Source organism: Cupressus sempervirens, chromosome 10 (genome assembly GCF_028749045.1).
Source record: "Cupressus sempervirens isolate cs-2001-9-10 chromosome 10, ASM2874904v1, whole genome shotgun sequence".
In the NCBI taxonomy this organism is placed as follows: Eukaryota; Viridiplantae; Streptophyta; class Pinopsida; order Cupressales; family Cupressaceae; genus Cupressus; species Cupressus sempervirens.
In genome coordinates, this window is record NC_143127.1 from 427136487 (window position 1) to 427280665 (window position 144179).

The following is a 144179-nucleotide window of genomic DNA, read 5'->3' on the forward strand; positions in this document are numbered from 1 at the left end:
TTTCCTTTTTCATTATTATCTTCAGTCTCCGGATACCCGTCCAAATTAGAACTTAACTCTCCAGTTTCAGTATCATCCTCATCCTCAGGTTTCAAATTCTCATAGCTTTCCGAATTATCAGTCTCAGACTCCTCATCCTCAAGAACTTGAGAGGCAGAGGGTTTCAAATTCAGGGCATTTTCTTTACCTTTAAGAGAGTCACCCTTCTTACTCTTAATGGGTTCTTTCTTCTTGTCCTTAGAGGGAGTAGAGGCAATGCACTTATTTTTACAATATCCCTCAATAAGAAGGATCAGACCTTCATGAAGAATGGGTCTGGATTCCTTTTTCTTATGGGCTTCTAAACTATTAAGTAAAGAAAACCGCAAAAAGAAGGGGAAAGATATTCTATCTTTATATTTGAAATGATTTAAAAAAACAAAATGACATTTATGAACTCTTTTATTTCTTCCATCAAGTATGAAATACTCACAGATGTAGCAGAGAACATCCCTCTAGATCTCCTTTGTCTTTTACCCGCTTTTTGTTCAAAAAAATAATCTTTGCAATATTCTTGGCTGTTGGAATGGTACTGAACATTTTTTAGATCACGTAGTGATAAATTTACTTGTAGTGTAGTCTTTTCTTCTAGAATCCATTCATGTAAAGAGTAATTGTTTTTTTTTAAAATTGATTTTGGCTTATAGACGAGGGAGTTGGTTTGTCCCATCATCAATAACAATATGTTTTGAATATATTATTGTTAAGGTCCTAAAGTTGTATTGGTTGCTTGTGAGTTTATCATTTGTGAATGCATGTTATAACTATTTTGGTGGTGCAAAGTTAATTGTATAAAACAGTACATGGCTTGCAAAGAGACCACATTTCTTTGAGGCATTCTATAAAACAATTCACATGCCTTGCCTATAATTTGACATTTTGCATGCATCTTGCACTCTCATCCTGATGATGGATTACAGAGAGTGATTTGAAACGATGATGCTAAAAAACACACACAATCAAATCCAAAACGAACTTGCATATGGATTACAGAGAGTGATCTGAAACGATGATGCTAAAAAACACACACAATCAAATCCAAAACGAACTTGTATTATAATCAGATCAGTTTCCACAATCCATTTGTAATGCAAGTTCATTTTGGATTTGATTGTGTGTGTTTTTTAGCATCATCGTTTCAATCACTCTCTGTAATCCATCATCAGGATGAGAGTGTAGGATGCATGCAAAATGTCAAATATAACAATATCATATTTCCACAATCCATTTGTAATGCAAGTTCATTTTGGATTTGATTGTGCGTGTTTTTTAGCATCATCGTTTTAGATCACTCTCTGTAATCCATCATCAGGATGAGAGTGCAGGATGCATACAAAATGTCAAATCATAGGCAAGGCATGTGAATTGTTTTATAGAATGCCTCAAAAAAAATTTCAACCAAGCATTGGTCGAAATTTTGACCAATGCTTGGAAGTTTTCAACCAAGCATTGGTTGACATTTCAACCAATGCTTGGAAGTTTTTTGCCACGTATTGGTTGAAATTTTGACCAATGCCTGGTAGTTTTCGACCAATACCTGGTAGAAATTACACCAAGGCTTTGGAAAGTTTTCGACCAATTGATTGGTCAAAATTTCGACCAACAAGTAAGTTGGTCGAAGTTTTGATGAGAAAAACTTCGACCAACTTGGGTCGAAATTTTGACCAATATTGGTTGAAAAATGAGGTCAAATGTACTAGTGCCACTTCTTTCATTCCTTTCAAAAATTCCTTGATCCATACTATGTTAGAACAATTAACCGTTGCAGCTACATCTTCAGCTTCTATTGTAGATTGAGAAATACAATTTTACTTCTTGCTTGTCCATAAAACTGGTCTCTTTCTTATAATGAAAGCTCCACTACTTGTACTCTTTTTGTCATCAACATTTCTAGTCCAATCTGCACCAGTATACGCTTTTAGCTCAAACTTGTCATTCTTCCTATAATACAATTCACAATCCTTTGTTCCTTTCAAATATCTCATTATTCTTTTCACAACCATCATATGATTCTACTTAGGATCTGCAGAAAATCTAGCAACAATCCCGACTGCTAGTGCAATATATGGTCTCCTATGAATAATAGATTACAACTTTCCACTCATTAATCTATATAGAATTTGATTCACATCAACAAAATCATTATTTTTTGAAAGTTTATGTCCAGTAGCCATGGGTGTTCCAATTGGTCTTGAGTCTTCCATACCAAAAAAATTCAATATCTCCTTAATATATTTTGATTGTGTAATGTAGATACATTTCTTCATTTGATACACTTACAAGACAACAAAGAATTTGATCTCTCCAAACATAAACATCTCAAACTCTTGCCACATTTGATCGGCAAAAGATTTACATAATGCATCCTTTCCTCCAAATATTTTATCATCAACAAATATCTCAGCTAGTATTATCTCTTTGTTAGAATTAGTCTTTAAGTATAGATTTCCATTATCATTTGTCTTTGTAAAACTAATATTTTCCAAATATGTGTGTAACCTTTCATACCAAGCTCTAGGGGCTTATTTCAATCCATACAAATCTTTGTGCAACTTACATACCATACCACTTTTGTTTGGATCGAAAAATCCTTCAAGTTGTTCAATATAGACTTCTTCTAGAATTCCATGTAGAAATGTAGACTTGACATCCATTTGGTATACTTTGAATCCTTTGTAAGTAACATATGCAAGTAGAGTTTTCACTCCTTCCAATCTTGCAACAGGGGAAAAAGTCTCCCTGTAGTCAATAATGTCTTCTTGTGCATATCCCTTACAAAATAACCTTGCTTTATTTCTTGTGACTTCACCTTTCTCATTCAACTTGTTTTTGAATTCCCACTTTGTTCTAATAATATTCTTGTCCTTTGGTCTAGGTACCAGTGATTGGGTTTTGTTCTTCTCTATCTTCTCAATCTCTTAATTTGTTGCTTGAATCCAGTGTTCATTATCCAAAGCATCCTTCACTGATTTGGGATCAAATTCACTTGGTAAGCATGTATCACTCCTCATTGAATCTTTGTCTCCAATGATTTGATCAGGTGCATAATGTCTTCTCACATACTTTTCTAATGTAGGTTAATTTCTTCTTTCTTCTACTTGAGGTTCATCTTGTAGATTAACTTTAGGTATTACTTCATGTATTTTAGCTTGTTCTACTATTTGATTGACAATCACTTGCCGATGCTCGACATGCTCAACTTGATGCTTCTCATGTACTTCCTAATGCTTGACATCAATTGCCTGATGCTTGACACATTATTGTTGTAACTAGACATGTACTGGCTATTGTTGCTCAACAACTCTCTTCTCAGGTTCAGGTAAGATGTTGAGCTCACCTTCATCAATGTATATGAAACTCTTGTAATCTTCAAGTTCCTTCTTACATTCAACTTCATTATTTTATGCATAATCATCAACTTTTACATTTGCACTTTCCAAAACTTTGTTAGTGTTAGAGTTCAAACACTTATATGCTTTTCTCTTAGTGGAATAACCTAAGAATATGCCTTCATCACTTTTTGCATCAATTTTTCCACTTATATTGTCTTTCAGTATATAACATTTGCTTTCAAAAACTTTGAAATATTTTACATTAGCTGCATAACCATACCATAACTCAAAAGGTCTAACGTCTAACACTAGTACCTTTCTTGACTTCTACTATGTTCAAGGTATAAATAGTTGTACTAAATGCTTCACTCCATTATTTTGGTACAACATTCTTCTCCATCATCAATGTCCTGGCACAATTCATGATTGATCTATTCTGCCTTTTAGCTATACCATTTTGTGGAGGGGTCCTTGGTGTAGACATCTATCTCTTGATTCATCTATCATTGGAGAATGTGTTGAATTATCTAGATACGAATTCACCTCCTCTTTCAAATCTCAGACACTTCAAGCTTTTGCCTATTTCTTTTTTAACTCTAACCAAATACCACTTAAACATTTGAAATGCATCAAATTTCTTTGTAATAATCATCACAGTCATCATTCTAGAGTAGTCATCAACAAATAGAATAAAATATTTGTCACCATAGTAGCTTTGCACACCAATAGGTCCACAAAGGTTAGTATGAACCAACTCTAGAATAACATTAGAAGTATAGGTCTTGCTCTTGAAACTAGACATTGTTATTTTTTCCAACTGACATTGTTTACACATCACATTATCAAGTTTCTTCAATCATGGTAACCCTCATACTTTCTTCATCATACTAATGCTTACCAAATTATCAAAATCCACACAACATAACCTCTTATGCCATAACCATATGTCATTACATTGTGCAAACAAGAAAGTATCATCATATAGGTCTAGATAGAACAAGTTACCTCAGGTTTGGTCTCCACTTCATATTAGTTCTCTTGAACCATTGTAGATCTTGGCTTTCTTATTCTCAAATTGAACTTTGTATCTCGAACTATTCAATTGTGCCACACTCAACAAATTATAGTTAAATCCTTCAACCCAATAAGCATTATGACATTTGATTTTGTCAGTTAATTTTATTAGTCATTTACCTTTCACAAGACATGGTGCATCGTTACTACACTTAACACTACCTCCTTTATAATGTTCAGGGTTTTCAAACTTACTTTTATCACCAATCGTGTGATGTGAGAAACCACTGTCAATAATCCATCTATCACCTTTACTCACATATGAAATTAGTGTAATTTTCTCATCTTCGTCAGAATCATCTTTCATAGCAACATAAACAACTTCTTCAACATTACTATCAAATTCATCATCAGTGTCTTTTTCAACAATGTAAGAAGACTTCTTACCTTTGCCTTTGTAGTCTTTGTATCCTTTCTTGTCTTTCTATCTCTTCTTCCTTTGAACTTGTTGTCTTTCCTCCCATCCTTGTCATCCCTGTTAGGACATCTTGCAACAATATGACCAACTTTATTGCATGAAAAATAGATTATAGGGAGTTTACCTTTGAATTTTCCTTTGCCTCTTGGAAGTCTCCTAGCCATTAATGTTTTAAGATCCTCAAGATCATCATCAGAAGATTTATTTTCACTAGCCTCATACTTTCCTTTCTTTTTCTTGGACTTATGTAAAACCAATAATGACTTGAAAGCAAAATCAATAAAAGGGGCGTTAAAATTATCAAAATTTGACAATTCAAAAGTAGCGAGTACCAACCAGATTATCCAAGGTTAGGTCATTACCAAGAGTACATCTCAGTTCTTGTATTTCAAGGACTCTAATAGCATATATAGGAAGAAATATTCTCAATACCCTGTTAATCATAGTCTCATCACTGATCTTTCCATTAGCTCCTTTGATAGCATTCACAACTTCTTTGATTCTTCAAACTTATTGAGCAATGTTATCACCTTCTATCATCTTCATGTCATCAAATTTTCCTCTTAAGCTTTCTAATTTGACTCTAAGGACATTCTTATCTCCTACATGGATCTTTGCCAAATTTTCCCACAACTTCCTTGCAGTATTGTAGTCCTTTATATTGTTAAGCTCTGAGTAGCTTAGGGCAAATGCAATCTTCAATATTGCATGATTGTGCTCTTGTTTATCCTTTATCTATTGAGTTGTCATAGGTGCAAGTAAAAATTCATACTCATTTTCCAAGTAGAATATTGTTGAATCTCCAATTCCATCAACGTGTAGCTTCACTGGACTTTGCTATGCAGGGAAGTTCTCTTTGTTCAACTTGGGTATCTCCTTCCTATACCTCTTGATCATTAGTTTTAAAGTTCATTCAAAGTTTCCCCTCGCAAGCACCAATGCTCTAATACCAATTGTTAGAATGAACTAGAGTAACTAAGAGTGGGGGGAGAGTGAATCAATTAGCTTAAGGTTGAGATGTAGCAATCAAACTTTTCAACACTTCAAATAATTTAGATCTAAACTTTGAGTATCTTGGTATCTATAGCAACTTGTCAGTAACATAAAATTGTAGTCCACTATCTCAATAATGAGTAACTTGTAGAATGTAAAACATTAACAATAAACATCTCAAATACCACCCACACAAGTAAGACACCAGGGTTTAACGTTGAAAACCATTTAGAAAAAAATCACCAGTAACATGTCACCAATTTTTTACTCTTCTGAAGTGATCTATGTTAGGAGCCAACCCTATTAAAGGTTACAATTTGCACTATTAGGTGTAACCCTATTAAAGGATTCAATCACCCTGTTGGGAGTGGCCTATATTCCATTAGAATGCCACTTTGATTAAAGGATTTACAAATGACTATTAGGTCAACCTTGATTAAAGGATTTCAACTGATACAATGGTTAGAAAGTAAAAACAAGTTGATCTAAATAAATACAACTCATTTGTAAATACAGATCATAATTTGGTTCAACAATTGATTCATTGACTAGCCTTTATTTTCATCTCCATCATGATTCACTTGACAACCCTTCAAGCAATCACACTTCACCTCAACTCTTTGTTGTTCAGCCTCTGCTCAAGTTTTCTAATCAACAAAATCAACAATTGCTCCAACCTCTTTTAGGTTAGCCCTTGTGCCTCCTTAAATAGGTAGCTTTGATCTTTTGCTGCTTAAACACCACTATTGATCTTAGGTTTAGGTCATATTCATCAAATCCTTCCATCTTTTCATTTCCTCCTCATTCTAGAAACTTCTCCAAAATTCTCTTTGAATTGTAAGAATCTTCCTTAGGGCAGAATTCACTCAAGACCGAGGAACTCAAAACACAAGCACAAATTAGACTAGAGTATGATTAGAATAATTGTATAGTATTCAATACAATGTATAAGTACACTAGGAGTGCCTGAATATAAAGGCCTCTGAAATGCATCTAGAATGCCTTGGAATTAGCATCATGATAAGTCATACAACCAAGCACATGTCCATCAGATATAGGTTATCCTCCATTAAGCATAGAAGTAAGTGCGATGATGAGAGGATAAGCCTACAATGGAGTGACACACAAATCAATGTTGTAGACAACATGTGCTAAATTAGGAGTGCGAATTACTGTGTTGTCTACATGACAACTCAGTGAATGATGCAAACTCCTGTGTTGTAGACACCATGTGCATAATTAGAGTTGAGTACTTCTATGTTGTCAACATGACAACCCAAAAAGGTGTGTAAACTCCTAAGCGTCTCGTAAAAATAAATAATAAAATAATGCACTAACCTAAGTAAACTTAAGTAAAGTGTAAATAGTAAATACCTATTTATACCAACAAGAATCCATGCCTAGAAACACTCAAACACAATTTCTCTTGCATTAAATGTTTCATCTCATCAAATTTTATCTTCAACGCACTTTACATACTTCAAGAATTCAACTATGTCGGCCAGGCATCTCAATTCCTTCACAAAATAATAAATGTTGATACTCACCCAAAATTGTGTTCCTCAGCCTCAGTCGTCACTAGATAACTCAATCATAACTATCATTTCTCGCTCGACTTACATTGTCTTCACTCGGTCTAACTTTTTGATATTCTGTCTTTACTGGCACTCGGTCAATACTTAGTTTTCTCGGCTTCTATTGTTTACTCAATCCATGCTAGCACAATTTGACATTGAATAAAATTTCCTTAATCTTCTTCTTTGAAGCTCAGTTAAGCCTAAGTATTTGTTCTTCATTGATCATTTCTTCTAGGCTTCAATACAACTAACTCCTTCAATTAATGTTATGATTAAACAACACATTATCTTGTCAAGGTCTAATTAATCAAGTGCCCATTGTAATTCCTCATTACTCAACCTTTCCATTGGGTTCTCTTGTTAACTTCTCTTTTCAAATCCTCTTCATCTATCATTATGATACGATACTCTACTCAGGTAGAAACTATCTCACCAATAAGGTTTGACATCAATGACAACATAATAATTGTTCCAATTGTAGTCTCCAACAACCAAGTCCTCACTTTCATTCAAAACAACTATTTTATCATTGACCTTCCTATCAGGATTGGGACATTCAAATGATCTATGTCCTTTTTCACCACATCTATAGCAAGTTCGTTTAAATCCACCTGTACATATTCTTCTCCTTTGTTCAACAAGTTTTCGTTCATCCTCAACAATCAATTTATCATTCACCAAGTGATCATGCTTCTCCTTCCATCAGGAATGACTTAAAGTCTTCTCTTCAACTTATCTTTTGCCTTCGAAGCATAGTGATAAGAATCCTCAACCAAATCAATATCCGACATACTAATCTCATCCTCAATATTGAATCTCAAACCACAAATATACCTAGCCACCTTTTCCTTAGAAACTTCTCGATGTCTAGACTAAATTGTTAACTTATAATACTCTTTGGAATAACCCTTTATAGACATATCCTTTTGTTTCAAATTCTACAACCTTTTAAACAACTAACATGAATGAACTTAGGCCTTCAGTTTTGTTACCATCAATCTCCACCTAGTGACCTTCATTTCACCTTCCTCTTCTTTATCTCTCTACAATTCTTTCCACCATAAAGAAACATGTCCTTTTAACTTACTCTATGAAAACCTCACTCTGATCATATCTCCAACATCCTCTAACTCAAGGTAGTCTTCAAATTCACTAATTCAATTAATTAGGTCTTCACGATGCAAAGTACCTGAGAAATTAGAAACATCTATCTTATGCTTTAGTTTCAACCGAGCACCAAATCTATCCAACTAACCAATTCTATATTCCAGATATCTCTCCATTCAATCAGTTCTATCCTCACCACTAGATCCAACAACCTCAAAGCCTTCAACAACTTCATCATAACCATCTTTCATACTGACGTTCCTCAATACACCAACTATAGCTTTCATGATCTCAAAAATCATATCATTCTTCATCAAATCCATCTCATATACAATATGAAATTTGATCTTTCTCTGAAATCTTAGTCTCTACAACATCACAAAGATCTTTAATCACCTTAGGATCTAATCTTCTCAGAGGCATCTTCCGAGATCTTCGAAAATCCAAAGCAACAAATTACCAACTAGATCAAACCTTTGCTCCACCAAATCAACCTTTGCTTTGATACCACTTGATGTAGTCCAAGGCCGAGTGAACCCCCAATGAAGGTGACCAAGCCCCCATCAAACAACCATACATCAGGAACACAACACAAGATACAAGACCTGATAGAAAACCAACTCTTTATTCATCAAATAACTGATTACATGTAATATGTTGGGTTGTAAGGTCTTCCCAATTACAACCAAATACAAAAACAATTACAGTAACTATTCTACAAGACCTTACAAGATCCAAACAAACCCTAGCTAGCCCAGATCTGTAAAAACGCAATGATCTGGTAGAAATTCCAAGCAAGATCTAAACTTGTACTCGTAAGCCACCAAGCAATCTCCTTGTGTTTTTTAAGCCCACACTTAACTACTAGCTCTGTTCACAACTCCAGATTCCTTCTTGAATCTATGCTACTCAATACATGCCTACGATACTATCTAATCCCTCCTTATATACTTGCTTGACCACAAGTCAACCTATTACAAGTAGAATCATACAGAACATAATATGCCTTAAGTTAGCTTACAACAATCATTATATGTACATAAGATAAATAATCAAGACCCCAAATAGGTCCTCACACATCCCATGATTGACCCACATCATGATCACATGCTACACGTATTAAATGCACCAAGTCAGTTGATCAAATCTCCAAGAACATCTAGTTAGTGAACCAAACCACCGAGTGTCAGCAAAAACCACTAAACAAGCCAAGTATACACTGAACATGAACATTCATTGAGATCCCGCAAGCATCACTGAGCACTAGTTCCATTGAGAAGAACATCAACTGAGCACCACTAGCATCATCAAGTTCCTTCAATCACCAAGTGCCTCGAGCAAAACTACACCTAATAACAACCCTAGTAGTGACAAAACATCACCTCCTTTCAACTGAGTTCTCCAACTCCAAGGTCAAAACCACTTGAGCATACATGATTGCCAACTACCCCAAGATGCTCTTGCATCATTTTTAAAATCAATTTTTAAAAAAGAAAATGTTGTTCTTATAAATAAAAAAGATAAATTAATCACCTTATCTATAAAAAGCTAACATTTTTATTATTAAACTCACAATTTCATAGAATCAATTTTCATACTACTATATTTGCATCTTACATTCTAGTGTTTAAATCTTCATTTTTAAAAAATGGTCTCTCTTTAAACTATGAATACATAACACCTTTTTTCTTAATGAACAAAGCTGACTTATACAAAATGGAAGCAATCCAAGATAGAAAATTGTAGATGTAAAAATATAATAAGAAAAATCTACTGAGTAAAACAGAAGTCTGGAATCATCTTCCTAACTAGCTTACAATATATACATCATTCTCAAGTGTTACATCTAAAATATCAAGAACTTTTGGAGTTTCTTAGACTAGTTGACCTTCCCCTCATGTAATTGTAGAAATCGACACTTGATTTTGTATATTCTTTTGCATAAGACATCATTTGTCTTTACCTAAAGGCACAAAGAAGCCAATTTTAACATAATATCATAGTAAAATTGTAACATTTCTACTTCTTGATGCCTAATATGGTTAGAAAACATAGCTAAACATCTACTTTTCCAAATATGCAACAAAATTGTTTGTCTCATAGAATCAACAATTAAATTTTTACACAAAACAATACCCAAAACAACTTCACTGCAGTTTAAAACATGATAAAAAATAGCAGGGACATGATCAAATAACACCCTCCATTTCATTTTGGCCCTAAATTAGGCCCAAAAAACATGTTCTATGTGTTCATTTTGTTGACAAAAAAGACTATTTGTACGAGTCTTGCAATGTTTCAATCTATTTCCAATAGGTAATTTATGATGTTAAATTTCCCATGCTAGGATTTTAGCATTAACCTCAACTCTAGATCTCCAAATTTGCAAGGATAAACTCCTCCATCTCTTTTCCATAAACTTGTAGCCCCATTTTCTATTAAGTCCAGAATTTAGTTTATTTTTAGGTAAAGCCTTAAAGTGGATTTTCTCCAATGGAAAACAAAAGAAAATACTTCTCTCCAACTAGACCCAATCATTGATAACACTACACTAAAGAGGACTACATAATTTCACAAGAAGATCCATAGACACTAAGAACTTCACAAAGATAAGAAAACCTTGACAACACTTTTTTAAACCAACTTGAATCCAAGTAGTATGTGAATCAACTCAATCCAATGAGCTAAAACCCCAAATATCACCAAATTGCTTCATTCCTTTCTTGAAAAGCTAGTGTGCATATTTTGGAAAGTTGACTGCTAGAGGCTCCATGGTACTGAATATACGTGTTCCACCAAATGGAAGAAAAAGAAAAGTTGAACCCATAGTAGAGAGAATCCTTCCAAGTTAATAATTCACAAACTTGCTGCCATGCCTTCCAAATAGATTGCAAAGGACTAAAGTCTTCAATTGAAAGAAGGGGGACATCAAAAGCTTAACAGTCCAACCAACATCTTACCATTTGTTTTAAAAGCAACACAAGCAATGCAATGTCAAGCTAATATTTTTCAAGGTTCCTCCCCATTCACAACTCTGAAAATTCATTTAGCAGATAAACAAACACCTTGAGTTTTAAGATCCAACACCCTAAACCCACCTTTACATTTAGGTTGTATTCAATGTAACCAAGAGGAAGCTATATTGCTTAGCTTGCCATCCCAATTAGACCATATGAATTGTCAAACTATTTTGTTAAAATCATCGTATCCCTTTTTAGAAGGCATCCAACAAGATGAAACTTATACATGAAAAGTCATAAATATACGATTGACCACCTAAATTTGTCCAATAAAAAAAGAAATTTATTTCCTCTATTAAAAATCTTATAAGAAATTTATTTCCCCTATCAAAAATCTTATTTTCGAGCTTAAGGAAAAATAATTTCACAAGAGAGGCTCCAAGGCCAAAGGAGAAACCCAATGGGAATACATGACACCTTAATGAATTCTTTAAAGTGAGTATACAAACCTTTAAATGTATCATACCAATATTAAGTAATATAAAAGAGGCATGGAATTATTTTCAATTAAAAAAGAGGTGCTTTGGTAGGTAGTGGAAGCTTCTCTGAATTTTATCTGGTTTCTCTCTCTAAATGTAGAAAACTTCTGCCGCCTACGAAATGAAGAAAAACAAAATCTTGTCATTAATTTATTTGAATTTCGTCCGACCCCTCACAATTTGACGTAGTTTGTAGCCGCGATTATTTTGAGATATAAATACAAATCACTCTTTTTGTGCTCGCAAAATTGATGCAAACCAATTTTAGCTGAATGGAAACTTCAAAGCGCAGTCGGCAGCAGTTTGAAGTGAGTGCAGGGTCTGATTCAGATGAAGACGAAGCCCCGAGGTAATTTACTCCGACCCTATTTCAGTAAAAAAAACCCAACCGAAACAAAGGAAACGTGTTTTGAAGTTGGGGTTATGACAATTGCCTTCCAGGCAGAAAAAACCAAGGTTTCCAAAGGGCAAGAAGCAAAAGTCGGTAGATGAACTCAATAATATTCAGAATGCAAGCACAGGGGGCCCTGTCAAGGGCACAGACCCTCGTTTGGCCGCGAAACAGCGTGCCAGCCGCCGCAGGGATATGGCCGAGGAGCTCCTCAACGCGCAGGACACTTCAGTTCTTGATGACATTGGCGCCGCAGAGGAGGAATACCAGGTTTGTTTTACATATGTCTACAGTGCTATGTTAGCTTTAAAATTTTGATGGAAATGGATGGTGTATGTTTAGAGAAAAGAAAAAAAACTATGCTGAATATATTTGTTCCGTACAAGAAGGCTGGGAGCTCTACTGCCAAGTCACAACCTTTTGAAAAGGATCAAACCAACACGGAGCTGTGGAAAGGTTAGCTTAATTAAAACTAACCTCGTATCTGTTCTTTCTTTTATTATATGTGGCTTACTTCCAAACCACATTTGCAAACCTCTGAATAAAAAAGTCATTTAGAAAATACAGACATGACTATTGCAGAGCTTTCTCCGAGAAACGCTAGGCCTAAACCTCATTTTCGTTGCAGTTAACCAGGACAACATATGTTTTGAGCAAACATAAAAGTTCCTAGGTGTTACTTGGCATTTCTCATAGTGTCCATAGTATCTTATTTTTATATTTCTGAATGGCGCTTAATCTAGAGTAGTTCTACATAAAGTGGCGTTGTTTGCCAAATTTCGAGTCTCACATAAAACTTAAACTGCGTTATGTCATTCCCGAGTTATCAATTGACCATACCAAGTTTAATAATTTGACTCTCTGTCCCGAGATGATTATGTCAAATTCCATAATTATGTATTTTTCAAGCTTCAAATCAGTCTTAAGGTCTAATGTCTCTGTTTGAGGCATTCCTTATTTTTTCCCTAAAACAATTATCCAACTCAAGTTGAGAATTGCATTATATTTCTATATTTTTTCTTATATCTTTATTATTGTTAGGTAATGGGCTGAAGCCTAGGTTATTTATTATTGTTGATTGAGATTTATTATTATTATGTGTTAAGCTCGAGTAGATTCAAACTCAAGACACCCAGATGAAAGGCTCACAACTTTACCATTGTGTTGTGGGCTCTCGCCTATATTTTTATTATTTTAATTTTACCTTAATAAATATGATTCTAATTAAAAAATGATGAAATTTTATCTTGATAGTCAATTTATAATTCTTTAAATGATTCTGAAAATAGAATTTATCTCAATATTCTGCAATAATTCTCCATAAAAAATTATTGCCAATTGCAAAGTACTTGGATCAGTAAATCATGAATCCTCTTTAAATACCTTACAAATCTATTAAATTAGAAGACCCCCTTCCTAGCTTAATGGTGATGAAGCCAAGGACTTTGTTCCTAGTTTGTCAAAGGTAGGAAACTGCCCTGGCTCTCCATACCTTACTGCACCCCATGGGCTCAAACTCTGTTTGGTTTGCAAGTACTTATCAGAATTCAAAATTGAGATCTTGATGTATTTGATAGATCATTGCAGATTTCTTGATTTCCCTTTATTGACATTTCTTGAAGGATTGACGAGTGGATGCTTGAATGTTGCTTGAGAATGAATTGTTGCATGAATGATTGATATTGATGATTGAGGTTTTGTTTAATTGATTTATTGATCGATTGCTGTTGAATGATTGATGTTAGTATGATTGACATTTAAATGAATTCTGATTTAATGTGTTGTTACATGATGCTTTTATAGATTGATTCTTGAATGTATTTTGACTATTTATATAGCTGAATGAATTGATATTCTGTGATGAATTTTTAAAATGATGATTATCCCTTCGTTAATCCTTCCTTGATTCGCTTAGTGAAATGACTTGCGATTTGTATCCATTTCTTGAAGTAGTCACCAACCTTCACAAGTAATAAGTCAGCACCCTTCATCGCTGCCTTCCATCTTTCCCTATTTATGATTTATTTACATAGTAACATGAGGACGGAAACCCCCCCCCCTTGCCCCATGCATTGGGGATGAGGACGCACCAGGGACTTGGGGACTCTGTTCCCCCGTCCCTAGCGGCGCCACCAGATTCCACCACCTTTGCTGAGGATGGGGGGACGTCTCGGTGTTAAATATTTGCTGATTTGACTATTTATGTTCAATGTTCGATGTTCCAATTCAATGCAATGTTCAAGTATTTACTCTTTTACATCTTTATAACTTATTTTGTAATACATTTTTTCATAACTAGCATTTTAAGTACCATATGTATGGTATATACAACCCCCTCGGTCCCTCGCTGTCGTCCCCTACGTGTTAGGATTAACCTCAGACAGAAATAACAGTTACATGCAAATATAACCAATATCAGAAAATAATAGATCGCACATAAGAGAACACAAGACACCAAGATTTAACGTGGTTCCACCCAATCCCTGGGCTACGTCCACCAACAACAAGTCCAATATTATTATGATCTAGTGATTACAACCTGATTACAATCTATAATCCCTTACAACTCAATACCATCACAAGAATCAATTTTTGCATCACACCCTTATGAAAATCCCTAACCCTAAGCCTTTTTATACAAGCTTTTTGCCGCTTACAAAATTAGGGCTAGAATAATAGAAAAATAGTAGCCGATGCCTTTTACAATATAAGGTGACCCCGTCTTAACCCCTGTAGAAATAATCTGGAGGGAAACTGCGCCTAATAAACCTCTGAGTCTAATTAGGCTCGACATCACAACATTGCATCCCCAAATTAAGGCTACTTTGTCCCCCTATCCTGGAAATTTTACCCCTTGTTCCCCAACCCCCCCCTTCCCTAGGGTGGTGTAATTATGTTTATTTATTGTGATGTCCTTGGTTAGATGCCAGGTTGGCTAACTCAGCTATTTGAATTTTGCTTAAAAAATATTAGATAAATAAATTATTAATATATGGAATTATTGCTTATATAGAATAACGGTTCCCTTAGAGCTGACCTTGTATAAGTCTTTGCGGTTGGTACTTGGGTCTACATTGGTTATTTAGTCTTTGGAAGGATTGGTATGTATTCGTGTGTTGGGTGAATGATCAAGCATTGAAGGTTTTTGATTACTCCCACATTAAAAAGTATATCGAGAACTTGGATGCAATCTAACCCTCTCGTACTGGTAGGATAAAAGCTCTATCAATTCTCTCTTTCAAACTCATTATTTTTACTCCTAGTCAATTAATCTCTACAACCTTTAGTTTGGTAGTACTTGATTAGGTATAGGTGTGATTTAGTAAGGAGGCTGTAAGAAGGATTTGAGACCACAAAGACCTCACAATAGTTCCATGAGAATTCACCGATTAATCCAAGGTTCTCGAAACTAGAGCTAGTTGGAGCTAAGTTATGCACATATGCAAAATGGTGATCATTCCTTGACTTAATCATACTATTATAGGCTAAGTGTATCTAACAACTCCTTCATTGACAAGTTTTTAACAATAATCCAAGTCATTTCTTTCTCAGAGAAGATGGAGATTTCATGAGCATGTATTTTGAAAGGTGCGATTCGACATACAAAGAGTCAATTGTAGATTTGAAGGAAGCAACTAATGATCGAAATAACATGTTTGACTTGCAAGGTGCCATTCAATTACAAGGAAATAACATTCCCAAGGTGTTAGTTTCTCTAGAATATCTTTTTGATTGGCATGATATGTACATCAAGCGAAAAGTGTAGGAAGAAGGCAAAAAATAGTCTAAATATGAAAAGAAAAGTATTGTCTTTGAGGAAAATTCAAAATTTAGGCAAATGCTACACTCCAAAAGGAAGAGAGAGGCTAATAGCACTATTGATAATATAAGGATGCCTTTTGTTGGTGCTACGATGGTTTGAAACTTTTGTGCGTAGTAAAATGCAACACTACATTCCATTTGGTCAAGAACAACTTCGTTCAACAAAAGCAAAGACCCTTTAATCCAAAAATCATTGGTACCATGTTTGGCAAAGTGAAAAGATGCTAAAATGATAAAATCGCAAATCATATACCCTATCCATTATTCTGTGTGGGTAGCTAGTATTGTGCTCGTGTAGAAGAAAAATGGGGAGACAAGGATTTGTGTGGATTTTTAGAACTTAAATTAAGTATTGTTGAAAGATAAACTACCCTTTTCCAATCATGGATTGGATATTTCAGATTGTGTTAGGCTTAGAAATAATGTCAATGCTTGATGGTTACCTAAGATGCAACACAATTTTTGTTGCCCTCAAAGATTTAGAATAGGACACCATTTTTGCATAATCAATGCTAACGCAACCTTCTAGTGGTCAATGGATCTTTTTATTTGACAACTTGGGGAACAAATCATAGTGATCTATTTTGATGGTTTTATCATAGTTAAACTCACCAAAAGCAAAAACTCACCAAGGCTGGGAAAAAAAACAACTTAAAATCTGCTTAAATTTAATTAGAAATGCATTATTTTTTTATATTGCAAAATTCAATGAAGAGATGCATCCAATAAGTCAGTAAATGAGTACATAAAATAAGCATTTCAAATCTAAATATATTTAATTGATTTAAATTTCCAAATGGGTACAAAATGGCATCCTCATGTGTAATGCTTATGGCTGGTAGCTTGATTAGTGCAAGGCACCTAAGCATATCAATGAAGATATGAAGGCTCATGGGTGTCATGAGTATATGTACATGTAATAAGGTCCTATGGACCATTGGGGAACTTATTAGAATGATTTGGACCCACTTGTAAGGCCATTGACCTTGGTAGGCACTTATACTCCCACTTGGTTAAACTTGGTAAAAGGGTCTCTAGTAGTCTTGAAAGGGGTAGAGTAGGTCTAATAAGATTATTTGAACCATGTTTGGTCATTTTGAGGTGTCCATGCAATGTGTAGAGTCAAGATGCACAAAGGTGCAAAAATGTTGTCAAAATGTCGCATCACAACTTTTGTGTAACTTTTGCACAAGATTGACAACTTTGTCCCAATGGTCAATTATGGTCAAATGGCAGTTGGGGGCAGTTGTAGTAGTTGAAATAAAACCATATAAGCGCTTGGTGGTCGAATTGAAGTAGTTGTTGAAGTTTTTGGCAGCTGAATGCAATAAAAACATATTGGTTTCCTGTCAAATCTGTTGGCTTTGCATTGTGTACAAATTGTTAGAGATTTATTGTCAATTGTAACGATTATGAATGCATAGAACAATGAATTAGCTCTCATTTGCAATTAGTTTGGTGTGATTTGGTTTAGTTGGCAGGGAGATCGATTCATTTTTCCCAAATTTGTCTACCAACCCTCGCCTACCTAGTGTTTGGATTCAAATGACTCTAACTTGACTTTCCACCCGTGGAAAATTATGGCCTTTGGTGGAAAGTCAGGTCTATCAATATACCATAGGATCATGAAGGTTATATACATGGAATCATGTGCCATGAGGAGTTATTGGTGTTGATTAACCAAGCATCTCCATGTGACTGGTTAGATTGTCATAGAAATTGTGTTTGTAGAGGGATTGAAGAGTGAGTTATGCATGATCTAGTGGTGGGTTTGGTAGATTGGGGTGTGGGTAGAGATGATCCAATGATTGGTTTGCAGAGATTAATCCATTTGTGAGGTGTTGCTTTGGAAAAGTGGTCTAATTAGCATTCTAGGCCTAGGCAATTAGTCTAATTCTTTGTCTTTGTTTGGAAGGATCAAGAACCCATCTTGACACATGCTATAAGTGTCCAAAGGGGTATTCTAAACTATGATTGGTTGGAAATCCTAAGTTGTGGGCCAAAAACTGTAAAAGGGAGGGGCTAATAGGAAACTAGGCCTAATTGAGGCATTCTACCCTTGGCACTTGAATCAACTCTATTGGGTGATTGGGTTGGGTCAAGAAGTTTTCCTTATGTCAAGATAGGATGATTAGAGGAGTCTCTTGGAATTTGGAATAAGGATACCCAATGTACCTAGGGTTAGGTCTATTTGGCATAGTGGTTGGAATTAGGGCACTTGATGTGAGAAGTTGTATCTACTTGAATGGTTGGGATGGTGATATTAAGATGACTAAAGGAAGTGTTTGAGGACTGTAAAGAGCCTCAAGGAAGGATAGGTTGTGATAATCCAATTGGTAGATTGCTATAAAGAGAGTTGTGGGTGTGGTGAATCTAATTATTGTTTCTATTGTGTACTCTGCATCATATTGTTATCAAAGCAAGTTTAGGTCACTCAGGGTAGGTGATCTTGCTGTATCTTAGCATTAGGGAGTGAGGGATAGGTTGCTACAATGCCTTCTAAGAGCATGTCGCAAGATGTAGTGAGGAAGCTATTTGAGGAAATGTTTGTAGCCAAGGTTGGGGAAATGAATATTAAAAGCAAGGAGTGCGAATGTGACCCTGATGGAGAACGTGAGGAAGGGGAAGAGGAAGTGACCCCAAGGTAGGTAGTAGAGTTACTTGTAGATCATAAAGCATTTATTGAAGCCTTGAAGTCTGTTAGTCGAGATGGTACAAAAGGCATTCCTATGTTTAGTGGGAGTATGGATGCAGAGGAAGTTAGAGATTGGATAGATGCTTTAAACAACTAGTTTGAATACAAGGAGGTCCCTAAAGATAAGAGGGTTAAGTTGGTAAAGGCAAGGTTGAAAGGGTCAACACTCACATGGTGGAATGATTTACAAGGTGAAAGGGTGAAGGGAGAAACTTGATAGCATCATCGGAAAGGATGAAGGAAAGGATAAAACTTAGTTAATGCCAGTTTGAGAATTTGAGACAATAGGACCTTGATTTGAGTGCCAATACAAGGAGTTCCATAGGGTAAGCCTTAGATCTAAAAGACATGAGGAAGAATCAAAGAAGGTAACTGGATACCTGAATGGATTGAGGTGGAGTATTTAGGATGAGATTAGTATTCTAGTGTCTGATACCATGAACAAGTGCTTTTAATTTGCACTAAGGGCAGAGGAGAAGTTGAGAAGGAAGGATGATAAGAGTAATAAGGGGAGAGGAGGAAGGAACATTAGAGGAAGAGGAGGCTTTGATGGCAGAAATCAGCCACATAAAACACAAGGGGAATCTAGCCAAAGTGAACAACAAGGGAGCATAAACTTTAGAGGGAACTTTTGAGGGAGGAGACCTAATGATAGGGGAAGAAATGGAGGATCATGCCGAGGCAATAGTACCTTCTTTGGGAGATGCTTCTATTTTGGACAAGAGGGACATTTTGCAAAAAGATGCTCGAAGAAGAACCATAACTGCCCAAGGAGGAAAAAGGACACAACTGATCAAAGAAGAAGATTGCTAAAGTGTGAACTCACCATCAAGACCTGCAATTCTAGAGCAAGGAGAAAGTCTGATCTTGAGGAGAACCTTGTTGAAAGGCTTTGCTTCTAAAGATCCTCCACAAAGGAAGACTTATTCAGAATGACATATAAGGTAGGAGGAAAGGTATGCAAGGTAATCGTGGATTCTGGTTCAACATATAATCTAGTATCCCTAAATATTGTTGAGAAACTAAAATTGAAAAGAATTCCTTATCCTTTTCCTTCGAAAGTTTCTTGGCTAACTAAAGCACAACAAATCATTGTGGATGAACAACCATGGGTAGACTTTCATATAGGGTAATATAAGGATAGGTTACTTTGAGAGATTGTCAATATGGATGCATGTCACTTATTACTAGGCCACCCATGGCAATATGACGTGAATGCCCAACATGATGGCAAAAGGAATATCTATAAGATAACCTAAAATGGCGTGAACTACACCATGAATCCCTTACTTGATAGTGTAGAAGAGAAGCAACAAGGATTAAGCATCTTGTTAGTAGGACAAAAAGAGAAGTTATAGGTGTTGAGGGAGGAAAAGGTAGGATTTTCTTTGGTAATGAAGCCAAAAGAGGAGAAGTATATTAATGATAAGAGGAAAAACATACCTAAGGAGGTGATGGAGTTGTTGCAAAGGTATGAAGGACTTGTTGTGGAGGATATGCCTAATTCTCTACCACCAAACAGGCATATTAGTCATGACTTTGACTTTATTCTAGGAGCCACCTTACCAAACAAGTCTCTTATAAAATGACTACATCTCAAAATGAGGAGGTTGCCAAACATGTCGAGGAGCTACTTGATAAAAGGGTTATTTAGGAAGAGACTCAACTCATGTGTAGTACCAACAATCCTTGCACCCAAGAAGGATGGTAAATGGAGGCTTTACACAGATTCAAGGGCAATTAATAAGATCACCATAAGGTATAGATTTCCCATTCCTTGGATAGAGAATTTAATGGATTTCTTAGGAGGGGCTTGTTATTACTCAAAAATAGACCTTAAAAGTGGATATCACCAATTCAGGATAAGAGAGGGTGATGAATGGAAGACAACCTTCAAAACCAGTGAAGGATTGTATGAATGGTTTATAATGCCTTTTGGCCTAAGTAATGCCCCGAATACTTTCATGAGGCTCATGAATGAAGTGCCAAAACCATTCTTAGGGAAATTTGTTGTAGTATACTTGGATGACATCCTCATTTTCAGTAAGACCAAGGAGGAGCACTTAAGGCATTTGGAAATGGTATTGAGGAAGCTACATGAGGAAAAGATACTCATTAACTTGGAGAGAGTGACTTAATGAAGCAGGAATTGGTGTTTGGGGTTTGTGATCTCCATTGGAAGTCTCAAGATGGGACCCATCTAAGGTTGACGCTACTGTGAATTGGCCAACCATGGATGAAGTGCCAAAACCATTCTTAGGGAAATTTGTTGTAGTATTTACTTGGATGACATCCTCATTTTCAGTAAGACCAAGGAGGAGCACCTAAGGCATTTGAAACTAGTGTTGATAAAGCTAAATGGGGAATAGTTACTCATCAACTTGGAGAAGTGTGAGTCCATGAAGCAAGAATTGGTGTATTTGGGGTTTGTAATCTCAAACACAAGTCTCAAGATGGACCCATCTAAGGTTGAAGCTAGTGTGAATTGGCCAACTCCTAGGACGATGGGGTAGTGAGGAGTTTTCATGGATTGTCAACTTTCTATAGAAAGTTCACCAGGAACTTTAGTCAATTTTGTGCACCCATGTTGGACACCATCAAGGGAGGGCAGAAGTGCAAGTTTGCTTGGACAAAGGCAACGGACAAAGCTTTTGAAATATTGAAGAAAGGTTTCCCAATAGTTCATTCTTGTTCTTCTTGATTTTAATAAGCTTTTCACTATAGAGTATAATGCTCGTACTATAGCCATAGGAGCAGTATTGAGTCAAGAAGGGAGGCCAGTAGCATTTTTTAGTGAGAAGTTAAATGAAACTGAGAGGAAATACTCATCTTATGCCTTAGAATTGTATGCTCTTGCACAAGCCTTTAAGAAATGGAAGCATTATCTTCTTCCAAAGGAATTCATTGTTCACATAGATAAACAGGCCCTAAGTTTCCTCAATAGCCAAGACAAACTAAGTCATAGACATATAAAGTGGGTAGGGTTTTCCATACAAGCATATACTCTCACAATCAAACACAAGAAAGGGGTGAGTAATAAGGTAGATCCTTTGAGTAGGAGGGTGATGATATTACCAGAAATCCAGTTACAAAGTTTAGTGGTCGAGTCTCTTAAATCCATGTATAAAGGAGATGAGGACTTCCTATGTACAGAGTTGTCTAAATTATGTAATGTGGACAATTTAGAGTATTTGGTCTAGGAGGGTTTACTGTTCAAAGGAAGCCAACCATGTGTTCCAAGGTGCTCAATGAAGGATAATATCATTAAGGAGAAGCATTGTGAGTGTTTGAGTGGCCACTTTAGCCTTGACAAGACTTTAGAGTAGGTGAGGAGGTACTATTACTGGCCTAAAATGCAGACAAATATAAGAAAATTTGTGGAGACTGTGTGGCATGTCAAAGGGTTAAGGGAATCACTAACTCAGGTTTGTATCAACCGTTGCCAATTACTAGCAGAATATTGGACAACATCAGGATGGATTTTGTCATGGGATTCCATAGAACACATAAGGGCTTTGATAGTGTCTTTGTAGTGGTAGATAGGCTCACTAAGATGACACACTTTCTACCCTACAAAAGCTCTAATGATGCCTCTCATATTGCAGACATTTTCTTTAAGGAAGTTGTGAGAATTCATTGTTTGCCTTCAAGCATTAAATCAGACAGGGATGTGAAGTTTGTGGGTCATTTTTGGAGGACCCTATGGAGGAGGTTGGGCACAAACTTAGCCTTCAATTCTGCCTATCATCCATAGACAAATGGGCAAACTGAAATGGTTAATAGGTCTCTTGGGAACCTATTAAGATGCTTAACCAAATAACTTGGTCAGACTTGGGATGCAATTCTTCCACATGCTGGATTTACCTACAATGATTCAGTCAATAGGAGTACTGGAAAAAATCATCTTCAAATTGTTTATGGGATGGACCCTAGGGGAATTTTGGAGCTCAGGGAGTTACCTAACGAAGGTAGGATTGGTGCACAAGGGGAAAGTTTTGCAGAAGCATTCAAGGATATTGATGATCAGGTGAGGAGTGCAATTCAACAAAATGCCATCAAATACAAGGAACAAGCAGACAAGAAGAGGAGATATGTGCAATCCCGAGTGGGGGATCTGGTTTGGGCACATTTGAAGAAGGAAAGATTGGCTAAAGGGAAGTATACAAAGCTTGTGACGAAGAAAATAGGACCTTGTAAAATTGTTCATAAGTTTCCACCTAATGCATGTGAAATTGAACTACCCCCTGACATAAGCATTTCACCAATTTTTAATATTTCAGATCTATATTATATAAGGGTGATGTGGTTGCAGGTGATCAAACAGGTATCTAGGCAGATCAGGATGTGGAGTGGCTAAGGGATCTTCTACCTAGCCAACCTATGCAACTAGAGTGCATATGGACACCAAGGTAGTCAAGAAGACAAGGAGGAATGTTTACAAACAGTACTTTGGTTAAATGGAAGAGGTTACCAGCATCAGAAGCAGTATGGATGGATGAATAGAATATAAAGAAGCATGACACCAATTTGCAAAACCTCATCTAAAGTGGAGGTTGAGATCTTTCCAGCTGGGGAGTATGCTGCAGGGGCACCTAAGCATACCAATGAAGATATGAAGGCTCATGGGATGTCATGCGTATATATACATGTAAGAAGGTCCTATGAACTATTGGGGAACTTATTGGGATGATTTGGACCCATTTGTAAGGCCATTGACCCTGATAGGCACCTATAAGCCTACTTGGTCAAATTTGGTAAAAGGGTCTCTAGTCTCGGAAGGGGTAGAGTGGATCTAATAAGATGTTTTGGATCATGTTTGATCATTTTGAGGTGTTAATGCAATGTGTAGATTCAAGATGCACAAAAGTGCAAAGGAGTTGTCAAAATATGGCATGACAACATTGACAATTTTTGTGCAACCTTTGCAAAAAGTTGAAAACTTGGTACCAATGTTCAATTATGATTCAAATGGTAGTTGGGGGAGATTATGGTAGTTGAAATAAGACCTTATAAGCACTTGGTGTTCAAATTGAAGTTGTTGAAGTTTTGGGTGATTAACTGGAATAAAAACATACTGGTTTTCTGTCAAATCTGTTGGTTTTGCATTGTGCATGGATTTTTTACAGATTCATTGTCCAATAATCATGGATGCATAGAACAATGAATTAGCTCTCATTCATAATTGGTGTAGCATGATTTGCATCAGTTGGTGGTGAGATCAATCATTTTCCCAAAATTTTGTCTACAAACCCTTCCCTACCCAGGGATTCGGATTCAGATGGCTCTAAGTTAACTTTCAACCCTTGGAAAATTGCAACCTTTGGTGGAAACTCAGGTCTATCAATGTACAATATGATTATGAAGGTCCCAATGGTCAATTATGATTCAAATGGTAGTTGGGGGAGATTGTGGTAGTTGAAATAGACCTTATAAGCACTTGGTGGTCAAATTGAATTTATTGAAGTTTTGGGTGATTAACTGGAATAAAAACATACTGGTTTCCTGTCAAATCTGTTGGTTTTGCATTGTGTATGGATTTTTTACAGATTCATTGTCAATAGTAATGATCATGGATGCATAGAACAATGAATTTGCTCTCATTCCTAATTGGTGTTGCATGATTTGGATCAGTTGGTGGTGAGATCATTCATTTTCCCAAAATTTTGTCTACAAACCCTTCCCTACCCAGGGATTTGGATTCAGATGGTTCTAAGTTAACTTTCCACCCTTGGAAAATTGCAACCTTTGGTGGAAACTCAGGTCTATCAATGTACAATATGATTATGAAGGTTTTAAACAGGGAATCAAGTGCTATGAGTTATGGTGTGTTGATTAACCAAGCATCTCCATCTGACTGGTTAGACTGTAATAGCAATTATGTTTGCAGAGGGATTGGAGAGTGAGTTAGGCATGAACTAATAGTGGATTTGGTAGATTAGTTTGCAGAGATCAATCCATTTGTGAGGTGTCCCTTTGGAAAAGTGGCCTAATTGGCACTTTAGGCCTAGGCGACCAGTCTTAATCTTTGTCCCTATTTGGAAGGATCAAGAGCCCATCTTGACATATGTTATTAAGCGTCCAAAAGGGTATTCTAAACTGTGGTTGGTTCAGTGGGTTGTATGGGGAAATCCCAAGTTGTGGGCCAAAAATCTTTAAAGGAGGGCTAATAAGAAACTAGGCCTAATTGAGGCATTCTACACTTGGCACTTGAATCAGAACTATTGGGTGATTGGGTTGGGTCAAGAAGTTGTTCCTATGTCAAGATAGGATGATTGGAGGAGTCTAACTCATTCTCTTGGAGTTTTACCTGCTTGAATGGCTAGGGGGTGATATTAAGATGACTAAAGGGAGTGTTTGAGGACTGTGAAGAGTCTCAAGGAAGGATAGGTTGTGATAACCCAGTTGGTGGATTGCCATAAAGAGAGTTGTGGGTGTGGTGAACCTAGCTTTTGTTTCTGCTGTGTACTCTGCATCACTGATAGTTTGAAGCAAAATCAAAATGGCAAATTGTTTTTGTAAAATTTAAAGTAAATACATCAAAACATTTTACATCTTCCTCTTTCCATCTCTAGTAAAAACTAGTGGAGAGGTAGAACTAGAGGGTTTAGAACTAGAGGGTCTAGTCCTAGGAGTCTGTTGTGGTTGCACAAGCTTGCTCGACATGACAAGCTGTTTTTGGACCTCCATCCTAGATGCAGATGCTGCTGGCACTGCCAATGACTCATTATCATCCTCAACTTGCCCATCCTCCTCAGTGTCATCCAATGTGAATCCAAATCCACCCCACTCCACCACAGCCTGCCTCTCCAAATCATAGATGTCATTCTCATCAAACAATGGAGGCTGCTTCTGTACTGTCCGATCATTGTAAGGACCTATGTCACCCAAATTAGTTGGATCACCTGATATTACTCTACCTTCCTTGTGGGGAACTAAACATATATTGCACAAAGACAAGGTCATTGAGGCCTTTCTCAGCTGACTTATTCCTCTTCTTTGTGTGGATGACCTCAAACAAGCTCCAATTGCACTTGCAGCTAGATGTACTATAAATTTTCAATCCTTGGTGCAAAATCATTGCAAGTGACCCTATCGAAGGCTGGGAGGTGTTTTTCACTAGAGGAGCAAAATAAATCAATCAAAATGAAATTAGAACGAATCTTTTTGCATCATAGGTATTATATTCATCTGCTACTGAGTTTTTGCATGTACAATAGTGGGAAAAATAATTGCAGCTGTGTAAAGATCATTGTATCTCTTAACCTCAAGAAGTAAATCTTTGGTGTTACATAGTGTAAATAATGTGGTCACATTGTGTCCAAAGAAGCGATTATAATTGATCCTGAAAGGGTCAGGAATATATAGTAGCTTTCATTACCAACCTGCAAACAAAGTGTTAACTCATTTTTGTGGTAAAGAGTTTTTTTTTGAAAATTCGTGCACAATTTTGCAGAGCTAACAAATGGCATTTGTGATGAGTGGGAAATCAACACTTGGATGGAGCAATGAAGTTAAAAAGATTTTGAGTAAATCAAAACAGCAATTGCAAATGCTTTTGTTTTAATGTGACCGATTTTCAGAAAGAATATCTAATATATTTTTATGCTTCAAATGATATAATATCTGCTATATTAGCGCAATTTTTTTTAGAGGCACGAGTCACCAATAGTTTTTATTAGTATACTGTTAATTATATATGATGTTGACTATTTATAAAGAGTACATTGTTATATTGATAGGGGGTTGAATGAGTATAACGACAAACTTTTACTTTTTCATCTTAATAAGCATATAACTTAAAGCATATTCATTGTACATCACACACAACGTATATGTGGAAACCATAATGGGAGGAAGCTACGACAAGCTATTGCTTATACGTAAAATATTCTTACAACTTTGTAGGCACCAATCTGCAGGAGACACAAATCCCCTCAATTTGTAGGCACCAACCTAATGGAAGAATTGTCATTGATGTCAAGGGGCAGTCAATCGATATTGCAAGAAGTCCATTGGCAAGATTATCACCACCATTAATGTGAGATCAAGAGTTTTTGAAATGAATGGAAAGCTTTCAGTTTATGAAATAAGAGCAACTTCGTACAGAATAAATAACTCGTGTCCTTTGTCAATCAAAGCGTAGTAAGGCAACCAAATAGAGAAAGAATACTTATGAGTTTTGATCATGGAAAACATAGAAAGCATAAAGTATATTGGGATGAAAAGGATAAAGGGTTATACGGTAGTAATGAAGAGCAAATAATAAGAAAAGATCTAACTATTGTGGAGAGTAAAAGAGATGAGCAGTGAGTCTGTATTTGTAGACAAATATAAATATTTGAAGAAAGATATGAATATATTCTGCTAACAGTTTGCAGTAAAAGAAGTCTTCAATGTCACAGAGTTTAAAGCACATCTTGACCTACACGGCAATGTGAAGAAGGATGGTAAATGATTCAGAAGTCAAAGAAAACTCTTCAGTTATTATTTGTATAAAAGGTAGAGACGTGCAGCTGTAAAAGTACAAAGACAAATGCATAATAAACGATGGAAGAGATAGTGAGTCACGATGAGTGTGCAGGGACTGCGAGTAATAAGACAAGGCAAATCACGATAACAAACCAATATTAAAAGACTTTTGATATCACAAAGACATCATTTTGAACGCTGGCATCAGACGGCATGTTAAAACTATTTTGTTGAGGAGTTTACACACAGTTTGAGGGGTGCAAGTTATATAGTAGAAGGCAGGAAGCTACTATGGAATGGATAGTATAAAACTGTTAAATGCTGAAATCATCACAAAGAAAGCGATCCTACACCAAGTGATGGCATCCTCCAATGTTTTTCAATCGCTTGATTATATATATCTCTGGAGACTTATACCTGCATCAATAATATATCAAGGTCCGATTAGAGTGTTGAAGGATGAAGATTAATAGCATCATATATTCCATGTCAGTGATAAGTCTAAACTGAATGTCAGTCAGCGATTGAAATATCAGCGTCCTTCTAGGCGATAATAATACTGATCAGCTATAATATATATTTCTGGAATACGCAGCATTTCTTACATCTCAGACACAGAGGTGCCGTTGGGAGTATGAGAAATGGAAAACAGAAATGTTGCTGATAATGTTTTTTTACAAGCCATGATAAAATCAAAGTCAATAATCAACAGATAATGAAGAAGGTCAAATGATATAGTCAGCAATGACAGTCACAAAATTTCCTTGAGAGTTTAAAACTAAGAACCCAATAATATTAAGGATCAAAGAGTAACAACAGATAAACGATGCCAACAAGACTAATCATAAATTAGTATGTGGAAAGAAATAATTATTTAAAGGCTCACTCAAAGTTTACATAAACTAAAGCAACGCATAGTGTTTTAAAGTTTTTGGAATGGTTAAGAATACATAATTATTGTATAAAGACATATGACTTATCATCTAAAATGTCACATCCTCCGTTGGTCATGATATAAATAAAGGTTATTTTATTTACAAAGAATAAGTAAGTGATTAGAGGAGTGTGAACAGATTAAGTAAAAGAAAATGTGTTAATTGCAGAATGAAGAACATGAAATAAGAAAACAAGAAAAATATAAGAGAGGTGATGTTATAAGAAACCAGAGAAAATTGAGGTGTAGAAGGGAAAGAAAAGGATATATATATATATATATATAGAATCAGATTTGAAATCTGATTTATATATTTTCCAGGATAGAAAGGAAGTGTGAAAGTATTAAAAGAAGAGATACTTTACAGAGTTAAAAGCAGTGATATATATATATTAAAGAAATAAGTGAAAGTGTAAGAAGAAAAACATTGACTACCTTCTAAGTTAGAGAAGAAATTAAATTACATCCATCATTAGGTTGAGTAAGCAACTATATAAAAGTGAAATTTCAGATTTTCATCAGCTGTGGGAGTAGGGGCTTCCAGTAGGTTGGATCCTGCGAAGTGTGGGAGTAGGTGCTTCCAGTAGGTCGGAGCCTGCGATGTGTGGGAGTTTGTAATAAAGTTTGTAATAACCCTCTCAGCCGGTTAAACACCAATTCCCTTTACTAAGCAATAGTTAGGCATTTTATCAAACACTTGACAATTACGTGCTACTACTTTCTCATGCTTAAGGATATAATTAAGTTTGCTTTGACTGAATTGGTTAACTGCTCATATATTTCCAGACATCCATCATTTACATTCTCATTCCTTTGCACAAATAAATCTTCTAGGTAAGGCAAGATCTTAATTTAATGCTGAAACCATAAACTGAAAATTCCTTTTATCAATCTCAATTGTTTCCCAGGAACTCATTTACTAATTCATTTAAAAAAAACATAGAACCTGGAATGAGTGACAGAGTAAACCATGAGCTTCACCATAAATTGCAGGTCTGGAATGTGCAGCTACAGCAGTCCCAAAGATGTTAAAAATGACGATTAACTGCAACAAATACAGATGCCAAATGTGTTGTAAAAACAGAGACGCCAAAGATGTATTTTATCTCTATGATTTCTTCCGCCTGTGCAGCAGGATATCTGCTTAGATTCAATGCCAGAAATGCCCCAAAAGTGCAGGTTCGAATCACCAAAAATGGCCCTAGATATTATAGTTTGAACTGGGCTGTGAAACCTCACTAACGCTACCAATTCACTGCACCAATTTGCAGAATTACAGTCCACGTCTGTAGACTAAGAATGGACATGCAGTTGCTTTAACTTGATGTCAATGGATAGTTGCAGACACACACCTACAGCAGATGTGTAAATCACCAATTTCTACGGTAAACCTGTGTTTTTTCAGTAACAGCAGATGTGTAAATCACCAATTTCTACAGTAAACCTGCGTTTTCTCAGTAACAGCAGAAATCAGTGCGAAGAAATACAACCACTCAAATCACAATCCCAAACAAACTCAAAAGAAACAACCAATCTCCACTATACTTCAGCAGTGGAAAGAAACCTTAGATCAATCCCTAGTCACAGTAAGTACAGTAGGGAAAACACTTGCAATAATTCCCAGTTATGCAATCCACAATACCACAGCTTCAGATTGACAAACACTTCTTAGAATCTCAGACACAACCCTTATACTTCAGCAAGGGCAACAAAATCCAGAACCTCAGAAAAGCCACAAAGGCAACAAAAGCAAATAAATATTCAAGCGTGCTTTTCCCAATGAAATAAGCTCATATTTATAATCCCGTGGTGACAAAAGTTTCCCAAAAGAACTCAACTTCAAAACTGCGAAAGTTTCCCAAAAGAACTCAGCTCTTGAAACTTTCCTACACAACTCTTTTAGTAACATTTAATACTTGGCTTAGGTATATGACTAGTTAAATAAATGGCCCCCTTTAATAATGATTCAACATTCAACTTAGTGAACTCATAAATTTAAATTATAACTTCATAATAAGCCATTTAATAATTTGATCACTAAAAATATAATAACTCCCAAAATACTCATCATGTAAATTGCCGTGTAAAATAGGAGTCACACCTATTATTTCTCCATGTGACCAAATGCACTTTCCAAAAATAGAAAGGGTCCATCTCAATCAACACCTGACTTACCACAAATAGTAAGTACACAAATCTAAGCCCAAATGAAGTCCAATCTGAGCCAAATGAAGGCCAACCTGTAGCTTACGTAATTGTGGAGAATTCAAGACCCTCCCAAGCCAAGCCATTGCCTTAGAAGACTCTCTATCCACAATAATTAGCCTATGAGGATCACAATAATAGGCTAATCTCTCAAACTCTGATTTTGGTAAAAATCGGGACATTACAGAGTTGGAGCTTCCAGTGCGTCGGTGCTCATAAATGTAGGGGTCGGAGCCTCTAGTAGGTCGGAGTCTACAAATCATTGTAAAAGAACAAGTCTACATAAAAACAATTTATTGCCGTGTTTTTCTCCTGCATTGAATTTTCACATAAATCTTGTGTTATTGTATTCATGTGCATAATTGTTTATTTCAACATTTGAAGTTATTGTTTGGATAAATGTTTTAAATTGCAAAAGTTGTTATTAAACTGATTCACCCCCCCTCTCAGTATAATCGTGTGCTCTTCACAACCTACACAAGGCACGAACCCCCTGAACAAAGATTTGAAGGAACCAACCCTTGGAATCACAAACTCTCACAACTGAGCACTAACTTAGTAAAAGAATCCAATCTCTTCTTGGAGGCATCAATCATTTCTTGTTGGAGGCACCAACCCCCAACACAAATTTCCACTTTTTGAATGTTGCTTCTACAACGGATGATGGATAATTTGATCTATCTAATTCATATACTACTAAATTTGTATATATACTCATCTCCTCAAAGATATTCACAAATCTACTTTGGGTGATGTATTTCCTTAACACGTCTGATTCTAAATCCAATGAATGATGTGCATCCTCTTTTAGCAAATCTGATCTCATCATCTTTTAGCAAATCTGATCTCAATCTCATAGCATTTTTGTTTTCAAAATTTGATCATAATATTGCTATGCATTCACATATATATTGAATATGGATATTTTCTTTATAAGGGATTGTACATATTCTTCATAAACAAAAGCATGAAATCTTCAATATGAATCCAAGTCACACATCATGCTTTCTAACTTGAATCTCTTCCTCCCTTCATATTGCTCTCTTCAACTTCGTCTTCACAATTCACTTCAGATTTCTCCTTTATATCTTTAGGCTTTCGTTTAAAACATAGGAACATGGGGACGCATCCCCTCCCTTCTTGTCCCACGTCTTGGAGACGGGGACGCACCACAGACCTGGGGACTCCATTTCCCCCTCCCTAGTGGTGCCACCAGATTCTGTCACCTCCGTCGAGGATGGAGGGATGTGCCGGGGTTGTTAGGTGATTTGACTATTTATGCTCAATGTTTGATGTTCCAATTCAATGCAATGTTCAAGTATTTACTCTTTTACAATTGATATCCATCCTACAATCTTTATATCTTATATTGCAATACATCTTTTCATAACTAGCATTTTAAGTACCATATGTATATTATATACAACCCCCCCGGTCCCCCCTCGCCACCCCCCTACCATCCCCAAAAGGCCTCTTTGTATCTCGTCCTGAATACTTGTCCCCCCATCCCCTAGGGTGGTGTAACTATGGTTTAAAATGAGACTCCTCTTTCAAATCTGCATATGCCTCTGTATGTATCTCTTTGAATCTGCATATGTAATTTGACCTATATATCTCCTCTTAAGTCTGCATTTATTTTCTTGCTGGTGTATTTTATTCTTCTATGAAGACTACACTTCTTTTTCTCCATGAAACACTCACCACGTGTGATGCTTGAGCATTGAGCATGGTTTGAGTGGACCTTATGTCCGTGAACTTGGGGTTGTGTTTGGGGCCTCTCTATGAACCTTGTCCTATGTTTGCTTAATGATTGGATTGACTGCATTGGAGTTTGAGCTCATTTGGTAGCTGTTGGTAATGTGTTTTATATTTTCTGGGCAGATGTTGGAGATTGTTTTCGTGATCTTTGATCTGTTGGAGTTATCTTATGTGATCTTGGATCTAGATCGTTGGTTAGTATGTGGACTTATATCTAAGGTCGCTTAGTCTTATGTTGTCTTACGAGTTAGTTATAATTGTAAACTTGGGGCATGTCCTAAGTGTTCTTTTAATGTAGTATGCCAAGCCAACTTGTGGCTTGCTAAGTATAAGTATACAGTCTTGAGATGTCTAGAGTCATTAGTAGTAAGGAGCATCTTGAGGGATGTTAGCTAGGAGGTGGAAGCTCCCATATGAGATTTGAGTTGTATTCTTCTTTGTAATGGCTGTAACTGGGAAGGCCTTACAACCCGACATGTTGGATATAAATCTTATGATTCTATTATGAGAATGTGTTGTTTTGGATTTGGATCTCTGTGTTATTGGTTATCTTCTGCTGTGTTGGTTGTTTTCTAGGGGCTAGGTTACCTCCAAGGGGGGTACACCCTACCTTGCACTGCATCAGATGGTACCAAAGAAGAATTCAATCTTGTGCTAGTTGTGTGGTGGATTGATTGTTTGTGGAGCCTTAGATCTCTTGGTTATGAGGTAGCAAATCATGGTTTTGGCTCGCAATTGTAGAGGACTCGCAGATGGATTGTTTTGGTTGTGAGATTTTGATGTGGAGTTGAAGTTTTCCTTGGGTGAATAGATTGCCGAATAGAGGAAGGCTGCGAAGATGGATAGTAGATTGTCGAGTGTGAGGCAACTGGAGTCTTGCAATTAGATTGCCAATGTGAGGCAATTGTACTTTGAGAGGAACTTGATGGCTAAGTTGGATCAGTTTTGGGTTAAATTCAATGAGAGGATTGAAGAGATAAGATAGTCTTGTTTGAGTTGGCATCTTTCGATCAAAAAAAGAGTTATTTGGCTGATTAGTAGGATTGTTTGAAGAAGAAGACAGTTTGTGGATGAAGAAGAATTAGAGGTTGCAGAAGTGCATGATGACTTCACAGAAGATGATGAGGTATCTTTTGGTTTTCATGAGCAAAATGTATTTGACATGGAAATTGCTGAGCATCTTATTTTGGATAATGAATTCGCTGATGATGAGAGTTTCACTTGTGTTGATGAGGAATTACATATTGCTGCTAATGTGAATATGGCTTTGGAATCATATTTTGCTGCTTATATGGTTGGGGATTCTATTGTTGCTAGTATGGACATGGATCTACATGTTGATGATATGGATTTTGCTACTGATGTGGAGTTGGATCTACTTGTTGTTGATGTGGATTCACTTATTGCTGATATGGCTGAAGGTTTACATGTTACTACTGTTGTGGATTTGGGTTTGCATATTCATGATGTTGCTGACATGGATTTCATTTTTGAGGATGTTATTATTGCTAGTTGTGATGATAAGTTGCAAAGATTATTGGTTAAGCATTATGTGGTTCAGTTTCATGCTATGAGTGAGCATGCCGATTGGGTTGTTGAGATTCAAAAGATTTTAATGTTTGAATGGATGTAGTAGATATGGTTGATTTGTAGATGTGCTCTCTTGTCTTTGATGTATTGGAAACCTTTGGTGAGGTGCAGATATTTCTTTTGGCATCAAAGTATGGGACCCACTTTTCTATTTACCTCGGGAGTCTGATGCAAGAGCATCGGGCATGGTTTTGAGTGGACCCTATGTCGGTGAGCTTGGAGTTTCTCTATGGACCTTGTCCTACGTTCACTTAATGATTGGATTGGTCGTATTGGAGTTAGAGCACTTTTGGTGGCTATTGGCAGTGCCTTCTTTATTTCTTGGGCAGACGTTGGAGATTGTTTCCGCAATCTTTGATCCGTGGGAGTTATCTTATGCGATCTTGGATCTGGATTGTCGGTTATAAAGTGTTTATTTAATGTAATCTGCCAGGCCGACTTGTGGTTTGCGAGGTATAAGTGTAGAGTCTTGAGATGTCTAGAGTCATCAGTGGTAAGCATGGAGTAGCTAGGAGCATCTTCGGGGATGATAGCTAGGAGGGGAAGCTCACATATGAGATTTGAGTTGTATTCTTCTTTGTAGTGGCCATAACCTGGAAGGCCTTACAACCCAACATGTTGGATATAAATTTTATGATTCTATTATGAGAATATGTGTTGTTTTGGATCTAAATCTTTGTGTTATTGATTATGTTCCACTGTGTGGTTATTTTTTGGGGGCTATGTCACCTCCAAGGGTGGTACACCCTGCCTTGCACTCCATCAGCGTGATGTATTTCTTTTTGCATTCACACCTCACACACTTTTTCATTTATTACATTGAATTGTCTCTCTTATAAATCTTGTCTTAATAAGAGACACTACTTTATCGTGTGCCCTTTTGTCCATTCTTAAACAAACATCTTTTTAACTTAAATCAATGATATTAAGTATCTTTCCTTTGTTTTTATTAATTTCTGTCCTGAAAAAGGATACACACATAAGCAATGTGTTTTCTTTTATAAATATTGCTTTTACTTTCCGCTATATTTCAAAACATGGATCCTTTGGTATATTTGCTGTTTGTTTTGAATAACACAAATTAACATTTGTCTTAACTAATTGTTATCTTCCCTTAAATCACTGCATTTGACAGAAGATTTTAGTCATTCATTGTTTTTTCTTTTACCAACAATTTGCTCTATACCACGATTGGTCTTATATAAGACAAATTTCTTTTCAGAAAACATTCAATGCCCTTTTTGTTCTTGTTTGTAGATAAGATAACGACTTTGTCTTTTGTATTTTGGTCTTATTTGCTTTTGTCAAATCCTCCATTTTCAATTTGTTTTTATGTGTACTATTAATTGTTGATGTATACTGGTAAAGCACAACTTGTGTTTCCATGCAACAGATCTAGTACTTCAAGTCCATGATCAACATAAATTTGCATAATGCATCTCATACTTTAAATTGTCAAGTGTTCTTTAAAGATCATCTCTGTTGATTGTGCTATTGTATATGTTTTTCAAGCAACTCTTTTATATGTATAATTATTTAATACTTCCAATGCAAGGTCAGTACTGCAGCTGGCAAGATCTTTTAGGCATTTCTCAGGTAGCAAACAGTAACTACGTGTGCAAACTCGAAGTTAGACACACAAATATCCAAAATTGGCTCATCAATGCCTTCGCCTTTGCTAGACACAGCTGAAGCATTGCTATTCAATTTATCCGTTGACCTCCGAGATAGATCATGACCTCTATGTCTATTTTTTTAATGATGTGTTCCTGTATTTCTCTAGTTTTTGTTCTCCGACTTTGTCTTACGTCAGTCTTTCTTGCAAAAGTCCGTTCCCTGCAAACTCTTGTCTGCATCTTTGCTAGAGATAGGTGATGCATTATTCTTCATCTTATTTCTCAGCTTGCAAGATTGATCACGATCTCAGTGTCTATCTTTTATATCATCTTGTCCTTGATCTCCGATGTTGTTTTCTTATATTGGGTAAGATCATTCACTACTTGAGCAACATCTAAAGTTTTACAGGGCAGCCACATGAACTCTTTCTCAGTTTCTTATCTGTATTATTAGTTATTTATCCTATTCTTTTTCACATTTAATCTTTTCATTAATTTCTCTTCTTAGTAATCTGACCTTTACCACCCCTTTCACATCAATGCTGATTCAGATTATAAATTTCTTCTCGACATAAATGACAACTTGCAGTAGTTTATATCTTTGACATCGACGACAAATTTTCCAACAATACATCCATTCAAAACATGTCCATCCAGTTCTAAAGCAGTTAAGCAATTCTGATTTTACATTTTGAATTCATATTGAGTGCTTTTTTAATACTAGACTCAATTGTCAAGTCTTTTAAGACCCTCCAGGAACCAGGCTGAAGGAGAGGTACATGGATCATGAAACTCCAAGAGCATGATTGGATATTAAACTAACCAAACTTGATAGAGGAAGAGATTTGTGTTAGTATAGAGCAGAAAATCAGTTTGTTGGAAAAGAAACAATTGAAACAGCTGAGTTTGGTGATCTCCTATAACACTATTTATTGCTTCTTCTGATGAATAGTGCTTAGGAATTGTGCTATTCTTTAGTTATGGAGAACACCCCTCAGTTGCACAATGCTGTGTGGGTTGTTGCTGAAGAAGAAAGGACGAATGTGTGTAGGGAAGAGAATTTTCCTAGAACAGACCCACAAATTTCCCAGAAAGAACAAATTTGTCTTGAAAAATTTACTAAAAAATCTCCAAGAGGAAAATTTTAGAATCTGAATTTCTTTCAAAGGAAAATTAAAAATCCTGTTCTGATACCATATTAGACAAATAATTGGTAAAATATTGGACGATTCATTTAAAAGAATAATTGTTCTAATAGAGTTTACAATCGAGACGTTTCTAAAAAGAACCATACAAATATCAAATAATAAATATAATCTATTATATAGGACATTTACAATATTGAGAAGTGACCAAAAAAAAAGAAATAAAATAACTTAGAAGATATTATTTTAATATTTTGGAGAAGAAAGACAAATACATCATGTACACTGGGTTAGTGAAGATTCTTTGCTGACTTACGGAGAGCAAGCTGTGGGAAGATTGATTTTCATTTTTTAATTAAAGGAAGTTGCTGGAGGTTTTTTGTTAAGAGACTCGATGTTTTTTCTGGAGGAGTTTGTAAGGTCCAACTAGGGTTCTCTAAGAAAGAGTTCTTCCTATTTTATTCAAAGGTCATTCTTTCTCTGCAAGGAAAATTGTGTTTGTTGAAAGTTTTTCCTGATCAAAGCTTTTCCTCTGCCTCTCTGTTCATTGTTTTTAAATGTGATTTCCGTGCATGACTTTTCTACACTTATATCGATTTTCTTCCTGGATTCGATTATGTTTTTTAGCATCAACGTTGTGGATCACACTTTGTGAACTATCATCCAGATGAGAGAGAAGGATAGTAATGGAAGAAAGATATGCAGACTAACCTGATAAAAATAAAAAGGCAAGGTGAGACAGAAAAACATGCATGAGGCAGAGAGGGAGAAAAAGAAATAAAAAGAAAGGAATAAAAATAAAATAAAATAATAACTAAACCAACATATGCAACCAAATGTCTAAATATAACAAAGAAGAAAAAACACGACCACAGATAAACCTATAAACACTAAACCGAAAAACAAAATAAAATAACAAGACGATAAAATAAAAATTGTATAAAAAAACTTCTAGTTCGCTAACATAATATGTGATTTAATATATTTGTGCGCACTAATAATTCTTACATACCCACACTAAGCACATAAAGTATCGTGCAAATAATATTTATAACATATTTAAGCATAGACATAAAAAAACTAAAAAATACTATATAACAAAAAATCAAAGGAATATGAAACAAAAAAATGCAAGAGAGCAATATAAAAAGATATACATCTAATAAATCTAAAAACTAATAAAAATGATTTTATATATATACAAAGGAATAAAAAGAAAATAATGGCAAGAATGCAATATGAAAGGATACACAACCAAAAAAGAAGAAGAATATAAAATATAAAAATATTATATATAATAAAATACACACACATATAGTTGTATACTTGTAAGTATGCAGATGTATATCCTTGTTTATAAGTATATATACTTGTATAAGGATACTTATATGCTTATGTAAGTATACTTGTATACAAGGATATATCCTTATATACCCTTCTATATAAGTATACAATGTATATATTTAAAAATAAACCAAGAGCATAAAAAACTGAATATCACAATGTTTACTGCCTACAGGAAACTAGTTTGATTCATGCTACTATATTATGCAAGTACAACAAAGAAAATAAGTTCAATTGAATATTAGGAAACCACCATATATTTCATTACTGTTCTTTAAGTACATCAATCACATATGACATAACAATGCTGTCTGTTGTCTATGGAGAGAGTGTATATATAATATCCGAAGGTGTGTGACTCAATCTTCATGATGTAATGGCTTGCCCTTCAGTCACTAACGACTCCCTAACAACTTAACCATTCCTGACAAGTACAATTATGCCAACAACACACAAATGCATAGTTCTTATATATAGATGAACTAAATATATGAATATCTAGTTCAAATATATATAAGAAATGCCTAGAAACAATTGATAAAGAACTAATTATAGAAAAAGTAAAGAAAATATGTAATAATATATACAATGGAGTGTGCAAATATATATATATGAAGCAAATATAATAAAAACAAAAAGGAAGAACTAAAAGTGAACATGAGAACTATATAAAATATGTATATAAGAATACACAGTTCTATATATAAAAGAACCAAATAAGCACAAAACATACAAAAATGATCTCAGAATACAATAAAATGTATCAAAAATAAAATCAAGATAATAAAACAAAAAGCCAATAAAACTCCAAGAAAAGAAGCAACAAAAACCAACCAAAGAGAAAGAAAAGAAAGGCAATGCAATGAAGAGGCAAATGTGACACGGGGGGGGGGGGGTGGGGGGCGGTGAAGCATGCACACAACATGCAAACAAGGAGATAGGAGAAAGAATGAAATCGAGAAAGAGGACAAGTGTAGGTGGGGGGAACCTAGAAGCAAGCCAAGGGATAGGAAAAAACACAAGGGTCAAAAGACTCCAAAAAGATTAAGGTCTCAGGGAGGATTGTGGAAATCTGATATTAAATTTTCTGCACTTGTCAAGGGTTTTCTTGTAATGTCAAATTTTTACACCTCCCTTAGTGTGAGGACTAGCTAGTAGGATTTGGCCTATTAGTGAGGTCCTAGGTCAATGAGATTGGTAGAGAACTGTTTTAGGGGCTTGTGATGACATATGAGGTTTGGAGAGCTAGTTTGACTAGTCTTGGGCAGTCTCCTAGATTTTAGGGGGAATCCCTATTTTTAGGGATGATTTGGGAGTTTGTAGGGACACAACAGAGGGCCTTCGAGATCATCTGGGAAACTTCTGGCACATCTTTTTTTTAGGAATGTTCCTAAATTCTAGGGTGGAACTGCTAGTTAGCTCGCCATGGTCAGACAACATCAATGGACAAGGAGCGTCAACTAGAATTTAGATTTGGGTCCGGATGAGCAAGCTACGAATCAATTGGAAATAATTTTAATTATTTTCTAAGTTGGTTTTAATTGGGTCAGAGCATTTGCATTATTCATATCAAAACTTCTGAGAAGGCATACTTCTGCCTAGTACTTATCCTGTAACTTGCAACACCTTCCAGATTGTATATCAGAGATGACTCAGAGGATACGGCTAGAAGATTAGTAGCTGGAAGACTCGTGACCATTGCAATTGGGAATTTATCGTTGGAAAGTTTCTACTTACATATCCTCTGACACATAGGTCAACAAATTGGAGAAGAGAGAAGCAACGATTGAGAGGAAGATTTCTTATTTTTCATATGGAGTTGGTCATGTTAGGTATTCAGTGATGAGAGACATACAACAATATATTACATCAGTGATGAGGACTTGATCAATATTTGTGCAATCCATATAATTGGAGAACAATCTACTTTTCAATATTACCAAGTAAGGGTGCTCAGATATAAGAAAAAAAAGGTGGCATAAACTTAGAACAATACAACTTGCAAAAAGTTAAGGACAATGACACATCTCTTTGCCAACTAATTACCCATCCCAACAAGCATAACTAATGCTGATTACAACTTTTCTTGATTAACCATTACATCTATTCCCTTGAAAAAAGAGTCGTCTTCCAGATGACAAAAACAAAAAAAGACATCAAGAAGAAGGTTGGGAAGACATCCCTGAACTCAGAGCTCCCTGGAGTCACTGCAAATCGGGTTTAGCCGCCTTCTATTTGGTCCGAACTCCTTGTAAAACATGCAAAGCCTCCATCTTCTTAGCCTCTGCTGTGCTAGTTCTGTTCTCCAAAGCCACCTTCTCTAGTTTCTAGGCATCCTACATGGCAGCTTTCTCGACCTTCCACTAATTCTCCATGGCAACTATCTCAGCCTTCCACTGATTTTCCAGAATTGTCATTTCCATTGTCCATTCTTGAGTCAATCGTGCTGCAACTTGTTTTCCTTGCTGTAATTCTAAGAAGGCCTTGCGAAAGGCACTTCCATGTCTCCAAGGGTCTCCATGAGAGGTGACTGGTCCAGGGTGGAAGGAATGGTGTATCGCTTCTTCCACTCCGCAACCCACTCCTCCTGCAATCAGGTGGCCCCCCATTGCGGACACTTGTTGTTATCCCCTTCTAATGGGTTGCCATCCTTGCTTTGCTTGAGGATGTCCTTCTGTATCCTTGTTATTATATCCGAAGCATGAGTCACCTCGCCTATTCTTGGAGCTTGAGCGGCTTCTGTACCATGTGCCATACCCCAGTCCCTAGCTACGACTCCTTCCTTACTGGTGGCGTGATAGATCTCAGAAGATCCTAGTATGCCTGTAGTAGGTGGTCGAAACGTAACCTCCCTAAGGGTTTGTAGAATGGAAATATTACTCAAGTTCACAAAATAATAAAGACATGCATACAGAGCCAAACATAGAATGTACTTTAATACCACAATACCAATTGGCGAGGAAATGATTTACTTTATTCATACCAAAAACATCATGAGTACATTGACAATATTCCAAGTACTTATAGAAGGGTGGGTTGGTTGGGAAAACTAACCGATGCATTCCCTCACCTCCTAACTACCCAGTTTGCTCAAGCTTTAACAATCGCTAAGTACAATATTACTTTATTCTCTACTACAAGGTTCCTTTCAAATGGCTTAAGTGGATATCCACTACGTGGGAGTCTAAAGAAGATGAGTCTGTGTCGCTCTCCTCCCTTTCTGAACTCTGTCCCTCATCCTCTTCCTCTTCTTGATTGCCAGCCAATGCCTCCTGTTGTTGCTCCTCAATTGTTGCTGTTTGTTTTGGATTCTTTTTTCTTGGTTCTTTGCTAGAGGTCCCACTCCCATAGTATCCATGTGCAACCAATAGGTCATAGCCGGTTTGTAGGGTTCCACCTGGTTGGCTGGAATGAATGCCCCTCTATGCTCCGTGACCATTTGAGTCCGTACAACTTCTAGTAGTAGAGCTACTGTATGGTGAGGGATAGAATACCTTGTTCTTTAGCTCCATGAATTCTTGTAGTCTTTCTAAAAGAAATTGCTTATACAAGCCTTCAACCACATGTTACATCCATAGAGCAATATCTGATATGCGACTACCTGATGTTAGTTTACTTTTCACTAGATCCACAATGCATCACCATTCGTCATTGGCAATGAAGATTTTCTTGAGACCTCGGCTATTCTTCAAAATTCTTTCTCATTCTTGTTTTGTGAGCTCCTTTTTGCAAATTAGTTGTAACCATTTCTTCTTTTCTTCGACTGCCATTAGGGTTTTTACCAGTTCTTGTCCTCAGTTGGGTATTCCAAAAACCTTGTTAGTTTCTTCTGTTGAGTAGGAGATTGTTAATTTCTGGTGTTGATATCAGATTATGGAGTGGTTCATCTTTTAATCATACCTAGCCACCATGGTACGCAATATTGGTTCAAATTCTTTTAAATCAAATGTGGGCATGAAAATAATCTTATCTACCTTTGCCTTCCACAACGTTTCCTTCTGTGGATGGTTTTCTTTTGCATGCTCCCACCAGGGATGACATTCACTACCCATGACACTTTCAAAAGTGACATTTTCTGTTGTAATCTTTTCTGGTTTATTTCCTTTGTCCTTCTTGGTCACCATCTTTCCCACTTGTAAGGCTGTTTTGTTCTTCTTGGAGATGATGATGTTTCCTTTGCTAGGATTCCCTAAACTCAACTTTACCATTTTTTGGAAATTGCCCTTAGTATTGGTCCCTTCACCACTTACCGAGTTATTCCTTCCGGCCACGTGCTTAGAGATCTTATACATGTCTCGTTTACCTGTGATGTTACCAGCTCTTTCTCTTTCCCTGCCTTCCTTTGTCTATCTCGACCCGATACCTTAATCCTAATCCGACCCTTTGCACGTATGATCTTTCTTCCCTCTTCCCTCTATGTGTACGACCTCTGTTGCTTTTATCCGTACGTCTGTGTCCTCTCCACGTACGACCCCTTCCTCTGCTCGTATGACCTTTGTCTGTATGACCCTTTCCTCTAATCATACAACCTTTGCCTGTACGACTCTTATCGTTGTTTGTACAATCTCTGCTTGTATGACCTCTATCTGTATGACTCCCATCCTTTCTTGTACGATTGCAGTTGCCCGTACGACACTGATGGCTCGTACAACTGTTGTCCATTCGACTTTAGCTCCAGCTCTAATCGTGCTCGTACGACTCCTTAGCTGTGGCTCTTGTACCTTCCTCGATTTTTGCGCATTGACTTCCTCTCCCTGCAAACCTATCTGACTGGACTTCTCCAACGCCAATAAATATTTGCTAGTGGCCCTGTCTATTTTCCCATTGTCTCTGGTTTCACCTTTATCACCTTATGTTTTTAAAAACTGAATAGCTAAAGGCTCTGTTCTCACTTTATAAGGTTTTAGTTTTGACCTGTTCACTAGGTCTTTTATGGGTATATTATCAAAGGTGGATAGTTCTTACTGCCCCATTGTCTTTGGCTTCTAGGACCTTATATGGTCCCAACCATCTTACTTTAAACTTTCTTGGCTTGACCTCGTTTTTTCCATTATCTTTAAGCACCAAATGTGGAGGTTGGAAATCCATTCTTTTTAAATGCCTATCATGCTAGAATTTCCACCTCTGTGGTGCCACCTCTATTGCCCATTGAGCTAGTGTTCTTTTTTCATCCAGTTTTATTAAGGCATTCAGTCTTTCCCGTAGGCTTTCTTCATCCCCCAACCTTTGTTGTATGGCTATTTTAAGCTAGGTACTGTGTATTCCATTGGTATCACCACTCTTGCCCATACATCAGTTGGAAGGGATTTTGTCTAGTGGTGGCCTTATAAGTAGTTCTGTACGCCCACACCACTGCCTAGAGTCTTTCTTCCCAATCTTGTCCTTCGACTCCACAGGTCTTGTAGAGTATTGTCACTAATATTTTATTGGTGGATTCTACTTGACCATTTGCCCTTAGATAATAGGGATTGGAAAAGGAATGAAAGATTTTGTACTCACTTGTCATTACCTTGATGGTGTGATTGACAAAATGTACCCCTCTATCACTCGTAAGGTCAATTAGAGTGGAATCCCAAATGTAGTTACTATTTTTCCATACAAAAATCTTGCTGTGCTGAGGGCTGTGTTATTCGGCAAGGCCCATACTTCTGTCCATTTTGTAAGATACTTTGTTGCCACCACTGTGTACCTCTATCGATGGTTCTTGCTCATGGGTAGGGGTCCCACAAAATCCTGTCCCCAATGTTCAAATAGTTCTTGTGGTTGAGGTGGGAACAATGGCATGAAATCTCTTTTTAGGGTTTTCCCCGCTCTCTGGCAGGGGTCATAGCGCAACACCCATTCTCTCGCATCTGCATACAATGTGGGCCACTAGAGTCGAACCAATAGAACCTTCCTTGCGGTTGCATTAGGTCCCATGTGACCTCCTGCCAATCCTTCATGGGATTCTTTCAGTACTACGAGAATTTCTTCTTCCATAACACATCTCCTTAGTACCCCGTCGGGTCCCATTTTGTACAATAATCCTTCAATCTATTGAAATGTGCTGCTTTTGAGCGCTATCTTTCTCCTTTCTACTGCTAGCATTTCACTCAGAAAGGTAGCTGTTGACAAATACTGCCCAATCTTTTCATACCACTGGGGTAACACGAATATTTGAAATAGGTGTGCATTTGGAAAATCTTCAATCACTCCATTGCTAGAAGCTTCTCCTGATTTAATTCTCGATAATTGATCAACAATTACATGAGTTTTTCCCAGTTGGACTATAATCTTGAAGGTAAATTCTTGCAACATAATTAACCATCTACTTAATCTTCCTTGGATCACCGACTTGTTTACCAGGTACATTAGTGCTTGATGGTCAACAAAAAATGTAAAGGGTGTAGCTAGTAAGTAATGTCTAAATTTCTGTATGGCATAGACCATACCTAAAGCTTCCCTTTCCATGGTACTGTAGTTGTGCTTTGCTTTTGATGGTAGCCTATTTGCAAAATACACAGGGTGATCCAGCCCTTCATTCCTAGTTTGTTCCAAAGTGACACCTATTGCATAGTTGGATGCATCCACATGGACATGGAATTCTTTATTCTTGTTAGGGTATATGAGGATCGGGGCTCCTACTAGTCTCTTCTTCAATTCTTGGAAAGCCTCCTCTTGTTCCTTCTCCCAACAAAATCGTTCTCCTTTTCTCATCCCCTTTTCCAGGGGTAGAGAGACTTCGGCAAATGCTTTTATAAACCTCCTATAGTACCCTACATGCCCCAAGAAAGATTTGACACCCGTTATGTCTAACGGAGTCTTCATATCCAAAATGACCTTGATCTTGTCAGGATCTATCTTCAATCCTTCCTTGCATACAATATGACCAAGAAGTCTACCTTGTGGAACCATAAATCTGCATTTTTTGGGATTCAGGGCTAGCCTTGCTCTTCGACATCTATCTATGCATTTGCCAATAATTCTAAGGTGGTGCTCCTTCCCATTGTAGGCGGACCAATCATCCAAGAAAGCTTTGAAGTTTCCTACCAACATACTGTCGAAGATGTGTAGTATGATTCTTTGGAACGTGGCTGGTGCATTGCACAACCCAAACGAGATCCTGTTATAAGCATATACACCATCTTCAACAACAAATGTAGTTTTTTGCTTGTCGTCCTCCGCAATATTGATTTGATTATATCCTGAAAATCCGTCCACAAAGGAGTATATTTCATGGCCAACCACTTCTTCTAAGATGCTATTAGTAAAGGGAATAGGAAATTGATCTTTTATAGTTACCGCATTCAGACATTTGAAGTCAACACATATCTAAATTTGGTTGCCATCCTTCACTGATATGACTATAGGAGATAACCCATTCACTTGTTTTCACTTTGAATATTATCCCTGCTTCCAACATTTTTGTGATTTCTTCTTAGACGTTGGCTGCATAGTTTTTATTCATTTTGTAAAGTCATTCCATACTGGTCTTGCTCCAGGTACCAGGGGTATCCGATGGACACACAGTTCCTTTCAAGTCCTTGTACATCCAAGCAAAGACGTCCTTGTACTCCAGAAAGATTCTGAAAGCTGCCGCCTTCAACAATCTGTCCTAGTCGTCCCCTATTAGGATATCCTTGGGTTGATCTTCTTCCCCAAGGTTTATAGGCTCAAGTTTGGCCTCCTTGTATTCTACCTCTTTCTCAAATATGTGTGCTGGTGTCCTGCTAAGGGTTGTCATACCCTATTTGCTATACCCTTTCAGGTACCTTTCTTCAGACTCCGATTCTCAGATTTGCAACATATTACATTATGGCTGGAAAACTTCCCAGTCTCCCATCTGCCAGTGAAATAATCCATTGAGGAAGCTGGTTTCATTTTCTAAGCATTCCCCAAGTTTGGGCACCCCTTCCTCATCTTGTTCCACTCCGCATGGTCTTCTCCCTCTGCTTTTGAATCCAATGCCATGTCATGACTTACCGACTGGTTCCTCAGGTCTATGGTGTACTTTCTGCCCTTTGACTCAATAGATAGAGTATTCCGTTTCCAATTATGGGTAGCTTTCGCTCTGGCCAGCCATCCTCTTCCTAATAAAGCATCATACCCCTTTTTCTCTTAAGTAATAACCGCAAAATCAAGGAAAAATTGTTGTGTACCGATTGCTACCTTTTGTCCCATCAAGTTTCCTATTGGCTTAATTCCATATTGGTCTGCCCCCACCAGTTGAAATGTAGGTGGCTAGAGTGTGGGTTTCCCTATTGCCTTCCATTTTTCTCAAGTAAGACATTTACGCTAGAATGACCATCAACAATAGTATTCAAGAGTTTATACCGCAATATTTCTATTTCTACTACTGTTGGTGTCCTCCCTATTCCTATAGAGAATAGGGTATTGTTTTCTTTCCCGACTTTTACTTCTTTCTTGTCTTCCTTAGAGGGCATCCCTGCCATACTTGCCCCTTGTGTTAATGCTACCTGTAGTTGAGGTAATGTTTCTAGTAAATCAGCAATTTTCACCGGGATGGTGGTCTCTAGTACTTGCATCACGATATTCAACACACCACCGTCTGTAGGAAGTTTATCTGGCCTTGCCTTCCCTTCCTCTCACATGCTATCTTGAATGTCTTTCCATGCTTCATGAAATCTTTCATTCTTAGTAGTAGCATCCGGGTAGACCAGTTTCCTGTCTTGCATCGTTGTGACGGCAAGGATTTCATTTTTTGGTTCTTCAATGTCTAACATGTTCACCACCTTTTGTCTTGGGCAATTCACATCCTCATGATTTCCTTGTCCACACCATTTACACAACATTTTTCCATTCTATCTTCCTCCATGTTGACAATCTTGTGCAAAATGCCCCCATTCGTTGCACCCCCTACATTGGATCATAGTTCTTCCCTTAGAATCGTATTGTATTGCTCACCAGGGTGTGTTGTTATTGCTGTTGTTGTTGCTATTATTATTCCTCTTCTATTATATCTATATCCTCCTTGTGAGTCTTTTGTATGTGTTCTTTGGAGTGGTGGAGGGTGGTGTGGATTGCTTTCCCTACATGAAGAATACTTGTGCATTCTATGTTTTTAGATTGTAAGGACAATCTTTGATTGTGTGTCACAACACTTGACAAATCTCACAAAATGTTTTCCTCAGGCATGTCCCTTTTGTATGGTCCTCCTTTTCACAGTCTGTGCACCATAGCTCCCTCGCTTCTTCTTTTTCTTCCTTACTTCCCGTTATCTCCTTCATTAATCGCCTCATGTCCTTTCTCAAGGTTTGGATGGTTTTGGATTCATCCTCACTTTCTTCTCAACTTTCACTCGCACTTCCATGCCATCTTGCCTTGGAGGTTTTGTTCTCACTTTCTACGTCTGTTGCATGAGTACACACATCCACAAAGGTTGATGGTGGGAATATTTTCATCTTTTTCCTTAGGGATGGTGTCAGTCCTTAAATGAAACACCTTTTCTTCAGTCCATTTGCGGGCTTGTTATCAAGTTTTCATATCAGTTCCTTCAGTCTTCTACTGTAGGTTTTAACTGATTCATTCTTACCTTGCCTTATATTATAAATCTCTGTCACTATTTCATCATTGTCCCTCAGGGGTTTGAATTCTTCTTCAAAGGCTGTGCAAAGATTATTCCATGTGCTCTTCGTGCTAGCCTCAAAATCTTCATACCAGTCAATGGCTATACCTCTTTGTGTGGCCATAAATGCTTTTAGCCACTTGTTAGCATCATTTTGTCCATTAGCTTGCCATATAGTTATGCATGTTTTCTTACAGTGGCGAGCGGGGTCCTCCGAACCATCCTTGGTGAATCTAGGTGACTTTTGTTTGTCCATTGCCATTATGTTGCCCTTTTTTGTTCTTGGTGGGACACCCCCTCTTGACGAGATGCTTCCTCTTCTCGAAACACTTCCTTCTGACGGAAAACTTCCTCCCGATGGAACACTTCTTCCTAACGGAACACTTCCTCCAGATGGAACACTCCTTAATGGAACACTTCCTCCTGATTGGAAGCTCCCTCACAACGGGCTCGATTCTTGATTGCTTGACTCGAGAATATCTCCTTCTCTTGTGCTTAGGTTTTATTCATGTTGAAGTTCTTTGTGTGTAGGGGTCTCCAAGTTTCTGCACCCTTACTTCCTTCTTGGCTTTTCAGAGATAGCCAAATTGGCTATTCCTTCGATTGTATGCTCAATCAACACTTCTTGGATTTGGGTGGGGTCCCCTTGTCCCCTTAAGTTACGACGTTTCTCCTGATGCTGTTGGAGATGTAATGTCTTTAAGGTGACTTCCTCCTCAGTTTCTTCCTCTGCTACCCACCTCGGATATTTGTTTGGAATCAGGGTCATGAATTGGTGTAGTGTCTATTTCCCTTCCTAGGATTATCATGATCCTCCAAGTTGCGTTCCCTTGTCCTCCTTTCAGCAAACCTCTGGAGTACCTGTTGCCTCCTTCGTTCCCTTTCTATTTCATCTTTTTCTTCCTCAACACGTACTATGTTTCTTGCCAACAAGTGAGGAATCTGTCTCAATAGATCGCATACTATTGGTGGCACCAAAAGTTCGTCATGTACTGTGTTCTTAGGAACTGTTCTCTCACGGGCTTCCCTTTGCATGTACTGATTGACCACAACTTCCTAGGCTGTCACTAGATCGCGTGTCAACTGATCTTCTCTAGTTATTTCCTCCTCTTCTCCGTCACTATTTGTTACTTGTATATGTGGGTAGGAAGGGTCTTCCCATTATTCCATCCTGCCTTGCCAATGACCTTAGGGATCAGACTTAGGCAACGATGCCAAAATGTAGAATGGAAGTATACACCAAAGTTCTAGACTCACCAAATACTAATTACCACAGGAACATAGAACATACCTTTTACCATAACAATGGAAATGGCGAAGAAATGCTTTATTCGTATTCATATCAAAACATGATAATTCAAAGTTCAGATTCCAAAGTCTTATAAGACAGTCGGTTGGTTGGGAGAACCAATGGACACATCCCTTCGCCAACTAACTACCCATCCCAACAAGCATAACTAATGCTGATTATAATGTTGCTTGATTAACCATTACAATAATCAAAGATTTCAAAATATAAACAAGGAAATAAAGAGGATCTATGCGGGGAGTCTATAAGATCCAAGCAGCAACTGCATTGAAGTGGGTAGATAATCATTGGATCTATCATTGCATACAACATATATGTGGAAGCTGGGTTTATCTGAAGATTGAAAGAATACCATCTTCATACTATAAGAGATAATGTATAAAAGCATCATAAAAGAAAGACCATATAAACTATTATTATTAGTCAGATATAAATTCATTAGTGGTGGATCTGCATACAAGTATATTGTGAATATAGCATTTGATCAGTACAAAGACAATGCCTTCAACTTCAGAGGATTCTGTAATAGATCACAAGATCAAATATTCAATTCAGATTAAAGGTCATACCAATCTCAGGTATTTTATCACGCAAAATTCAAAACACAATGCTAGTCCTTCACTATCTAAAAACACCTTTAATCTAGTCCTTCACTATCTAAAAAATATAATGAGATTGGTAAAATTTGATCTTGTGATCTATTACAGAATCCTCAAATCAAAATTCTGATGTTTTGCTGTGTGAAGGTTCCTTTGATGGGTTTTAATTATTGTTTTCAGTAAAAAAATTCTGGGAGGGTTTTATAATTTTTCTTCTTTGAACATTATTATTGGTTTTGTCACTTGTGTGATCTTTTGCCTTGAAATTTTGTTTTGTAAAAGGGTTTTTCTGTTTTCACTAAAAAATGAAGTTTTGTATTATGTTAGGTATTCCTATTTTAGGGTTTTTACCAAGGTTGCACAGGTACGTGGGTACGGGAACGGGTACAGGTATGGGAACGGGTACGGGTACGGGTATTTTTCAAAATAGGGTACAGGGGTACGTGTGTGCCTATTTTTTCTATATAATTAATATTTTATAGAAAATATAAAAATCAAAATATATGTCATGAGTCATGACATTGAGCATTCAAAACAAGAAATTTGAAATATATATATATGCTATTGCTGAATGTTTAATGTTTAAAGTATTTTTCATAATAGGGGACAGAGGTACTTGGGTATGTCATACTTATTTAAAAATTATACCTTTATATTTATAAAACATCTGAAATTATGAGTCATGACAATGGTTTTTCAAAACAAGAACAGTGATAAAGTTTGCAAATGTAATGTATTGTTTTCAGTTTCAGATTTGCTATATGTTTGAAATAATAATACATGATAAATGCTTAGATGCATAACAAAGAAGGCAGACTTTAAACATGAACAAGAGGATCCTAAATCATATAACAATGACATATTGCAAATGATAAACTTATGACTTGAACAGTGATAAAGTTTATTGTTAACGAGTATCAAAGTTTCAAACTAATTTGGTATTGAATTACGTTTGATAAACAACAAGCTAATACAAAAATAAAAAACCAAAAAAATAAATCAGAATCTTAATCAAGGTCCTTAGCTATGATGCTCTCCACCGAGTACCTGGTACGTGGGATACGTGTATCCGGTACTTGGGTACGTGGGTACTCGGTGGGTACGAGTACCAAGGGTGTGGGTACGAGTACCCATGCAACCTTGGTTTTTACTATGTTTTTTTGAAAAAAAATTACGCTTTATAAATTTTAGTTTCATGGTTTGGTGTTTTTTTCCACAAAAAATGTGGGTTCTTTTAGCTGTTCTACATCACACCTATTTTTGCTAGCGCAACACACTAGACAAGGATTTGCCGATTTTTCCACAAAATAGTGGTTTCAAGTTTTCAACAGCTGATCTCAGAGGGATATCTTTGTTACCCAACAGTAGGTTAGACCAATATCAGTACTCTTGGTCATTTCTAGAAGTTTTTCAAATCCAGGGAGGGTCTCAGTAGTAGGCTCATGTTGCTGAGTGCTCTGATGAGTAGGGAGCAGCCTTCTGTGCATCTGTGATCAAAAGAACTCCAGACTATTTTCTGTAGTATAGTTAATATTATGACAACTAAGGGAGGGTATTAAAATAATATTGTAATGTTTCTATAATGGCCATCTTAGTTTTAGTTGTTTAGGTAGTTTTTATTTGGTAAGTTCGTTGCTTTTCTAGAAACTCTTGCTTTGTAATTTCTCTTTTGAAGGAAATCAAATCTCTATTGTTTGATATTTAAATATCAAACTATCAAGTTTTATAACACTAATTTAGATTAACTCTTGAAGTAATTAAATAAGTTTTAAAAGGTAAAAAATAATATAACTGTTGGAAACTACAATTGGAACAATTGTTATGTTGGAACCATGTGCCCATCAAATCTATCCTTTTTTAAAGTGTTATTGAACTAAACATACACGGAAGTATCTTCTGTGTTATTTTGCGATATGGAATGTTTAACGTGGATCCAACTTGAACTGTTCAATGCTAGCTTTGTCATTGCAGACAAGGATCAATCATAGCTAGAAAATTCAAAATAGTTTTAAATTTTTTTGTTGTTTTCTTTTGCAGCAGTCCATATAAATTCCCAGCATTTTATTTGGTTTTAATGAGATTATGTATTATCTAATTTATTAGCCCAACAGAATTTGATTTTCTTGTGAATAATGAATTGCAGGATGATGATGATCTGGAAGATGATGGAATCAAGATTGAACCTTTCAATCTGAAGCAAGAGAGAGAGGAAGGTTACTTTGATTCAGAAGGGAACTATGTGGAGTATGGAAATGGGAATGAAATTAAGGTTAGCTCTATTGACAATTTGTATATTTAAAAAAAAATTGTGCTTCAAACAGTTATATTTTATTTTTAGCAGCATGATATTTGAGGTTTTACATTAGGATTCACATATGTCACTGCTTTCAGTAACTGAATTGTTAAATACATTTACTTTCTTGAACTAGGATGCTTGGCTTGATAGTGTGGAGGTGGACACACGTTATGCAGACAAGCACTTGGAACATTATATTCAAGAAAGGGATAATGATCAGGAACTTTCGTCTTTAGAAATTAGTAAAATCAAGAGGCGCATAGCAAATACACTGCAGCCAGGAGAGACAGTAACGGTTTCCATACAGCATCCATGCTTAATTATTTAAAAAAATCTCTACTCTTAATTGTTCTCCATAATATCAAACCAAAAGCAAGAGAATTGTTGATACTTTTTGATTTAATCTTTATTCTGAGTGTATTTACGAGAACGTGTAGTGATGAGTTTGATAAGAACCCTCATTCCTTGGCTTATTTTCTCTGAGTTGGACATAAGTTTTTGTTGGAGATGATCAATCTCAGTTTTGTGACATTGTTTTAAAAAATGATTTCTTGATTGGAGTAGCTCTCCTATAGTTTACTGAAGGAGCCATGGGACCTTGTTTTTTCGTTTTGAAGGTCAAACTCCTCATCTTCTAACTTTAACAATCTAGGATTCCATTTTCAAGTAGTCTTCCTTTATTGCAAACCCAAAGCGAAGGGAACTCTTTGGACTTTTCAACCTATTGTGTTACTGTTCACACAAAGAATTATTTTCATGTTTCTTGCTACATTTTGTTGCTTGTGTGAATGAAAAGATTCAGAGAAGAAATTGTATTGATGTGCCCTGATGACCAACAGTAGGCCAATGAGACTAAAAGTTACAACAGTTGCCAATTGAGAGTTCTAGGAAGAGAGAACTTTAGACTCAAAATAATAGAATGGCATTAGGCAAAATAAAGCTCTTTGATGTTAAGAAATGGCAACAAAGGTAAACGGAAGCCCCAGAAGCATATGCTGGTGAAGACTGAAAGGAAAGCTCATTGAATATCCCTGTCTACATCTGAAAAGTAGTAGCCTGAGGTATCATCCATCACTGTGTGAAATAGTGGTTGTCTGAAAACGTAATTGTTAACTATATGTTTATGCATTTATGTGGATATGTAGTAGTAAATGTGATGAGAGTACTACAGATCCCATTCCATGATTTTGATACATGGTTTAATCGGAGATCACTGAGTTGTATCACTTCATTTTTGATTGTGCCATGCATAGGTTTTGTGGTCATTTTGGAAAAAAAATATTTTCTTTATTGGGAAAACTCTCTTTTATTTTGCCAAGCGATTATGAGATTTTGGCTTTCTGTTTTGAATGTCAAATTCCTCTCCTTTAGGCATTTTGGGGATCTACTGTCAATTGTTGTCCTTTATTGCAAACCAAAAGTGAAAAGAGTTGTATGTACTTGCTGTGAAGTTTTCACACCATCGCCCCAAAATTTTTGAGGACCCCCTTTTTTCTAATCGCCTTGGCAAATTTTTGGATTGTCCAACAATTTTGAGTTTTGAAAATTTTGAGCCTTGGACACCTTCAGGGCTAGTGGGGAGAAGGTTAGATTTATTTTCACCCGGTTTCAACTTGATTTTCTAAAGCCACCAATTTCATCCTTGAGCCAAACAAATTTTAAAGAGCAACACTTGGTAGGATAAAATTGTAAATTTTGTACTTAGACATTTTTCTTTTGAAAATTTGGATAATTTTCAAAAATGAAAGTTTTGTTAAATTTGGTCTTTTGGAAAATCTTGATTAATTTTGGTGAAAAAGATTAATTTTTGTGATGGTGAAAGAAAATTGCAAAAATTGATTTTTGGCTTTAGAAGAAATTTTATTTTATTTTTGCCAAAAAAAATAAAAAATAAATAAATTTATTGGCATAGCAAAATCGATTTGGGTAAGAAATTGCAAAAAATTGATTTTAATAGATTAAAATTGTCTTGAAAACTTTTTGCCTTTAATGAAATTAGTAATTTAATATTGAAAAATGGCTTTTGGTTAGCCAAAATCCTATTTTAATGACGTATGAATTACTAAATCCTCATTAAATGGAAATATTTGACATCTCCAAGGCACCATTTAATTTTTTTTTGCAATTTAGAACTAATTGGCAATTTTAAAAGTTAATTTTCATCATGGCAAAATTAATTTTGGTTAAGTATTTAATTGTGGGCCATAATTTTGCATTAATTATTTGTTTTTCTTTCTCCTAGGGTCCAAGAAAAAAGTTGGGTATAAGAGGAGGCCTCTCTCCCATTTCTTCCTCACTTCTCACTTCTCCTTCTCAAGGCGTTGGTAATTTTGCAAGAGCAGATCTGCACTTTTCTTGCTTGGCGAATTTTGTGGGAGCCGAAATTTGTGGGAGCCGAATTTTGTGGGAGCCGAAATTTGTGAGAGCCAAAATTTGTGGGAGATAAAATTCTGATTTTTGCAAGTGGCTGCGATTTTTGCCCTAGGTTGGGAAATTTTATTTGGAGGTAAATTGCATGATAAATTTCTAATTTGCAAAAGGATTTGAACTTCTTGAAAGTCATATCCTAGGTTTCGAAAAGTCGCTGTAAGTTTATTGGTTAAGGTGAATTTTCATCATCTAGAGTTGCAAGGAGTGCTTAAGCTGACATCCATCTTTCGTTCTAGTCTACGGATTGCTCTGCTTGGTTTTTCTTGCCTTTTGGTCCACCACTCTACCATCCCGTAATAGGGCGACGAGCATGGAGGATGATAGTGCAAGTAAGAATCCAAAGCGGGCGAACACTAAGAAAGACAAAGAGGATATGACGCCCAAAACTTCCTTCTTCTGGAAAATGAAGTGAACAACCGACACCAATATCTGTACAGTGGACATGATACAGATGAGGGACAGATTGAAGGAAGGACAATCCCCCTTGGCAAAGAAGATGTCAACGATACAGATTTTGGATCGAAGTTGGATGAGTTGGGAAAGGTTGCTATCAAGAAAAAGCATTTGGGCACCCTTTCCTCTCTCAATGCTTTTATTGGATTTGAGAAAGAATATGAGAAGGATCACGAAAGGATACTACAAGCAGCAAGTGGCGTGGCGAAGTCGGCGGAACTCAGGACAAAGCAAACACCCTATCCTCCTATGGGAGAAGTTAATGAAAGGCTAGTTAAGTTCATTGCCTTAGCTAAGAAAATGAAAGAAAAAGAAAGATTTATATTAGAAGATCATTTGATGTAAGCCCAAGAGGCAATTTCCCTTTCTTCTAGAATAGGACAAGTGTCTATTTTTGATTGGCCACCATTTTGGTGCCTTCTCATTGGTTGCCACTTTTGCACTTTTTTCATTGGTCCATTGATGAGATGGCAGCTTCTCATTGGCCGATGGGGTGGCAACCCTAATTAGGGTTTTTGAGGATCCAATCTGGATCGTTGATCTTGTTCTGATCTCCACCATCCGTTGTATTTCTGGCCTTTATAAAAGGCCATTTCCTCTCATTTGTAAAGTGTTGGAGAAATTGTTGCGAAGATAATACCAAAATGCTCTCTTTTTCATTGTTGTGATTGGCATGTTGATCAAGAACATTGGGTGTTATTGCATGTTTTCTACTTCCACTTAGTTAGATTTCATTTCAAGTTGTTTAAGTTGTTCAAGTGAAAGTAAAGTAGGTGGATAGTTGTGTGGTAGCATTGGTAAATGTTTGATAGAGATCAATACTAGACCACTAGCATCCTAGCGGCTGGTTGGGAAGCCTGGTGTGGTAAACTAGTCTATTATTCCTTTGAATTATTGCACCTATGGAAGTGAGGCCACTGGTCAGCTCTCATTAGGTTTGATCCTCATCCATTTGCTAACCTTCCATTCATAGGTAGGAGTAGAATAGTGAGTAGTTGGGTAGTCGAAGCTTAGAGAAGTAAGTTAAGTGATAGAACTCATCCATTCACCTTCCACAACCATCGCTTTCCCATCAACATCATCACTGGCAGACACATCCTCCATCACCACCATCATCAACATTATCTGCCTCCGCACATTTCACAAACCGAGTCACCATCACCTTCATTCCACCAAAGTCCAAGTCATCCTTGAATGAATAGCGTAAGGCCGCCTACATGATTACTAGTGAATCACATTGATAAAACTGAGCGAGTATCCAATGGTGTAAGGAACATTGGAGCTATTGCTTATGTCTTCATGAGTAATAACTTTTCAAGAGAGGAGTTGCATGTTTGATATCCCATATTGAATATTCAAATCCTAATATGTTGTGTAAGTGATACAAAACTCGCATCAACAGTACTTTTATACTTTGTCTTAGTGTTTTACATTAATTCTTTTAATGATTTGTATGTATTTTGTTACTCATACATAAATAAAAAGATCATTCTTATATATATAGTAATTTATTGGAATATGTAGCAGTGAATGTGATGGTATCATGGTAGTCTTGCTACCTGGTCTTTTTCATCATGGCTGACATAAATTGCTGCTGGAGATTACTTAGCAATATCCTTTCATTCATTTTGTGATGCCCTGGTTTTGTATCATGTATGGGAAAGTTGAATTTACTTGATTGGAAAAACTCTATTGTATCAAGGGATCTATTCGACCTTGGCTTTATGTATTCAAGGTCAAATTCATTGTCTCGAGAGCATTTTGAGGCAGGATGCCTGTGAAGGATTTAACCTGGGCCATTAATCTGGCAATGCTCCATTCAACCAGTCATGCGGAATGACCAGTGTAGTGGATCTATGTTACACAGAATTTGCATAAATTGTAGCGAATAAGATCCCTAAACACAATCTGAAACTGTTTCCACGGGGCATTAAATGAACCATCTTCAATTGTGCGTCCAATTTTAATTTATAATTTGTTGTTTAGCCTTAATATTGTAACCACAATCTAAACTTGTCTCACTTTCAATCCTGCAGGTTTTACATGCTTTGAGGAGGATGAAGGGAATCTCAAATTATAAAAGTAAGCGGGAAAAAATGCCAGAAGAAACAAAAGTAGTCTTTGATCAACTCACAAATGATGCCATGAAATTGATGGATAATGGGGATTACAGTTAAGTGTAGATTAATTTTGCAGATTTTAATCCTGGAAATGCTTCTGTTTTCCATTCCACTTTTCATGTTTTTGGCACAAATTTTGAATAGGTGACTGATGAATTCTTGCCATTTAGACACTGATTGTGTACTTATTTTATATATTAGCTGCATGCTTTTGTTATAGTCCTTGCACTTGTTTTATAAACACCCATATATTTACTATATTTTTTGCTACCAACAATAGGATACCTTCTTGGACAGCATGAACTGGTTTCCATTTCTTGATTATCGTTTTTAATTTTGGTTTGGTTACATTCTTACTCTTGTGTTCGACTCATTATGAATGCAGATGTATATGATGACAAAAAGGAAACTTTTGAGCGAGAAGCTGGTGAGGAGTGATTTTTGTGATAATTTATTTTTGGGTTATACAGGGCTCCATGCTGTTAAAATTAAATGATTATCAAAGTGATACATGTCAATTTAAGCAACATAATATTTTATCTAAGATCAGAAACTGACTGCACATTGACACAGGCATAACTAAAACAGCCAAAATGGAAAAGAGTGCAGACCAGAAGGGAGTAGGAGCTGCAGAAGCTCCATTATCTTTTTACACTATCTTTACAACATGCTACACAATAGCATTTTTCTTGCCTTACAACAAGATCCTTAGAAAGTGAAGGGAGTGAACAAGCTCGAAACCTCAAGTTTTCCATTCCTAAGGATTACCCTGACATTTTTGTTATAGAAGGTCAGCTCTAGACAAAATGCTTGTTATAAGAAACCAGAAGGCGATTTGAGACAAGAAGTATGAAAATAGCCAAGACTAAGGCTGCCGCATTTTGTTTTCTGATTTATCCTTCATACTCAGCCCCTCCAAAGAATGGGATAAGGAATGAAAAATCCACTATCAAACCACTTGATCAACAACCTAAACCTCTGATTTGGTTACAAAAGCTTCAGCAGTAGATCCTTTGGTGCACAATATTACAGTCCAGCACAAGCCATCTGTACCAAGCACATTTTTGACGAGGGTCTGTGATGCATAATCTTTGACAAGAAAGGTTTCTTCAAGCAGGGATGAGAAACAGTACTTTCTTTCCCATGGCATAATATCTTCCAACAGACCCTAGTTCGACACTCACTGTAGAAGACAAACCCTTGATAATACGTGTACAGCATTACAGAGATTCCAAACCATTCTCATCTTACAAGGATCCAGGCACACAAGTCGCTCAGAAGGACAATAGATGTCCTATGTGCAAGCAAAGGAATATCACATTGAGTGGTTGAATTGGCAGCCACACGTTAATAATTCTCATACTATTTTAAAAGAATGACCTAAACGTGAATTGTTCTCATGCTATGTTAAAAGAATAGCATAATGTAAAGAGGAATGGAAATTAGGATGTGACACAAAATATTTTGCTTATCTATGTCAAAATTGACATCAATAAGTCCTGTATTTACACTAGCTTTTTTTACACTAGCTTTTTCTGAAAATGGATTTTGGGGACCCAGGGATTTGCCAAGTGATCTGCTATTCCTAAGTGATGTCGTATTCTTTTGCTCTTTGTCATGACCAAAAAATCTAGGGCAAAAACACGCTAATAATTTTTTTTTCTAAAGGTTAAATAGTTAAAACTACACAAGCCTTATTGTGTTGTGACTATGTTGACTATCATATTGACTGTTCTAGGTTTACAAGTTGAACATGCTTGTGGTTTGAGTCTTTGTACAGTTTACTAGTGTTAGTTGTTTATCTTGGATCAAGATCACATTATAAAGTTTACATGATTCACTACTCACATCTCCTTAACCTTTTAAATTTTATCGACTAATTTGAAGGAAATTATAATATTTACTAAATATTAGATTTAATACGTATAATCCTTATTCACCTATATGTGAATCACTATAAGGAAGACATTAACATTTAACAATTAATATCTAATATTGAACTTATTAAATTTAATAAAATTAACTTCATCTACCAACCTATATCTTATAACATCACTATGAATAAGTTTTAGTGTCATTTAGTCAATATAATGTTGACAATATTCATGTAATTCAATTAAACACTATTAATATCTAAGCTTAGAATATTAAAATAACCTAAATTTTGACTACTTAGTATAACCAACTCTAAGACATCTAATTGAACCAATTTAAAATATTTTTAAGTAACTAATTAGATACATTAATTTAAAACATCTTATACCACACTAATTTAAAACCCATTTAATAAACTAATTTTAAAACAATGTAATAAACAAATCTACTTTTTTTTTTTATAAACCATATTAAAATTAACTAATTTAATAACTAAATATAAACATTTAAAATAAATTAAATTTAATCACTTTATGTTAAAATTTACTGTTAATAAATTTATATCGAAATAACATATATATTATTAAACTTCATATATATAAAATAATCATATATCATATATAATAAATAATATAATATGTGTTACAACTTATATAATTTAATATATATTAGATATAATAATATTTAATTATAATAAATTTTAAGCAAAACAAATAAAAACGAATTTAAACCAACCTACCTAATCACCGTATCTCTCCTGGGGCCCACCTGCTTGGGCAGATTGTGCTTGCCTTGGCAGGCATGACGGACTACTAGGCAGCATCGCTCTGCAAGGGAGGGGTGGGGCCCACGATCTCTCCCTCCAAAACACCTTTTTAATAGATTTTTTAATGCAAAATTTTTTTATAAGTTTTTTTAACATAATTTTTGTTTCTATTGCGAGTGCGGATTATGAGGGGAACGACCCTATCTCTTTTTTAATATAATATATTTTTATTTTCAAGAACATGTGGTGTGGGTTTTTTTTATGGGACCCATCCTCGTATTATTTAATTTATTCTTTTCTTGAAGTGGATGGGATATGTATATTTAAATCTCTGTACATTTTGGGTGGGGGAGTTAAGTTCCTCCCATACATTTTCTAGAGACCTGTAGGTCTCCTTTTCTTTTTCTCTTGCGTATTTACCAACTCTTTGCTTTCTTATTTCATTTTGCCTCATTTTTTTTTACTCCACTTTATGGATTTATTATTAAGGCCTTAATTTTTTTCACTAAGGCTACTCTTATTAATTCTTATTGTGACCATTTTTTTTTGGTCAGTTATTCTGACCATTTATTTAATTGAATATACTATTGAATTTAACTTTGGAAATGAGTTATATTGTTTAACTTGAATGACTCACGTATGTTCTATTGTTTGCAATATAACAAGGATATTTATGCTACTCAACTATTGGTTTCTTGACTAATACGAGCAAACTTTGAACACCATTACATATCATTTCAATTCCATATTTGCAATAAACTTCATGCTCTTTTATTCATTTTCAAGAAGCATCAAATACAATGAAAGTAATCTTTGGAGTGATACATCCATACATTACAACTTAACTTTCACAATGAAACTAATGCTGCTTTTCCTTTGAAATAAATATGAATTTTTATGCAACAACAATACATTTCAAAATGAATCGAAATTCCTTTTACTACAAGTTTTGCAACAATGCAATACAATGAGGATGACCAAGGTGGAGAATTCTCTAGAGAAGGCACAAAGGTAAAGTATGATGTACGCCCTTGTCTTGACCCATAAATCATTTATGTACTTAAATGAATCTTATAACTTCTTAAACTCCAAAAAAACCACTCAACACCTCATGACTTGGGCCCTTGCACCTTCTTGCCAATAATAAGCCAAGCCATTTCCATTAATACATATTGTTATGTGTTGATCATTAATGTCTTCCATTTCCAAATGTCCCTCTGGTCTCTTATTTGTTGTAGGTTATTCTTTAGGAGTGGCCAAAAACTAGTGGCTCTCTACCACAAAATTGGAATTAGGTGGGAGTATAAGGAGCTTCATTCTTTTTTATGTTCGCTTTGTTCAAGGACGATTATTTTCTCTACAACATGATACTTCATTTGCTTGCTCTTGCTTATTGAATGTGCTAACACTTGCTTTGATGGCACAAGTGCACCACTCTTTCTAAGGCAAGATTTGATCTCAATTGTAGGAGTTTTAAAAATTAGGCTTACAGTCACTTATATGCAGAGTACCTAACATCACACACCCCACAAATTCAAATATTTAAATATAACCCTTGCTATTGGGAACCGATTTGTGTCATATCAACATTTTTCTGAAGAGAACTAGAATCTATTTTGAATTTTGGTTGGCTTGTGGAACTATAACTAGTTGCCATTGTAATTCATATGGCAACAAAATTTATAAACAACACATTCAAAACAAATAAAAGTAAAAACAAGGTATAAAAAACCTAACTCTTTTAAAATTTCAAGCATAGTGATACATTAATAGAAGAAAGAAAAAAAAGCAAGCAAGAGTTTGTTTCATGTTTATAAAACAAAAATGCAAGAAAATAAATACAAAAAACTAACATCTTTTAAAAGAATCCTTCATTGAACCTCCTTTCTAAAAAGATACCCTATGATCATCTTGCCAACTATGATCATGTTTATAAAACAAAAATGCAAGAAAATAAATACAAAAAACTAACATCTTTTAAAAGAATCCTTCATTGAACCTCCTTTCTAAAAAGATACCCTATGATCATCTTGCCAACTATGGACACTTGGATATGTGGGAATAGCAATGCAACATTGTGGAACATTCAATGATCAACCTTCAGCTCTATTTGTTTAATGACAAGCGAGAATGAAAGTTCAACCTTTTGGAATGGTATTTGTCTCTTGCAATCAAAATGAACTAAACTAAGTTTGTTGAATGTTTGAAATATCTTGTTAGTATTATCAGTATTAAAAAATCTGTTTTGAGGCAACCAAGTCAAAGTTAAAGGTGAAAAGATAAATTAAAATGCAAAACAAAACATCAAAAGCCGACTCCTTGGGTTCACCCAAGTTCACCCTAGATAAACCCAATTTCTGCAAGAACACACAAGGGAATTGGGTTGGACTATGGATTGTATTTAATTTAGCGTCAAAAAATACCTTGATAATTACTCACTAGCTACCCTATTCATGGAGTTATCAAGAGCAAGTGACAACCTCTTCGAGCAAGGTTCTTAAAGCCCAATGTCAATGAAGCTGTAAAGGCCAACCCAGATCCAGCCGGTGCAAGGTTGTGTTAAGTTGACTCTTTCTTTGTTGTGTAAAAAATGAAAAATATAATAGAAGCATTAACACCACTCAAAGCTTTGAAACTAGCCATGTTTATCAAGTTTTTCAGGTAGAAAACAATTCTCAACTTCAAGTTATTAGCTATGGCATCAAAGGTAGCCTGAAAAAGGGAATTAGAAAACATCCCTTTGTTTGGGTCGGCCTTGCACTTATTACATTGCCCAGTTTTTAAGTATTTAAGCTGCAATTGATATGCATTTTGACCTAGTCTCTGGCAGGGTATGACAGGAGTTGATTCATTGAGCTCAGTTACTGTCTGACATCGGATCAGATTGCAGACATATTCATCAAACCCTTCACCAAGAGCAAGTTCCTTCATTTGTGATTTCTTTCGGGGCGTATGATGGGTGTTATACTTTGAGGCCTCTTTACTCTTTCTCTTTTTTGGGGTGTTCTCTATCTATTTGTGTGTGGTGTGTGCTTCTCTTTTGTCTTGGGGTGGCTTCCTCTCTTCAAGGGGGAGACTTCCTGTACATGGGTACCTAATATGCCCTCATTTGTTAGGACTCATCACTTTTTTCAGCCACCTAAGTTGCGCTTAGGGTAGGTTTTTATCTTCTAGTTGATTATTTATTTTTCTATTCCTTGGTTTTTCCTACACTTTTAATTAAGCTTGCTTAGGCAAAGAGAATATTAGCGTAGGTGGGTGTAAGGTGTCAGAATCTTCCATGGGAGCTACACTTGCCTTTTTGTGGTGGTCTCTTCCCATGGGTTGTATTTGCCACCTCTCCCCTCTCATTTCCTATATATACCTATTCCTAGCTAGTCACCTCATTCCATTCTATTGCATTCCACGGATCTTGTTTTTGCGTTCTCCTAATGCTATGTAGTATTCTGCTAATTTAGCATTTGTAGTTCTCTCTTGGAGGCTAACTCTGTGTTGTTACTTCGATCTTGTATCATTTACATTCACAGTTTTATTCCTATTCGCTTGCAGTAGCTATTCTGGGTTATTCATCTTTTCAAATTCTAACACTTTCATCCCTATAATGTGGGCTTTCAAAGGTTATTGGCATGTGGTTGGTCTTCCTTAGTAAGTGACGGCTTTTTGTTAAGTGGTAAATCATCCACCAAATCCTGGTGGTTATTTATCTGAAATTTGTTAATATATTTTAAAGATTTATTAGTTAGGAAGATTCATAATAAACTCCTTTAACTTAATAGGAGAGCACTACATTATGTGCTCTTGAGTTTTCTCCGATTCCATTTTAAATGTGCATATGAAACTCTGTGCTTAATTTATAAAATCTATTAATGTATATCTTAAACCTAAGAACTCTGATGCTTTTGAAAAGGAATAAAGCAGAAATATGTTTCCCTCTGTTTCCAGTAATTTAAAGTATATCTACAGAAAATAACCATTTATCACACTGTTTTGGGTGCAAGGCATGACTTACGCATTACATCCTTTGCTTCGATCTCTATACATGGAAAATGATTTTTTTTTTCCAATCTTATTTTAAAATTTACACTTACAAAGCCTATCATAGATTTAAAATAAATTACACTTTCTGTGTGCCCTTTTTCAGAAGGATATGAAAGAATTTTTCGTGTGAAGGGTGGATCGTTGGTTGGCAGTATGGACACTAGTTTAAGTGTTGATGCTGGTCAAATGGAGGATATTTTTGCTGATGGTGAAGCAGAAGCAAGACAAAATTATACATCAGTAACAGCTTTAGGCCCTCAGAGTGAAAATTCGGGTGGTGCAATAGATATCTTTGGAGAAGGTGATGGAGCTGCTGCTGTGGACATTTTCTCTGACAGAGAGGTTTCCATATCTCATTCTACTGTCCAGGATACTACACCTCAGTCAGGACATGTAGATGACTCTACTTTGTGTATAAGCAATTTTGGTGAAGGTAAGAGCTTTCTTTTCGTTTTTTGTTCAAGTAGATCTCAAATATTTGTGGCATATTTATGATATTTATTCAGCTATTTTGTTTGAAACTTTTGCCTTAATCTTATATATTGTGTAGGTGGAGCGCTATCAGATTATGTTTTTGATGGATCATCAGGGTAAGCTCTTAGATCTTTGGCAGTTTTATTTAATATTATTAGTTTTAATTTAATCGTAACAGAACTCTTCATTGAGTTGAAAAGTGCAAGAATTTTTTCAGTCAAAATGGATGCTAATTCAAATATTCATGTTATTTCCATTTGTGCAATATTTTAATTTGAGTTGGAACTTATTTGAATTTACAGTATATTGCTATAGAATACAATATTCATGGCATCTCTCCATTGAATGAAGATTTTTTTCGTGTTGGGTTTGTTCATTGGCGTGGTCAGTACAACCAATTATGCATTGTGATCTTGAAAATCAAAGGGGCTTATGAGATCAGAAGATTACCATCTATCGTATATCCTTATGAGTCCAAAGGTTTAAATGGGTTGGTATCACCTTTATCATTAAGATTTTAGTGGTTTACAGCTTCTAGTCTTTCTTCATAAAAAGTTAAACACAGGCAAGGATTCTCATCATTTCTTGTTATGGATCTCAGCAATGTGGTTGTTTTTGTGTAAATGATCCCTTCGGTAGCCTGACTATGCGCCTTGCCTAGCTCTATTTATGACCTTATTTAATCTATGACATTCTTAGTTTATAAATCAGTTAGCATTCTTAGCTTCTGTTTCGTGTTCTTGATCTTAGGTATGAATGCCACCACTACTGAGAATCTCATAATAGTGTCAATGTTAGTAAGTGTTGATGTTTTGTAGCTTTACTTGGATAAATTACATCAAGTTATATATAAATATATATTAGTTTAATTATGATAATGAACAGACATGTCTATTCTCTCACTCTCTTATATATATAAGGGGAGGCTGCAGTTGGAAAACACATACCAAATGCACGGCGGTGCTTAGTACATTTGCAGTGATCCCGGAAAACCAACATGGTATCTGAGTCAGGTTGCAAATCTAAGAAGACAAGAGACGAAAGTGGCTTGAAATGCTAAAAAAAAGGTTGAAAGATCAGAACAGGATGTAAAGAGCCGCCAAAGCACGAGTTTTTACAGCGTATCTACTAGTGTTTACTATGCTGTACCTGAGCCAATAAAGCAGTCGTGTATTAGAACATTTGTGAAAAAAAACAAAAAACTAATGAATCTCATCTTTGGACTGGTTTCGGGGGTCAAAATCTATCTGAAAGGACTTCGACATTGTGACATCTAACAGAATTCAAATTGGAGCAAGGACTTTCTGCAATTGTTATTCCTGCAATTACAACTCCTCTGCTATATTTGAATTGAATGGCCTTCATTCTCAAACAATCACAAACACTGATAGATAAGAACCTATTGTATTACTTATTAAGAAGGAAGTGGATACATAAAATACTTTGTAATATCTACTCATCATTGGCGACAAATCTTATCATGCATACACGTATGTGAAACCTGTCTGGATGATAATATAAAATTGGCATGAACCGCATATGAAGTGTTTGGTTTGAATAACATATTGGAGACATCTGGTTCAACCAGCATATTGAAGGCATACAACATATAAAGGCAGCATTCAAGTATTAAAATGGCAACGAGTGATGTTGTCCAGTCTCCACAGCAGATTCTCATGAATTTTTAATTAGAGCCATAACAAAACAGTGATGAAAGACACATACACATGCATTGTAATACAGAACATATTTCGATGATGGAATATAGAGCAGCAGCATAGATAAGTCTATCAGAGGCATCACAGTAAATGCTGACAAAGTAGTAAATATGGAGACGACATTATCAATGATTATAAGTGATTCAGGAAATCTAGCGCAGCATATCAATATCGACAATACAGTAGCGACTTCAGAGATGGACGACAAGTGTGAAGAATTAAAACAATAATGGAGTTGGGAGCAGTCTTGCAAACAAATAATTAATATATTTTGAGTTAAAAATGATTAGTGATTAAGAACCGGCAAGGTAATAAGTTCAGCAATCATACGCTATAAATAATTAGCATCCCGGGCTATCATTTGGAGTATTTATAGCATTAAACAGTAATAAATAGAGAAGCATTAAATCACCTGGAATGATGGGAGGATATCTGGCTTGGCATGGAGAACATTGTGCAATGATTTAGAGTTGTGTTCAATTGCGGGAAGAATAGATTGCTCCCAAAGCCTTGAGATTCAGTATTACAAGCTTATGGAATGCGTCATGGACAATGGGATATCACTGTGATTGGCCATGGCGAGGATAACATAGAGATGAAGAGATTGGGCTTGAGACGCTCAAGAGTCGGTGAATAGCACCAAACATGATTAACAAAGTGGAAGGAAGAACACTTATATGCTACTGTGTGTGTACAATAAAGGGACTGCCGACCATTTCACATAAGTACTTAGAGAAGGTATTGCAAGTTACAAATATGGGGCCAGGCCACGAAATAAGGATGAATATATAGAGGTGCAAAATCTGACATTGTCATGGGCTGTAGAAGAGAAAGCATAATATTTAAAAGGAAACACGAATGACAGATTGACCATAAGGGAAATATATTAGCCGAAGGATTGATTCACTATAAGGCGACGAAACAGAAAGGGGGATCATCGATATGTGGTACTAGCAGTCTCAAGCAAGGAAGTATGAAAGATAGGGTGAGGAGTCCCCCATACGAACATACCCAACTTGGCCAAACTATCTACATCAACGGACTAAGTCCATGTAAAAGACTATTAAGGTGATAAATACACTGATGCCACTGATAGGTGGGTATGTGAGGTATATTAAGTTATCTTTCTTCACATTATTATGTGAAAGTAATAAGAATATGATATATTTTTGTATAAATATATTTTAGATATGTATAGTTGCATGTGAATTATATACATTCATTCTAAATGACATTTAATAGTTGGATATAATGATTGTGAGATCTATTATGGGAGTATAAAAGGTTATCTTATTTCTATTGTTGAAAATATAAAATAAATATTACAATCATTTATGTTGTTAGTAATAGACATGAGATAAATTACTAACATCCTATTTTAACATTCTTATTTGTATTTCAAATACATACTATAAGAGTTATTTGCCTTGATCTTTTCCTTCGAGAATGTTACTGCAGGAAAAAGGAGAATTTATATCAGATTCAGAGAGAGTCTGACACTTTGTTAAAGGGAAGTTTGGATAAGAAACTCAGAAGATTGATGCTCAGAGGGAGTCTGACACATTTGTCTGAAGGAGCAGATAGAGAATATGATTCAGTCAACCTTTGGTGATCTCAATCGTATTGATGCAAAGGGAGTAATACATGTTGAAATGGATTATCGAGTGATCAATAAATTGTAGCAGTCAAGAGGATTGTTATTCATGAATATACCTTGTGAGTTATGACTGTGATTTTAATGGGCTTACCCCCTGTGCACATCATAAGGAAGTGACGACTTCCAAAGGATGCCACTTGTATTTGTAGAAGTTATTGAAAGGTGACGATCTTACAATAACTTAAGTTTCCATTATGATGGATATCTTACGATGTCTATGCAAATCATGATAGATTATACTTTGCACGGTGAATGCTTATATGGTATGCATTATGAGAACACGTGTGCACATGCCTTATAAGCAATTTCTTGAATACATGGTGAATGCTATGCAAATTGATGTTCTGGAAAGCCATTACAAAGAGTATTTGGTGAATATCATGCGACTTGATGTTTTGCATCCCCATTACTGATAGTACTCGGTGAATATCTTGCATCTCAACATTCTGGAAGGCCATTACTCAAAGAGTATTTGGTGAATATCATTGATATTTTGGGAGATCAATGCTCATGATATCAAATGTAACATCAAACATTTTTGAGTAAATGGTGAATATCATGTATTTTGGGAGATTAATACTCGTGATATCAGATGTTATATCAAACCTTATGGAGTAATTGGTGAATATCATATGTTGACATATTGAAAGACCAATACTCATAATATGAAATGTGATATCAAAATGTTGAATATCTTCTGATCAAAATATTCTTATATTACATTAACGTAGTATATGATTATGTGTTTATCCTCCCTAGCTAAGAGGGAGTATTTATGTTTTGTAGCTTTACACGGATAAATTACATCAATATCTATATATATATATATATATATATATATCATATTAACAAAAATCGCCGTGATTCATCCGGTTTAGGCAATTGGCAATTCAGCTTGGCATAATCGATTTTGTAAAGTTTCTGCTAAATCCTTATCTCTAAATCAGACTTTCAATCCAGACTTATATGCTGAGTTAGATCCTTTAAGTATTCTGAATATGGATGAAGTCATTGCTTATTATAATGCAGATCCAATACTGAATATTGCACCTTTTATTGTGAGGGAGAATCTTAGGTATAAATCGTTGGATATAAAATACTTAGAAGAGTAGACTGCTGTAACTGTGTGTCTTCTAAACTGCATTTACAGCCTAATTATATATCCTTTCTAAAGGGTATGTTCGTCAAGGGACATAACCCTTCCTAACTTGGCACTAACCATATTATTCCTAAGTCGGCGATCTAGGAGACACAAATTAGTAATGATTAACTAAGTGTTAGTTTAGTTAAGCACCAAACAAATGCATCATCTAGAAATTGCCGACACCTCTAGGAGAAATATATATATATATATATATATATATATAATGCCAATCATTAGAGATATATTATTATTAAGAGAAAGTACGATCTGTACTGTTAGACCTGTAGGTTTATCATGGTTATATTCTTAACACTCCCTCTTAACCTGATAATCCTACAGAGAGATATTATATCTAGCAACACCAATATAGATGGTTAAGCAAGAATTAATACTCTATATTTGTCTGTCTCTTCTTAGTATGATACAAAGTCATATTACTAAACCTTTGATATAACAAATCACTGCTACTAGTGATAAGACACAGGTTGTAACTCATAGAAACTAGTATTTCTATATCACAATGAGATCTTGAGTTTAAGATCTACCAGAATACAGGATAAACCCGGAGAATACTAAGATTCTTCCTTTATTCAATTTGTGACCCATGAACATAGCAATGTCAACATCACAATATGATCTAAAACTTATCTAGATCTTATAGTAAAATCTACTGTTTAGCACATTATCTAAGGGATTGTTATCTCTCATAATGCCTTTTATACAAGTGTTCATTATTTCAGAGATCGTCACCTCTTTAAATAATGATTACACATGGTGGAGCCCATAACAGTGAATACCCTGACAAAAAAATAAAATTATTTTATTAATAATCTAAAGAGTATAAATGGATTACAACTCAACCATACCAAGTCTCCTCCTGAAATGTTCTATTTTCACTCTAGATAGAGGTTTGGTGAGTATGTCTGCTGTCTGATCTGCAATGCAAATGAATTCCAATTTTATAGAATTCCTATCTACCATATCTCTTACATAATGGTAAGGAATTTCAATATGCTTAGACCTGTCATGGAAAACTGGATTCACTGAGAGCTTGATGGAACTCTGATTATCACAATGAATAATCGTAGGATTCATGGCTTGCCTAAATAATCCTACAAGTAACTTCCTCTTCACAAGAGGCCATTGTTGTTGCAATGTATTCGGCTTCTGTGGAGCTTTGAGCTATTGAAGACTGCTTTCTGCATATCGAAGATATCATAGCTGATCCTAAACTGAAACAACATCCTGAAGTGTTTTTCCTGTCTTTAACACTTCCACCCCAATTTGAATCGGTGAAACCATACAAATCTAAAGCAACTTTCTCATATTTGAGTCCAAAATTAAGAGTGCCTTGTAAGTATCTCATAATGTGTTTAACTGCGACTAGTTGAATCTCCTTCGGTTCACACATAAAGTGACTTAAGGCATTAACTGCATAGCAAATATCTGGTCTTGTATTTACTAAGTACATAAGAGACCTAATCATCTGTCTGTAGAGAGTAGAATGGATGGTGATTTTGTGGCTGCTTCCTTAAGTTTATGTAGATTAGTCTCCATAGGAGAAGACATAGGTTTGCAATTCCACATTCCAAATCTCTTTAAAATATCTGATGTATACTTCCCTTGATTTAGTATGATACTGTCAGAATTCTGCTGTACTTCCAGTCCTAGGAAGTAATGAAGGAGTCCTAAATCTTTCATCTCAAATTCTCTAATTAGATCTTTCTTGCACTGATCTATGAGATGATCATCACCTGTAATTAGTAGATCATCAACATACAGTATTAGAATTACAATATCATCTTTATCTCTTTTATAATATAAATTTGGATCAGCTTCATTCTTGGAGAATCCTAAGTTGGTGAGATACTTATCAACTCTTTCATACCAGGCCTTGGGAGCCTGTTTAAGCCCATAGAGAGCTTTCTTGAGCCTGCAAACAAAGGCGTTAGGATCATGAATTTCAAATCCTTCAGGTTGCTCCAGATATACTTCTTTTGAAATCTTTCCATTTAGGAATGTTTTTTTTACATCCATCTGATGTACCTTCCATCCCTTTGATGCGGCAATTGCTAAAATTGCTCTTACAGAGGTATATCTGGCAATAGGAGTAAAGGTTTCTTCATAATCAATCCCTTCTTTATGAGAAAATCCTTTGGCTACAAATCTGGCTTTATACTTCTCAATACTACCGTCAACAACATGCTTTATTTTAAATATCCATTTAGAAGAAAAAATAGGTTTTCCTTTAGGTCTTGGAACAATTTCCCAAATATCATTTTTTATAATAGATTGGTATTCTTCTGTCATAGCTTCTTTCCTGGCTGAATGTTTAATAGCATCAGAAGGATTGGTTGGCTCTGTTTTGGATAAATCACTCATGTTTGCCGAATAACCAGAGAATCTTTTAGGTCTTTTGTTTTCTCTGACTGTTCCTGAAGGTACAACAAAGTCTTGAGCTGCTTCAAATGTTTTTATGGCCGAAGGTGGTCTTTTCTTTGAATTTTCTTCAAGGTTTGTATTTTGAATTTCATCTTTGATCTCTTCTAAGTTTTCCCTCTAGGATCCAGATTCACTATTTTTTTCAGAACTAGATAAAGGAGAAGGTTCATCAGAACTTATGGCTCTTTTGAATGCAAGATCTTCTTCAAAGATTACGTCTCTACTAAGTTCAATAGTTTTTTGTCCAGGTATGAAAATCCTATATGCTTTAGAAGTTTCACTATACTCTACAAATACCTTCCTCCCAGAGGGTTCTAACTTGGTTCTCTTTTCTTTTGGAATATGGATATATACAGGATATCCAAAAATTCTAAGATGACTTATATTGGGTTTTACTTTAGTAAATACTTCTTCAGGGGTTTTATCTTTATGATAGGAGTGAGGGCTTCTGTTTTGAATATATACAATAGTACAAGAGGCTTCTGCCCAAAGATAGTATTCTAGATTTTGGTAAAAAATCATGGTCCTAGCAGCTTCTATAATTGTCGTATTCTTTCTTTTTGCTACCCTGTTTTGTTCTGGGTTATAAGGAACAATGTACTCCCTCTTAATCCCTGATTCTTTACAAAACCTTTTAAACAAGTGTGAGGTATATTCTCCTTCGTTATCGGTACTAAGGGTTTATAATTATATGTCCTGAAAATTTTTCAATTAATGCTTTGAATTCTTTAAATATTTGTAGGATTTCTTCTGATTCCTTGCATTTTAAAAAGTAAATCCATGTTTTCCTAGAGAAGTCATCTATGAACAAGATATAATACCAAAATCCTCCAAGAGAAGGAACAGACATAGGTCCACATAAATCTGAATGAATTAATTCTAGTACATTATTTCTTTTCCTAGTACTATCATGAAAGGGACTTTTGGTGGTTTTACCTAGAGCACACCTTTTGCAAATACTAGGGTGGTCTTTATTTAATTTGGGTAATCCAGTAGCCATCTTTTCCATAGTTGATAAAGTTTTAAAATTTAGATGCCCTAATCTTCTGTGCCATATTTCATTCGAATCTTCAGCATTGTGAACTAGGGCTTGAATGGATCCACTAGATTCTGTATTCAATTCATACAAATATCCCTTTCTTTGACCAATTAACTTTGCTTTCTTGATGGAAGAGTTCTTAGCCCAAGTTAATACTTTGCCATCCACGAATGCAACATTGTGTCCATCATCTTCAAGTGTTGTAATTGAGATTAGGTTTCTTTTAATCCATGGTACATAGAGTACACCTTTAAGGAGAAGAGTATTTCCTGATTTTAGTTTCAAAGTACAATTTCAAATTCTTTCAACAAAGTGTGTTGAGTTATCACCAATGGTAACTTCACTTTTAACCTTCTCTGATAAAGAATCTAGAGTTTCTTTGTATCCCGTTATATGTCTAGAAGATCCACTATCAATTACCCATGGTTTATTTGAAATTTCATTTGATAGAGAGGAATACAAAACACGGTTCTTAGAATCATAAGTATCTTCTTCTCCAATGACATTTGTACAATTTGCCTATTGTTTGGAATTTTCAGGACAATTAGATCTATAGTGTCCAAATTTTTCACATTTGAAACACTTTATTTTAGATAGATCTTTCTTGGGCATTCCATTCTTTTGATTTCCTTTTTTCTTCTTGAAATGCTTCTTCTTGCCCTTATAGGAGTTTGCATTAAGAACGTGAAGTTCTTCATCTTCTACTTTTGGTTTCCCTCCTTTCTTTAGTTTTCTAGATTCCTCTTGAAGACAATCTTTCTTGAGTCTGTTAAAGTTTGGAAGCTGATCTCTGGCACTTATTGCTTGTGCAAATCTCTCCCATGAATCTGGCAATCCATCTATAGCCATAAGCGTTAATTCTGTGTCATTAATGATGGTTCCTATGCTTGATAGTTCATCTCTAATGCCGGCAACTCTTAAGAAATGAGAATTTATTGATTCTCCTTTCTTTATTTGAATGTGATTCAATTGCCTTTTTAGTGCAAGAACCCTAGTTGCGTTGTTTACTTCATATGCATTTTGTAATGCATTCATCATATTAAAGGCAGTTTGATGTTTTGGTAAGCATAGGTACGATATCATTTTTAACTTCATCCAATATGATTTGAATAGCTTTTCTATTTCTTTTGCTCCATATGGATTTGTGAGGTTCAACTGGGGGTTGTTTGGATGCTCCATCAACGAATTGTTTTACATTGTTCTCTTCAAGAATCATCAAGATTCTGAATTTTCAGGCTTCAAAGTGTTCTTTCCCATCAAACGTGTCCTCGGGTCTGATTGTCTATGCCATTGAAGATAGGAGAAAATTACTAAATATATAAAGTTTGATAACTGAATTTTGCAGAGCCCTAGGTTTGATAACTTGGCTCTGAGACCATGTAAAGTTTCTTCTAAATCCTTATCTCTTAATCAGACTTTCAATCCAGTCTTATATGCTGAGTTAGATCTTTTAAGTATTCTGAATATGGATGAAGTTATTGCTTATTATAATGCAGATCCAATACTGAATATTGCACCTTTTATTGTGAGGGAGAATCTCAAGTATAAATCGTTAGATATGAAATACTTAGAAGAGCAGACTGCTGTAACTGTGTGTCTTTTAAACTGCATTTACAACCTAATTATATATCCTTTCTAAAGGGTATGTCCCTCAAGGGACATAACCCTTCCTAACTTGGCACTAACCATATTAGTCCTAAGTCGGCGATCTAGGAGACACAGATTAGTAATGACTAACTAAGTAAGTGTTAGTTTATTCAAGCACCAAACAAATGCATCATCTAGAAATCGCCGACACCTCTAGGAGAAATATATATATATATATATATAAAATGCCAATCATTAGAGATATATTATTATTAAGAGAAAGTACGGTCTGTACTATCAGACTTGTAGGTTTATCATGGTTATATTCTTAATAGATTTTTGCTAACCTGTTGAAGCGGATTGACGATTTTTGCCCTTGAATCTTTGGGTGATTTCTCCAAAAATCATCTGAAATCGTCAAAATCGGCCTTATAAATTAGCAATTTGGTCAAAAAGCATTAAATTTTTTACATATGCGATGGATTTATTTTTATGTTCCTTGTTTATGTATGTTAGGCTTTAACTTCTAGTTGATGATGTTATAGTGTGTTTAAGTTATATTCCATAAAGGGTGGATGAAATAAGTTTTAAATCATTAAAATCCCTAAATTTCAAAGTTTTTTTCACTTTGCCAATTCGTAGCCAATTTATGGCCGATTCACGAGTCAAGTCAGCCTTGCTGATTCTGATCCGATTCCAAGTTTTGCTTTTTTGATATATATATATATATATATATATATATATATATGAGTTTAATTATTATAATGAACAAACATTTCTATTCTTACTCTCTTATAAATATTAGGGGAGGTTGCAATTAAAAAACACATACCAAATAAATTGCAGTGCTTAGTACATTTGCAACGATCCCGGAAAACCAATAGTAAGATCATAAAGAAAGTTTGTAGACGAACAAAGACTCAAATAATGATAAGGTATTATGTTTGTACAATGTCAACCTATATGGTTAATAGACAACTATGTTGCACAAAATATTAGAAATGGGAATCCAAGAATATACTACAAGTGATATCTAGATGTGTCATTTATGGTGATGATTTAGATGAAATTTAAGGTATCACCAATGTAAATTGAAAATTGGAACTATTACATAGCTTACCATAGGGTATTAGTATATCAAATAAAAAAATACTACTACTTTTTAGCTTCAAGAGTATCTGAACTTTGAATGAAAATTGCTATACAACTCCTCTTGGGATTGCAATTGTACCTACGTACACTGCCTAAGCCAAGTTTCTTGTCTTTATTTGTCTTAAACCAAGGGAAACATATCACCAAACAAACATTGAAATAATTTAGTAGAGCTTAGGCCATCTGAAAAGGAGTCCTTAATATTAGAGTTGGGTTGCTCTTCTCATTTGAGAACAAGTAGGCCTACTTTGGCCAAGGAACTCACAAGAGTATGGACCATCTGAGGAAAGTAATTCAGAGAACAAGTAGGTCTACTTTGGCTAAGGAACTCAAGAGAGTATGGACAATCTCAGGAAAGTAATTTAGAACTAGCACACGGCTTCATCTTTAGATATGTAGCATTTTCTTGAGTGCAAAATTTATAACAAGGCCTAGATTTCCTTTTAGTACACACAAAGATTGATGCAAATTTCTTTCTTAGGACATTGGTTTCGACAAAGTGGAAGGCTAGCTTGGGTAAAGGCAAATTATTTAAACCAGACCCCCTTTTGAGATATGCTAGAAAATATGGTTAATCATTTTCTGAGCCACAAAGAGGTGAAAGCATTAAGCTTTTACTAAAATGCAGCGAGGAAAAGTTTTCTTGAGTATTAGTGCTACAAACATAATAAATGGGAGTTGGAAAATGAGAGATAAGAACCCAATAAATTTGTAATCGGACTAGAAAACAGTAGACATATGGTACATTTGTTTAGCACAATTGATGGTTGAGAAGTTGAGATTAGCTAGAATGTTTTCACCCAATTCAAGTGCAAGGAGAAGAATTTTCTGGGAACAAGAGTATTTAAATGGTTAGAAAAATGAAATGTACAAGTGTTCTCTTCTCTAGTCTTGCAAATTTGAACCTAATTTCTTCTCGAGTTTGAAACTTCCTTTTTAGATAAAGTAGATAATTAGGAATGTACTTTTTTTAGTGTAAAATTGTTTTGTTCTTTAAAATTCAATCGCTGTATATCCATCCAGTACCAACGCTATATTGTATTTTAAGCAATCTGCTAATTGCAATTCCATCTTTAATTGTTTGTTATTAATCATAAATTTTATTGCTGCCTTGGTTGCAGATATTACTATAGCAGCAGCCTAGGTTATTATTATGACCCAAGTACAGGATTTTTCTGCAGTGCAACAACAGGAAAATGGTATATGCGTCTACTTCTGTATTTTCTTTTGTTCTTAAGAGTGCATTACTAGACCATATAGAAATAGTGTTTCTCCCTAGACCATATTTTAAATAGTGCTTTTCCAAGTGTCAAGTATGCAAGGACAGATTTCATAGATGGCAACTATTTTTCTGTATTTTTGGGGCTGAGAAAGGAACTACTATTATTCTTAGTTACCGGTTCGTGTACAAGAACCTGGTATGTAGGATTGGATTTTTTTTAAGATGGGGTTTTGGGATTCATTCGGGTTATTTATGCAATCTAGAAGCACGGATTAAGATTCTAATATTATAATGTCACATATTATTGTATAAACAACAAAAACATCATAACCTTGTAATCATACCTTCGCAGCATCATATATCTCAAGTTCAATATCAAAATATTAAAATAATAATATCGAGTTCAAGTATCATTCTTTCAGCAATTGGAACTTTAGTTTTAAGTTATAATCAGCAAATGGATTCTCTAAATCACCAACAGCAACATCATCACCATTGGCATTAGATGAACCACAAGCAATGCCAATACCACTTGCACTAATAGTGTTCTCGCTTCCAATTCCTCAAATGAAGCAAGCTGAGAAGTGGAAGCATCCAAGTCTTTATGGAAGCTTACCTCTTTCAGCCAAAAGCTTGTAAATGAGTAGGAATGAAGCTGTGACACTTGATCAAGCTTCAAAAATCTGTCTTCAACTCTCCCTATATGATGCTATAAGCCCCCGAGATTTTATGCATTGAATTCTTTATATCCAATTATTGATAATGACCCCTGTCCGATTAATTGGAAGCTCTATATGGTGATAAATCATATTTTAAGTATTAAACAATATCTATGGGTAAAGGGAATTGCAAGCTACTTATATAACATTTTTCAAGTAGGATGTTGATTACAAAAAAAACAAGCTCTTTGTACAATGAAGTAATAAGCGTTTAACAACTTGGAAAGTAGGAATGTTATTAGTGCAGTTGATCCCATTGACATTGGCATGGTTTGTGAATCAACTAATGCCTTTGATGACAAAGAAGAAGATATAGATTTAGATAACCCATTAGATGATTGAAACTTAGTATAAAGTCCTAATTGTTGAAAGTCAAGACAATGATACTTGAAGTCAATATTATTTTAGTATTTTGTTGTTGATAATAGATATGATACTATGATTACAAGTTTATAGTGTTTTTATGATACTATGTGGCATTCTAAGATCAGTTCATTTTTCTGGGCTGTATTCATATGCGTATATAGATAATTGTTACATGTTTTTGTACTAATCAACCCAAACCCCATCTCAAAATTTTGCTGTATGAGCGAATCGGGTCTTTGAACACGAACTTGAACCCAAACTTGAACCGGTAACTTAGTTCTAAAGAGTAAATATAAAATCAATTCGTTGATTCCAGAAGTCATTTGATAGACTGATAGACATAATATGAAACATTGATCTTATTGAAAGATGCCAAGAAAAATAATTTTGCATCATGCATAGGGACATTGAGTAACATACTCAAAAGATGGAGTCATCATACAATTGGTTCCTTGGAAACTGCTTCTCTTCCTCCGTCTTCCTTGCTTTTCCTCTTTAATTTCGGGTTTGTGCCAAATAGGAAGGGCATGGGTTTTAAAGGTGTTTTGGGTTTGAGGGCATTTGTGGGCCTTCTACTTTTAGGGTTTTAACTTTTGTTTATTTTAAAATGGCTTTTTGTTTTTTTCTATGCATTTGATGTGGGGAGGGTTGAAGTCCCTCAAAAGACCACAGCAAGGGGGACTGGGAGAGAATATCCTCTACAAGTCCCTAGTACATCTTGGACATTATCCAAAATCAAAAACATATTCACAAATATTACGATATAGCATCAACGATGGCTGTTTCTTTATTGCCAGGAGATAGGGACAGGGATGGGAAACAAGGAATCCAATTTCCAAACAGTAGTTGAGATGACAGAAAGCCAATAAAGTATTATACGTATATATAATTTGTTTGTAAACCAAAATGCTAGGATATCAGATTCAACTCCTGGAGCCAGGTCCTGGTCCTTATTTGCTTCGTGTTTGGGTGCTGCCACAGTTGGTCCTAGGTTTACACCAGATTCAGCGGACTCTGAGAATAAGAAACAGGGTCCATGCAATACAGAATGAATATGGAAACATCTGTCAGTGCCTTTGTGCCTTGCCTCTGCTTGCGATGGAGGGGGAAGCTTCAGCTTTCTAGTAAAATTTATCTTTGAAGTTCTGTTTTTATTCGATTTTTCCTTTCTCAAATCAAATATAATTTATTTGTACTTCACGTTTTAAATTAGTTGATTTGATATTTAATTTTGCTTTTTATTGCATATGTTAAAATTATTTTAAAAAATAAATTAAATTACACTTATATTATAATATATCTATTATTGATATATTATGAGTTAATATCTTAAAAGAAAATTTTAAACATTTTTTTATTATTTAATTATTTTGTTTTGTTAATAGTTTTATTAAATATTCAAACATATAAACATTTTCAAACTTATAATTAAAAAATGTATGTAATATATATATCTGTATCCGTACCCAGGGGGAAAATTCCTCGCACTGCCATACCCAAACTCATATTTCATACATGCTACCGTACTGCAATTGGCAACTCAGCTAAAAGGCATCAAATTCAGAATTTAAGAAAAATAGTGAACAATGCAGCAAAATTTAGAAAGACACAAAATGCATTAAAAGTTTTATGATACTATGTAGTATGTAAGATATTGAACTTTGAAGCTAGTAACAATTCTATTCATTTGTAATCTAAATTGCATCAAATCCTGAATTAATGACAAAAGTGAAACAATGCAGCAAAATTTAGGAAGATAGGAAATGTGTTAGAAGTTTTAGGATGCTATGTAAGATATGAACTTTGAAGCAAGAAGCAATTCTATTCATTATTAGCTTTTGTGTTCATTAATTGTGAGTGCATGAAATTCGATTTTTAATTTTAATTGTTTAATATATTTTTAAATTTTTTTTGGTAGGAGATGAGGACTTTTTTAAGATAGGAAATATGACATTTGAGGCTTTGGAATTTTTTTTTTGTTTATCTTGCATTTTGAGGTGTGCTATAGAAGCTATGTGCCTTTCTGTGTGCGTCTTTTCCTTGTTTTCAATGAATAGATTCATGTAGGTTTCTCCATTTCCACTAGACAATTCTTTAGGATGGTGTTTATAAGAATATCCGTTGAATTTAGCGTTGGGAGGCTAACTATATTGTCTCAAGTTAGTCCTTAGCCAAGCATGATGAGAATTAATTATTTTAATTATGGTCTCTTATCAATTGTAACGACTTTTCAATTTCTATTTGTCCATTCAATTTCTAATGAGAATGGAGTGACCTTTAAACTTCCATGAAGATCTATAAAGAGGACCAAGTTGAATTCAAGATCAGCATGATATGGAGAGACAACTCGTTTGCTAAGATTGCCAATTTGTATCACATCTTATATATGGAGTTCATGGGCAGACATCTCAACCACGGGATTGCCCAACTCCTATAGAGTTCATGGGCATACATCTCATTCACGAGATAGCCCAAATTTTATGAGCTCGGACACACAACTCCTCCATGAGTTTGTCCAAATTTGATTGATTTGCAGGCATACATCTCACTTATGAGATTGTCCACAATTGTACAAAATTTTATTTAATATTATGAAGAAATTGAATTCTTGATATTGTTTATTATGTGTTTACAATACCACTATTTCTTTCTTTCGGTATTGTCCTCTGAATTGACAAAACGATTCAGATCAAAGCATCTCACCCAGATCGATATATGCGGATAGAGTCTTTAGCATAGTTACACCACCCTGAGGGACGGGGGGACGGCGAAACGGGGGGACAAGTTTCCGGGACGGGGGGACAAAGGGGCCTTAATTTGGGGACGGCGGGGGGACGGTGGGGGGACGGCGGCAGGGGACAAGAGGGGTGTATATATCTATGCATATGGTATTTAAAAATGTTAGTTATGAAAATATGTATTGCAATATAGGATGTAAAGATGTAAAAGAGTGAATACTTGAAACATTGCATTGAATTGGAACATCGAACATTAAACATAAATAGTTGAATTTGCAAATAGTGAATAGCAGGATGTCCCCCATCCTCGGTGGAGGTGGTGGAATCTAGTGGCACCGCTGGGGACGGGGAGACGGAGTCCCCAAGTCTCCGGTGCGTTGAAGTCTCCGAGACGTCGGGCAAAAAGGGGGGGGACGCGTCCCCGTGTTACTATGGTCTTTAGTGATGCACTGCATCACTTGAGACATTAATAATTATGACTAATCAACACCCTCAGCAGTGGTAATGATCCATTGAGATCAGACCAACATCACATCCAACCAAGTATGAAGACAACTATCAAAACGGCACTGAAATTAATCAATCTCCAAATCGGCGATTAACAATTGTTAAGATTGTAACAAACTATTATATGAGAAACTGCGATTAATGGAAGTTGCAATTAGTTTGGGTTACTATTAGACATGCCTTTTTGGTTATCCAAGAGATGCCTGCTGGCACGCTGGCAATAAAGGGGTCTTATATTGCATTTAGTTGATCATTAAAAAAAGATCGAAGAGACACACATATTGGAGGTCAAATCAATGCACATCGCAGATTATTATATTTACTTGCAACCATCTACATATAGTGATGTGATATTGCAGTGATTGGACACACACACACAGTAATTTGATAGTGCAGCGATTGGACATAATATACACTGACTTGATATTGGAGCGATCCTATATTGAGATATATATATTTACTTGCAGCCATATACAGTGATGTGATATTGCAGTGATTGGAGACACACACAGAGTAATGTGATATTGCAGCGATTGGACATAATATACACCGACTTAATATTGCAGCGATCTTATTTTCAGGTATATATGTGTGTGTGTGTGTGTGTGTGTGCGTGTATATATATATGCGTGTGTGTGTGTGTGTATGACCATACAGATTGATATACATTCTCAGGCAGAGACTACAAACTGACACGTATTCACAACAGTTCATATTGATTGACAAATTAATACTGGTATATTGCAGATTGATCATAGATTGCTATTGACAATTGTATTCAGGCCTTAATCATTTGATAAGTATAATCAGAGATTATTTGCTGGTTTTTTCACCTTCAAGCTCGAATGTTTTCCCAGGGTACATACTGTGTTAATTAGTTAAAAATCTGCATTATTTATTAATCTGATCATAAAAGCCACAATATCTAGTTATTAGATTTGACCATTTGCACTGGAACTATAGGAGCCCTCATAGACAACATGGCACCATGGTGGTAAAAACAATTCATAAGCCTAAGTTATACCATCCACAACATCATTTTATGAGTTCATAATTGATAGCCACATTATAAAGATGCATAATACGTTATTAGATCTCAACATGTCTTTTCAGGGGTTGGGGGTTGGCAAGGACAAAATAGACAGCATGGTGCCCAGTGGAGGTGCATGATAGCTGAATCTTAATGCATAAGTAAGGAGCACATTTCACACTGCCATTACATCATCGTTATTTCACAATGCAATATTATGTTGTAAACTACATTATCAAATCTTAACTTGTCTGTGGGGAGTAGGGAGAGGAGAGTAGTATGGGTAGTTGATATAGTGGATGCTCCCAACTAAGTTATTAATTCTAGATCACACAGAACATACAATTTTCACATTGTTATGTATCCTTTCAAGCTAATATGTTGCACTAAAGACCCACTCCATGCTAGCTCTATTTTTGGGACACATTGTAGTTGTCTATGATTGTTTATGCCAATATCAACAGAATAATGGGGAACATGGTACTCCCATTATTAAAATAGATCCAAAGATCAATGCGATCAATTTGATAGGGTTATAAAAGGCATTGTTCCATGGAGACTTGCACCTGCTCATCTTGACTGAGTAGAAACACAAATACAACAACCAACTCAATTGTAAATGATTAATATTTTGAAACCAATTTGTATTGCAATTTAACTAAAAGTTGTAATAAGTGAATAAGACTTCTGTGACACCCCTCATAGATGAAAGTACTGTAAATTGATTACAACTTTTCTCTGAACAATGTACATAATCTGAGATGTATAAATGTTCATTTATCGATTACTTCCACCTGATGTGAAGAAACGTTTCTATTTTATTTCAACCTGAAAGAAAACATTCTTCTGCGAATTGTATAGACCACGAACACTGTAGTTTCAACCAGAATTGCTTTGTGCTGTCTCCTGAGACTTCATAGTTTACAGAAAATAAACTTTTCCAGGATTCTGATAATACAATTTTCTATGATAAATATAAGACTTGAATCATATTAGATTTTCGTTTTAATAGGCTTTGATGTATACCTGAAACCTCCCTTTTGAAATTAGAATATTGTATATGAACACCTGCATAGACTGCGTATTCAAATTTTCTTCAGCCTTGTGCAATGTATCTGCTCCAACTGATCCAACTTCATGTGTAAGTCTTTCCTATATGAAGCTCCTTTGTGTTTCTGTCAGCCGCTTATCAATTCTGTGTTTTTACTCTAAGCACAATTAAATATTCATCATACTCTCTTATTACCACACATTCTTATTAGAAAGACTACACCCACACACCCACACACACACCCACAGATACACACATACACACACGCACGCGCACACACATGTAAGTGGAAGTTGTTTGGTTGCAAACTACAAAATGGAAAGACTGTCTTCAACCTTCTTGTACTTGTATTTTGTCTTGCGTAGCTCGTTGTAAGTCTTAATTATTTGTCTTAACCATAGATTAAAATATTGCTGTTTTATTGCCGAGAAGTATACTTCTCGTGAGAATTTTCTGGCGGCGAGAAAACTCTAGTTTTTATCACCACATTAGGGCTCCGAGAATTTCAACTTATTGCTGTGAGAAGTTGGCGAGAAGTCGGCGATACATCGCCAATTTCTCACGATAACTTAGTGTTTTCTTGTGGGCGGCATCTAGTATATACCTGCAGTTTAAAAAACGCCATTTCATTGTTTCATTTGCTGCGTTTGGCGTCTTGGGTGGAGGAGAAGGGTTTTGGAGCAGCACTTAGGTGTTTGGCATTGATTTGTAGCAATTTCCAGCGGATTAGGATCGAATTCGAAGCGGATTCAAAGCTCTTTCCAAGCAAATCCGGATCCACAAGTAAGTTTCTCAATTTTTTTTTTGTTTTGAGTTAAACTTATTTTTGTCTTCCCATACTTGCATATCTTGCATCATACTTGCATCATACTTGCATATCTTGCATTTGTAATGTTCTCTAATACATTTTACGGTTTTAGAGTGTAATGAGTCATGACAAAGACCTAACACCATCTTTTTGCAATTTTCCCAAAAACAATCAAGTTTTTCTCAATAATTTCAAAACTTTAAGGCTAATACATTTTTTGTTTTATTCTCTGATTTTCCAGCAAATATGGCTTCCTCTACATCTAGGTCAGCTGCAGCATCTCCCAATGGTCCCATAGCATGTCCATCTGGATTCATAGGCACGTGCCCTAAAGGGGCTAGAGACTTTGCATGGAAATATGCCTTTGAAGGAACAAAGTATAATAGTGTCATATGCATGAAATGCGAAAAACAAATCCGTGGAGGCATATCTCGTTTGAAGTACCACCTTGCTGGTATAGAAAAGCGTGACACAAGGATTTGTGATGCAACTATGGAAGAAATAAAAAGGGAGATGATTGCTTTGCTTAGTGCCCAAGAAGAGAAGAAGTTGAAAAAGGAAAGGGCAAAATTGGCCATGAGGGCAGCCATTTACGAATCGCAAGGTATGTTTCCTCTTAACAATCATTTATTATTTTCTAATCACGACTAATGCTTGTGCTGAAACAATTATCAATTTATCATGATTCATAATGAGATGATGTGGGTTGTGTCATGTGACTAGGTATCCCAACAACCCTTGATGAAGAAGAAGAAGCAGTTGAGGGGATAGTGGGCTCTTTTCGTGGCCCAAGGATCCGTGCACGGAACACACCTACTACTCATGGCAGGTCCTCGGGCTCAACTTCCACATCTGTTGGGTCTAGTAGATCGCAAAACTCTTCTATTGATGGTTATTTTGTGCATAGAAACACACCTGGAGCACAACCATCATTGGAGGGTATTGGATGGGACCATGATGTGCATGAGCAACTTGACATTCAATTTGCTGATTTTTGGTTTTTTAACAAGCTCTCTTTCAATGTTGCAGCAAGTCCATATTTTCTGAATTTTGTGACTGGTTGTACGGTAGCAGGAAAGGGCTACAAACCACCTACTCCTGCAGCCTTGAGTGGAAGGTAATTCACTTGTTTCAAACTTTAATACTTTTACAGTTTTGCAATTTACTTGTTTTTGTTCAAAGTAATTTTTCTTAATCAAACTCGTGTACTTAAAGTGAATTTCATTTTTTATTTTGTGCTTCTAGATTGTTGAAAGATGTTGTTTCTAGGGGTAAAGATGTGGTTGAAGAGCAAAAGTTAGAATGGAAACAATATGGCTGCACCATACTTTCAGATGGATGGACGGATGGAGGAAACCGTACCATCATCAACTTTTTAGTTTCTTGCAAGGATCAAGTAGTCTTTCTTAAATCCTTGGATGCCTCAGACAAGATAAAGACAGCTGAGACTTTGGCTCGAATGCTAGAGAATATTGTGATATAGGTTGGGGCTGAAAATGTGGTGCAAATCATAACCGACAATGCAGCGGCATATGTGGCAGCGGGTAAGATCTTACAAGAAAAGCATAGCACACTCTTTTGGTCTCCATGTGCAACGCATGTTATTGACCTTCTTTTGGAGGATATAGGGAAATTGGATTGGGTGAAATCGGTTGTAGAGGAAACAAGGACGATAACAAAATATATCTACAATCACCCTTGGGTCTTTCGCTTGATGAGAGACTACACCAAAGACAAGGAGTTGGTTAGCCCGCGGTCACAAGATTTGCAACGATTTTTTTAACTTTGCAAAGTGTTCTTAAACATATGAATCCTTTGAGGCAGATGTTTGTGTCCAAAATGGCTGCAGTCAAGTTATTCAAAGAAGGTCGATGGGCAGAGTGTTGCACACATTGTGTTTGACATCTAGTTTTTTGAGCGAGCTACAAAAATTGTGGACGTGAGTTGGAAACTTCAAAATTTGATTTTTTTTTTGTACTTATTAATCAAGTCTTTCAGTATTATTTTATAACCCTACTCTCTAATTAATAATTATTTTCTACTTTTCAATTGTAGGTGGTGAATGTTTACCGTACTGGTAAAGAAATCAATGCATACAGACAATGGAACAGAATAGCAAAATTATATTCGCATATGCCAGACATACATTATGCTTCATAAGATTAACGATAGTAGATTATTGATGCTTTACAATGATCCCAGGCAGGATATAAATACTACCGCCGAACCTTCCTGAAGGAGTCCATCGGCCGCAACATTACTTCCGCTACAAACTATTTACCCGTCGGCTACAAAATACAAAACACCGATGACAACCAATCCGTTGGTTACAAGAATACCGCCAGAACCATCCAGTCGGCTAACACCATCCCCCCCAAAAAAACAGTCGTCTCTTGACGACTAACAAAATTAGGAGACAACGTACAGACAACAGAAGAAATACTAGAGAGAAGGGGGCGTCCCAGAAGTGTGCTGCTGGCGACGTAAGTCATACACTTGCTCTGTCTTGATGCAGAGATCTGTCTGAATTTGAGAATTAACTTCAACGACCTCTTTTAGAAGAAGCATCGCATCCATAGCTTGCGTCCTGGCTAACTGCATCTCGTGCTCAGCCGCATCCTTATCTCGGACTGTCGCCTCTGTACCTTGCCTAGCCACGTCCCTCTCCTGCACCGCTGCTGCCATATCTGCCAGTAGTGCTGCCCGCTCGGCGGCCCATGCTGCCTGCTGGTCGGCCAAGTCGGCGGCTAGCTTCTGTCTAGCCTCACTCTCAGCTGTCAATGATCTCTCTACTGCAACCCTGTCCGCCTCCACACGTCGACGACCATAGTAAACATCCTTGTACAATCGCACAATCTCATGTGCCAGCTTCATCATAGGGGTGTCATTGGGTCCCAACTCCGGCTCAATAGCCCAATCTGCCAACATCTCAACTGTCTCCACCGCCGGCCAGCCCATCTACAAAACAAGTCTGAAATCGTCGAGGACAAATCCCACGGATATATGCTCTGATCAAATGCCACTCCCTCAGCCGAGTTAGGGCCTGAATTGCCACATCGTGTCCCTTCTTCAACGCAGACTTCATAGTCCTGAGGTAATCTCGGCACCTGTCCTCATCCGACCCGTAATCCTCCTTGGCGAAGTCCTCCAATGACCATTCCGCATCACTGTTTTCCTCCTCATCAGCGGGAGCCATGCCCACATCCAGTGCCACCTTCTCTGCTGTTGGCGCAACCACGGCATGTGGCATTCCCTCCTTCTGAAGCTGAGGCTTTGGTACTGCTGGTGATGTTCTTGAACGCCTAGGAGACTGAATGGACGAACCCGCTTCGTAGGAGTGAGTCGGAACTGCTGCCTCAGAAACTCACTAGCTCTATCCATCACCTCCGGTTGGTTTGACTACACGAGCTCCATGTTCTCCTTCGGTACTGGCTGAGCTGACTCGACCTCTGCTAAAAAAGATGACGAAACAGTGACAACTGCATCACAATCAATGACCTCCAACCGAACTTGCAGTTCAGGCTCCCGCAGTGGCAACTGTGCTCTCTGTGAGATTGCGACGGCGACATCTGCTGGTACAACTGGAATCACCTCCGCTACAGCCGTCGGCAATATCTCGGCGACTGTTCGTGGGACATCTCTCGCTATCTGTAGGACCATCTCCATCATTGTCCGTGGGACATCTGCCTCCGCTGGAGGAGTCATAAGGACCGGGGCATGGCGCTGACCAAATGTCGGAATGACTGTCAGAAAGGTAGTCAAGTGCGCCGAAGTTGACAGCTGAGGAGGGGTAAAGAATGTGGGCCCACTACCCGCTGCCTTACCATCAACTTTCGCCGATGTGCTCACCTCTTTTCCATAGACTCAGCCCCGTCACTCATCGAAGTGCCCTCCTGTCCGCTATCTGTCTCTCCGGAAGCAGCCAGTCCGTGTACTTTCTTGTGACCTGCTACTGATCCTCCTGTATCCAAGTGTCGCTAGTAGAATATGGGAGGCTCTCCGTCTGCCAACTTGCCCCTTGGAGGAGCCTCAAAACCATCTAGTGGAATTTGGCTAGCTGCAGCCTCCAAAAACAGGTCGATGGCATGGTGTGGCATAAAAAATGTTCGGTGTTGAAGCGTCATGAATTCCTCCATCTTGTTGGCAAGCACTGAGGCCCAATCATATACCACTCCCTGCATTATATCATTCATAAACACAATCTGCGGCAATGCTATATCCAAAGCTCGAGTGGCGCCTGTCAACCTGCTCTTGATGACGTCCATGATACACCGCCAATGACCCTCTCGAATGAAGTCCCTACGAAGCCCTCTGCACTTTGTCGCCTAAACCGCTGCCTCCCTCTCAACGGGTGTAAGATCCCGACACACTAGATCTATCCAATGCTCCTTCCGTTCTCGTGAGAGTTTATGGTTTTTGATTTCCACTTTCCTCCCATCGGGGCCAGGGATGCCAAAAACCCTAGTGAAGTCCCTAGGTTTAAAGGACACCGTCATTTGCTGCTGCTTGTAGAGGAATGTACTTGTTCTGCTCCAGGCGCTATATGTCTTTATCATGGTGCCCAGTACTGATTCGAACAACCGGATGAAAAAGATGGGAAGCTGTATGGCCCAATGCACCTGTGCACACATCAAAATCTGTTTAATTTGGTCGGCCTCCGGGGTCTCTTGCCACCACTTCCGGCATTCGCTCCCACTAAGACTCAAACTGGACGGTGAGATAAGTGAGTTCCTCCTTGGTCTTCTGTTTCTTGCTACTGGAATCAGAGGGGCCTGCAACTCGAATACCCGATGCCAAAACTCTTGAATTCTTCTCCATATTTGCTGCAAATTGACTCTTCCGCTTGCCCGCTGACTCCATGCAAAATGGTATCGTCTTTCCTATATAGTCCCTCCTTACTCCTGTGGCAGGCAATGGAAGCGGTCGGTAAATCCGCAGAAAAAAAAATTGTCCGCTCAGTCCCCCTGTGGGGGAGAAAAGTTAGACGACCGCTGGGTGTGGCTGCCCTGGGTTGCCCTCTTGCAAAAGAAATGCGTCAAGCTCCCGGCGAGGAGGTCCAAGACTGAATCCGTTTTCCTCCACTCTTCTACCCTGCGGAGGGAGTGTGTGACGGCATGCTTTACTATTGATGAAATCAGAACGCTTCACCTTGACGGTTGTCCAGCTGCTATAATCCCCGCACCTTCTCGATAGGCGTCTTACTGTATGTAACACACTCAGTGAAAACGTTAGTTGCTCCAAACATCCAGTATCAGTGCAAACTCTTCTAAATACAGAGGACCAACTTGACCAAAAAACTCTTCAATAATGATGATCATGAAATTGCTACCATCTGATCATTAATAGCTTGTGCTCCTTTATTATAGATATCTTCTCTGATATGTATAAATAAAATCCTTGCACCAACGGTTGCTATCGCAACCTACCATGCTCTAAGTTGAGCGTCTTCCACACAGGAATATATCAAATATCAATTATCAATTCTTCACTTGCCCTTGGAGAGCCGATTGGCTTGTATATATATGTGTATCAAACTACGAAATGTTGTATGGCTGTCACTGATATTTGTATGTGATTCACGCTGCAATTACAGGCTTACACAATGTTCTCAGGCAGAGGTATTTGCCGTCTCTGATATTCTAGAATAGATTATGCATTGCTTCTCTGATGTATGGGCCATCTCTGATTTATAAATCACGGCTAAACTCTGTATGCAAAGATTGTATGGGCCATCTCCGTGCGGTCTCACTATATGTGATAATATACAGGCAACGTGTCCCTCCTCTGTAGATTGTTGCAGTCTCCTAAATATCTTGCTCTCCTCCAAAGATGCTGGTTACAGCATGCATTTTGTGTTCCCGCGGAAGAAGTTTTAATCTTAAGACGGCGGAGTTTTTATTATTTTTTATTTTATGCCCGCGGACAGGCTGCCCGCGGGGCTTTTCAATTACCCGTGGACAGGCTGTCCGCGGGGCCATTGCCTCCTGTACACCCGCGGATAGACTGCCCGCAGGGCCATTTCTCTGCCCGCGGACAGACTCTGCTCGCGGGGCTTTTCTGTCCGCGGGCCCCTTTTTTTAAAATTTTTTTTTTTAATCAAATCAAATAACAGAGGTATCTCCAGTTGGCGTTGCCACCTGAGAGTCCTTTAATGACGACGATGGAGGATTCAACGACGACGACAACCTTCTTGCATGGTATATTTTCAATTTAGATCCGTTAACTAACTGAGCCATCTCCTGTCCGTCCAAGGTCGCCAGTTTGATTGCTCCATTGTCGCTAACCTTCCGGATCTGGTATGGTCCAACCCACCTCACTTTGAATTTTCTCGGCTTGATTTCATTGCGGCCATCATACTTCAATACTAACTGTCCTGGTTGGAATCTGCTACGTTTCAGATACTTATCATGCCAGAGCTTGCGTCTGTTCTGTGCCACTTCTGTCGCCCACTGTGCCAACAACTGTTTCTCCTCCAGCTTATTCAAATTATTCAACCGCTCTTGTAAGCTTCCGTCGTCATCCAACTTGTTTTCCAACGCTATTCAAAGACTCGGAATCATGAATTCCGTTGGGACCACTGCTTCCTGTCCAAACATTAAGTGGAATGGTGTGTGTCCTATCGTCACCTTGTACGCCGTACGGTAAGCCCACAGGGCAGCGGGTAAGTTTTCCTCCCAATCAGCACCTTCAACCGCGCAGGATTTGTAGATGATGGATACTAGAATTTTATTGGTGGCCTCTACCTGTCCGTTTGCTCTTGGATAGTACAGACTTGACAGTGAATGATAAATCTTAAACTGAGTGGTGAGCAGTCGAATAACATGATTAACAAAATGACCTCCCCTATCACTTGTTAATTGTAACAGGATTCCATACCTGGTAATGATCTGTTCATAAATAAATTTCGTAGTGCTGATGGCCGAGTTATCTGGTAACACACGTGCCTCCACCCACTTGGTCAGGTACTCCGTTGCAACAATGATGTACCGGCACCGTCGAGTCTTGCTCACCCTTAGTGGTCCAATGAAATCTAATCCCCATCTCTCAAAAAGTTCTTGCGCGTGTGAGGGGTGAAGTGGCATGAAATCTCTCTTCAGCGGCTTTTCGGCCCGTTGGCAAGTGTCACATTCGACAACCCATTCCCGTGCGTCATTGTACACCGTCGGCCACCAGAGACCTGCCAGCAATATCTTCCGTGCAGTGATGTCAGGCCCCATGTGTCCTCCCGCGGGACCCTCATGTGCTTCTTTTAACACCTGCGATATCTCCTCTTCCAACACACACCGCCAAAGAATATGTTCTGGCCCCATTTTGTAGAGCAATCCATTGATCAATTGAAACGTACGACTCCTGATTATCAACTTGCGCCTATCATTCGGTGACATCCCCGTGGGAAACTGTCTTGTTGACAGGTACTCGCCAATACTCCTGTACCATTCCGGCAGTACCCCAATCTGAAACAGTTGCGCATCAGGGAAGTCATCATTCACACCTTCCGCTGGTTCCCCTGTTTTGATCCGCGACAGGTGGTCGACACTAACATGTTTCTTTCCTTGCCAGACAATGATTTTGAAAGTGAATTCCTGCAACAGGAGTAGCCATCTGCTGATCCTCCCTTGGATGACGGGTTTATTAATCATGTACAACAGGGCCTGGTGATCAACATAGAACACAAACGGTGTAGCAAGCAAATAATGACGGAATTTTTGCACAGCATAAACCATACCCAACGCTTCTCTTTCAGTCATGCTGTAGTTCTGCTCGGCCTTTGATAGCAACCAGCTGGCAAAGTATATTGGATGATCCAGTCTGTGCTAGGGTCGCGCCAATCGCATAGTTGGAGGCATCCACATGAACATGAAACTCCTTATTCCAGTCCGGATATGCCAGAATGGGTGCCGTAGCCAGTCGTACCTTTAGCCCTTCAAATGCTTCGTCCTGCTCTTTATCCCATCTAAATGATTCTTCCTTGCAGGTTAGCTTATCTAACGATTGGGACACCTTGGCAAAATTTTTAATAAATCTCCTATAATAACCTATATGCTTGAGAAAAGACTTTACCTCTGTCACATTAGTAGATGGCTGCGTTTCAAGAATGACTCTCACCTTGTCGGGATCCGTCTTTAACCCTTCCTTACAGACAATGTGTCCGAGCAGTCTTTCGTGCGGAACCATGAATTTGCACTTCTTGGGATTCAACGCTAGTCGGGCTCTGTGACATCTCTCCATACATTCACCAAGTGCTGCCAAGTGTCCGTCCTCCGTGCTAAATATTGACCAATCATCCAAGAAGGCTTTGAAGTTTCCCACGGACATCCTGTCGAAGATATGCAGTATAATCCGTTGGAATGTGGCCGGCACGTTACACAACCCAAATGGCATCCGGTTGTACGCATAGACCCCATCTTCGACGACAAACGTTGTCTTCAACTTATCCTCCTTTGCTATAGAAATCTGATTGTATCCGGAGAACCCATCCATAAAGGAGTAAATTTCATGTCCCGCGACCTCCTCCAGAATGCTGTCTATGAATGGAATCGGAAAAGGATCCTTGATCGTCACTGCATTCAGGCATCTGAAATCGACACATATTCGGATCTGAGTAGTATCCTTTTTCAATGAAATGACTATCGGCGACACCCATTCGCTGGTCTGTACCTTGAAGATAATGCCAACTTCCAGTATCCGGTTGATTTCCTCCGTAACCTGTGCCGCATAGTTCTTGTTCATCCTGTAGGGTCGCTTTCGTACAAGTACAACTCCCTCCAGCAGCGGGATGCGGTGTACACATAATTCTGGCGGTACTCCCTTGAGGTCCTTGTATGTCCATGCAAACCCATCCTTGTAATCCATAAATATCTTGAATGCCGCGGCCTTGAGTACTGGATCCCAATTATCTCCGACTAGTATGTTCTTCGGCTCTGCCTCGTCCCCCAAATTCATCGTTTGCAGCGTAGCTTCATTATACTTGATTGTCTCTCCTTCACGGAATGCATGGGCGGGTGTAACATCCAACGGTGCCTCCCCCTCCTTTACTTAACTAAACTCCTTCGGATATTCGTTCTCAATCGACAGAGCATTGCAGCTATGAAATAATTCATAGTCCTCCATTTGCCAGTGGTAGAGACCGTTGACGGAATCCAAGTCTTCATCCGTTGTTCCCCCGTCCAATCGGAGGACGCCCTCCTGATCCAGTTCCATTCGTTGTTTGCCTTCGTCCTCCTCTCCCTCAGAATCTGACGACAGGGCCTCTTCCCCTACCATTTGGGTATGCAAATCAATGACGAATCAACGGCCTTTACTTTCCAGTGATCGAGCTCTTGCTTCGATAAGCCACCCACGGCCCAGGATGGCGTCATAGCCTTTCCTCTTCAACGGAATCACCACGAAATCCATCAGGAACAGCTGAGTGCCAATGGTTACAGCTGTGCCATGAGAATACCTAGTGGTTTAATGCCATGTTGATTGGCGGTCAGCAGCTGAAATCTCGGAGGCCACAATGTCGGCTGTCCCAGTTTCCTCCAGGTTTCCTCTGGCAATACATTTATGCCACATCCTTTGTCAACTATGGTGTCTGTGAGAACATGTCCAAGTATCCCCATCTCAACAACCGCAGGATGCCGTCCGGATGTCAGCACCAGCAACATCTGATCTTCTCCAACAACAATTTCCTTTTCCTTCCGTTGACTTGGTTCTTCCGGTGACTTTTCCTTCCTGAGACTTGATTCTCTTGTAATATCTGAAAGAGCAGATCAAAATTGAGGCATGGTGAGAAGCAAATCATTTACCTTTACTTGCACCTCTGTTTGCAAAATTTGTCTTGCTATGTTTTGTTCCGCGGAATTCCTCGCTAAAGTGCTGGCAGTGTCCGGAGGTGTTGCTGTTTGGGATACTTTTCCAACCTCCGCCCGTGCTTCCGCAAATGTCCTCTTTTCTTCGGCGGGGTCCGGGTATTCTTTTGCTTGTTGCCGCGTAATTGCCAGAACTTCTTCATCATTCGCCCTGACAGTGATCAAGTTCACTTCGGATTTTGGACATTTTGAGTCGTCGTGATCGACGGGTCCGCACCATCGGCACAATAGTTGGGGTGTATTTGCTGTTGGACACGCGCAAAATGCCCCCACAAGTTACATGCGCGACACTGAATAATCGGCCGTCCGTTTGCATCATACTGGATCCGGCTTCTGCTTGTATTGGTATTGTTATTGTTGTTATTATTCTGTCCACGCCGATTATTCCTATATCCTCCGGATGTAGCGCCGGCGGTATTCGTGTTTCTGCTACTACCTGACGGGGAAGCCTCCTGTGTGAGAAGCACCTGCAGAGATCCTCTTGTCTTCATGTTAAAGGGGCAGTCTTTTGTCGAATGGCCCATGATCTGACAAATGTCACAAAATTGGTTCTTTGGACACGATCCTTTAGTATGGCTGTCGGTCTTACACTCCGTGCACCATAGTTCACTGCCTTTTGGCTCCTTCTGCATATTTTTAAACTCCTTCATCATGCGAACCATATCCTTCTGTAGGGCACGAACCTTCTTGCTGCTGCCTTCGTCGTCGCTGCTATCATCTCTGGCAGGCTCGTCATCATCAGAATCAGATGAGCTAGTTTTCTTCTTCTTTGTCTTCTGTTCACTTTCAAGATCTAGTGCTCTGTTATACGCGTCCACATATGACGACGTTGGCACAATTTTTATTTTCCTCCGCAACTTCGAGCGTAGGCCGTCCACGAACCATCTTTTCTACAATCCGTCTGCTGGCTTGCTTTCCATTTTGTTTATTAAGTCTTTTAATCTCTTGGCGTAGATGCAGACAGTTTCGTGCTTCTCCTGTTTGGTATTGAAAATCTCTGCTACGATTTCATTATCATCCCGCAAGAGTTTAAATTCCGCTAGAAACTCCTTTTTAATGTTATCCCAGGTATTCAGCTTTTGTGGATCCGTATCCGAAAACCAATCAATCGCCACACCTCGTAGGGTTGCCGGAAATTGCTTGACCCATTCGTTGGCATCTGTGATTCCATTTGCCCGCCAGATCGTCTCACATGTCTTACAATGTCAGATGGGGTCGGCTGTACCATCGCCCTCAAACTTCGGCAACTTTTCTTTGGGTCCCGCCATCACAACACTAGAGGTCTGCACTGTCACACTGGAGGTCTGCACTCCCGCACCGACAGTCTGCACTCCCACACCGGAGGTCTGAACTCCCACACCAGAGGTCTGCACTCCCACATCGGTGGACTGCTCTCCCACACTGGAGGTGTCGATAGCTGCGAACTTTGGTGAAGAAGAAGGATCTTCTGAAGTTGTTTCCCGCAGAAGTCTATCCGGGACGAAGAGGTCACTCCACGCTCGTGCTCCCTCGGCACTACGAGCCGTGCGAGTTGATGCTCTTCCGTCTGAATTTTCTTCCCTCGGCGAACACAAATTCAAGAACTCCTCCCGTGCTTCTTCCACCAATTCCACCCGCTATCGAGTCTCCTTCAACAATTCCTCCGCACTCCTGTTTCCGTCGGCAAGCTTCTGGAATCTCCTTCGGCGGTCTACCTGCTGTGCCAGAATTAAATGTTCTTGTGCAGTACAGATTTCATCTTTTCCCTTTGCCTTATTTCGATCCTTGTTAAGCTGATTTGGCATTAATCTTCATTCCTCCCACCTTCCAGATTCATAAGGCAATGACACGAAATTTTTACCGTACTGGTAAAAAAATCAACGCATACAGACAATGGAACAGAATAGTAGAATTATATTCGCATATGCCAAACATACATTATGCTTCATAAGATTAACGATAGTAGATTATTGATGCTTTACAATGATCCGAGGCAAGATATAAATACTATCGCCAAACCTTCCCGAAGGAGTCCGTCGGCCACAACATTACATCCGCTACAAACTATTTACTAGTCGGCTACAAAATACAAAACACCGACGACAGCCAATTCGTCGGCTACAGAAACATCGCCAGAACCATCCAGTCGATTGACAGTGAAGCCCTTGGTTAGAGTTCTCCACTTGGTAGATGGGGAACAAACCCCAATGGGGACCCTTTATAAGGCCATGGATAGGGCGAAAGAGGCTGTAAGAAATAAGTAGAGGGGAGAGAGCCTAAAATTTCAGCCCTTATGGGATATTATTGATAGGAGATGGAGCAATCAGCTCCACCAACCCATTCATGCAGTAGGGTATTTCCTCAACCCTTGTTGCTGCTTCTCTCCATCATATGCGGTTCCCAATGGAGAGGTCATGGAGGGCTATAGTGAATGGCTTTAGTGAATGCATGCAGAGGATGGTACCCGACATTGCGGTGAGAGACCTCACTGTGGCCGAGATGGAAGTGTATCAAAATGCAACGGGCAAACTATTCTCCTCAGCCTTGGCAAAGAGACGCAGACACACTCAGACACCAGGTACAATATTTGGAATTTCGAGTCTCTCACATGCATGTTAAGTAGATAAATAAGCTACAAAAACTTGTCCTCATCTTGCTTTCCAACTCTTTAAAATTTATCTTGCAAATGCTTGGTGGCGAAATTGGGGTGGTAATGTCCCAAATTTGCAAAAGCTTGCTTTTCACATCTTATGTCAGCCTTGTAGCTCATCTAGTTGTGAGCGTAATTGGAGCTTGTTTGAATCTATTCACACAAAGAAGAGGAACAAGTTGTCACAAAAACGCTTAAATGACCTTGTCTTTGTGCATTATAACCTCAAGTTGCACATAAGAAAGGTAATGGCAATAACAATTGAACCACTTGATCTAGATGACATAGATCCTTTTGGCGATTGGACAGCACAGGAGCAGCCTTCACTGTTTATTGAGGATGAAATATATGAGTCGGAGAGGGAGGCTATGGAGGAGGGTGGTTTTGCAGTGGGACTAGATGACATTCAGGAGGAGGGTAGTGAGAGTGAGGACGGTGACAGTGAGCACAGTGATAGTGAGGATGAGGATGAGGATGATGAGGAGTCCTTGCCAGGGCCAACACCAGCACCACCACAAACGACTGCTACAGCTAGAGCTGCTAGACCCCCTCCCTCTCCCATAGTTTTTACTAGAACTACTGGGATGGGGAAGAGGAAGATGTAGACTAGTTTCATATTGAACTTGACATTTGTATTTGCTTATATTTTGACAAAGACAATTTGGTATTTACTATTTGTAGCTTGTTTTAGAGTTCAGAGTCTGTAGACTGTGACTACATCGGCATTCCACATGAGGATGCGGTTTTGTTACTTATTGCATTTATATATATCTAGATCAGCTTGTTTGGTTTGTTTACTTATTTATTGACTCAATACATGCATCTACTTATTGAATTTTGTGAAAAAAATGCATTTTTAATTAAACTAAAGTCATTTTTTAAATTCCCGATATTTTCCTAAGAAGTTGCCGATTTCTCTCCGATATTTGCCGAGAAATTTTTTTTTGGCCTCACCAAGAAGTGGCAGAGAATGAGAAGTTGAACTATGGTCTTAACAGTCATGGCATACTGTGACTTATAAATCATCCTGATAGTTATATAAACACAAATTGTTTTTATTGGATAGTTGTTGGTTTGTATTAACATGAAAATAATCGCTGTTTAAACAAGTTTCTCATTATTATTCTGCCATCGGTTTAAAGAAATGTGACTTGGCACTTAGTCTGATGTGGCACATTTTCATTGTCTTTTTGCATGCTGCTGCTGAAGATATTCCAACCAATATGTATGTATAACCATAAGTCTGGAATGTGTTGTTCGTTCTGCTGTTTGAAGACATGGTAGAACCTGATAGCAGTAGACCACCTTGAAATTTGATTACCAACATTGCTCTCAATAGACGGCAGATTCTTCTGAAGACGAAAGATAATGAATTCAACCCATGTCAATATTTACGTCAGAAACATACTGTCAATTCTGTGACAGATGGCAACAACTACTATGTTTAATGTTTTTCAAAGCATGACGAGTTTCAAAAACCTTCACAGTATGCCGTCTCTTCCAATTATCATGTCTCATTCTATGGGCCTTCAGACATTTAATCAAATTTCAAATTTCTATTCACTGAGTCAAATACATACCTTCATCCCATTATTTACGTTTCCAGAATATTGCACAATGGTATTTGCAGGAGTTTTGTTGTAACCAAATTCTGTTATGATGTCACAATACACTTATGTTCACAGCTAAATGTTTATACAGCCCGTGAAAGGAACAACTTCTGCAACAGAGTTAATATACATACTCCATACTATTTAATGCTGAAAATCATCTTGCCCTTATAAACAACAGATGAATTGTTTATGAATAGATAGAATAAGAACAATTGTTTCAATTAGTAAATAAAATATTTCATAATAATTGTAGTCACATAATGGGAAATACCCTTTTTAATAAATTAGTTTTCTATATAGGTGATATATGAATTATGACAACATTTTAAAAGTAGATAAAAACTATAAAAAGTAACATGAATTAATAGTAAAAAAATAAATTTAATAATTGTTTTTCTCGGTAATAAGATTTTATTTTATTTAGAAAGTGAGTAATACATTAAAGAGTCCTCGAATAAATTTTTTTTTTATGACGCTCATGATTCAAAGTTTACAATAGTTTCTATGCCCAAGCAACCAAAAATTTCAAAATATAATCTGGCAAATCACAATATCGATTAACCCTATTACCATGCCTGAATTGCCCGTTGTGAGCTTCTCTACAAACTAGTCAAAATTGGTAAAGCTGGATCATGAAACTAGCTACATTGTGAATTCGCCAACAACCCTAAGTGAGGCAACCAAAAAGCTTGAACTGTAACCTTAAATAGCTAACTCTACCACCATGCTTCTGTACATTGAAACACTCTTTACGGCCCTAAATTAGTAACCTTGAAGACATTGCTTATCTCGAACCAGAAACACCTTTAAACAATTTCTTGTTCAATTACATGTACACACTATCAACAAAATTTATGTAGGAAATCCTAAGGATGTTTATCTACAAACAGCCTTCCAGGAAGTAAACATAAAAAAGGAACAAAAAAACTAGACATTTGACAATGCCCTGCTGTAGGAGCAAGTGTGCCAACACCCCCAAAACAGGGAATCACTCACCTGCTAATTATCAAACATTAAAGCCTAAAACAACAAAAACCCCAAACAACCATCCACACCCACCACACACCATCCCCACTGGGTTGTCTAGAAGCAACCTTACTTCATCTTAGGGATCTCAGGACAAATCCCTCAATTCTTTCCTGCAACATGGCATTCAACCTAGCCTCAAACTACAAGTTGTCTTCTTGGTTCTCTTGGTTGGCCATTGCTCGCTCTTGCATGCATTCTCGAAGCCTGGTTTCATTATCTTGAGTCCACCCAACCTTGGCCTTCATTTGTTCTATGTCCTGGTCTATAATCTGTTGCATGACCATAGGGAAAACCAACCTTACCTAGCATGCCTAAACTGCTTGTGCCTTTGACTCTCTACAAATCTCCAAACGAACAATGTAGTTTGGTAACAAGGATTTTCTCTATGCTAGTTTCTTTTATTCCAGATTAATTCCCCAACCAGGAAAAATGGTAGCAATAATTTACTCTAATCCTAGTATGGCTCATGCCGGCACTAGTTGTTGCATTGCAAACCGCACAATGTCTTTAGACTTGCCCACTTGAAGAGCCCAAGCTAGGATCATTGAGTACACATCTGTGTTTGTCCGATGCTTGTTCTCCACCAAAAGAAGCAGCTCTTCAACATCAGTAAGTCTAGGGTGAACAAATTTAAACATGTTCATCCTGTATGTAATGTCCTCTGTTGGGACTTTAAATTAATTATATCTCAATTTGCTTCTTGCAGGGTTATTTCATCTCTCGATGATTATTTCTCAAAGTTTTTATTCCATATATATATATATATGTATGTATATGCTTCCATTCTAAGAGTTGTCTTTGCACAATAATTATATTAATAATAATATAAGATTATATCAATTATATTTCTTTTCAATATTAATAATACTATATTTACTCTATATATTATTAATCTAAATATTATGTTATATTTAATTTCTCATATTTTAGTAGTAAATCATGATTATGTTATTATTATTATTACTTTATTGATTTATTATTTATCTATATATTCGGCTTAGAAGTAGAAGTTAAAAAGTTGCCACAAGGGTGGTGAGTTGTTTTGCCATAAATGCCCGTCACATCCACCTTTTACTTTTTGAATGTGGCACGCTACATGTTAAACTTTATTACCTAATCATTTATGAGATTGACGATGTGTCCTATTGCGGGATTCGGCCTTGGAGTTTGGTAGAATTACATCATTCCATTGTACACTTGGGAAGTCTTTAATTACTATTTCAAACATGTTGAGATTCAAAGTTGGCTGCTCTTTTACTGTGCATGATTCTGAAATCCTCTAGGGTGGCCAATTTTTGTTTAATGTTGATAATTTAGTTTTGTAATTGCCAGGCATCCATGTTACCTTTGATGATGACATTGATAATGATGAGTGAGTCACCTTCCACATGTGACTTGGTAACCCCCAGATATTTTGAAGCTCTAATTGCCAACAAGGCTGCTTCTGCTACTGCAACATTATTAGTTCCATCCTGAAGTCTTTCCCCCCTAATGCAATGAGGTCTCCATTTCTATCTCTAATAATAAAGCCTACCCTGAGGGTCTTGGATTGCCTTTAGAAGCCCCATCAAAATTGCATTTCCAACATCCATCCTACGGTTTTTCCCAATGAATTGAAGGTACAGGAGAAAAGGGATTGAGGTTAACCTCATTAAACCTGTTCACCGCTATGTTCCCCCGAGTTTCTGGGATGGAGATGACAGGGGACAAAGGGATGGGTTTCTGGGATGACAGTTTTTTATGCTGATTTTGGGGATGGGGGGAGACGACAAATGGGGATGACTATATAACAATTGGGGAAATTAAAATATATAAAGAAATTTAAAATATTTATATGAAAACATGGATAAAGCATATACTTATACATAACATAACCTTATAATATAAGAATCAACATAATTCATTTGCCAAATTTGTGTTACTTTGAGAGTCAAAATCTAATTTGTTCTAGAAGTTAAAGTCGAAGTCCCCTAGGTGTCCCCAAGTCTTCGAAACATTTTCGAGGTGTGGACGGTTGAAAATTTATTGGGGACATGTCCTCGAGTAACATTGATTCATAGGTACAAATTTAATAATTATTAACTTTTAACTAGTTTAAAATTAAATAATAATAGAACATATTCTACAAAATAATAAATAAAATAATTTAAATTTATTATTAATAAATTTAGTGTATAAATAAATTTGTCGAATAAATCTAATAATAATAAAAATAAATAATACAATTTTTATATATATTAAAATCTCAATATAAGTATTTTGTACAAGTAAATCATTTTGGATAATATTGTACCCAAGTCGTACAAAATTGTAAATTATATAAAGATCCCATTTAGAGGATTTACTTTATCTATTAACAGTTTCTTATGAAAAAAATCTTAAAAAATAAAGCAATATGGAAGAGTATAAAATTAAATCCTAAAATTTAGTTAAAAGCTTTAAAACTCTTAAAAAAAATTCTTTCCTTAAAATGCCAATCATAATAAAGAAAAACAGATTTTATAATTGAGAAACTTAAATAATATGTATGGAAACTTTAGAATAGAAATTAAGTTTGGAAAGTGAAAAAATACCTGCTTTATAACTAGTTCACATAATTGTTTTTAATAACTAGTTGATCAAATCTCATTGGAATAGTAGCATGACCGACAAGTGCTAATAATTAACATAAAAAAGTGATGCACGAGCATCCTAGGGAAGTCAACAATCTTGAATGTAGAGTTTCAAGCTTGGATTTGTGGAGTTATGGTTCACGTGGTTGGGGATATGTTCGAGATATATTGAGCAACCTTGTCCTAAGTGCGCATAGAGTTTGGAATTATCGTCTTGGAGTTAGAGCTGTTTTGGTGACTGCTGCTTGTGTGTTCTTGATTTACTGGCAGACTCTGTAGATTCTATTTGTGAGCTTCAATCTGAGGGAGTTGGCGTGTGTGCTTTTGGATTTGGATCGTTGGATGACACGTGGACCTATGTCTGTATGCAAGCTCTTATGTGGTCTTTTGAGTTAGTTATTCATTGGAAACTTGGGGCCTGCCCTTAGTATTTAATTATTTCATGTATTTAATGTTTGTAGTCAAACCAACTTCTAGTTTGAGGGTGTATTTAATGTGAATGTCTATTATGGCTAAGTCCAAAAACTCAAAACTTCAAAAACTGTGAATGTCTTCACATGGCAATTACAAAATTTACAAATATGTGGATCATTCCTATTTACACCGTCTTATCTCCTTTACACAGGGATATAAGGAGATATTCATTACTCCCCCTTACATGTACATAGAATTTTCTTTTCTATTTTCATATACAGTTTTCAAATCACTCCCCCTTTGACATCAATGACAAAGGTGTCAAAAAAGACTATATACAAATCCAGATTGTACTGCTACCTTTCACTTATCTTCGTGGCCGATTTGTGGCTTGGTTTAGTATAAGTAGAGAGTCTTGTGGAGTCTAGAGTCAGGGTCTATTCAATTCAGTAGGGAGTAGCTAAGAGGAGCAAAGTTGAGCAAAGCTAGTAGCTAAGTGTGGGCTTGGGAAACAAGAAGCTTTGCTTGGTGGCTTGCGAGCACAAGTTTAGATTCTTCTTGGGGTTTCTACTAGATTACTGTGCTATTATAGATGTGGGCTAGCTAGGAGTTTGGATTATTACGATATTAGATAGCTTCTATTCTCTCTCTTCCATCTTTTTCTAATGGTCACTCTTTTTGTAATGTTTCCATAATCTCCTCTTGGTTGTTATGGAAACTTCCTTTTTCGGGAACTTTTTTTTTCACTCTACAAGAATGTTTTAATTTTCTCTCTCTTGTTCGGTATAGAAACATTCTCTTGTATCTTGTATATATAGATCATTCACAATCTTTGTTTAATAACACATTCATTGTTTTACCATAATATGGAAGCAAATATTTTCCAATTACTTCGTAATATGGTACCCAGATCTTTGCAGTTGTTTTGCCAGACGACACTTGAGGCAGCTGACGATTAGTAACTGAAAGCTTAATAAGCATAGCCGCTTTACAATTACACTCATCAAACTTCTCTTGAGTAGCATCAATCGTGTGTTGTGAGGTTTTCACGCCATCGCCCCAAAATTTTGGGGACCCCCCTTTTTTTATTCTCCTCGGCAAAATTTTGGATTGCCCAAAATTTTGAGTTTTGAAAATTGTCACGCCTTGGCACCTTCAAGACAGATATGGGAGGCTTAGCTTATTTTCACCCAATTTTCTTAACTTGATTTTCCAGAGCTATCAATTTTATCCTTAGGCCGAATAATTTTCTAATTTAATTTCAACTTGGCAGGATAAAGTTGTGAATTTTGTACTTAGACGTTTTCTTTTGAAAATTTGGTTTTAATTCTGTAAATTTGGATAATTTTCAAAAGAGAAATTTTTTAGACTTAGGTTTTTGGAAAATCTCAAATTTTTCTTTGGTGAAATTTTTTAAATTTTGTTGAAATGAGGAAAATTGCAAAAAATCGATTTTTGGTTCTAAATGCAATTTTTATTTTTAGCTTGGCAAAATCGATTTGGTAGAAAATTGCAAAAATTGACTTTAATTGGATTAATTTGCCTTGAAAACTTTTAAGTTTTTAACGAATTTGGTAATTTAATATTGAAAAAATGGCTTTTGGTTAGCCAAAATCCAAATTTAATGACGTTTTAATTACTAAACCCTCATTAAATAGAAATATTTAACACCCTCAAGGCCATTTAATTTCGTTTTGCAATTCGAGCTAATTGGTAAATTTAAAAGTGCAATTTTCTTTTGGCAAAATTAATTTTTTTGAGCTAAGTATTTAATTGTGGGCCTTAACTTGAATTTAATTTTTGTTTTTTGTTTTCTCCTAGACCATGTAGGCCAGCTTTATGGAGAAAGAGAATTGGCTATAAAAGGAGTCTCCTCCCCATCTCATTTTCACAAATCATTTTTTCCTCTCCATGTGGGCGAATTTTGTGGAGCAGATTTTTTTCAGACTCGGGCGAAATTTGTGAGAGCCGAATTTTGTGGGACCCGAAATTTGTGGAAGATAAAATTCTAATTTTTTCAAGAGGCTGCGATTTTTGCTCTGGGTTGGGTAATTTTATTTGGAGGTGAATTGTATGGTAAATTCTTGATTTGCAAGGGATTTGAACTTCTTGAAAGTCATATCCTAGGTTCCGAAAAGTTGCTGTAAGTTTACTGGTTAAGGTGAATTTTCATCATCTAGAGTTGCAAGGAGTGCTTAAGCTGACATCCATCTTTCGTTCTAGTCTAAGGATTGCTCCGTTTGGTTCTTCTTGCCTTTTGGTCCACCACTCTACCATCCCGTAATAGGGCGACGAGCATGGAGGATGATAGTGCAAGTAAGAATCCCAAGCGGGCGAACACTAAGAAAGACATAGGATATGACGCCCAATACTTCCTTCTTCTCAAAAATGAAGTGAATAACCGACACCAATATCTGTACAGTGGACATGATACGGATGAGGGACAAACTGAAGGAAGGACAATCCCCCTTGGCTATAGGTAGAGGTAATTTTAAATCATTTAGAGTTGCAAGGGGTCCTTAAGCTGACATCCATCTTTTGTTTCAGTCTAAGGATTGCTCCGCTTGGTTCTTCTTGCCTTTTGGTCCACCACTCTACCATCTCGTAATAGGGCGACGAGCATGGAGGATGATAGTGCAAGTAAGAATCTCAAGCCGGCGAACACTAAGAAAGACAAAGAGGATATGATGCCCAAAACTCCCTTCTTCTCAAAAATGAGGCGAATAACCAATACCAATGGTGGTACAATAAAAGGATATACAAAAGGCAGTTGCACATCACAGCCCAGGCATTGACACTCCTATTTCAACCATGATGAGCTACAACGGAACAGCCCTTTATTTTGAAGACATCAGAGAAGAGGATATCAATGAGATAAGACTTGGATCGAGATTGGATGAGCTAGAAAAGGTTGCTATCAAGAAAAAACATTTGGGCACCCTTTCCTCTCTCAGCGCTTTTATTGGATTTGCAAAAGAATATGAGAAGGATCATGATTGATACTACAAGTAGCGAACAGCGTGGCGAAGACAACGGAACTCAAGGCAAAGCACACACCCTGTCCTCCTATGGGAGAAGTTAATGAAAGGCTAGCTAAGTTCATTGCCTTAGCTAAGAAAATGAAAGAAAAATGGAAGATTTATGTTAGAAGATCATTTGATGTAAGCCCAAGTGGCAATTTCCCTTTCTTCTAGAATAGGACAAGTGTCTATTTCTGATTGGCCACCATTTTGGTGCCTTCTCATTGGTTGCCACTTTTTGCACTTTTTTCATTGGTTTATTGATGAGGTGGCAGCTTCTCATTGGCTGATGGGGTGGCAACCCTAATTAGGGTTTTGAGGATCCAATCTGGATCGTTGATCTTGTTTTGATCTCCACCGTCCATTGTATTTATGGCCCCTATAAAAGGCCATTTGCTCTCATTTGTAAAGTGTCGGAGAAATTGTTGCGAAAATAATACCAAAATTGCTCTCTTTTTCATTGTTGCGATTAGCATGTTGATCAAGAACATTGGGTGTTATTGCATGTTTTCTACTTCCACTTGGTTAGATTTTCTTTCAAGTTGTTTTAAGTTGGTTGCATTTGAAGTTGTTTAAGTGAAGATAAAGTAGATGGATAGTTGTATGGTAGCATTGGTAAATGTTTGATAGGGATCAATACTAGGCCACTAGCATCCTAGCGGCTGGTTGGGAAGCTTTGTGTGGTAAGCTAATTTATTGTTCCTTTGAATCATTGCACCTGTGGAAGTGAGGCCGCTGGTCAGCTCTCATTAGGTTCGATCTCCGTCCATTTGCTAACCTTCCATTCATAGGTGTAGGAGTATAATAGTGAGTAGTTGGGTAGTCAAAGCTTAGAGAGGGAAGTTAGAAGGAGTAGGTCAAGCATTAGAACACATCCATTCACCTTTCACAACCATTGCTTTCCCATCAACATTATCCTTGGCAGACACATTCTCCATCATCGCCACCATCAACATTATCTGCCTCCACACATTTCACAAACCGAGTCACCATCACCTTCATTCCACCAAAGTCCAAGTCATCCTTGAATGAATAGCGTAAGGCCACCTACGTGATTACCAACAAATCACATCAATAAAACTGAGATAGTATCCAACAGTGTAAAGAACATTGGAGTTATACTCATGTCTCATGAGCATTAACTTTTCAAGAGAGGAGTTGTATGTTTGATATCATGTATCAAATATTCAAATCCTAATATGTTATGTAAGTGATACAAAACTCGCATCAACATCGTGGTAGGACGAGTCTCAGTGCCCAAAATAAGCGCCTCAAGGCAATGGTACTCGAAGATCATCATCATTCTTTGCTTCCAAGTTTGTCGTTCTTTCTATTGAAACAGTGGCTGCCTTCCAACATGAGACTGAGAGATGCCATTGCATGTTTTTCAATTAGAAGCGTGAAAAATCTGAGATATCACAAACTTCGAGACAAATTGATGAAAGAACTAGAAAATCTGAAGAGACACCTGGATAAGAGCTCAAAAAACTCACAAAGAATCTGAAACTAGATACTGAATCTGCTGGCTCAAAAATTGAGACGCAAAAAACAATGCACCCAAAAAATGTGAGACTAACCTAGTTGAGATCTGCAAAAATCCACTAGGAATATGCGAAAATTGTGTTAATTTGACACAGGAGTAGAGGGCTTTCAAAAAAAAATCGTAGTCAGATTAAAAAACTTGATTTTTTTCGCTGAGTTCTTGAACAGAGGGCAGATTTCAAAAAAGGTAGATTGTAAAGTATGTAGCACAAAAAAATTTGCAAAAAACAATTGGATGCCAAATCCCTAGTCGGATTTGGAGGGAAAAAAATTTCAAATTTTGAACTAACAATTTCAAAATGAAAATAATTTTTTTTTAAGAGGCTAGGAATTTGCTCTAATACCATATTATGGTATTAAACAAAGATCATGAATGAACTATATATACAAGATACAAGAGAATGCTTCTTTAACGAACAAGAGAGAGGAAATAGAAACATTCTTGTATAGTGAAAAAAAAAAAGTTTTCAAAAAAGAAAGTTTCCATAACGAACAAAAGGAGTTAATGGAAACATTACATAAAGAGTGACCATTAGAAAAAGACGGAAGACATAGAAAATAGAAATTCTCTAATATTGTAATATGGATCTTGCGAGGTCTTGCAGAATTACTATTGTAATTGCATTGTATTTGGCCCTAACCTAGAAGACCTTATAACTGGGCATGTTGAATTAAAATATTATGATTCTATTATGAGAATTGGCATTTCTGTGGATCTAAATCTTTGTATTATTGTTTAAAACTTAAATTCCGTTGTGTGGTTATTTGCTGGGGGCTCGGGTATCTCCTTTGGGGATTCTCCTATCTTGCACTGTGTCAAGATGAAATATAATATTAACATATATTATAAACTTTAAAAATCAATTAATATACATTTTATTGTTATTGATAAATGGGCAAAGCTTAGATGGATTATTATTATTTGTTGGAATTTTTTATTATTATGTATATTAAACTCGAGTAGACTCAAACCCAAGACCTCCTACATGACAGTTTCACAAGTTACCATTGTGTTGTAGGCTCTTGCCTATCAATTAATATACATAACTAGTAAATTTTTGGTATTAATTATAAATTTTATTAACACTACAAATATTATGAATATAGAAAATCCCCTCCAAGTTCTACTATGGTTGATGCCATCCTCTATTTCATCTTTTACAAGGTTTTCTCAGGTTTGTCCCAACTCCTGACAGCAGAGGATAATGGTCTAAAGATCTTGAATTAGTCAGAGACATCACTCTAGTGAAAATACTAATACAGAGAGATTGCAATTCTGAAGTTGTTTTTGTGTAGGATTTTAAAGTTTGTTTTCAGAAATGCCTAGGGTTTTTACCAGTATTTCTTCTAATAAATGTCAGACAATGAAATTGTTGTGTATAGAGGAAAACTGGCAGGTTTGTTGTGGTAGCAGAGGAAAATGGCAAAATTCATGACGGATTTCCCTGGGTTTGTCTTGGACAAATCCATAGGATAATTGCAGAACCATGCTTGCATCACTTGCCTAACCGAACTTGGATCCAAATCTAGGGCAGATTAGGACCCAAACTGGTAGCTATAGGGGGCTGTCCGGTAACACAGGAATGGGTATATTATATTATCAATTTGTAATACTTATGGCTTTGTTTTACGTAAGTATGTTATGTGGTGTGGTATTGTGGATTTTGTTCTTTTTAAAGGTTCAATATATAAATGGTTTTTATATACTTTTTGTATGTAATACCCATCCCTTCCCAAGAATTTTCCTTAGTGCCATACCGTATGCATACCTGATTGGGCAATGTAGGGACAAACGGTGGTGATACATACACTACTGCCACACCGATAGCATAGCCAACACCAAATGTGAAATCGTCAGGACACGAGTAGAATTGCTGACACTACTGCAACAGTTAGCCCACTACAAATGATGGGTTTATCATGTATTGACTTCTATTTTTCTGGCCTTTTTTCCAGAAATCTTTTTTACCCTGTTTCATTGGTTCCATGGCATTTTGATTACTGTAGAACAATCAGCAATGTTAGTAGACCTCTGTACCAAACCTGCATATTTTGTTTTTGCTGAAATTCATCATTCAAGGGGTGTTGGAAGTGTGTATGTGAGTCGCATCTGTAATAAATTTGACTAGTTAATGAGAATGGTGGCTCAATAAATTGAAATTCTATGATCCATTTGAATCAGCTTCCCCACAAAATCTGAAGTCTTTATTTTTAGATCACTTTTGCCTACTTATAAAAATCAAATCTGTTAGGAAGATATGCTGCAACTCATTTGGTTCCATGGCCATAGAAAAACTATCAACATTTGTTGCCCCAGCAGAAAGAACAATGGCTGTTATTATGGAGAGCCCACCACAGTAAACTTTCCACAGATATGGAAAATAAACTATGGCTGCTCACAGAAAAAGCGCTTATTTGTAGATTCATGGGGGTTCTTCTTGCACCCAAACTCTGATTAGGATGCAAGAAAACTGTAAACCTTGCAAGGATCTTTAAATGCTCAGACAATGCCAAAGAATCAAGATGTTTCATTGTTATTGTCTCCATCAGATAGGAAAAGAATATGGGTTTACTAGAAGACTTTTAGTTTATAAAATGTCTGGTTCTTCCATGGAGCATTACTCTCCTGTTGTCAATCTCACCATAGAGCTTCCAACACCAGTTTGAATATGAATTAGGTTGCCTGTATTGCGGTGGATATTGGAAATAATCTATCCTTTGAAAATTCACGGTAGCAATGGGTGAGTGAGTACATTGTTTATTGCCTTTGAATTTAATAGGTGTCTAGGGATTTTCAATTATGCGAGAATCTGTACCACTGTTAATTTGAAAGAACTGTTGCTAGCCGTAGTTTTATCTTGGACATGATAGGGATTGAATCCAAGTAACCTGTGGATTATGAGAATATTCCCCCTGGGTGTGGCATGTCATGAACGTGACCATTTGGTGGGTCTATCCAGCACGTTAACCAAGAATTTCCCGAGAGAGGTCAACAAGGAAAACATGGGGAGGACAGATCACACACGGATAGACAGATTTAGAAGAAACACTTAAGGAGAACCTTTTGGGGCAGCTCTTCCCATGGCAAAGATCAATACATAGTGCAGAGCACTTGAAATCTAGCAGGGTTAGATGAATTTAGCTTCCAAGTCTGATATGCCTTTTTGTGTTTTTGCTCAAACTTGGAAGTTGAGTCTTATATTTTTGACAGACCCCAGATTGATGTCTGGACAATACATCTGTTGATATTGAAATCTAGCAACTTTAGATGATTATTAACTTCTTTAGTTCTGGTATAATTTTCTTTTTTTTGTGTTTCTGCTTAAAATTTGGCGTTGAAGTCTTATATTTTAACACCCCTATTTTTGTTGGCAATTAATGAATAAACTAAAGTTTCTATGAATTACCTTCTGTAGGTACAAATTTAATGAGGAAGCCAACATTTATGAAGAAATGCAGACTGATTCAAGCTAAAGTTCCTGGTCGTTGATCTGGATAGCATAAAAGAGTGAAGGTTTTTTCAAAATTTATAATAATTTTGGGCCTTATCTTCTACCGTCAGATTGATAATGCCAAGGATTAATTCCCAAATTTTAACTTTCTGTAATTGGTGAAGTTTTTGTAAAGAATATTTAATTGTTTAAAACTTGAAGTGCTTGCAATGCTTGAGAAGCTGTTTTTTCAACATTACCAGTTGGAAAGATTTGTATGCTACTTGGAATCGGAAGGAAGCTCATAATCATAGACTGTATAGTTTTTCCCTGTCAAATAGGATTCTTACAGAGCACTTTCGTACTGTTTCTTGAGTTGCATTTCAGGGCATGATATTCTCTTAATGTAAATGGTTAATTTTAATCCTTTTCTCAAAATTTCACAGGCTTGTGTTCTTTTTATCATTCTTGCCGAGTTAGACACTTTCTGTGCATAGTTTCCTAGAACATAACATTCACAATGGAATTCTCCTAAATGCTAGGCACATTCCAAGTTTCCGACTTACTAAATAAACAATTATGTTTACGTTATCTGTCCTAAATGCTAGGTGTATTCCAAGTTCCCGACTTACTAAATAAACAATTATAGTTGCGTATAAATCCATCGTGACCTTTTCTCTACTGTGTAGTCATTGATATACAGAACACGGATGCATTTCACTTTCTCAACAAGTTACTCTTCTATTGTTTTGAATGTGTTTATTTGCTGACTAGCTGTTGACATAGAAAGTATGCATGTAAGTCACCTGTCAGCTACATGTCAGTTGAATACTTTAAAATCTTCCAAACAGTAGCATTGTTGAATTGCAGGTATGTTCGCATTTGATTGGATGCATTGTGTGCAGCTATGAAAGATTTGAACCAACTCGCTGGATGATTCTCATCAAAATGGTTTATAATGAAGTAATCCATTTTAACGATATGTTATAACTGAATTAGATTTTGGATAAAAAAGAACTTTATCAATTAAGATGGTTGTTGATTTTTAGTGCCTCGAGGCCAGGAAACAAGAGAGCATTTAATTGTGGCATGAAAAATCTAATGCATGTTAATTTTTTAGTAGAGATAACACCAAATTTGGAATGCAAACATGCAATCTAGCAGTAGAGGCTAATAGATACATCTTGTTTGCACGTGGTACTTCTGGAAGGGCCTTGGAGATGAGTGCTTGAAACTATACTAGTTGAGAATTCTATCGACTGGTCAGTCACACAAATAAGCAGAAATTTGGTAGGCAAGACTTGCTCCAGATTTGTCTGGACTGGCCAATCCATCAAAGATAGAGATCTTACGGGTTTTAACCTTGAAATCTTGATTTGTTTCACAACCCCTCTAGCTTGTCTCCAAAAAGGGAAAGGTAGTATTTATTTGAATAAATTGTGTTCCTTAAACATTTTAGGGAAATGTTAAAGACGAGTATTGAATAATCTTCTATCATTTAATAAAATTTATGATATAGTGGAAAATATTTAGTAAAGACATTTATTATGTAGTATAAACGTCTTTTGGTTTGTCTGTGTAATCCCGCTGTGCTAAAATCTCGTGAACTCAAGAATCTGACTAATTGTTTTGTCGCAAAATAAAATTGAATTTATTTTGAGGCTGTTCGGATTTGAAAGGGTGATTTTCTTATATAAATTAGGTGTGGATACGCCTCCAAAAGTATTGTTTATAATATGCTTATTTCGGTAAACATAATAGATGCATACCAAATTTTTTTTTGTTGAACTTCTTGTTTTATTTTAAAAAGAAGGTTGATATTACACATCCTAACAAGCTTTTTAACCAACCAGTTAGGAGCTAAACAATGATTGCTGCTATCGTGCCCCCTCTGGCCTTTCACCTCCATTGACTATATTGGGTGCAGGCAAGTCTAATTGACTCATCAAGCCGTCTCTCTTTTTGGATGCATCATTGAGTGGTGATTATATCGTACCATTGACAGGACATTGTGGGGGTAGTTGGGACTAGTGGCTTATTTATCGCATTTTCCTTAGGGGCTAGGATTATCAAACTTTTTGCTCCTCACTCACTACTAGGGTGGTTATTCTATTGTTCGTGCTCTCAATGTTTATCATATAGTTGGTTATGATATTTTCCTCTTCTCAAAGGGAAATCTTGCCCTCTTCCTTGTGTCAAAATTGCTGTGGCCAAGATAGGGGAGAGGAACCAATAGTTGAGTGGGGACCAATAGTCGAACACTTCCTTGTGAATATTTTATTCAATATTCTCACACATTTTTACTATATATTGTAGTAATTAATGGATCTATTTGTAAATAAATAAAGTTTAAATGTTGATAAAAAATAGACCATTACTTAGAACACATGAAAATTTATAAATGGTATAGAAAAATTAAACAAATGAGTTCATTTATAAGTGAAATAAATAACTTTTATTGTTATCTAATGTGTCACTTAGAAAAAATGCGATCATTTCAAAAATAACGCGCCCATTTAAACAAAAGATGCAATGCGTCAAAGTTTTTGTCAATAATTGGAAAAGAAGGAAAATAGAGATTTATAGATAGAAAGGAACCATAGTAATGAGAATCGCCCAAAAATCGCTTGAATCGGCGATTCCGCGACTAGATTCATGCAGTGCGATTTTTTTTGCATTGTGTATCGGTATCGCCGATTTCTGGGCCATGAATCGTTGATTCAGGCGATTCATGTAAAAATCGGGTATGAATCGCCCGTGGCATGTAAAAAGGGAAGTTGAAATTTTTTTAAAAATCATTTGTTTTTTTCACTTTGTTTTTGACCTATTCTCTTTGTTATAACCCTAAAGGGGCTTCTATTTGTTAAGCATGAGTAGAAGAGAGGAAAAGTGAGAGAGAAGAAGAGAAAAGAAAAGCTATAGGTTTCCAACTGGCAAGAAGGAAGAGCACCAACGAGATCAACAGGCCATTTGGGGAGCCCATCAATTGCTTTGGAAGCATTAAGGAGCCAATATCAACACTTCTCAACTCATTTGCAAGAGGTAAGTGCTTATTTTTTTCTTGCATGTTAGTGTATTATGCATTTTTTGTTAAATTTTTAATGTATTATGTGTTTTTTGTTAAATTTCTATAGTTTTCAAGAATTTTAGTGTAAATCTTGAATGTTCTTTATTTTTACTAAGTTGCAAGTTAGGGTTTGTTGTTTTCTAATTTTTATTAGCTTCAAACTTTGATATTTTACATAAATTTTGTTATTGCAGCAGCCTTTGCTCTCATTTTTCACAAATTCCAATGGGTAAAAAAGATGAATGTTGGAAATATAATGAAGATTTTTTTGGAAGAACCAAATATCAAACAAAATGCATGTTTTGTAAAGAAAAAATAACTTCCGAGGGTATTTATAGATTGAAATTTTACATTGCTGCTATACCTGGACACGATGTTACAGTTTGCACTCAGCAAACTCCTGAGGCAAAACGCACTTGCTTAATGGCATTAGAAAAAATTGAAAAAGACAAAGCAAATAGGAAAATGCAAGTTGAAGGTTTAAGGGGTATTGGCTCCCATGTTCTCGCATCCACATCTGCATTTGCATCAGCTTCCGCACCCGTAGGTTGTGTTGGAGAGGGTTCTTCTAGGCCTCCTTTTTATCCTAGTTCTTCTGCTCGTGCTAGTGCTAGTGCTAGTGCTTATGCTAGTCGGTCACATACTGAGGGAGAGTCCCACACCAACCTATTGTAGCCTAGAGTGCAAAAAAACAGAATGGATAGTTACTTTGTGCCCCGCACTACTCCTGGTTCCCAACTCACGCTTGAGGGCATGGGTTTGAACAAGGAGATCCATGATGCTGCCAGAAAGGAGATATGCAAATTTTGGTACTTTTGCAACATTCCATTTATTGCAACCAGGGAATTGATTCTTTTTTCTTTGTTTTCTTTAAAGTTAAAATTAAAAGTAAAAGTAAAACTTTAATTATATCTACTTGTTTTATAATTTGAGTCTTTGACATCTAAACTTTTATTTGTGACAGGGCTCCTTATTGGCAGAATATGATAGATGCGGTTGCTATTTGTGGTCTAGGGTTTAAAGCCCCAACTGAGGCTGAGTTGAGCGGATACCTCCTAGATGAGATGGTAGAGGACATGAGGGTTGACCTCAAGGAGAACCGAAAGGAATGGATTGCAAAGGGTTGCACCATCATGACTGATGGTTGGACCGATAGGAGGAATAGAACACTCCTCAATTTTCTTGTATCTTGTGGAGGTGATTGATCATTCTACTTTCCTACATACATAATTGTAATTTTTGATTTGTTGAATGCTAATTTGTTAATGATCCATTTAATATTATAATTCGTTGTTTTGTTACTTGTAGGATATACCATGTTCATAAAATCCATTGATGCTTCCGCACATGTGAAAAATGTCACATATTTATGTGAGGCTATTGAGGAAGTTATAATAGAGGTGGGGGAACAAAATGTGATCCAGGTGGTGACGGATAATGCAGCAAATTATGTTGCAGCAGGTAAACTTTTAACTTTTCAAGTTTTGAAAATAAATTTATTTGAATTTTGAAATTTGAGTTTCTAATTGACTTAAAATTGTTGTAGGTAAACTTTTGATGGAGAGGCACCCCACCATATTTTGGTCCCCTTGTGCGGCACACTGCATTGACCTCATATTGGAGGAAATTGGCAAACTTGAGTTTGTCAAGTCATATGTGTGGAAAGGGCAAAAAACATATACAAATTCATTTATAATCATGCATTTGTCCTTAGCACAATGAGAAAGTACACAAAAGGCAAGGAGTTAGCTCGCCTAGGTATCACGAGGTTTGCCTCGAATTTCATCACCTTGCAGTCATTGTTGACATCAAGGGATGCATTGAGGAGCATGTTTGTTGGGCAGCAGTGGATTTGCTCTTCATATGCTACGACCACTATAGGGTTAGATGTGGCGGATTGCATATTTGATGAGGATGGTTTTTGGAAACCCGCTAGAGAAATCCTTAAAGTAAATTTATTGCAATTTAACATTTAGTATTTTGCTTTTCCTTTAAGTTATATTATTTTATATTTAAGTTTTGACTCAAATTTTTTGTTTTACTTTATAAGTAGGTCACTGAGCCCCTTGTAGCTTTGCTACGAACTGCTGATGGGGAGAAGCCCTCTACGGGCTACATTTATGAGGGCATGGATAGGGCCAAGGAGGCCATTAGAGCCCAATATGCAGGAGTGCAAGAGAGGTATGGCCCTATTTGGGACATCATCGATAGGAGATGGTAAAATCAGCTCCATCGACCCATCCACGCAGCAGCTTACTATCTGAATCCGGCATTTCGTTTCCGTCCTGAGTTCAAGGCGGATGCGGAGGTTCTCACTGGCTTATACAAAGTGATTCAGAGATTGAGTAGCGATGAAAATAGCGCTGCTGCGATTGTTGAGCTAGACCAGTTCAACAATAATGAGAGGCCACTTTTCTCTAGCAGGATGGCCATAAATGCTCAGACAACACTACAGCCAGGTAAAAATTAAATAATATATTCAATGTTCATGAATCTAGATTCTAAACTTAAGGTTGATTATATAATGCATTAATTTTAGAGTTGTAATTTGTAAATGAGACTAATTGTTTTTATTTTTTCCTTATTTCAAATAGATGGTGGCAAATGTTTGGGGCCACAACCCCAAACCTTCAAAAAATTGCCATCCGCATTCTGAGTCAGCCGAGCAGTGCTTCTGGATGTGAGCGCAGTTGGTCCATGTTTGAGCACATCCACTCGAAGAAGAGGAACAAGTTGACAGTGCAGAGGTTGAATGATCTTGTCTTTGTTCATTACAACCTTCGTCTTAGGATCAGACAGATTTTGGGCGCTGACTCCTCTCCGATCATTCTGGAGGAGATTGATCCAGAATCAGAGTGGATCACAGAGACCCTGGACCCAGTCTTCACTGAGGAAGACAGCGTGTGGGTTGACCAAGTGGATGTAGAGGCTGAGGCTGTGGCCAAGGCAGAGGAGGCAGCTAGAGCACGTTCAGGCATTGGTAGACGCACACGCGCACGCACAGACGAAGGCCCTAGCGATGTTATTCGTGAGCCCCTTGCCCATGCAAGGGACATGGCTCGACAGTCCTCTAGGACCTACCTTACATGCCTTTCTCATAGGCAAACTGGATACTCAGAGACTGAGGTTGAGGCTGCAACAGAGTTAGAGGATGATGATGAGGATGATGAGGCTTGAGCTGGAGCCTTGTTTTTATATTTTGTTTACACTGTATAGATATTGATAGTGATATTGAATCACTAATAGACATATGTTTCAAAGTTTCATGGATCTTCATCTTAGATTTATACATACATTTATGATTTGATGTCTTATAGATCTTCATGATTTCATCTTACTGATTCTATGATTTGAATCATTATGATCATTTGATTTTTATTTACTTCAGCTAGCATACAATTTACATTTTAGTACATAATGATAACATAGTTACGTATGTGATGGATTTTATGTTTCATCTTTATGTATGTTAGATTCTATTTGATGATGTTATAGTGTTTTTAAGTTATATTCAATAAAAGGTGCATGAAATAAGTCTTAAATTGTTAAAATCTTTACATTTAAAAGGTTTTATCAAATTTGTCGATTCATCATTGATTCTCCGGTGATTCACCCCCGATTCATGATTCGATTCGGCCTGCCGATTCCGATACCATTCCGATTTACGTTACTTTGAAAGGAACAGTATGAAGGATATGAAGTGAGAGCTAAAGAGAGAATGATATGTTATTATAAGAACAAGTAAAGGTAGAATGATAAAGAGAGTTGAAGGAAAGTTTTAAAAATATTTTAATAATATATTATTTTAAGAAATATATGAATAGCAATAAAACTTATATTAATTATAAGTTGAAATATTTAAAAAAAATTTTAAAGTATTGATTGCTTAATTCAAACTACCAAAAGATCTAGTAAGTTTGAAGGGTAGTATTAGTTTTACAATTTGTAAAATGGTATTAAAAAAATAATAGAGCAAGATTGTAAAATAGTAGATAGTAAAACATAGTGTAAATTTAAAGAAATAACATTTTACAATTGTAAAAAATAAACATAGATGTAAAATTAATAACTATATTTAAAATAAGAAATATAAATTTATATTTGAACTTGGCAAGAAGAATAGATTGTGATAATTAATATTGATTAGACATTATTTTTGTCCAAAGTTGTGTGAGGTGGAAAGTAAAAATGATTATTTAAAAAAAAAATCTAATCAACTTGTCACAAATGTGGAAAAGATAAAGTTGTAATTAATGCATTCATTGATGTAAGATAGAGTTGTTAGAAAATATTTGTACTTTTGTTGAAGAAAATTAAATTTTCTCCTTACTAAAAATATTATGGTCCAATAGAATGAATGAAAAATGTGGTTTATAAAATAATGAAAAATTACAAATAGATATAAACATTTGAAGTTCTTTTTAATTTTTTGAATTTTATGAGTTGATTGGTCAATTAAATTGAAAAATTGAATTGAATGAAAGCAATCTCGCAAGTACTAATAAATATTGATATCTCCATATTATGTGTACAACTATTGGGATAGCAATGTATATGCATAGGGTAAATCATATGAATATTGTCTTATCACAAATATAAAAGGCGAATACTAATGAATGCCTTGTATTTTCTCATGAAATGTGTGAGATTGTCAAAATTTTGTATGTTCAACTACTTGTCCCCTTGTGTTAGATATATGTTGTATTTTATATAATAATGTGTTATTTTTCTAACAACGAATAATTTTTATATGTAGAAGTATTTGTCCTTTTGTATTTAATATAAAGTTATATATAACAAATATTTATGACTAGTAATAACTATTTGGTCCATTTAAGTTGCATATATGTTACATTTATATAGTTATATGATATTCTATTAACAACAAATGATATTTTTTAATTTAACTATTAGAAATTTTTAGATTAAGCTTAGGTTGAATGTTTAAAAATTTATTTTCTGGACACATTTCACTAGGTGCACCATTTTAACGAGTTGCATGATGAATCACCCCTTCAAACCTTAGTTGTAGGTAATTCAATGTCCATTTTACATTTCTTAAAAAAATGATCTTATGATATCCCATTCAACGACTACATGTTGACGAAGTTAGCCTTCATGACTAGTGGTCCCTCTCTCCTATGGTGGAAAATAAGGATTTTGCAAATTTAAGAATTTGTTCTACGTACTCTGCAATATATGGTTTATATCTATATGTGCATATGTATATATGTACATGTGACACACGCACGATATATATGCATGGACATATACATGTGTATGCATATGTACATGTACATACATACATACAAATATTATATATGCATGCACGTATATTTATATATATACTTTATATGCCATGTGTGCATATACACAAAAATTTTAGCTCGAGTTTGATTCTGAGTTGGAAGTTCGAGAACTGGTTGGCAAATTTATCAAAATTTTGGAAAGGGGGTCGAGTTCGTTTGGGCTTGCTAGTACAAAAACACTATATATATATATATATATATATATGCATGAGTTAAAATTAGAATCCAACATAATATTATAAACATATTTAAACAACAAAAACACCATAAACTTGTAATCATAGTGATCGTACCATCATATAGTTCAGCTAATAAGTTCAACATCAAAGATTCAAAATATTAAAAATAAATCATAACATATTAAAAATATATTAATATTAAATATATTAATATTACAAGTTCTTTAATCTTAATCTTCTTCTTCTTCATCTTTTTCTTCATCATCTTCTTCTCTGGTATTAGTTGAGCTAAGGCCAATGGAATAAACAACAACACCACTAATAGTATTGTCGTTAAAGTCATCAAAAGCATCTAGAGCAGTCGAAGCATTCAAGTCCACAACCTCTACACCTACATCCAACTTCTTTGTTTCTCTTTCGTTGTAATTTTTACTTTTGTGCGAAAGAAGGTGCAAGTTGTAAAGCACAAATACTAGGTTCTCCTGTTTTCTATTGTGACCTATTGCATTTCATTGAGTGGATGAAAGAATAGGTGCTCCAATTTATTTCTGTTGCAGAACTAGCAACCTATGAAGACAACAAATGGTAAACAATTAATTTAATCTTATAAAAAAAAATTTAATTACTTTCTAGTGATGATTCATTTGAAGTGAGCTATTTGTTTAAAATATAACTTACTTGTGATATAACTTTGATTGCAAGGGGGTGCAATGTTTGGAATCTTTGGCCATGAATGTACTGCTGACCATGAGCATCCTTCTTGAACCAATGACAAAGAGGATCGTTAATTAGACTTTTAATATTCATAGACTCTATGAACTCATCTGTGATTAGATCTCTCATATCATCATTGGGAAAGAATCTTCTAAATGTTGCTTGGTACATGTCAGACACTTCTATATCTCAATAGGGTGGCAACCTTCCTAGTAGATTATAATATTGAGAGCTATAGTATTGAGTGTCAAGGCATAGGTAAGCAAATTTAGTGGAGAGGCCATTTTGTTCCATCTTTCAACATTACTTGTTTGCAATTCTTTGAAGGTCTTTTGTGAATCTTCCTCCTCCTCATTTATAATTTACTTGATCTTTTAAAGCATTGAGTCTATGCCATCATAGATCTCTCCAAGGCAGGGCCTATTAGTGTTAGTGTACCTAAGCATGCTCATAATGGGCTCGATGAACTTAAGGAGATATTCCACATGTTCTTACCATGAGTTAGTCAATACCCTTTCCTTTATTTTGTTTGTCCTATCAGTGTTCTTTTGTTTCCATACACCCTAATTGTGGCTAATTATCATACCTTGAAGTGCATCTTTCACTTGCACAAGTCATCTCAAGATGATTATGTGATGCAAAATGAGTCTCAACAACCTGTGACATAAATTAGAGCAAAAAAATAACTATTAGATACATATTTTAGAAAAGCACATACCTTGCACAAGCAAAATACAAAAAATCAAAAATTGTCAAATATTAAAAATTAAATTGCTAACTTGAGTTCAAGTTCATTTACCTTTAGTAGCTCCAATTTTGAGTAGTTTTTGAAAAGGGATTGATTGATGTTGTGGTTTGTGAAAAACATATGGATATCCTCAGGCTCTTCATCCATTGTTTTGTCCACTCAATTTGGTTCCCAATCTTTTGTAGCATAGAATTGAGTGAATGGACCGTACAAGGTGTCCAAAATATATGATGATATCTCTCTTTGACCAACAAACCAACATCTCTACAATTCTTTACGTTGTCTGTTATGACTTGAGCAATGTTTCGAGCACCCACTTCTACAATGACCTCAAGTAGGATATTAGCAATAAATAACCCATCTTTTACTTGGCTCTCACAATCCATTGCCTCTTTATGGGACACCGAAAGGACATTGATCAAGGGACGGTTCCTAGAATCCTTCCACCCATTTGAAACAATTGTTACCCTATCTCAATCCATGAGTCCTTATGGGATTCAATTGATCTTCAATCAACTGGACTTCTTGATCCAAAAAGGTGGTGCGTAGTTTCTCAAACCCAGGGCCACAATACCCTCTTGAAGCTTCATTAGAACATCTCAGCACGTCCTTCCAAAATGGAGAGTGAACATCCTTAAAAGACAACCCATTTGCATACAAACATCTTCCCACGTTAATGTTAGCAATTTCCCAACTCTTATTTTGGAAAGTGGTTTCTAGTGGTCCCTTTCTTTTGTGTAAGAGATACAATCCAATCTTAGTGTTCGATGTAGTGCTAAAAAAGGGATGGTCTTGTATCATAACATTTTTGTTGGGGGGGCTTTGCATTTTTTTGCTTTATTTTTAATTTTATCGCTTTTGAGTTCGGTTTCCCTACGCCCCACTATCTCTTCTGCTTGTTAGAAAGTAAAGTCCACCAAGTTTACTTTTTTTTTGGGGGGGGGGGGGGGGGAGTGAATCGATTATGTATTTCAACAACTTTATTAATTCAGAAACATGTAAGCAATAGATGCAACAACTATAGAAAGATAACCATGCACAATAACACCATATATGTTAACTAGGGAAACCCTAGATCAAAGGGGAAAACCTGGTGGGGATGGTACCCACAAAATGATGTACTAATATAAAAGTTCCTTGTAAAAGGATACATTTCATAAGAAGCCAATGAAATACAATCAGTACATATGAGTCTCTGTTAGGAGACTTTGAATCCTTGTTAGGAGCTGTACCAACCATGTTAGGAGTTGAAAGGAGAAAAACATAACCCACTATCCAAATAGCCTCAAAAGTAGTCTTTAGTAGACAATCTTCTAGATAAGCATATCCAAGGTCTTTGAACTGACTAAACAACAACTCCTTTGCCAATACAGTTCCTTTGAAGCTCACAATACATCCTCAAAATAATCTATGCTCTAATCAAATACAATTTTGCATCCAAGTTTTCATAACCAACAAAATGGTCTCACTGATGATTACAACCAAGGAAACAATCTTTCTTTTATACCAACTCTTAAAACAAATATTGAGTTGGCCTTGAGGCTTTCCCAATTTACAATAATAATATAGGACATCCTTAAGATATTACATTACGTGTTACATTATAATTATAAATTTTTTCAAAGACATTTGCAAGAGTAGGCTCACAAAGAACATCTTCCAAATAGTCTTTGACAAACGTCATAGAATGAGAATCTATTTTCGCGATCTAGAACATATATTTCTTTACAAGCTACCCAACATTCAAAAGATTATGTTTCAAACCATCCACAAAGTAAACATCCTCAATGTTAGTCTTTGCATCAGGTGTAATAGATCTTTTTCCTTTTATGTGACATGGTGCATTATTTCTAACTCTAACCACTCCTCTATCATAACTATTGAATTCAACAAATTTATCATATCTCCCGTCATATGATGAGAAAAACTACTATCTATAATCCAATCATAATTTTTCTTCACAATTTGTGATAGAAATGCTTTTTCTTCTTTTGTCTCTTCTTCCTCAAGGATTTCTTCCTTAATAGAAACAAATCCAATTTCACCATCCTCATTATCAATATCATCTAGGAAATTTACCATCTTGAAATCAACTTCACCATCCTCATCAACATAGAAGCAATTCTTAGGCATTCTTGACTTGTAAGGTTTACTACGTTTAAACTTCTTTTCTCTTTTAGGAAATTTAGAAGAATAATGACCAAGTTCTTTACATGTCCAAAGAACAAGAATTTTGTAACCTTTAGGTTCTCTCTTCATAAGTAGGATAGGTCCTTCTTCAATCTTCTTGTCTTCTACTTCTTTTGCTCGATTGTTACTAGCATAATCTCTATTTGTGCTCGCACTTCTTGTGAATATAGGTCTATCCTTTTGTATGCTAAAAAATGTTTTCACTTTAGGCATTTCTTCATTTCGTTTCATCCATAATTCTGATGACTGCAATATTGTAAGAAGAGTTTCCTTTGTAAAGTTAGGTGTACAAGGAATAACGTGTTCAATCATTTGTGCTCTCTGATGAAAAGCTGTGAAAGTTTTCATAATCTTCCACACAATCTCATCTTCTTTCTTAGATCCACCACAACTTCTAATTCCAACAACAATTTATGACATTCCAAAAAAATAAGCTCTTATAGTTTCATCTTCATGTATTTTAGCATCTTGGAACATACATATCGAACTCTGTAATCTAATCTTCTTAGCATGATCATCACTGTCAAATACTTTATGTAAATCATTCCAATTTTCATGTGCGAGTCTTAAATATTATACCTCTCCTTACTTTGTTTCAGGAAGAGTTGACAATAGTACTTCTCTAGCAAGCATATTATGCATGAATAGATCTTTTTCACTATCTTTACAATAGTCAAGCTTATCTTCTTTTATCACCTCCTTTGTGTTTGATGTAACTAGCCAATATTTCAGACCGATACATAACATGTGAGCCTTCATCTTTTTCTTCCAACTGTCATAATTGATTCCATCAAACTTCTAACTTTCTTTTCTGAAATAATAAGCCATGGATCTCCTCAAGTTGTTAATTTTTTCCTTTAAGAACCTAATCTCTAATAGCAATTGTTAGAAAGTAAAGTCCACCAAGATAATTGGGTGTGGGGTTATTGGTTATGTAATTCTCAACTAATTAATTAATCCTAAAATGTGTAAAAAGTAGATACAACAACCATAGAAAGATAGTCATGCATAATAACACCAAATATGTTTAACTAGAGAAACACAAGATCAGAGGGAAAACCCCAATGGGGATGGTACCCACAAAATGATGTACTAATATAAAAGTTCCTTGTGAAAGGATAGACTTTGTAAGGAGCCAATGAAATACAATTAGTACATATTAGTCCTTGTTAGGAGATTTTGAATCCCTATTAGGAGATTCCAACCTTGTTAGGAGCCGTGCGAACCTTGTTGGGAATTGAAAGAAGAACAACTAAACTGACTGTCCAAATAGCCTCCAAACAATCTTCACTAGAGAATCTTCCGGATAAGCATATCCAAGATCTTTGAACTGACTAAACAACAATTACTTTGAAGCATTCTTAACATAGTCTTTTCTCTAATCAAATACAATCCAAGTTTGTATAACAGTCAAAATGATCTCACTGATTATTACAACCAAGGAAACAATCTTTCCTTTATACCAATTCCTAAAACAAATATTGAGTTAGCCTTGAGGCTTTCCCAAATTTCAATAATAATAGAGGACATCCTTAAGTTATTACATTACACATTACATTACAATTATAATATTTTTCAAAGATATTTGCAATAATGGACTCACAAAGAACATCTTCCGAATAGACTTCACCAAACCTCATAGAATGAACATCTATTTTTTCCATCTATAACATAGCATATTCAACATGTTTCTAACCTTTCTCTAACCTTTCTGAACTAGATTACAACTCTGTTAAAAGATTTAATCATTTTACCACTGTAACTGCTTTCCAATAACTCTCTCTGAAAGCAACCTTCAGAAAGCATCAAATAACTCTGTCGTATTTTCACATTTCTATTTGCACACTTAACTATATATCGAATCTATAAGAATCTCTAAACATGTGTCTAAGAGTACACATCCCAACTCGCTGACCATTGACCATGCCAAATAATTCTTCCTCCATAACTTTAGTAATCTTTATAGAATAGGGTATATGTTGACATCAATGACAAACACTGTCATGAATGCAATACAAAATACTTGAGTAATGTCTCCAGCACCACTATGATACTCCCCCATATAAATATCATTAACATTCATGCTAACACTTCTATCTCATGCTCTTCAATATATTTTAACACAATTTCATTTGGTATAGGAGCACCATTTTTCCAGGGCATTTCTTGATTCCTCTTCCATTATATCCACACAAATGACCTACCACATGATAATAAGAACCATTTCTTTCTACACCACAACCCTAACATCTCCAATAGAATGCACCACCTCCTAGAAGGGGTTTTATAATATCTACATACTTCCATAGAGGAGAATCAGAGTGGGGTTCTATTCTTTGTTCGATATTGCCTACTAATGAAGATGTAGATTCTATTTTGATTCCTTTTCCTATGGAAAGAATTGAGATACATGTTCATTTTATTATTCATATGCAAGAAAATAAAAAAATCTTTAAAAAATGGAAAGATCTTATAAAGAATGAAAGAGAAATGGAAAAATAAAAAAATAGAACAAAAACAAAAGAAAATGGAACAAGAACTTACCTTTTCTAGCCATTGTAAGCTTGCAAATGTGTAGGATTAAGGCACAAACACTTGAAGAACACCCACAAATCAATCTTGCGCAACCAAATTATTTATGAACCACTTATGGTGCTCTTCCTTAAGGTAAAATAACCTTTTTGGAAACAAAAAATGACAACGAGAGGCCACCAAAAGTAATTCATAACAAACTTTTAGGGTTGTGGATGCCAAAATAGTATTAAATTTTGCCAAAAAATCTATTCTAAGCCATCTATGAGCCTAGTTTACAACAAGTTCAAACTTGGTTCAATTTTCTTAGTTTGTTTCACTCGGATTCGAACTAGTTTCGAACCCCATCGCACTGATAATAAAAAATGGTACCCTACCCGAACCAAAGTTCAAAACGGACCCAAACTTCAAACTAGTTTTGTTGGTTTTGGGGGGTGGTGGTGGGGGGAGGTACCATGGTAACTCTGTGTGTGTGTGTGTGGACTCATATGCTATCTCTCTTTAATCCTTAATCACTAACCCCTATCTCTCTCTAGACTAGCGCCTAAGGTCCATAACCTCTCTCTAACCCCAAGTTCCCCTAACTCTTATTGATCTCTCTATCTCCTAACCCCTTGGGTCCATATCTCTCCCTAACCCCTAATCCTTATATCCCCATCTCTCTCTATCTCCTAACCCCTAAGGTTCGTATCTCTCCTTAACCCCTAATCCCTATATCTTCCTCTCTCTCTATCTCTGAACCCCTCTCCCCCTCTCCATCTCTTGATCTAGCTTGTAATTGCTATCCTCTCTCTAAACAAGCTAACTCTATATAAATATCTTATCCCTAACCCCTATCTTTCTCTAGCTCGTAACCCCTAAATCCTATCTCTCTCTAGATCTTGCTCCTAACCCCAACTTCTCCCTCTCCTCTCTCTCCAGACAACCCATCTTTGGTTCCTCTACTTCTCTAGATTGGATACAAGTAATATATACATGTGGAATATTAATTGAATTTCAAATTTAGGAAAAATATATACATGTAGTTTCATTTAATAACTTAAATTAAAATATTTTAGATACATATACATGCATACTTATGTTTATACTAGAGACATCCTACTCATCATGACATATCAACCTATTCCACCCCAATAGCTTATGATCACACTAATCAGGAAATCCAGAGACTGGTGGATTCCCTGAGTAGTGGTACATGCATCTCTAGTGTGTATTGTAGTACATGCCAAACTATTTTTAGATAGTCTCATTAGCATTAGGAATAAAATTCATGGTGTTATTCCATATGTTGCTCATACTATACATGCAATACTTGAAAGTAAGAGACAAGAGGTCTCTTCGGGTATTCTTTGACTGAGGTACATGGCTTAGCGCCCAAAGAGATCCTAAAGAGGGAATATTTACCTCATTATTTGGGTCACTAGTTTGTGAAGGGGTATCAAGTTACGAGGTGTGTAGGCCGACGTATGTCGACATTGATATACCCATGCTTCCTTGTTGCTCATGGTCGTTATCCAAATAATGACCAAATTCCACTGTATTTTGCACAACTTTTTACTAAGGATCTCTTAGGAAAGGTGGTCAGTTATATTATATTTCCACAATATTTAGGATATGGAGGTGGTAGACTGACCGACAGAGATGAGGCTATGCATATAATCTAATTTGTGGGGGGTGATTTAGGGATTTGGGGATATTGTAGCATTTGTTAGATCCATATCTAGAGATTAGGTTGTACTTGATGTCTTATCAATGTTCTAGATCATAAGATGCTTCATCCTCAACAAACATGTATAGTGAAGTAAGCATACCTTCACTTTCCAGCTTAGAGGGTCTTACTAGAGAGGTGACATGAGTCGCATTAACTATTTTGGCTAAGGATCTACTAGATACATATGCATTCATAACATCAATTGATGGTATACCTATATCAGATGTTAGAGCTCATGTGGGTAGTACTAGGTCCATCCCCAAACATATTCTTCTCATCACTCAGGTGGTGGGCATAGTGGTAGTGCATCTAACGATCCACCTAGTAGCCACTCTATTGTTGTAGAGGGAGAGTCAATATCCTATAAAACCTTTAGTTAGTGCAGGGCACCAAAGTTCAAATTTTGACCTTGATGATGTTGATTCCAACTTGTCAACCACATGATGGATGGAGTTGTTGACACATGATGATTTTACTTCCATGCCATCTCATCTGGTCAATCCACTTGGTTCACCATTATTAGGACATGCGGCGACTAGTCACACCACATATGCAGAGGTGGGACTAGGCCAGACCCAAAAGAATCTTGATATATTGGTGGACATGATCAAGGCTAGGGAGTCTAAGTATTATTAGATGCCAACATCTACATAGGTGAATCTTATTTTTTGTGTAAATTAATTTGTCAAAAGTTTTTAATAATTTATGTCAACCATGTAAGTTTACATTTTTATTTTTTTTTGTTACATGATATCATGTGCACATGCATATGTACTATTGGGGGAGATGCCTCTTGTCACTCCATGATTGATTCTTGATTATCTATGCTGTGAAGACTCACTTGATGATGGCATCAACAACAGATAGGTGAACTTAAATTTTTTGATTACATGCACGTACATGTATAATATGCACAAGTTGTATATATTTTTTATATTTATGATTATAAATTGATATCACTTTCTCTTTAATATATAGGGTTCAACACATCCTTTGCAATTTGATAGTCACTCTCACTACTACATTTGGGCTTGAATTGCAACGACAAGATGTCGCAATTGCTATGGCAAGCTAGTCCATTGCAATTGGGACACCTAAAGCCGTTGCAATTTGGAGAAAAGAAAGGGGAAGAGTACCTCTTCATACTGTCGTAATTTGGATAGTCAACTGTCGCAATTATGACGACCTACATTTTTAGTCTGTCGTTGCACTTGCAACAAAGTTGTTGCAGGCTTGACGGGCATCCGTCGGATGGGACGTCGCAATGACGAGGATAATGCTATTGGACCAATGACCATCCGATGAAACTTACTATTGCAGGTGTGACAGTGTGCGATGACAATGTTATTAGAGTGACAACTTCCTGTCAAACAAGACATCACAATTATGATGGCTCCCTGCATTAACAAAAATAATAATTGGTAGTTGTGGTATTCTATTGTTAGTTCCTACCATGGAAGAGAACTCAAGAGGTATAGGCATCCTAAGGCATTTGTAACCATGTTTTCATTTATCACCTTTAAATAAATTTTCCTTGCATACCATTTTAGCTGAATAACCCAAATTGACACAACCATCTTCAACATACTTCCACATAGGTTCAATTTCCTATTTCATCTATCATCGTGGACTTCACTTGTAAATTTTTGGTAGCGACAAAATGAAGAAGTTGGTAGAACAAATTTTTAAAAGCATGTGTGCAACATATGTAGATCTCTCACTTAAAATGTCTTCTTTCCATTCTAGTTGCAGTAGGAATGTGATATTGGACTATTTGATAAAGTGTCCTCTGAGCAGTTATTTCAGATGCAAGGTGAAATTGTAAGAAATTGCACAAAGTGAATAAAGTTTTATCCTGCCACCTCTTACATTTTATCCACCTTGGTTGTGATCTCCATGCATGCAGACACACCCTAAATCTTGTTCCAACTCGTGGGCCAGAGGACAAGGCTTGAATCAACATTTTAATATTTTTTAAAGCATGATTGAAGTCATTGAAATAATATGGATCATATTGGATATTCAAACGATGCCTAACAACATTACATCAAAATTTTAAAAAGAAAAGCGTAACTTAAGTCTAAAGAAAAATAAGGACCACACTGGTGCAACAATCACATCATTTGGATCACATTGTCCATCACTTGAACATACAAGATTTCTCAAATAAGGCCAAACATAAGGTTATGTTTGTTTTGAATTAAACAACAAATATTTAGTACATAGATCATAAATGTATTTGGATTTGCATGATGTTGTTGTTCACTAAACCATTGGATGGCATACTTTGAGATAAACATTTCAAACTTATCACAAAAAAATATTTTTGTTGATTAAGTCCATTGGCAATTCCATGTATTAGGTTCATATAGAAGGTCCTCAAATAACTAAAGGAGATGAGAAATAAATACTTATTTTCGTGATCAAGAGCAATGCTCCTTAATGTGAATGCAAGCTAGAAACTTCAAATTAGTGTACTATGATTTGAACTCTACAAGGATGTATATTCCATCTTTGAATTAGTATTTTGTGACAAGGCTCATTGACAAGATGCAACAACCATGTTGACAAACAAGGAATCTTTCCCTCTTCAAAATAGTTCCATATACATCCAGACCTCATCAAGAAAATATAAAAATGTCTTTGCCTTAATGAATGAACACTTTTCAAACTAATATTCAACAGAGGTTAATTGAAATTAGATCATAAAAATTAATTAGAATGCAGTACTCTTATTTCAATACTTAATTGTACCAAGGAGAAAGTGGCATCCCAAGGACTAAAAATATCTAAATTATCATATGGAAAGGGCACAAGTACAATGTTGTGCATCTCTTCTTCAAGCTTATACATATATGTTGTATTGAAATTATAAATCAACAAGAACATAAGTATAGCTTTATTGATGAATCCCATCCATTGTAATCATTGTCGCACATTCAGAATCTACCATCAATTAGCATAAAAAAATAGATATCCATTTGCTTCAACTTGCCAAATTTGACCCTACCTTTACAAGGTTGTGATAAATAATGTAACTCCTAAGGAAAGCATTTTCCATAATCCAACTTTTATGTCCAAGTAAAAAAATGCACGATATACTTAGGCAATAACTCGTAAAGGAAAACATTGAGCATCTTAAGTAAGCAATATTCCTCAAACAAAGAACTGACGCAATTAAATAATGATTTAGGCATGTAACTTAAAATTTAAAACAAAGATTACCTTGACACGAGAGAACAATAATGCAATACTATAAGTATTGGCAACTGCCTCAAAATTTGCTGGTGTATTTTCAGGGTATATTACCTGAGTAAATAGTGAGGAAAGTAAAAATGCCATTTGATGTCCACTCAACCTTAGAGAGTTTGTTTCCTAAAAAATCCTGGATAAGAGAGATCATATGTCTTGAGAACCCTTGTGCCTCAAATACTTAAAAAAGAAAAGCCCAAAAATTTGAGTAATTATCTAGTGATGCTAGGAATAACTAAGAATATAAGGAACAAATTGTTTAAAATTTATAAATATTTGCATATAATTTTTCATTTACTTATACTGACAATTCATGTAACAAGTTTTGAATATCCACCCGAACCGAGCTTGTGTTGCCTATGCTTCTGTTTTCTTGCTTCAGTTGCCTTTGGTGTGTCAGGCAACCTATGTGAAGTTTGAAATATGTTAGATCACATTAGTATTAAGAGTAATTACTACATTATTTTATTCTTAATATTATGACATACCTTCTTTCCTTAGGTGGTACCATTTCTCTATCATCTATTTCTTTTCTCTCAATGGCATCCTTTTTAAGATTCTCCCACTCAATAATAGGAATATAGGGCAGCCGCTCATAACAAGGTTTTTTTTTTCATTTGGGTCCTATAGTTGTACTTAATATACTTCAAAGTTTGGCCCACTTTCTCAAGAAGCCTAAATCTTTGAAAGACGTTGGGTCCAAAATATGATGTCATGACATCAATGAGTTGGTCCTTTAACTTTTTCATTTGCAAATTCCACCTTTTAAGAAAAGAAAAAAACTATTAAATTCATAAATGAATTGAAGCTACCTTTTAATTTACTTGAATAAATTGATCAAATAAAACATGATCTAACAATGAAATCAAAATATGATACCCTGTGCATATGGTCAGCCCAAATATATGCAAACATTCATCATTAATTTTTTCATAAAATATATTATTCCATGCAAAATAATAATGGGATTAGCAGTTATTGCAAGGGACTACACAAGAGTTAGTGCATTTGATTATGAGTATAAGATTCTATAGTAAAAGAAAGGAACAATCTTTAAAGTACCTAGAAGTTGAGGTACTTTTAGGGGAAAATCATCTTCATTGCTAATGAGCAATTTATCACAATTCTTTATTGTTCCCATACATCTAACGCAGGTACACCCAAGAAGGTTGCCATCACCTCTTGTATAAAATGAATCCTATATTACAAAATTCCCCCTAAGAAATAATAGTTCAAGTAAAATAAACACATAAAAAATGAGAGAGAAAAAGAGGAATCTACTTACCAATAGGCCATGCCACCACATTTGTTGTTGTGGTATGTGTTGTCGAATTTGCAGTCGGGAATTCCTCTTCGGCTTTGTTCCTTGTAGTAGGTGGTGTAGTGAATAGAGGATCAATGGTAGGAGCTGAAAAATGAGATTGTTAGAGAACAATAAAATAAGATTGTTAGAGCTATAAAAAAAATTATTGTTCGAACAAAACACAAGTCTAGGATAGAACATGCGATGTGCTTGAACCACCTAAAGTATCATCCACTAGGGGATCACCCCTGTACGTCCTCAACATCCTCTATAAAAATAACACATATCATTTTATTTAATGACATAAATAAAAGAGTATACTATAAAAAACTGTTATTAAACTTTTATTATAATTAAAAACTACATTAATACTTACTGTATATGTACAAACTAGGTTCATCAACCTATCCTCCATCTATTGTATTTCAGGAGTTTGAGGGCGAGTTAATCCCAATTTCACTAACCTTCTTCCTATAGCATGAATCACCTTTTGCACTACAAGAACAGGATGAACGACTATCACAAAATCAATAATAAATTCATCCAGCCCATTGTGTGGCTCCTCATCCTTGTGGACTACTTTTTCCTTTCCCTTATCCTGATTAACACTCATTTGTGAGAGAAATGTTATTAGCTCTATATTTAAAATCAATCCAAAATAGTAGTGAAGATCAAAACATAATAAAAAATATGCTTAACATATTTCTTGTATCTAATTTGTACAACAACAATGAGTTTTACCTATCAGGAAGAAGAGCCATCGTTGTTGTGCGTATCCTACAACTATTAATCCATATTGTAGCCATGTATTTCAAAAAAAAAAATCATTGAGACTTGTTAAAACACGTGTTATTATTCTAAGTTAGCAAACAAAATTTAAAAATTTAATGGTGTGTTGGATTCATTGATTGGAGTTGATTTTAAATGTGCATAGTACATACCACCTCACCCATGATAATGGCTTTGTTTGTATCTATGTGATTCAAATTGTAATCAATAAGAAGTTATTCGCCTCCATGCATTAGTACATTTGGGGTCAAATTGTGATGGCAACACGTCGCAATTGTGATGATAGGTAGTTGTAATTATGATGACCACCCATTGCCCAAGAGACATATACAGGAATTGGCTCCCGTTAGACAGAAATCAAACTTTTGTCATCAAAAATTGCAATGGAAAGGGCTTCCATCACAATTGTGACATATAAAGATGTCATGAATTGAAGCCAGACGGGTCAATATATTGTCACAATCACGACAAATATACCACAGAGACTCCATCTCATGTGTGACATTTATGTTACAACTATGCTATGGGTCTGACAACTAATTGTTGAACCTATTCATCGCAATCGAGATGGATTTGTGGCACCAATGCTATGGAACCAATGCCTAGCCATTGAAATTGTGATGACAACATAATAGAAAAAATATGGAATGTATGACGTTGGAGAGAGTGCTTTCCTAACAAATCTATTTCTAAAATTCAACTTTGGTTACAAACATTATCAGGAGACTACAATGTTCTTACCCCTATACCTAATTTTCCTGTTATTTTTATCTTTTGGGAGAGACTGGATGATTCTTGTGACTTTCAAACAAGAATCATCCAATCTCTCCCAAAAGATAAAAATCACAGGAAAACTAGTTATAAGGGTAAGAGTGTTGCAGTCTCTTGATAATGTTCATAACCAAAGTTGAATTTTAGAAATATATTTGTTAGGAAAGAACTCTCTCCGATGTCACACATTCCATTTTTTTCTATTACGATTGCAAAATTTAAAGTTATTTGATTGATCTTGCTAGCTAGGAGCAGCCGATTGTTCATCTTATTGTACCTAATCTGATGATAGTTGTACAGGAATTTGTAATCAACCCAACTAATCAGCAACTAAACCAATGAATCACAGTAAAAAAGGCATAAAATTTGTGACTCAAGTCCCTAAGAAAAGAGATTCAGACAATGAATCATTTGAGAGGGTATCAAAAAAAGGGAGAAAAGGAGAAGATATGATCATGACCACGATAGTGAAAATGAAAACTATAGACATACTGGAATGAATTCAAAGATATATAATAGAAATTCTACAAAAGGTTATGATTAGAGGAATGAGATTTATGGAGGTACTAAACATGATGATGTTATATAAGATGCAGAGGGAAAATACAAGAATAGAGATATGGAAAAGATTTTTTTTTATTATAGATCTGGTAAGCATCATACCTTTGTAAAAAGTCAAGATGATACAGAGCCTAGAAGGCTTGAGACAATGGGAGAAAGAAGTAATTGGGATAGAGATGCTAAGGGTGATACATAAAAGGCATGAGGAAGATAGTAATAAATATGATTGTTAAGTCAACAATTATAAAAACATAATGGTCAGATAATGTTTGCACAAGCTGGCAAGCTCCTTGAGATATTATTTTGTATAATTTAGTATATACATGGTATGATATTTATTTTCTCTTTCTAAGACATGTTACTAAGAAGTAAAAGGTTTTATATTATAGTTTTCCATTGACTCGTAATCTGGTATGGTGGGTTATATATTGGAATTTGGTAATTAGAAGATTTTTTTTTGCTATATTTCAAAATATATTTCTATTTGTAAATTGGCCAAACAATATTTTTGGGCTTACCATTTTGAAAATAATTAGAAGGTTGTTTGATTAATTTCAACAATGTACTTTATTTGAAACTTCGTTTTTACCTTAAATGCATCATGCAGTGAGAAATTATGTTTGAAAAGTATATGGGCCACTCTTTTTTTGGTGGTACTATTTCTTAAGTTATTCAAAGTTAACTTCTTGTTGGTTGATGGTGGATTAGAATGTATCTAAAAGGAAACAATGAATTTGTCAAGGTTTCATGTCAAACTACTTGTTACTTGTTACATATAATGTCATAAAATAGTTAAGTGGTACCTAACTATGTCCAAGGTAGACATACACTAGAGGCATACTCCACCTACTAGGTTGCCTTCATACTCGTATCCATAGGATCAAGACCCTTGAACTACTCACTCTAATGAATATGTAGTTATGGTTTTTATTTTGATGTAGCTATATTCCTATAACCACTAGTGAGCTTTACTCACCTAATACAACCGTTCACCATCATACATCCACTCGAGTGGATCAAGCAGTTTTCTATAATTACAATACTATAATACCCTAGTGCAACCTTTGTGTTGTAGTTTATAGTTGATGTAAGGTTAACCTATATACATCCTAACTCACTCCTTATATAGTTATATTTAAAAGATTATGACAATAATCAATGTGACAAAAGCTTTTTTAAAAGCACATATTCCTTTTATTAAATGTAAGGTTGATTACCTAAACATCTATACATGTATAAGAATGGTAAGTTACCTAGAATGTCAAGAGATTAATCTTTAAGTACGTGGAATATCATCATCGCCTCCTGCTACACTTAGGGGAAGTCTATCTTCATTTCTCATGAGAAATTCATCACACAGGTACATCTAAGAATGTCCTCATCGCCTCCTTCATAAAATGAATCCAATATTAAAAAACGCCTCCTAAGAAATAGTAGTTCAAGTGAAATAAACACATGAAAAATGAGAGAGAAAAAGAAGAATCTACTTACCAATAGGAATCTACTTACCAATAGAGAGAAAAAGAGGAATCTAGATCAGTGGCCATGCTACTTGTTCAGTGAGTTTTATTGTTTTTCTATTGTATCAAGATCTATTTGTTTACACACACACACACACACACACACACACACACACATGCATATTTAGAGATCACAAGAGCATGACAACTAAATCCTAGATCTCCATTGATCTCCACCAATGTTCAAAGCTCTCCAACCTCTTTTGTGTGTAGCTCTCCATAATCAATCAAAACAAATGGGGAATGATTCATGTCGTGTTTTCTGTTCTTTTTTGTTTATAATCTATAATCTGCAATCCACAAGATCTCTCTATATATATACATACATACATATATAGACACATAGATATGTGTGTATACATACATACATACATACATATATATACATATATACATAAAAACCTAATGCACTTTATAAGAGTTTACAATTGTTCAAGAAAATTAATGTTTTATAAGAAAATGTTGTTGAAACAATACACAAATTGTGTACTGTTTGACATGAGAGATCTACAAGTGAGGGGTTGACCAATCTTGAAAACTTGAATGTTGAAATTGATTTTGATAAGGATATTATGGGAGTCACTGGATAGAATCTAGGAAAGTGTTGTGGTAGGTATTATGACATTACAAATGCTAGTTAAATTGGTCTAGTTGCTGATTAACTAGGTTAATTAAATCATTATTAAATGATCTAGTGGTAATGTTAGTTATTATTTTGACATACACAAAAAAATTATTATTCATTATTATATATACAAACATACATGAAAACAACAATGCACTTTCTAAGAGTTTACAGTTGTTTAACAAAATTAATGTTTTACAAGAAAATGTGCTTGAAGAACTATTAGGTCAGAAGTAAGAAAATGTTGTTGAAATAGTACAAAACTTTCTTGACATGAGAGGTCTATAAGTGAGGGTGTTGACCTATCTTGAAAACTTGAATGCTGAAATGAAAGCTATCGATGATCAAACACATATGCCAAAGTTGCAACACAATGTGAAGTTGATTTTAGATACGGTAGAGGTAGATATTTAGAAGTTTAATAATCAAAATTTAAGGCTCGAGAGTGAAGGAGAAAGAATGACTTTAGAAAGAAAAGGAGAAGGAGCGACTTTAGAAAAAGATTGCACGATAGAAACATCTAGACAACATTGAGGATATTATGCGAGCCTTGTGATTATGGCATTTACACAGAAGCGAAAATTGCTTCTTCAACTCCTTACAGTCAAATATTCATTGAATTCATTCTTCCAGTAGTGAGAATAACTGCTACAAATTCCTGGGAACAGTCAAAGATGAACCATCTCAAACCATTTTGACCTTGATTTTGGTTCCCTAGCCAACAAAATGTACCTCTCAATGATTTGTATTTTCTATATGGTAAGGGATAATGTGCATGGTTCATCTTATTCAGTGATCATACACAAATGAAGTTGAAGCTGATTGTTTAGCAAGTTTGAAGTTTTGAGGAATATAAGTGATAATCTAATCCAAGCTTCATTATTTGGCCTACGGTATATCACCTCTAAATGACTCAAAGTCGCCACATGGGAAGGCATATGGTGTTTCTCTATTCCATACTTGCATGTGTATGGCACAGACTATGGTGCAACATATTTGCACCGGCCTCGGTGCCATGCCCATGTCCATCGAATGCTATGCGCATATTTTCTGACACATACTCCATTCGCATACTGTGTTTGTCACTTTGTACAATGCATCTATCTTCTTAAAGGTAACTTTTTACTCTTGCAATTTTATTGTTACTTTTAAAATGTAATTCTTATTATTATATTATTACGTTAATATCTTACAAATTTTTGTCTTGTATGTTTTTAGATTTTAGTATATTCATTATTTATTTTTTATAAAAATATAATATAAATATATATAAATATATTTTTATCAATACGATTATAAATTTTGAATATATTTTTATGTAACAAAAGAATTATATATATTTTTTAAAAATTAATAATATAACATAATTATATTTTAATTTATAATATTTATAACTATTATTAAAAGAAAAAATAATAATAATAATAATAATTTAAAATTAATAGTTATGAAAAAGTAATAAATATAATTTAAAATTTTATTGTAATGATGACTTTAATTTTAAATGGAAAAAATAATTTTGTAAACTTCTAAATATATTGGGATTATACATAATTGTATTTATCCTCAAATCTTAATATCTGTTATTTTTAAAAAATCTTCTCTTATTTTAAATTTTTATATGCAATTGATAAAGAATTTTTTTCAATATTATGGTTTCATCTTTAAAAGTTAGACAGAATTGTATGAAAAAATCAATTAAGTAAAGAATGTAAGAAGAGTCAAATAGAGAAAACAAGAAAGTAAGTTTCCATGAATAAGTTTTCATTATATTTTATCCAAAAAAAATTTAAATTTATTTATTTTTATGATTATAAATTTAATTAATAAAGTACAAAATTATTGCATTAGATTTATGAATTGAGATGTCAAATTAAATAATATAATTTTTTGTAATTAATTTTTATTTTTTAAAAATAAATAATATTTATATTACTATTATTTTAGAGTGTGATGAGGTTGATACAAAAATACTTACTCAATTAAATCTACAAACTATATACAGATATATTACTATTATTATTATATAATATAAAATTAGCAAAAAATAATAATAATATTTTAATAATTATCACAGTAATTATCTATAAAAAAAAAAACTTGATTTTCTTTTCAAAATGCACATACCAATTTTAACAAATTCATATACAAATCCCTAGTTCATCAAACAAGGATTTCAAGACTAAATTCATTCACATATGTTTTCAAGAAATGAAGAGCAATAATTTCAACATGAGGGTTTCAAACTTACAATTTACATACAAATGATCTCAAAATGAAGAACAATAATATCATGAACAAAGGTTTCAGATTGAATTCATAAACATAGGTTTCTTAAATGAAGAACAATAAAATCACATACAAGAGTTTCAAATTCAATTCAATTCTGAAAACAGATTCACAAACACAGAGAAGATAGAGAAAAACAAGAATGAGCATCTACTGCACAAACCCACAAGATCCTACCTAGATCCAATGCTAAAACAATGAATGCACAAAACTCACAAACAATTCCCTTTCAAAATCCTCTTTTCGAAAATTGCTCCTCCAAATTCCTCGGTCCCTGCAAAATGAGCTCTAGATCTTTGATAAAGAGTTCTCTCCTAAATTTGGAGCTCTGATTGTGCAATCACGAGAGGGAACTCATTGATCTTTATCTGTTATATTATATTGTTATATTTTGAATATTCATGCACACTTTTTGGCAATTTAAAATATCTTTATTAAAATAATTCTCTTTCTCTTTAGTAATTTATTATACTTTAATTTCATGCATAAACTTTATTAAATTTATGTCTTCTCTCTCTAGTTAATTACGAGACATTTTAATAATATATTTATTAATTCAACTAACAATATTATTTCGAGTTTATTATTAAAAAATAAAACTCTTAAATAATAATTATTAAAATAAATAAATATAACTGCGCCTAAATTAGAACTTTAATAAAATCTTTAAATTTAATTCCTTTATTTTAATTAATTTCTCAATTAATTAAATATAATTAAATATTGAATTTCTCTTTATAAAATTTCCATTAAATTAAATCATTAAATTAATTTTTAATTTGATTTTAATTATAATAGAGAATCACAACAGACCCATAAAACCAAATACGACAGCTTAACTGAAAGACAAAGAACATAATCAAACTCTAGGGTCAAAGTCATGAATTCATGTCATTTGACAAATTTGAACAGGTAAAACTAACTCAGATACTTGTCCTACTTTCTAGGACAATTGGCTTAGGTTAGGATTTGGACTCAAGAGTTATCTCCCCACTTATAATATTGAAATAGTGTGATAGGGTATGCTCATCTTGGTCATTTAGGGAAGTCGATACCTAGTACTCGCAATCTACATAAAATCCATGCATGTACATATTTATATATTCTAAACTAAATAGGCAATGGCAGGGAGTGGTACATCATGTAGATCCTGACTAGTAGGTGACTATGACTCCCTCCCTCAACCACATCAAGAATGTCAATCATAAAGTAAAACATACACATACACCATACACATGCAAGTATGGGGTAAGTATCCATATAACTACATATAAATTATTCATCTAACTAACATCATGCAATAACTGAAATAGATGTATGAGCATACATATATCATCATAGAAATAATCCTGAATACATGAAATAAGTAAGTAACTCAACACACATAAATCAACTAAATATGAAATACAGCTAAATCAAACCTGGTAACCAAGTACTGATAATCAAAAAATTGACCTAAAAAAATATGACAATACAACAAAAAAGTCAACTAGGGGTAGGCATTATAGATCACATATCAAATCAATTGTACCATGTAAGTCGCACAAAAGAAATCAATGTTCAAAATCGTATTAAAAATTTAGAAAAACAAACATGCCAAGTTCATTGTGCTCTAAAATAACAACATGAAGATTACATACCATCATTTTAGAATTCACTTTCTTATTTTCTTTTACTTAGTATAATAGTTAGCCATTTTGCCCCTGCTATCAAAATTCAAAATTTTGGGTGGCAATCATGTCCAACGGTCAGATATTTGAAAGTTTAAATATTGGACACGTGAAATTAATATATATGAACTTAGGTCATATGCATTATATCCTAAGTCTTCAAGTTGTTTCACGTTATAAACACCTCAAAGGGGTCGCATCTTCTCAGCCATTTGATTTAAAGAGATCAATGAACGTCGCTTTGTCGCTATGGAAAGTTGCATGATGAATATTCATAGCAACATAATGGCAATGTGACACGCATCCAGGTGGGGCCTCTTGGTTGAGTCATGTGCAGTAGTCAATGAGATTGAGAACCACAGATTGAAGATAGATCTATGGTTGTCATTTTGTCGCTATAGAAAAATGCAAGATCTTTAGTCATAGTGACATAACGAAAGCGTGCCATGCGTCATAGTGGGCCACTTTTTTTTTTTGGCTAATGGATATGTCAAAACAAGATGACAGTTGTCTAAGTTTTATTTGTGCATTACAAAAGTAGGCCAATTTCTTAATGTGCCTTGGTCCACCGTTGATCTCAAAGTAGATCTGTGACTGTCATTTTGTCGCTATAGAAAGTTGCTAGATCTTTAGCTATGGTGACATAACAACTACTCACCACGTGGAGGTGGTAGGACCAACCCATGCAGGGAATTGCTGAGGGTTTTCTGTCGTAAATGAGGCTCCAGTCGTCATGTTCCTATTCACTACAGATATAAGTGCAAGGAGAGAGGGTATTCTTTTATGATCATCTGATCTTCCAGAATTGATGATTGTCACTTTGTCGCTATGGGAAGTTGAATGATGAATATACATAGCGAGATAGAGATAATGCAACACGTGTCCCAGTAGGCCCATCATAGTCATTTTCTATTGTATTTTCTCCACTGTCAGATTGAAAATAGATCAAGGGTTGTCATTATGTCATTATAAAAAACTGCTAGATCTTTAGTCATAACGATATAACAAAAGGTTGACATGTGTCCTTGAGGGCCTAGGTGGTAAAGCTAGAACAAATGAAAGCAAATAAAATGTCACCACGTGGCACGCTCCAGGAAGGTGAAAGGTTAGCAGAAAATGCTAAGTGAGTTAAGCTTAACTTGAAGAAAAAAGGTGGTGAAGTCACAAACAGTGGGAAGTCAACTGGTCAATATAAAATGGGAAGACTAGTGAGGTGGCCGAATGTTTTGATATCATTGTGCCACATGTTAAAAGCAAAGGTGGAATTTGTTTGACTTGCTAATATATATGTTTTGACACATTGAAAATATGGAGAAAAGAAGCTTTTTAATGAAAAATTGACCTCTTGGTCGTCTACAACCACTTTCATCATTCTCCATGCATGTTCAATGTAAAGGACATTCAATCACTGCTCTATGGTTATCCATTTATCTGGTTATACATTAATGGTCATCATTTCTATCTTCTCAAGGCTCTGTTTGATGAATAAAATTGTTTTCCTACATTTGGATATGTACCAAGATTAGATCCTCCCCAATTTTGCAGTGATTGTTCTCTGCAACCTTAATGGCAGCGGTTGAGCCTTGCCTTAGGACAAAAGCTAATAATGCTTGAACTATAAAAGTAATTTTTGTGACTCTTCCAAGTGTTGATCATTTTTTCTCTAATTCTATAGCATTGTATTATATGCTTTGCTACTGTACTTTGCTTTTGCCTGTGAATGGATATATTTCTTTTTCATACCTCATTTCCCCATTAATATAAGTGCAAAACCTTCTTGCATTTTTTAATGTTTTGTTTATTATTCTTCAATCTATATGATAGTATCTACTTTTCCTTGAATGCTATAGAGTGAAGTTACTTCCTTGTAACATCTCATTGGGTTTCTGATCTATATGTGGTTGTTGAAATAGAGCAAAGGTTGAATTAGTGTATTTCAAGGTTATATTGATGAATAGTGCATTGCTAGGCATAGATATGACTAAAAAAACTATTTTGGTGTATCACCCCTTTAGATTAGATTAGGTAGTTTGCTTTCATGCATTCCTTCTCCGTTTTCCTCTCAAGTAGTTAGATGCACCCTGGTAGTAAGGAAGTCGGCCTTCTCCAGAGACTCAATCTCATAGTTCAAGTCCCACAACTTGGAGATTGTTTCCATGTTTCACAAGGTTGCCTTTAGGTAAGACTTTAAGCAAGAGTGCAAGCCTCCTTTTTATTCCCTAATTAGCCAATAGGCTTTTCCTATGATGTTGCTTGCAACTGGAATTTGACTCACTACAAAAAATGATTGTCTATAAATGGTTTTTGACTCACACATAAATAACGATTTAAAGTAGATTTTTTGTTACCACAATATGTCATCATGATTGTTGTCATGTTCAATTTGAATTCTAATGCCCCTAGAATGATTTGAATAAAGATTAAGTTTTAACTAAATATTTCATCATTTATGTTAAAACTTGTTATCATGTTAAATTCGAACTCTAATGCCCTTGGAATGATTTGAAGAAATATTTAGTTTTAACTAAATTTTTTATCATTTACATTTAAACTTTAATTCAAAGACTGTGTTTGATCTCTAATAAGATTTCTCTTGACCATTTTTTATACATTCTTCAATTTGAATAAGCAGTAGTGACAGCCATATCTGATCTTAATGAATCAATCCATGATTTGACAACTTTTCATTTAGATAATGGTTTGGGATGCATAGTGGATCTTTAAATATTGATCAATTTCTATTCATATATCACCTATTCTAATCATACTTTGCACTACCCACAAGAACCTCGACTTATCAAAGCTACGCACGGCAAACATTTGCATCTTTAGGTGAGCAATATTTTCTTTTTTCTTTTCATGGGTATTCATTTTTAGCTTTTATGTTTTATGCACACAATTTTCTACATTACAAATACAATATTGATCAACTATGTGAATCATGTTGCCTAGATTTTATTTTTTCTTCCTGTATTCCCCTATTTTTGCCTTCTATTGTAAGAACATTATTGGCTATAGTGGTTAATGTAGTTTTAAATTTGTATTCACTCAAACAGACTCAAACTGGAAAATTTGAACATGTCAAGATATTTCAGATTTATTTCATTCTATAAATGCCAATATTTCAATCTTTTTAATATTTTTATCTTCACATTCAAGCAAATGTATAACTTCATCTAATATCTATTGTGATCTCACAATACTGTATTTTATGTCAATCAAGCTTTCAAATTAGTTAAGGATTTGATTGTCCATCCAACTGTCAATCTCTAAAATCAACTTGGGTTAGTGTAGCATCATAAGATAAATGAGTTGTTTGACTAGGGAAAAGGGACAGTGGGTCCTTATTAACTCTCTATATCCAAGAGCTCTTCTACATGTAGAATGACCATATTATTGTATTCTAAATGGCTCCTTGAAGGGAATGTCATTTTCCACTGCATCAATCTCTTGTCTCATTCTTGAGTAAGCCAAGCATAGGAAGTACACTCTACATCTCTCCAACCTACCCCAGTAATCTTCCCTAACCCCCAATTTTATGGCAAACTACTTTAGTTGGATTAATGAGAGGACAAGCAAGGGGGTGTGATATTTTGATAATTTTCATCACTTAAAACTTTTAAAATAGTTGAATGCATTCAAATATATTGCATGCTTCTTCAATTAATCACCATCTTGTCAATTAACCCTCACAACAATGTATAATTTGTCATAAAGCCTTCTTTTCTAGCATTTTCCACATCTTCAAGTGCATGCGTATGTGTTTTATTTGTTGTATAACCTAGCTCCCGATCCCCATAATTTACTGCCTCAACACATGGTTTTTCCATACACATCTCACTAAATGGTTATACTATGGAACATGTATTGATTGTGTGATGAATGAGACCAATTTTGAATTTGAATTTGAGAGAGAAAATAATTAATTTTTGTAATTAGTCTATGGAGAATTGGGATTGATTTTGGTTGATACTAAAATTTAATATGATTTTAGATAGAAGGTAGTTGGAAATGAATGGCTAGGTTCTTGAGTGATTTTAATCATTTGATGGCAAGAACTAAACATTGAATTGATTGTAGATTTGATGATTTATATTTAAAATAGATTTCAATTGATCAGTAGTTGGGATTCGAAAGATGTAACTGATTTGATAATTTGGATGGCTAGGATTAAATGTTGATTTCATTTAATATTTTTTGGAATTTGTATTAGGAAAATGTATGCTTTGGATTTTGGATAAATGTTTAATCTTTTAAATGAAGATGTGAACTATAGAAAATGTAAGAATTTAGTATAGCTCTGATACCATGTAAGAATTTGCCTTAAGGAAAAATAAAGCCAAGATCAAGAAGCACAAGACAAAGCACAATATGGACCAAATGATGTATGATCATAATATCGATATGAAAATGAATAATGTACATACACACTAGGAGTGCCTATATATAAAGGCCTCTAGGATGCTTCTAGAATGTCTAGGAATGAATAAGAAGATAAGCATGACAACTAAGCACACATCCACCAGAAGTGGATTATCCTCCATTGTGCATGAACATACGTGCAACAATGAGAGGATAAGTATGACAAGGTGTATCTCATATAGAGATGTTGTAGACACCATGTGCTTAAATTAGATGCTAACTCCTGTGTTGTAGACACCATGTGCATAAAAGAGTTGCTAACTCTTGTCTTGTTAACAAGACAACTCATATGAGTATGCATACACCTAGGTGTCTAACTAATAAATAATATAATAATGTATTAACCTAAGTAAACTTAAGTAAAGTGTAAATAGTAATTAATTATTTACACTAACAAAAACTAGCATAGTTAAATCATTTATTTAATTAACTAATGTTAATATAGGTTTGGATTTGTTTAATTAGTTGACATTGGAAACCTAACTCATCAATCAATCTATTTAATTAATCTATGCTTGAGGTGTAGAAGATTAATTATTTGAATTGATTACAATATACAAATGAATATTAGGTTTTCACAGGTCCACTAACACATTGTGTGCCTCGTGAAACGGTTTTCCCTGCAAGAGGTATTGATGTAGTTGATGTGGAGATTTTATATGCAAAATTTCAACCCTTGTATTTATAGAATTTAGTTTGATTCAAGAAACCAAACAATATGTAACAAACCTTTGGCTTCTTGTTATTGCAACCAATTAATCAAGTGTTAGCTAATGAAAAAACAAAAAAAAGAGTAGCACGATGACATTATCTTATATTTGTTAGATTATTGTTGGCTTAAACTTTTGTTTACTAGTTTTATTTACTTTGATTAAATTAAATTAAAATTATTTTAGATTTAATATGTCACAATCGTTCTTTATTTTTTTAATCTATTTTACATAATCATATTCTAATTATTATTATTATATGACCTTATAATATAAGATTGCTTTTAGTAAAATTCCTAATTTTGAACTATGTAATGATATATCTTTTTAAATATATTTTCATATCTCTAAATCTAAAACATGATCAGAATATCATTCATTCATACATTTAAACATATATTTCATACAAAATACACTAATCCAACTTGTTATAAGTTACAAATAGAAATAACTACCATTTAATAGTATGAATATTGTTATTGGTGCTTTTATACGTAAGTTTAGTTTCTTACTTACCATTTTTATAGATAATTTTGATTTTCTATTTACTATTTTTATTTACT

At 35.9% G+C, this 144179-nt stretch overlaps 3 protein-coding genes across 5 annotated transcripts; all 3 read left to right on the forward strand.

Moving 5' to 3' along the window:
* The first annotated feature begins 12097 nt into the window (after positions 1-12097).
* On the forward strand, positions 12098-110302 carry LOC149534534 (uncharacterized). 3 transcript variants are annotated; one of them, XM_089807003.1, is made up of 10 exons: positions 12098-12388; positions 12481-12700; positions 51625-51750; positions 51911-52066; positions 56697-56832; positions 57166-57207; positions 63563-63892; positions 64010-64049; positions 75794-75871; positions 110125-110302. In XM_089807003.1, the coding sequence occupies exons 1-10, from the start codon at positions 12312-12314 to the stop codon at positions 110138-110140; spliced, it is 1221 nt and encodes a 406-aa protein (XP_089663129.1). In that variant the 5' UTR covers positions 12098-12311; the 3' UTR covers positions 110141-110302. The 3 variants fall into 3 exon arrangements, with proteins under 3 accessions (XP_089663129.1, XP_089663128.1, XP_089663130.1); XM_089807002.1 differs by lacking the exon at positions 110125-110302 and adding an exon at positions 109240-109697; XM_089807004.1 differs by lacking the exons at positions 12098-12388; positions 110125-110302 and adding exons at positions 12820-12886; positions 109240-109697 and having other exon boundaries at positions 12534-12700.
* Positions 82772-83779, forward strand: LOC149534535 (uncharacterized). The gene is made up of 2 exons (XM_089807005.1): positions 82772-83088; positions 83355-83779. The coding sequence occupies exon 2, from the start codon at positions 83360-83362 to the stop codon at positions 83762-83764; it is 405 nt and encodes a 134-aa protein (XP_089663131.1). The 5' UTR covers positions 82772-83088; positions 83355-83359; the 3' UTR covers positions 83765-83779.
* Positions 110303-113629: 3327 nt separating the features above from the next.
* LOC149534536 (uncharacterized) lies at positions 113630-115656 on the forward strand. The gene is made up of 4 exons (XM_089807006.1): positions 113630-113782; positions 113868-114270; positions 114375-114780; positions 114916-115656. Exon 4 carries the CDS (start codon positions 114926-114928, stop codon positions 115496-115498), a length of 573 nt encoding a protein of 190 aa, XP_089663132.1. The 5' UTR covers positions 113630-113782; positions 113868-114270; positions 114375-114780; positions 114916-114925; the 3' UTR covers positions 115499-115656.
* The last annotated feature ends 28523 nt before the right edge of the window (positions 115657-144179 follow it).

Coding starts and splice junctions, on each gene's coding strand:
- LOC149534535 (XM_089807005.1), top strand. CDS start 83,360: ATGGCTTCCTCTACATCTAGGTCAGCTGCAGCATCTCCCAATGGTCCC.
- LOC149534536 (XM_089807006.1), top strand. CDS start 114,926: ATGTTTGGGGCCACAACCCCAAACCTTCAAAAAATTGCCATCCGCATT.
- LOC149534534 (XM_089807002.1), top strand. CDS start 12,312: ATGGAAACTTCAAAGCGCAGTCGGCAGCAGTTTGAAGTGAGTGCAGGG. Junction 12,389..12,480: donor GATGAAGACGAAGCCCCGAG/GTAATTTACTCC, acceptor ATTGCCTTCCAG/GCAGAAAAAACCAAGGTTTC. Junction 52,067..56,696: donor CACTGCAGCCAGGAGAGACA/GTAACGGTTTCC, acceptor TCAATCCTGCAG/GTTTTACATGCTTTGAGGAG.